General features: G+C 45.8%; 3 protein-coding genes across 5 annotated transcripts in view; 2 read left to right on the top strand and 1 right to left on the bottom strand.

Moving 5' to 3' along the window:
* Window positions 1-29,970: 29,970 nt before the first annotated feature.
* On the top strand, window positions 29,971-82,258 carry slco3a1a (solute carrier organic anion transporter family member 3A1a). Its single transcript, XM_048972462.1, has 10 exons — window positions 29,971-30,606; window positions 42,095-42,560; window positions 66,884-66,982; window positions 68,141-68,401; window positions 68,933-69,097; window positions 69,685-69,883; window positions 71,399-71,534; window positions 72,686-72,858; window positions 76,857-76,921; window positions 77,113-82,258. Exons 1-10 carry the CDS (start codon window positions 30,451-30,453, stop codon window positions 77,484-77,486), a joined length of 2,094 nt encoding a protein of 697 aa, XP_048828419.1. The 5' UTR covers window positions 29,971-30,450; the 3' UTR covers window positions 77,487-82,258.
* An 8,672-nt stretch (window positions 82,259-90,930) lies between these two features.
* LOC125706215 (alpha-2,8-sialyltransferase 8B-like) lies at window positions 90,931-107,604 on the top strand. 3 transcript variants are annotated; one of them, XM_048972791.1, is made up of 6 exons: window positions 90,931-91,377; window positions 97,355-97,417; window positions 97,923-98,057; window positions 98,497-98,754; window positions 100,407-100,700; window positions 106,914-107,604. In XM_048972791.1, the coding sequence occupies exons 1-6, from the start codon at window positions 91,280-91,282 to the stop codon at window positions 107,206-107,208; spliced, it is 1,143 nt and encodes a 380-aa protein (XP_048828748.1). In that variant the 5' UTR covers window positions 90,931-91,279; the 3' UTR covers window positions 107,209-107,604. The 3 variants fall into 3 exon arrangements, with proteins under 3 accessions (XP_048828748.1, XP_048828749.1, XP_048828747.1); XM_048972792.1 differs by having other exon boundaries at window positions 97,920-98,057; window positions 98,526-98,754; XM_048972790.1 differs by having other exon boundaries at window positions 97,920-98,057.
* Window positions 107,605-109,244: 1,640 nt separating this feature from the next.
* Window positions 109,245-112,935, bottom strand: part of fam174b (family with sequence similarity 174 member B) — a 6,283-nt gene continuing 2,592 nt past the window's right edge. The window contains 1 exon segment of the mRNA XM_048973630.1: window positions 109,245-109,287. Coding sequence (XP_048829587.1) covers window positions 109,245-109,287 — 43 coding nt within the window.

Genomic DNA, 112,935 nt, shown 5'->3' with positions numbered 1-112,935 from the left:
CTCCGAAGTCGATTCTTCCTACTGTATATAACAGGGACGAGGCAATATACATATATACAGTTTTTCACTCACGCCCATCTGCAATTTCACTTGGACGTAAAACAAGGCAGGATTATCTTGGGAAAAGAAATGAAGAAATAAAGAAATATATTCCACTGCCCCAGCCCACCCACACATTGTTCCTCATCATTAATCATTGGAGTGGGGGCTGTTAAAGCCTCCGACTCATATACTCAGCCGGGGGCCATTTTTCGGTTAGCGCCATTAGGAGCAGCTGGGGTCCAGCATGTCTTCCTCTCCCGGTGTTCTCTCTACCGTGGGGCACGCGCACTGGTGGCGGCTTGAAAAAGACTCAGATAACTGGGAAGCTGCTTTTAATGTTGTGAATCTCCCAGAACTGGCCAGGTCTTGCCTTCGGCTAAAACTGGCTTTTGAACTGGTAATGTTATAAACTATAGTAAAATGACAGTGTGTTATATACAACAATCAGATAGATAGATAGATAGATAGATAGATAGATAGATAGATAGATAGATAGATAGATAGATAGATCGGTGGTCTGGAAGATCTATCTATCTATCTATCTATCTATCTATCTATCTATCTATCTATCTTCTAATATCTATCTATCTAATATCATGCTGACCCTCTATGTATGGATGCTACTCCCAGCTGTTTCAGTTCCCCCGCTCTTTACCTCCCGTTGCCATAGTAAAGTCCTTCGCTTGTTATCAGACTCCTGTGATTCACCGCGCATCCTCACCACTTCACATCGGAGCCTCAGACGTACAGAAAGCGGCAGAATCCAAAATGCTATGTGCTGTAATGCATTGTATTTCAACATGTGGTAGCGGCTAAGCTGATGTCTGGCCCACTGAGACTCTGCAATAATGCTTCATGGGGAATTTCCCGTCGACAAAGAACGGTTTGTTAGTGTCATTCAGCACCTTCTGAACTGAGCCATTGTGCTTATTAGGAAATGAATTTCGATGTTTCGGAAATATAGAAGATAAAACATTTATATGGATGCAGCCACAAAAGTGTTTTCCATTGGACCCTGAACCTTCATCCACACTTCCTCAAACATCACCAATGTGTGCTTGTCAGTAAAATGTCACATTCATAGATGTCCAGGAAGGAGCCATCCCATACCTGATTGGAGGTCACTCTCACGTCCCATGTCTGATTGTAAGTCATTCTCACGTCCCATGTTTGATTGGAAGTCAGTCTCACATCTCATACCTGATTGGAGGTCACTCTCACATCCCATACCTGATTGGAGGTCACTCTCATGTCCCATGTTTGATTGTAAGTCATTCTCACGTCCCATGTTTGATTGGAAGTCAGTCTCACATCTCATACCTGATTGGAGGTCACTCTCATGTCCCATGTTTGATTGGAAGTCAGTCTCACATCCCATACCTGATTGTAAGTCATTCTCACGTCCCATGTTTGATTGGAAGTCAGTCTCACATCCCATACCTGATTGGAGGTCACTCCCTGTCCCATGTCTGATTGTAAGTCATTCTCACGTCTCATGTTTGATTGGAAGTCAGTCTCACATCCCATACCTGATTGGAGGTCACTCTCATGTCCCATGTTTGATTGGAAGTCAGTCTCACATCCCATACCTGATTGGAGGTCACTCCCTGTGTTCCTTTGTGCAAACATCTGTTTGGGTCATTTAGCTTAGTGAGTAACAATGTTTTATTTGTTTACATGGACGATTTGTTAACATGGTGGTTTGTAAATGTGCCATTGCGCAGGGTATGGAAGGGGGCTAAGGATTGGGTTTCACTCAGCACTGAACCCAGTTTTCTGTGGGGGCAGTGTATGGCTCAGTGGGCTATGCACATAATCGCAAGGTCTCCAGTTCAAACCTAGCTGCATCGTGTCTGTGGGTCCTTAAGCAAGGCTCTTAACCCCCAGCTCCCTGGGTGCCTCAACAGGTGGCTGCCCTTCACAGACAGCTTGTTCTACAAAGAGCAAGTTGAGGGAGAAGTAAAAAGAATTTCCCCATAGGTATAATAAAGGATCGATTATTATTAAGTCTCCATGGTACCTTACAATACAAATCATTGAGTAACTGAATTTTGCTAAAGGCTCTTCAGTACTGGTGTAAATAACAGGTAAATGCCACATTGTAACGAACCGCTCATTAGTTACATTTTAGCTGCTGCCCTTTCCATTGGTGGGTGTGTGGAGCATTGATCCTGAGCTTAGCATTTAGCCAGGTAACCTAAGGTGTGATGTGCAGTTCATCACAGATCAAACTGTATGTCAAAGCGCTGGATCTGAGTGCCGGTGTCTGCTGCACAGTCTGCCACCTGCAGTAGGACTACAGACAAGGTCAAAAGGAGGAGATTCCATTTAATACCGACCTCAACAGTCATACTCAAAAAAAGTCTAGTGAAAAAACTGCTCAAATGATACAAATCTTGTTTCTGTGATACTACGATTTGGTTAAATATTTAACGAATCTCTGTGATTCATTTGAGCGGTAAATATATGAAGATAAATATGTTGAATGGCACCTGAATTGAAGTAATAACCACTGAAGAGGATGAATGGGAGTGTGGCAGCTCGCGGTGGGGGCCTGCAGCCTCGCACTTTCAGGGCTGGCCTTCTGCGCCATGCATCCTCTCTGCATGTGTCTGTGTTCTAGCCCACGTTTGTGCCGAGGGTTTCCTCCCATAGTCCAAGAACATGTGCTTCAGTGAATTGGTGTCTAAACCTGCCACACTGTGCCAACTTGGGCTCAGGGACGGATTTGCATCCCATCCAAAGTGTCCTTGATGCAGCTGGGCTGCATTTGTAATCAGGTAATGGAGCATGATCCATGTGATCTCGCTCTGGCTGGCTCTGCTTGGAGCGCCGTTGTTGCTTTTATAGCCCGAAGCTCAGAGCTTAATATGGTCCAGAGTTCAGCTTCTGCATCCGTGGGGCTGGGTTTAGGTTCTGTTTCCGTCTGGGTTTCTCCAGGGTCAGGGCTGCTGGCATCATCACCAGCTTTGTGGTTCCGAGTGCCATGGTCTCGTTTCCGGGTTTGCAGACCCACCTCGGATAGTGTCTCGTTTTGAGTTTCATGGTCCTTGTTATCCGGCATTAGTTTCCGTGTTTTTGGTCTTCGAGAGACGCAGCTCCGCAGCTGGTGTCGCCCGGCAATCTGATGTCAGGAGCCCACAAGCGATTAGTGCTAATAATTGTTTCCACCTGTTCCCCTCAGTATTTAAGCCTTACCTGCACGCCGCTCCTGTGCGAAGAACTGCAGCTCCCATGATGCATACTGAGCACTTTCTCTGTGTCCTCTGGGGTTTCCCAGCTCTATGTTCCTTGACAGTTCCTAGATCCACTTTCCCTTATTGCTTTCTGACTTCCCCCATGTGCTCGCCTTCTCTACATCGTGTCTCTGTAGGAATGATCCCCTTCGCTGTTGATCTCTCGCCTTCCTCCTCGATGACCACAACATGCGATTCAAGTGTTTGTGTGTGATTCTTTAAAAAACCTTTTTCCATCTCTGCATTTGGGTTTCCATGACTGGTTATCACACCTGAGTCTTGGTTTGTGGCTTATCACGGTTATATTTTCTGTCCTTGGTCCTCTTCATGGCGTGCCAGTCCTCTGCACTTGGGTCTGCCTTTTGTCCACCTCGTCCCGGAACCGCCTACCCAGTCAGCAGCCGTAGGTCCTGCTGGTGACCCATTTCCTGCAGAGAGAAGTCTTAGGGTCTCCCAGCCAGGGCTGATATCCTGGCATTGTGGATGGATGGACACCCTGGTTTGGACTGCTTTGCTTGGGCCTCGAGCCCCGAGACCCCTGGCTCCTGTCACAGAGCAGGTATTTTTCACAATTTTAAGCGTAAACTATAGGACTTTGCATTTGACATTTTCAGGGCCTCATAAAAGGCTGCAGCATCCTAAAGAATAACGGTAAAGCAGTAAAAATCGAAAGCAGACTGGACCAAATCTTTAGTTCCAGGCAAATCTATTTTGAAATTTTACGATAAGCTCTTAATATTGATTTAGTTACATATTTTATGACACATGGAAATTAAATTAAGTAAATTAAGACACGTGGAAAGTACAAACAGCAGTCATAAAAAGTAACTATGCGAAAATCGATACAATTTCCCAAGTCATAGCACTCTTTAAGATGTGGACGAAGTACAGACAAGATGGAGGGAAAATGTGTGCAGTTAAAAAAGAGCAGGTAGCATCTGAAAGAAGGCAGGAAACTATGCGTGGCCAGATGAAACCATGTGTTGACCATAATCAACAAGTATAACTAGTTGTATTTTGAAACCAATTAATTATGCAACATGTTACATTACAATGTTATCAGTCATCACTCAGAACTGTTGCCAGCTTTTAATAAGACAGATTTATTGTGTATTACATAAATAACAGCGACGTAAATATTATTATTAATTGTGTCTCACATACGGAATTGTTTTCAGTATAAGTTCACGTAGGAGTTCGGAATGTATTTCCTTGTCATCAACCTGAACTCCATGTCAACCATAAAATATCAATGGGTTAGAGATACCAAAGAAGGCAGTTTGCCAGCCGCAGCAGCAGAATCAGGCAGGTTTACATCAGCATGTTAGTCAGACATACATGGTGGCTTGCGGGAAATTGAAAATGAAATGAATTTTGTACTTTGTTTCCTTCCTACTTCAGAGAAAATGTGTTTTGCGAAACACTAAACATGCAACCCTGGAGTATTTTGGCATGACGCTAAATAAAGGCTTAGATGCTGGCGTTTTACGTTTGTTGAAAGATGGCGTGAAATTACACACTTCTTTCGAAAAGCCCGAGGCACAGTGAAGGATGGACGGTATGATTACTGTGAATATATCCTATTGTGATGAGTTAATAAGAAGAACGAACATGTCTCTATTTACACAGATATTGTTGGTCTCTTGGGTCAGGGTAAGTATTTAATTGTAAAACAAAATTGCCAAAATAGTTATCAAGGTGTGCTGTAAGCCTATAAGGACTGGGTAACTTTAGGATCAGATGAATGTCTCTTTGTGTCACAGACAATGAAAAGCAGCCCTGATATACAGAACAGAAGCAGCTTTTGTCCTTCCCTTCACATGTATTGAAACGGTTTCAAGAGCTGTTTGGAATCATTGTTAGAAGCTCTCGTCCCTGTCTATTTGGTTCTGTCGTCATGGAGACGCAGGGTAAATACAGGGAGTCGCTCCGGAGCACTGCTGTGGATTTATGGGAGTATTTTTTTTTCCTCCGGAGGATGACATCTCACTTTGGAAAATATTCTCCTGGCCATCTGTTTGTCTTCACTAGGAGGAGTGCTCTGGGTGGGGCAGAAGTGTCCACTCAGAGGCAAATAAGAGTAGGTCAGTCTCTCGGATGTTTCCGAACTGACTCCACGGAGTGGAATTTCTTCACAGATGATATGCACCATTATGATTCACCCACCCACAGATGATATACACCAGCAGGGTCCAGAGTATATCCTCAGTGCTGATATACCCACCCACAGATGATATGCACCATTATGATTCAGAGTATATCCTCAGAGCTGATATACCCACCCACAGATGATATACACCAGCAGGGTCCAGAGTATATCCTCAGTGCTGATATAACCACCGACAAATGATATACACCAGCAGGGTCCAGAGTATATCCTCAGAGCTGATATACCCACCCACAGATGATATACACCAGTAGGGTCCAGATTATATCCTCAGAGCTGATATACCCACCCACAGATGATATACACCACCAGGGTCCAGAGTATATCCTCAGAGCTGATATACCCACCCACAGATGATATACACCAGCAGGGTCCAGATTATATCCTCAGAGCTGATATACCCACCCACAGATGATATACACCACCAGGGTCCAGAGTATATCCTCAGAGCTGATATAACCATCCATATGTGATTCTGCATTCAAGGGCCTTCATTTAATGGTGACACTCTATTGAAATTCAACCGCCCCCCCCCCCACAAGAATTATAGTTGTATGTCCCTCAGTTACACAGGTTGAGTAATGTCATGTGGGTTTTGGGGTTGTTACATTTTTTGTGAGGGCTGGTACCCGTTTGCCAGTCGCCAGGATTACCATTTACACATCTCTTTCTGTAATTTCCCAGCGATGACAAAGTCCGGCAGGATATTAAAAACACGCTGACTGCCCATGCACTTGGCTTTCTGAGACACCAACAGGCCACGAACGAGGCTCACTGGGATGCTTTCGATGTAGGGAGGAGACGGACAATTCAGTGCTTGCTGGGGAGTGTGCAATTAGTGCGGTTTGTACTTCTTTGAAAAGGAGCGATCGATTCACTGTTTTCCCTTACAAGTTGGCCTGGGGGAATGCAATAAAAACCAAGCGTTTTTAACAGCAATGATCTCCTTAGGGCAGAGCAGTTTCCATGTCGTTCTGCCGGGTGGAGAGCTGTATCCAAAGCATCTAAGAGAATTCATCTCCAGTCTCCTGCTCAGATCCCAAATACCAGGCTGTGGAATCTAACCGCAGCACACAAATCTAATCTGTTTACACAAACTGGCCAGCAGCTCTCGGCTCTGTTTGACATACAGCAAAGGGGCCGTCGTCAGGCACACGCAGGCACCTGCATCCTTATTATTGCTCAGTGGTTGGTTTCCACACCTCGGCTTTCCTTCTTACACATTTACCTGTCTGTTGTATTCGGCTGCACCTTTCCAAAAGTGAGAGCCAGCCTTACGTTTACACCGTGAGTTCTTCGGTTTCTCCTGGTGCTTTTTTTGTTCAGCTGGTGCGTGCTGCCCTGTTGGGACTCCTCGGTGTTAAGCATCTGTTAAGCATTAATGATGCTAACTGGCCCGTGTAACAGAGGACCATCTGCACGCTAGTCACTGCGGGGCGAGATCCGGGCCTCGCGGACCTTGAAGCAGTCCCCCCCCCCCCCCCGCCAAAAAAAAAGTCAGCAAGTGCTTAGCCGGCCTGTTGGCATTGATTGGCCCTCTTCACATTCTACGCTGAGGGAGGGGGGGGCGGGAGATAATAGCAGGTGGGGGAGAAGACTTCTAACCTGCTTCTGTCTCTCATTTTATTTCTGTGTTGGGTGGTTGATGAACATCAGCCCCAAATCTGGGTCTGCAATCCGAACAATTTATTCACTAATTTAAGTGCAAAGTTTCAGCACGATGTAAACGCATCTCAGTCATCTCATTATGTTGATATGCAAAAAAGTAGGATAAAATAAGGGCAATAAGGTAACCCCCCCCCGCAGGCCAGGGTCAAATGTGCTGCAGAACGTCTGATGCGCCCTGTAACCTGACACCCCCCCCGCCCCCTCCCCCGCTTATCACAACAGTGTGTTGAGCCAGCATAACCAATAAAACAAAAACTGGGAGTGGGTGGGCCGTAAAATGCACGGAAAGGCGGACGGCCCATCCTGCAGAGGCAGCCTGTTAGTGACTCACGCTGGCATTCCCGGCCCTCAGCCCTAATCCCTGCCACTTCAGCTGCTCGCCCGCGATAGCGGTGCGTCTGGTTACACGCCAGCTCCGAGCGACCCGGCGATTTTAATGAAATGTTCTGTCGCTCCATTTTTTTTTTTTTTTGCCAGGGAGTGGGGAGGGCGCTTCATCAAAGAGCTTACTGGACTGCTCAAATTAAGCATTCTGCATGTGTCCAAGTGCAAAGCCTGCGTTAAAATCCTAATACCCCACTAATAACTCTTTATTCTTCAGCAGACTTGCAATTACTGAACCCAACATGCAACTCAAGGAGAGGTAGAACCTACAGCAATGTTAATTTTATAAGTATGTTGCACATTAGGTTTGAGGTTTTGTTAGCTACACATCCTTATATCCATTACGGGTTCTTTTCGGAGTAGGGTTCCGTTGATTCTGGAGCCTTTCCAGGATTAGCACACTGTGCGAGAGGCAGGCGGGCCGGTCCGGACAGGCCCTCGGCCCCTGGCGGACCCGGGCACGCATTGAGGCTCTGCTCCATCTGGCTGCCGCGAGATCCGTTACATGTGACACAGTGTCACGCTGAAACAGCCAGAAAGAAAGCCCCCCGCCCCATCCTGCAGGGTCCCTAAAAATGTGCCCATGCTGTTTGTGAAGTGCTCAGGGTTCCACGGTGAACCAGGCCGCAACCAAAACACCCCACATCTACTGAGACAATAGTGACATGTGCTTCAGCCTTCTTGTAAATAGATGATCATAACCAAGATTATAATCACGGTTATATATATATATATATGTGTAGGGACCTTGTGAATGGGAACAGACAGCCCCGTAGATACCCCCCTGAGCCACGTGTTCACCAACGCTTTCACCGCGACGTGAGCACGCACGCTGTTTGGACAACAATGCCGCCCCTTTGTAATTACACACGAGTGTAATTACCCACAATGCCCCTCAACTCTGCCTTCTGCAGAAGGCTCCATGTTTCAGTGTTTAGTAGCAGTCTGGCGTGACCTTGCAATGGCACTATCAAAACTTTAGAAATAAGACTGGAGACGCTTCACTTAGCTGCCATCTGTAATATATTATAGATACCTTCACAGTACATTACAATCTTCGGTATAAACATTAATAAAGCATTACGGCATCTTCTATTGACAGACAAATGGCATTATAGTGTTGATTATAATACTTCATAAGCAACTATAAATTTCTCATCTATAATGCACTATAGATACATTAATAGTGCATTATAATGCTGGGTATAAACATTAAGGATGCTTTTTACTGCATTATAAAGGTATCTATAGTGCATTATTGATATGAGCTTCATAAGGCCGTCATAACGCATTATAAACATGGGTAAGCCTTTTTATAAATATTTATAGCCATGTTCATAATGTTTAATGAATGCATTGTAATGTGTTATGAATATCCATCCCATCCATCCATTTTCCAAACCGCTTATCCTATTGGGTCGCGGGGGGTCCGGAGCCTATCCCGGAAGCAATGGGCACGAGGCAGGGAACAACCCAGGATGGGGGGCCAGCCCATCGCAGGGCACACTCACACACCATTCACTCACACATGCACACCTATGGGCAATTTAGCGACTCCAATTAGCCTCAGCATGTTTTTGGACTGTGGGGGGAAACCGGAGTACCCGGAGGAAACCCCACGACGACATGGGGAGAACATGCAAACTCCACACACATGTGACCCAGGCGGAGACTCGAACCCGGGTCCCAGAGGTGTGAGGCAACAGTGCTAACCACTGCACCACCATGCCACCCGTGTTATGAATATGTTAATGTTTATAGACATGGCTTTAGTAGAAAGTGTTACCTTAAGACCAAAGTTTATTTTAGCAGGGCAGTGGGTCCCGAGGACCGACTTTGAGAACCACTGGTGTAACTGGTCATGTGACCTGTCATCCCTGGTAATGTACATCACAGCTGGGTATATCTCAGCGAAAGGCAGGTCCCCATGCTGTGAAATCACAGGTAACCAGATTCCAACTCATTCTGATTAATTCACGGCCCAAAGAGCTGCTGTGCTGCGTCCTTTCATGATTCACTCTCTGTTCCCTATCAGTCCATCATCCACTTATCTGATACAGGATGGCAGAGGGAATATCTCTGCCTATTAATTCCCGATCCATTTCGAATTCCAAACTCAATGGATTATGCAAAATTACGAGTGCTGAGATTTAAATTGTTTTAAGCGACGTGCCTGTTTGACCTCCATTTTACAATCACACAACATTGGTGAAGTGGCCACAAATTATCTCAGCCTGCTAGCAAACAAACAAGCGCAAAGCTTTTCACTGGCAGCCTGAGGAAAAGCTGCCTTTTAAACGGTGGGTAGTTAACTGAGCTGTCGCTGCTCCCTGATTGGTTACGATCTTTTTGCACCTAATGCAGCAGTATGTTGACTTCTCCTGCACATTATGCAGGTACCGTTCTTCTGTGTCCTAACCCTAATGACAGGTATGTCTTATTTTTAGCAAGCAGATTATAAGAAGCGGGACCCGCACTGGGTGGCAGGCCCAGGGTAGGGGGATGATGGCGTTGGGGTGATAGTGAGGTAACACTGGGTTCTGTTATGGATGATGAGGCAGTTAAGGCTCCATCGGCCTCTCAGCCGGAGAGAATGAGATCCCCAAGCAACTGGCTTTAGCGCAGGATCAAGTGCAGCCCACATGTCCCCCAGCCCTGTTCGGTGCTCACTGGTTCTGCTGCTACTGGATCCCCGTCAGCTAAATCTTGGCTGATGGCGGAGGTTTTAGTTTCGAAGTTCAGCAGAACTTGAGCATTTGTTCCACAATTCTGAAGACCCCCCAATGGCGGCACAGCCCCCGGGTGTGTACTCTGCCAATCTGCCTGTCGCCCAACTCATCCGCCAACCATGTTTAAGCTTCACTGAGGGGGCCCATATAATCCAGCTGCCTGACAACAAAGCCCCCATCCTGAATTCCCTGACCCCCCATCCAAAGTAAAGACCCAATCAGAGGCACTAAATGCTCTCTGAGCTGACGATGGGCTCGAATCCCCCCATGCTGGCTGCATCCATTATCAGCTATTAAATGTAATGTAATGCAATCTAATCAAAATAATCGCATACAGTCTAATTAATGTAACTCAAGACAGGCTGTCTACACAGCAGAATAATCGATTTTCTAGACAAACCTTTAAGCTCCACTTTTAAAAGCCATCCAGGACAGAACCCAGTGTGATGCTAATGAGAGTGGGCTTTTGGCTGTGATAGGCCCGTTGGCCCGCTGGGGGCGGGGCTGTTTCCAATGGGCTTCCTGGCAGAGTGGCTGATTGAAGTTCCATGGCTCGCGTTGCCCACCCCGCCCCCCTGACACTGGCTATAAATAGAGCGGCATGCCCGGGCGGGGTGCCGAGTGGACACTGGGGGGGGCGGGGGGGGGGCACTTTTAAAATAGCTCACCATCACGGCAAAAGAGCAGCCTGGCGACTGGAGAACGATATCTGCCACAAAACTACATTCTGGTCCAGAGATAGCTGTGTGGCCACGGAGCGGAGAGTTAATGCGGTGTAGGCGCTCCAAGGCTGTTAGCAGACGGAGCATGCCAGGCTCCTGCCCCCGCCCTCCCCAATGGAGTGGGGCAGAGAGCGGGGCGGGGCAGGTAGCGAGGTAGATAGTGGGGCAGAGAACATGACATCTGTAGACAGTGGAGCATATAGCAGAGCAGGGCAGATAGCGGGGCAGATAGCGGTGCAGATAGCAGAGCGGGGCAGATAGCAGAGCGGGGCAGATAGCGGGGCAGATGGCAGAGCGGGGCAGATAGCAGTGCAGATAGCAGAGTGGGGCAGATAGCGGGGCAGATGGCAGAGCGGGGCAGATAGCAGTGCAGATAGCAGAGCGGGGCAGATAGCGGGGCAGATGGCAGAGCGGGGCAGATAGCGGGGCAGATAGTAGGGTGGGGCAGATAGCGGGGCAGATGGCAGAGCAAATAGCAGAGCAGGGCAGATAGCGGGGCAGATAGTAGAGTGGGGCAGATAGCGGGGCAGATAGCAGAGCAGATAGCAGAGTGGGGCAGATAGTGGAGCCGATAGAGGCCCGGTGAGCAGAAACCCCCAGGTATCTGACACTATAGAGGGCCCATGTTACAAATGCTCACCATGGCAGATCATGCTGCTGCTCAGGCTGAGGGGGGGGGGGGGTCTGGCAGCACATTTTAAGGTTTGCCTCTCTGTGGGTGTCAGCATATCGTGAGACACCCCCCCCCCCCTGCCCCCCACACTCCATGGAGGCATATCCCAGCTACACCCTCCTGGATGAGACTGCCTGCACTTCCCAGCGCAGAAACTGAAGCTGAACCCCTGCCAGGCTCATAACCAATCAGGTGCCATTAAATGTACGCTGCTCCAAAGCATTCTGGGAAGGGAGGGGGCGCTGGTCTGTTTTATCAAACAACAATATATTTAAATTAAGGTATTTCTTTAGCTGATTTCTGATCAGTTTCCCCACGCATACAGGTAGGTTAAACTAGTACAATAATTAGGAACAGATGGTGTAATAACTATTTTAATCCTGTAGTGCTGAGATAAAGGGCGTGACCCCTGGTACTGCACTCCCAGTGTTTCGGCACTCGTCCTGAGCGTGACCCCACCCACATGCCATTCAGATGAGAGCCCTTTTCTTTGATTCTTCTTCTCCAGAGGGCTGTAGCTGATCCTTCCTTCGGGGAGCTGCCGCGTTTTCTCTCTCTCGCTCTCTGTCCTCGTCGCGCACAGTGGTTCACGCCAATGGCGCGTGTCGCTTTGATTAAACACCCCGTCTCCCGTCCTTTCAGGGTGCGTGCCTGCGCAGTTCCATCAGCGCGGTGGCGGGGGGGGGGGGGGTGGGGTGTCAGTGTGATGCGTGCGTTGAGGGCTCCTGTGTTTGTCTTCATTTGCATAAGTGCGTCCTGCCGTCTGTCGGGAGCACTAATGAGCCCCCAGCGGGAGGGGAAATGCGCCAGGCAACCAGAGGAAAACAGCCTGTAAATCTTTAGGGGTTTTTCTGTACTGCATTCATATCCATGCCGTGTGGCCCCACTGGTGTAGGGAGCCGCGGTGGGGGGTATTGACCGAGGCCCCCTTGCTGCTTTTGCTGGTCAGATCTAGCAGCAGGCCCCAACCCCCCCGACTGGCCTTCAAATCGCGTTCCCACGGTGACCCAAAAATGTCCCCTGACGTGGCTTCCTGATGATACCCGGGGAAATGAGCTCATGGTTCCCGGAACACTTCTCTCTGGCCGGCAGCCAGCCCGCTAACATGCTAGATAACCTCTATGAGACTTTTCACCGAGCCAATAGCACTCTGAAGCCTTTTTAAACTCAGGATTTCTCTGATATGTTTTTTTTTTTCCCATGCAATTTGCACTAATGTCGCATGCAAATGTGAGTGAAGAAGCGCAGCGTCGTTGGAAGCTGCATTATGCTGTCGATCCCGATTCACAGCGGGCGTCAAGCCGTCCTCAGCCTGCGATGGGTGTCCCTCAATTTCCCAGCTAAAAGCAGGAAATGAACGGCCCACTCACCCTGCATTTCATGGCTCCATCCAAACAGTTCACTTTGTCTCTTCTTTATAACTGTATGAATAAAATTCGGAACAAATTCTGACAAACTACAGAGATCTGATGCGTCTAAATATTAAGTTCGATGCCAGAGTAGCTTGAACTGGTTCTGTAATTAATGATTTGGAACTCAGGTCTGCATGGACACTGAGATACAGGCCGTTAATTGTACACACTTTAAAGATTTTAAACACAACACAAGGCACAGATCGGCAAGTTGTGATAAGGTTCCGCACAGATGACATCATCGCCGAGCCAAATGTGAGTCACGGCGAACTGGGGAACCGAAACTGCTTCTGTCCTGAGCCCCTGCAGCTGACGGATCGGCTCTGATGGCGCGAACAGCGGGGAGCTTCAGAAAGCTGGGAGCTCCACGCGCCGGGCTTGTCCCCGGGGAACTGTGGAAGTTCTTTAGATATTAATGCAGCCTCTCCTAGACAGAGGGATGACATATATAGCAGGAGTGTGAAATTGGAGAATATTCATGGATGGCACCATGGATAAGGTCTTTTTTGCCCCAGCCAAAGGATTCGATACCGCACTCAAATTTCTAAAGTGGGGCGGGAGGTTCTTCTGAATTTTCATTTAACAGGGGTAAACAGTCTGAGTGTTCCCACAGTGTGATAAAAACATGTTATTTTGACATTTTGGGACCATTTTTTATGTCCCCACAAGGTAAATTGAATTTTATAAAAAACTGTGGCTGCAATCAAAAAGCTAAAAATGCCAAAAGTCTTTTGTTTTTGTATTTTGTATTTTGTTTGATTACTTAATGGTTAATGGTTAGATATAGATATAGATACCTAATCTGTGTGTGTGTGTGTGTGTCTGCATGTTTATCCCTTGTCATCTAGGCTTCCTCCAAGTGCCCCAGTTCCATCCCACAGTCCAAAAACAGACTAGGATGGATCGGCCTCTCGGAAAAGGCAGGAGGTTGTGGGTGTGATGAGTCCTGAGAGCTTCCATGCCGCATTTCCTGTGCTTCCTGGAATGAGCTTTAGGCTGTTTGTGACCCACTGCTGGAGTACCGAAGATGGATGGATGAATGGATATTTCCGTGGAAAGGCGTGCTGGCTATTTTGCCTGGGTTCCTCCCCTGCGCCTCTGCTTCTGATGTCATTCTCTGCAAATTAACGCAGGTAAAGGTCAATACAAGCAAAAGCCGCCATCTTGGACAAGAACTACAGCTGCGTTTAAACCTCTTCTGGAACTCAGTGCATAGAACTTTATTAATATTAGTATTATTTCTTATTTATAAAAAGTCTGATTACCCACTGCATGCTAAACATCTGATTTAGGAACTGAGGGCGTAAGCCAGTGTTAACACAAAGATTTTGACAGATATCGTGTGGCATGACACACCAGCCAGCCTCACTCAGAGCTTATTAAAGGGTTAACATGATGAGTCACACGTGATTTCCAAGACCACATGCAGTCCGGTTCTTTGTTTAAATCCCGGTTCCTGGAAGCAGGGAGCAGGAGGTGCAGTGGGGGTGGCATGAGTCCAGCACGCAGACATGCAGATGCACCCATCCAACAGGGCTGAGGACCAAGCAGAAAAATGTACTAACATGCAGAAACTGCTGGAGAAGAAGCAGAAGCAGAACAGGACTCCTTACCTGTCGGCCTGGTGCCGCCCGGACCGCTGTGTGATATTTATAGCCTTCCTGCTGCACCCGTCATGCGGCTGGGGTTACGCTCCAAACAGCAGAGACACTTAAATATAAATTAGAAGTATTTTATTCATCCAGGCTTTTGGTTAATTCCGATACTGTCCTGTCTTTTTACTATATTTAATTACTTGCTGTGTCTATTTCTTTTCACTGTATTTTACAATATTTAATTACTTGTCCTTATTATTATATTTGCTCTTTTTTCTTTGTACCGCACATAGAACTGCCTCTCTGTATGGAAGCTGCCATATAAATATACTTGCCTTGCTTTACCAAAAACAACTGCTACAGTTACGCAGATCTAAGGTCAGTGTACAGTTGAGGCTATACAGCTACGCAGATCTAAGGTCAGTGTATAGTTCAGGCTGTACAGTTACGCAGATCTAAGGTTTGTGTACAGTTGAGGCTGTTCAGTTACGCAGATCTAAGGTTTGTGTACAGTTGAGGCTGTACAGTTACGCAGATCTAAGGTCAGTGTACAGTTGAGGCTGTACAGTTACGCAGATCTAAGGTCAGTGTACAGTTGAGGCTGTACAGCTACGAAGATCTATGGTCAATGTACAGTTGAGGTTTTAAAGCTGCACAGATCTAAGGTCAGTGTACAGTTGAGGTTGTACAGGTACATAGATCTATGGTCAGTGTACAGTTGAGGTTGTACAAGTACATAAATCTATGGTCAGTGTACAGTCGAGGTGCAAGACTGCGCAGATCCAAGGTCAGTGTACAGTCAAGGTTGCACAGCTGCGCAGATCAAAGGCCAGTGGTCTCTCTTTTTCTACACTATTACTGTCACCCTGACAAGCTCCCTCTTGATCCACTCAGCCACCGGGATAATGCCTCACAGCTTGGCTGAAAACGTCTTTGATAACATACATTTTATCTGCCTCCTTTTGCTTGATTCCACTCTATTTCCTGCTGGCTGTTGAACATGTCATGCTGTAAATTGCTTTTGCTGTGGCCGTAACGTCCCCTGTTCCCTTCTCCTGCCCCCCCCTCTCTTCTGTGTCGTCTTGGTGATATAGTGTACTAGCTGGGGTCCCCATGCTCATGCGGAGTGCCTTCTCCAGGCTGCAGATCATTTCCCAGGGCAGCTTCTACAAACGCTGTTGCTGGCATCCACCTCTATACTCTGTTATTTATATTTTCCAGGTTTGCCCATTTGATTTTTCACACCCGTGACAAACCCCTACATGAATAAACTCTTACTAAACCAAATAATCAGCAATGGTGTGAATTGTTATATGTTAACCAATTGAAGCGGATAGTCTGAATTAGATAACATAAATGATTCATGTGTGTACACCACGCACATTCATTCAGACACAGTCTTATAAACACACATGAATAAATTATTAACATGGGTCTCTATCATTCATTATTTAACATGCCAAGCAAAGTTTCGAACAAGCTTTTAAGGACTATTCCCTACAAACATTTGGTGTAGGAAAGCTTGCTAAAATTACTAAAGAGCTCATATTCTTTGCGTGAATCCTGTGTTTCCCAATCCGGTCCTCAGGGACTCACAGAAAGTCCACCTTTTTGCTCCCTCTGCTAGGGAGCAGTGAGGAAGCAAAAACATGCACCGACTGCGGGTCCCCGAAGACCAGATTGGCAAACACTGCTGTAGACTGTTGTATCACTCATCTGGTTAAAATTAAACTAAGTAAGCCACTGTATAGCAGCATAAAACCTTCCCTGGACGATGCGCTGCTGACATCTGTGGCCTCTCTTTACTGAGGTCCTGTTTTTCACAGTGAATTGTTGGCACAGGCTCACATGAACTTGCGGCAGCTAACCTATCAGGGCCGCAGCACAATCCCGAAGTAGCCTGAAGCGCGTAGTGGCCGGAGGCTGCCCTCACGATGTGCCCGCTACCTCTCGCAGCATCCGCTTCTCAAGCCGACAGCCCTCTGACACTACAGCTGTTGCTATGGAGACCATCTGCACAGACACGGCCGGCTGAGCGGATTGGCTTCTCCGCTTGCTGTCGAGAGGCTCCCACCAGCGTGATGGAGATGGCCCGCTTTAAAGTTAAACACTAATCCAACCAGCACTAACGTTAGGCACATCGTGCCAGGTCAAATATCTCCTGCCGTATCTCATCTGCAGGAAATCTGAACAGCCCTTTGGTAAAACCTCTGTACCAGCAGACTTTTGGCTTTCTGCTAGAATTCTTCTGTAAATTTCCACAGGTATTTGTGGAATTTTTCTTTAAAAAGCTCTCAGTAAAACTATACACGTAAATATGAGAATGTACGTACATTAAAATGGGAGCAGAGAGATGCGCAGCTTTCTGAATTGACTCGGTCACATTCCGCATTAAAGATGCATTACCCACCATCGACGATGTTATTTCAAATGACTGTAACGTTTCAAAGTCCTGCGGGGTTCATCATTATTATAAAAATATTTCATAATGTTAAATCTCAGTTAATATCCACCACGCCACAGAACTATCTCATTAAAAACACAAACCATTTGAAACACGACAGTGAAAGGAACCGTTAGACTATAAGAAAAGGAAAAGGGAGAATCTTGCTCCGTATTTTGCGGCAAATGTTTTTTCCAACATTCCGACCAGATGCTCAAATTGACCTCCTACAGTGGAAGAGGATCTTTCACGTTAAGACATTATTAACGTTTGTCATTCAGTGATAAATAAAACTTAAGCGTAAAAAGTTAAGCGTGCTAGTCATTTTCATTTTGGGAAAATTTCTTCACTGGAGGCTTATTGTAGGTGGAACTACCTTAGCCAGGACAGGACTAAGACAAAATCACAGCAAGTCAGACACGCAGCCTATAAATATTAACATTTTCCAAAGAAAGTGTTCTATCCCACTGTTCTAAACAAAGCTGTAGTCTTCTACCAAAAAAGATTATTAAATCAAAACGTTTGCAGCAATAAAATAACTCATTGACCAACGATTTTGAGCTGCAGCCATCTGTAGAACAGTAACCCCAGATGGAAAGGCCCCGCCCTCTTTGGGAAACCCCACCCCCACTCTCTCCAGATGTGAGGTCACTTGCCCAAAGGTATTCAAATGTGGCCAGTTTTATGATTTCATAGGGGAATCTCCTTCAAAAAAAGTCCCTCCACCTTCATTGAAAAACAAAATATATATTACTTTGTCGTAATGAAACACATTAAAACACTATAATATATGCAATTCATAGTACCATATATTAGAGACGATTGTCACAGACATAGATATATATTTACAGATATATCCACAAAACTGAAAGTGAGATTGATAACGTCACATGATTTGCCACATTTAATGAACCCTCGTGGCGAACCTCTGAGCTGAAAATCACAAACCCATCGGTTGCTTGGCAGCGTGTTCCTGCTGATGAGCGGCAGATGTTCAGTTTTGACGTGGTGCGTTTTTTAGAGCAGCATGGGACAGGGAGGATGTGGTGCGCTGGCGTAAACCTTCACGATACGAGGGCACTGTGACAGTCGTTGTAGGTAACGAGGACATCAGCCCTGACCTTTGGTGACCCAGAGACAAAGAGGAGCAGAAGTCAAGATTAAATTGTAAGATTTACTGCCTTAAAAGGCAGCATGTGTCTCAGTGGGTTAGGACTCTGTGCTGGTGATTGGAAGCCTGTCGGTTCAAATCTTGTGGTTGACAGAGTGATTTCACCACTGGGCCACTGAGCAATGGCCTTAACACTGAACTGCTCCACATACTGAATCTGCTTTCTCAACTACATGCTGCTTTTGATGAATGCATCTGCTAACTATATAATTTGACTTTTTAAATCATTTGATTATATTTTATTATATGTACTACCCTCATAGCTACTGACTTGTGTTTGTCCTTGAATAAAACAATGTCCTTGAAATGTAAAAGCAGACATTTAATTCAAGATCAAAATTCCATCTGTGAATCATTAACTCATAAGAACTGTGAGCATGAATAACTAGATAGTATGTATGCATTCACTGTCTAAATAATAATAAAATTTGGAGATGAAATGTAAAACACCAGGAGTAAATTTAGTAAACTGACACACATGTAGTCCACGACTTTTTAATGTAATTGAAAAGGTACCAGATGGGTAGCAGAATGGCACAGAGGACCATTTGTCTGCACCTGCCCTGATCTGACAGCATGCGGCATTGTGTAATCACGTGTGCGCACTTATTAGTGAGCGCGATTGTGCCCGTGAGGTGACTGGGATGTATGTGTGGTGTCACAACATCTTTGTGTCTGACCTGTGCCGAGTTCCATTCCCCCTCACTGGGAGAATGAGTCAGCCTTTCAGGTAACACAAGAAAGGCCTGAACCATGCCAAGAATGTCTTTATAAGTAAAAGAAAACATGACATAATTTTTCTATTATTAGAAACTGACTTAATAATGTCCAAAAGAGGCAGCCAAGGCCCAGCCCTGTGACATGTCAGAACATAGAAAAGAAGAATGATTACAGGATAATGACAAACATAACATATCGTAAGACTCATAAAATGCAGCTCTGCTGACTGCGGTGATGAACAAGGAATGACTGTGTTCTCCCTAAATATATGATAGATTAGACAGTTGTGGTCTTGAGGCAATATATAAGTGAGGCAGCAGAAGTTAGAAAATGGTTTCTGAAATGCAAAGAGGATGAAGGCTATCTGAGGAAGAGGAGCCTGGAACTTTAGAAACTCTTTCTGGCAACACTGCAGATAAAGATTCAGAGATGAGGAGCGATACAGCTACATGAAGCATGTTTTCCGTAAGGACCTGGGAATAGTCGTTTAAAGTACTTATTTATTTAAACAGGCGCTCTTATCCAAAGCGATACACGTGTTTGAGAAGGAGAGGTCAGCCGGTCCCTGAAGCAATCGGGGGTTAATAGGATCTCGCTCAAGGAGCGAATGGCAAAATCACTCTGGCAGACCGGAGACTTGAACTGCCGACCCCCCCGATCCCAGCATCCCGTCCCACTGGCCACACTGGCTAATGTCAGTGATGTAATGTCATACCTGTAATCAATATGCTCGACTTGTGTATCATTACAGAGGTTTTCACTCAGCACCCGCAAATTCATATTGTTCTTTCTGGTCTGTCACTGCAGTGTCCAAACACTGATGTCTGGAGAACATGGACGCAGTTTACCATGCTTTCGCAGTATTGGCAGCCCTTCATAACACTCAAATTCCGAGCTCACGTTTGTTCTTCCTGTATTTTACTGTATTTTCAAACGGTCTCTTTGTAACTCAGAATATTACATGATCACATACATATGCATAATTTCTCTACATTGCCAAACCGCTGATGACACTATGATGTGAGCACAATGATTAAATAATAACTTAATTAAGATCTCACTACATCATAACGTAGCATTATTCATGTTCGTGACAATTGCATCTAAAACCAATAAACCATAATCACACATCAGATTTACTGTATTAAAGGAGTGCAAAGAGTTATTAACTGGCTTTTGATATCTGCTCACATCAATACAATCAAAGTTGTGGTTTGAACAAACAAGATGTATAAATTCGCCAGAGAAGTTTCACGTGGATGCAAATTCAGAAGTGCATTCGGGTGCTGCATCCATCCAGGGAATTGCAATTGTTTAACCTGGTGAGAATTTTAATTCATTATTCACTGTCTTTTTTTTCAGTGGAATCATGTTTTAGTTCCACTTAAGGGTATGAATAAATAAGAGCATCATTATACATGCACATTGCTAATTTTCTGTGTGTGTCGATCGTCTCCCATATTTAAGAGAAATAGCTACTGTATCACATGTCTTTGGAAGCCCCTCCTTCTTTCAGCTGCCCCAGTCTGCTATAACAGGAGAAGCACAGACTCTAATTATAACTACGTAAGGCTACTTTACTTACCGTCTAATAATAGCCCCTCGCACTGAAAGTTCATCACAGTGATGATGTGCAGAATGAGCTGTGTGCCTGCTTCACCTGCCTCACATGTCTGCCTTTGAGGTGTTGCCTGGCTGTGTACCCCACTCTATCTCAGTTCACGTTTCTATGGTTGTGTACCCCACTCTATCTCAGTTCACATTTCTATGGCTGTGTACCCCACTCTATCTCAGTTCACATTTCTATGGCTGTGTACCTCACTCTATATCTCAGTTCACATTTCTATGGCTGTGTACCCCACTCTATCTCAGTTCACATTTCTATGGCTGTGTACCTCACTCTATATCCCAGTTCACATATCTTTGGCTGTGTACCCCACTCTATCTCAGTTCACATTTCTATGGCTGTGTACCCCACTCTATCTCAGCTCACATATTTATGGCTGTGCACCTCACTCTATATCTCAGTTCACATATCTTTGGCTGTGTACCCCACTCTATCTCAGTTCACATTTCTATGGCTGTGTACCTCACTCTATATCTCAGTTCATATATCTTTGGCTGTGTACCCCACTCTATCTCAGTTCACATTTCTATGGCTGTGTACCTCACTCTATATCTCAGTTCACATATCTTTGGCTGTGTACCCCACTCTATCTCAGTTCACATTTCTATGGCTGTGTACCCCACTCTATCTCAGTTCACATATTTATGGCTGTGCACCTCACTCTATATCTCAGTTCACATATCTTTGGCTGTGTACCCCACTCTATCTCAGTTCACATTTCTATGGCTGTGTACCTCACTCTATATCTCAGTTCACATATCTTTGGCTGTGTACCCCACTCTATCTCAGTTCACATTTCTTTGGCTGTGTACCTCACTCTATCTCAGTTAACATTTCTACGGCGCTCGTACTCTGAATTTTTCTGTTATCGGTCTGTGCTGACTTTCCTCTGTAGTCCGTTTCGAACCTGTCTGCTACACTGACACTGCCAGCAGCTGCATGTACAATTACATATTCAACCCCCCCCCCCCCCCACAAAGATAATTGGATCATTTTCTTCTACTGGAGTGTCGTGTTCAGCAAAGATCTACCACGGCTTCTAGAATCTCGGGGGTGTTTCGACAAAGAAGGTCAGGCCCCCGTACTCCCCTGAAATTGGTCGGTGATGGTGTAGAGTTGGTTTGCTCTGTATGTGTGAGGGTGTCAGCCTCATGGAAAGGGACCGGCTGTCTGGGGGTCCTTGTTTGTTCCTGAGAACACTGAGCATCCACTCTCCTGGCTTCCGACTGCCTTCTCTAAGCACCACAGCACTGTAACCTCCCAGTCTGCAGGCCCAGTCGTCTGGCTGCTAACCGGGTTATTTAGCAGGTGCTGCTGACTGTGGCAGGTGAACGTAACCCCCAGAGGTCTATGCACCCTAACATTACATGGCAGGCCAGTATAACTAAAGATGGCTGCCGGCACACTGCCCCTGTGCTTATCACTGCTGCCTTACACCTCCTGGGTTAAGGGTTCAGTGGCCATTTGCAAAGTCTTTATGTTGCGTCCCACATTCTCGGGTCTACAAGGATACAAAACCGCTGTCACCTTATGGACACAATCACTCATTAATGAGTGCACTGTTTGGGGAAAGATTTATACGGTTATAAAAATGATGAGTAATATAACAGGTCTGATTACTAGGCAAGAGTACAACTTACTTAACTGGTGCTCTTATTGAAAGAGGAGGTCAGACTGTCCCAGGAGTTTGGGGCTGAGGGTCTTACTTTGGAACCAAAGAGAGAAATCGGTCTGCCAACTAGGGGGATTCGAACTGGAAACCTTCCTCTCACAAGCACAACATCGTATCCCATCCAGCTACACACGTTATTGGCAAAAAGAAGCCAATCAGCAGTGCTCATAAGTCCAAATTCCAGGCTTATCAGGACAGTCTGTAAAACTCTCTATAAATTTCTTTCACTAAATACTGCTCTGTAAAACTAGCAGGAAGTAAATCAAAATGTGGTGTACAGAAGCTGTACCCTACATCCGTCGACTTAGACCATGAATTGCGGCCTGTCACATGACTGTCGGAGCCATATTTGGGAAACTTTGCCTCAGCTATAAACCGTTTTAAGTAGCTGCCTTGTGAAATACTTGCACATGAGCGATAGCAACAGGACCAAAGCTACCTCTGCCTTAAAAACAAATTATTATTTTAATATATTTGACTGCTTTGCATGGAAAACATTAATCCACAATTAATGCAGTATATGTAAGATTAGTATAAAAACCATAGTTACAGCTGTAGCCCCCATCAAGCTTATGTAGGTGGATATAATATAGTCAAGTATGTTGCAAATGAGGTTACATGTGCACAGATTTGTTTTAAAGCTATATTTTATGCACAGTGGTACAGCGGTTAGTACTGTTACCTCACACCTCTGGGGACTCTGGTTTTGCCCCATAGTCCAAAATCATGCTGAGGCTAATTGGAGTTACCAAGTTGCCCATAGGTGTGTGTGTGAGTGAACGGTGTGTGAGTGTGCCCTACAATGGGTTGGCCCCCTATCCTGGGTTGTTCCCCGCCTTGCGCCCAAAGGATAAGCTCCGGGCCCCCCACAATCCTGAATAACATAAGCAGTTATACTTCTTTTCTTATTTCGACATTGCGATGTCATATGTTAATTACAATATGTACTTACTGTTGGTGTCCATGTCCTGGCATTTCTTTATGTGGCAGAGATGACAATTACGAATAGCCAGCACAAAATTACGCAGCAGCGTAACAGCCGCCTAGGGTCTGAAATGTATCAGCCGCTGCCCTTATCCCCTGGTGAGGTTCCTATGTAAGGAACACAATATACTGAATGAGCAGACAAGTGGAAGTGGACATTCCAAACAGGCCTGGTACTACCATATGAAACCATATTTATTGTATTCATCCTCTGAGTCTGCTGTTCTAGCATAACAACACTGAACAGGTGTCAGGTTGACCTGCATTCTTGCACTTTCTCACTCCGCCCCCCCTCCCCCCTCCCTTCAGGAATGGGGTGACCTAGTGACTCGCATAATGGCCCGACAGACCAATGAGAAGTGTTCTTAGCTGCAGGGGGAGTTAAACGGTCTAAAGATCTGTTCTTCTATTGGCTCACCCTCTCTAATGTCTAATGACTGCAGGTAAGGTGCTAAACTGCCAGACTGCGCTAACACGGGCTCTGTTTACAGTACTTGACAGAGTGGTAATGTATTCTCATAATGCGGAACTGCCAGATTTTTTCTGCAGAAAACCATGACGTTAGGTATGTATTTATGTCCGCATGTTCAAACGGCATTCTCACCGAAATTCAGCTACTAAACCAATGTAGCACCTCAGGAAGGCACACAGTGTCTTTGTCCCTAATTACAGACACCCCCCCCACTTCTGCAAGTGCTTAAAATGCCTTCTCTTATTGGGTAAATGTGAACATATGACCTAGGATGCTGCTCTGTAAGTTACCCACCCACCTTCCAAGCTCCACAAACTCCCTACACTGATGAAGCTCAGTAAATTATTTTGACACAATTATAATTTAAGCAATTATGAGGAGAAAAAAATGTATTTCGCTTTGAGGCCTTTTTAACACCTATATCTGGCTGCATGACATCATTTCACAAAAAAAGTTGTCCACAATTTCCTATTGTTTTTTAATTTTGACAGGGTGATCAGGCAGAGAGACTCCCGCCCAGTTGCGTGACTCGTCTGTGGTGCTTCAGCTTTCAGTGCAGGCGGAGACTGGGCGTGTACCACGCACATAGACCGGAAGTGATAGGACACGTTGTACAAGTCCATTTGGATTCAACATGTTTATGATCGTGACTAACCGGCAATTTATTCCTGGCATAGATAATCCATACTCTGCAATTCTGAGGTAGTCGGACAATTATGCGCAAAGATCCACTTCAATATCACACATAATGCGTGCTTTATATACAACAAAATACGACTATAAATACAGTTTCCTCTTTAAATTCAGTGATATACAGGCAGTCATTATGAAACAACTCATAAGACGGAGCACGGCGTTTGAAGAACTTTCGAAATTATTTTATCATTTTGAAAGTTTTCAAATGTGATCTACTATTTTAACACACTTTTATATCTGTAGGCCTAATAATATCATAGAAATGACCATAGATGCAATTAAAAAAAGCTTCCTTAAATCGAGAAAGGTGACACCAGTTCTGTACATAATTTATTTTACACAAAGATTATTTTTAAATATATATATATATATATATATATATATATATATATATATATATATATATATATGTTGTGTCCGCTGAAAGCGGGTAAGGTGCACGGACAGGCAGGCAGGCAAGGATCAGGCAGGCAGGCAGAAGACAGGGCAAAACTAGGGGTTTAATCAATGGACTCGGGGCTAGAAACATCAGACAACAACTATCATCAATGACAGACAAGGAACCGGGGCAAGACGCGGACTGAAATACACAAGACGGAGCAAAATAACTAGACACAGCTGGGTACGACCAGGGAAGCACACGTGGATAATCAGGGAGGCGTGGCACACAAGAGGATCGTACGAGCCGGGCGTGACAATATTTATATATTATTAATATTTATCTGGTTTGATCCAAAAACACTGATTATCAAATGATTATCACTTTCAAAACAAATCAATGAATTAGCCAAGAAACTTTTAACTTTTGACAATCTCAGCTGCTCGTTGAGTGACATCAGGTTGGTGTTCATTAATGGCTTCACCCAGCATCAATAAGAACTCGGTACTTGTACTGTATCGCAGAAGAATGGAGCACAGCTTAATGCAATTCTTTATGGGGGGGGGTCCATAAACTGGGCACTGGCCTGAAATAGACATACCCCCCATGACTGCACAATCAAAATATTAGAAGTCACAGCAGCTCTTTGATCGGTGACCCGGACCGACAGCACGGTGCCATGTCTAATGGGGTGTCCTGATGTTACAGTTTTACACTCAGTTTTTACACTCATTTTCACACTAGTCTCAATGCCAAGTCCGCTTTATCAAAACTCTTCACAGCGTGCTTTACAAAACAGACCGGAGCCCATCAGTTAACCTTTGGGGTAAAATGCACTTCAACCAGCAAAACACTTCATGCTTCACGCAAACGTGATTCATGCTGCCATAACTACAGCATACGCTCTCTCCCATAAGACTGCTGTGTCACTTACTGTACATTCAACTAAAAAACACAAACAAACTGAAGCATCACAAGATACATATATTATTTGTTTCATTGTCCTCTATTTTTGTATAGTAATGTTGCAATTCAAAATGGAAGTAAACACAGAATTTTGCTGTTGTTAAATAATGACTGAGAGAGGTATTCATGAATTTTGGAAGAAGTGATGATTGAATGCATTTTGTATCAAATCAATTCAAAAGTAAAGACAGCGTAGTTCGCATAGTATACTGATATGGTGCATGTGTTAAACGTTTTTTATTTTTGAGACATTGAGACAAGACTGAAAACAACTGTAAAAACAGTAAGACAGACAGACAGACAGACAGATGATAGATAGATAGATAGATAGATAGATAGATAGATAGATAGATAGATAGATAGATAGATAGATAGATAGATAGATAGATAGATAGATACTTTATAACAGTTTTTCTCAATTTCTTTGGAGTATTTCACAAATGACAATTAACATTTGCAAAACAGCAAGTGTAATCCCCACACCATCATGTCACTTCTGCAGAGCAGAACATCATTTCTCATTGTATCACACAAATTTCCAACTTTTTAGTACATACATGTAAATGGTTTTGTATAATTGTCATGATTTGGCACAATTTTCAGTTGCTTCAGTCTTGTTGGTCAAAATAAATTATGTAGTTTCCCACTGTAATAATTTTACACACAAAACTATATGGGCATGCGATCATCATGTTAGTCACCACATGCAGAACAGTTAACCAAGCTTTCAAAATGATTTAAAAATATGCTGAATAAACTGCCGTGATACGGCATTGTCGTGTTTTGGTTCCCACAGCACATGATTTGGTTGTCCTTATATTGCCATTTTGATGTGTTTATCTGTTACATTACTGTGTGGCTGTTTTGTTTTGTGTTTTGAGTTCTCAAGAAGTTACATGTGCATGTTTTCTCTTGACAGTGAAGTCTACATGCTATAATGTAGAGCCTTGTAATGTTAAAACTGAAAGAAACTGATTAGTTGTCATTGTTGACACACATCCTCTGCATTTAACCCATATGTGACATAGCAGGGGGGAGCACCTAGCTCTAGGTATCACAGTGGAACTTCGTTGGTCAGGGATTCAAATTAGCAACCTTTTGATTACCAGTGCACTTTCCCAACCATCAGGCCACCACTGATCTCTTTGACTCTAATAAGTTTGCTAAGGGGCGGCATGGTGGTGCAGTGGTTAGCACTGTTGCCTCACACTTCTGGGACTCAGGTTCTAGTCTCCGCCTGGGTCACATGGGTGTGGAGTTTGCATGTTCTCCCTATGTCGTCGTGGGGTTTCCTCCAGGTACTCCGGTTTCCCCCCACAGTCCAAAAACATGCTGAGGCTAATTGGTGTTGCTAAATTGCCCGTATGTGTGAGTGAATGGCGTGTGAGTGTGCCCTGCGATGGGCTGGCCCCCCATCCTGGATTGTTCCCTGCCTCGTGCCCATTGCTTCCGGGATAGGCTCTGGACCCCCCGTGACCCCGTAGGATAAGCGGTTTGGAAAATGGATAGATGGATGGATGTTTGCTAATGAAAAATGATGAGTCTGTGACAATGAGCATGAGGGAACCGACTATCATTCAGCACTGTGGAGCTCAGCAGCAGACATACACTGACAGAGTAACAATGTATTTAAGCATTTTGACCCTCATGGTTAAAGTGATGCTGATTGTACTTTTCATTTTGGTGATGCTGACTAATTCATTGGTGGAATTATTTGCCTTTGAAAGATTAGTTAATTGTTTTGGGTAAATTACAGGCATTCGCAGCTATAACCCATAGTGTTGCTGTATGCATGGGCTGTTTTGAGAAATGCTGATAAAGGCCATGAGAATGTTAATTATGTTTCATGAAATGTGCCAAAGCAATTGAGAAAAAACTGTAATCCCCAGAGGAGAATCTGGGTGTTACACCAGCCCATAGACAAAGGGAAGAAAAAATAGTCAGTTATGTCCATAAACAAATTAGAAAATAAAATTACAATGGAGGTATGCCGTGTGCACGCGTTTTTTTATACTTTTATGCAATAATGTGGGAACAGTTCACATCGGGCTGTGGAATTTGACTCAGGTGCTCACTGTACAGCACACGTGTTGGGTGGCTTTCTTCCAGGTGCTCTGGTCTCCTCCCACTCTCTAAAAACAAGATTTCCTGACATCTGGTGTTACTGACTTTCCCCTAATGTATGTCTGTGTGTGTGTGTGTGTGTGTGTGTGTGTGAAGGGTGGGGGCAGGGATCATGTATGTATTACATTGTGAGGACCAAATATCCCCACAATGTGTTAAAAACCTATTATTTTTATAAAAATCTGTGACTGCAATAATAATAATAAAAAACTAAAGATGCCAAAAGTCGTGTATTTTGTTTGACTACTTATGCTTAAGGTTAGGGGATATTCTTGGGTTTATGGTTTTTTAATAAATGTACAGTCCCCACAAAGATATAAATACAAGTGTGTGTGTGTCCGTCCTGTGATGGTACTGTCACCCCACCCAGGCTCCCCCACCCCTGCACTGCCTACGATGTTGAATATTGCAGCCTCACAGGAACCCTGTTTCGTACTGAATAGGGCCAAACAAGATACACCATGCAGAAGATACAATCATTCCAAAAATAAGGATCAGCCAGATAAAGGAGACTGCATTTGAATCATGACGACGGGTGATGTGGTTCATTTGAGGTGAGCAATATCCTCTTTCCGGACCTGACAGAATACATTAAGAAAAAGAGTCATTTTAAAGCACCCCAAAGACATACAGTAGAAAGGGCCCAGATATGAAACTCTATAAAACCTGTGAGAGTGAAATATATCTAGTGCACAAGCACAACTCTTAGAGCATTTCTGACATTACCGTTTATAATTATTATCAAGTTATAAACTCTGCATGTGCAAACTGAGCAATGTCAAGCAATGTTATCCTTTTCTGGTCTGTGACATTAATAATCCAAGCCACACTGGCAAGGACAGCCTGTCAACTTCAAGTTCAAGGTGACTGACATCCTATCATATGAAGCATGCAGTGTCGGTACACGGTGCACGTTACTCCACTGCAAGGCACACGTACACACACACACACACATACAAATGTACACACACACGTACACACATACAAACGTACACACACGCACACATACGTACGCACACACACAAACATACACGCACACACATGCAAGCGTACACACACACACACACGCACCCACATACAAATGTACACACACACGTACACACACACAAACGTACACACACGCACACATACGTACACACACACACAAACATACACGCACACACGCAAACGTACACACACACACACGCACAAATACACACATACACACACACACAAACACGCCACACACGTACACGCACAAACACACACATACACACAACCGTAAACACACAAACACACGCACACCACACACACAAGGAGACACACACAGGCATGCGCATACACACACACCTTTGTATTCATATCTTTGTGAGGACTCTTCACACATGTCTGTGGGCATAACCCAAATTCCAACAATGGTGATTTTAACCCCTACCCCGCCCTAACCTTATCCATAAGTAACCAAAGTACAACATTTGGTCCCCACAATGAAAAAAGTACATGCCCCCCCCCATACACACACACACACACTACTGAGGCCAGATTCAAAACCACAGCCTTAGGTCAACAGAAAGTTCTTTGGAAACTTTGCCTGCCGCTCACATGCAGAACTGCAGTTAAACGGCAGTAACAGTAGTACACGTCGCACAACTTTTCAAGTCAAACACACTACACGTTTCAAAACCACTATAAAAAAGGGAGGCTTTAGTATACGTTGTAGATGGCCAGATTGTTAGCCGGATCAGCTCGTGTTCCTAATCAGCTCAGAACAGACGTCTATACAGAACAGTAAATTTTCCATTCAGAAATTATAATCTGTGAATCATTCTAAAAATTACGTTTCCAATTTCTTTCTTTTTTTTTTTTTTTTTAAAAAAGGTGCTAATGTGTCCTTTTAGAACTTGCAGGCACAGGCCTATGTAGGTCTTGCTGGTGGGGTAGAAATTAGTCATTTATTTCCTCTTTACAACTAAGAGTTTCCACTGCTGGGAAAACTTGGATTATTTTAACTGCGTGGTGTACAGGGCTGCTCTCGTGAGGAGAGAGAGAGAGAGAGAGAGAGAGAGAGAGAGAGAGAGAGAGAGAGAGAGAGAGAGAGAGAGAGAGAGATTGAAGGCAAAGAGGATACAGCGCCGCTGCAAGGTCCTGCAGCGCAGACGGAGCAGCTGCACGCCGTGGGACATGCCACGCCAAAATCGCGGCCACCGGCACTGTAGCGAGCCGCTCATCGGATCGGCATCAGTCTAAATCTGGCATATCGTTTTATTTCTTTATTCCCGGAGAAATGCTATTTGTCAGAGAAACCGGCGTCCGTCACTCTCTAGTGCCCGCGAGAAAGCCATCGGGGAGCGCATGTGTCTCTGCGTGTCTTCCCATTCATCGTAGCCGCTGCTCCGGACGCTGACTGTAAATGTAGGTTACTGTGATCGGACCGGAGACCTGTGCCGTGCAGGGTCAGATAGAGACGAGGGACATCGGAGAGCAGGCAGTGTTCGCGTAGGAAACGCAGCGTTTCGCTTTTTTTATCCCCCCAGAATCGGGATCACAGCCGCTTTCGTTTCTTCGCGCGATACAAAGTAGCTAGAGGGGATGCAGGTGAAAAAGCCGAGGTGCTCGGACATGAGCACGGAGGACGAGCAGCGAGATGACAGCCAGAAAAAGTCTTCGTGTTTCTCCAGCATTAAGATCTTCCTGGTTTCGGAGTGTGCCCTAATGCTGGCGCAAGGGACGGTCGGCGCCTATCTGGTGAGTAGCTCTCCTTCTATCATCGTTACAAGTACACAAGTCCTATTTACAGGATGTGTATTTTTAATTTGTTAGTTTGCATTGCATCGGTTTTTCTGGAAATGGTGTAAATACCGAAGGCTATCGTCACTTTGGATAATGTATCAGACACATGTCGCCAGAGTGTCATGTCACGAAAAAAGATGAAACACTAAAAATAAACGCAGGATATAGTTCGGTATTCCGTCCCGCAGATGCGCGGCTCAGAGACGCAGAGATCGGGCACAGAGTAGGAGTTTTGCTCTTTGACAGGCGTCGCACATTCACCTTTATGTTTCAATTTAAGCTTTTTTTTGTCGAGAAAATTTTGACCTTCTCTTTTTTGTACTGAATAACCCAGACACTGCGTACTGCCGAACGGCCGAGGGACGCAGTGAATGAACCAGCGACTTGGTTTCTTTATGCGGCATCTGTAATTAAAATCACAACATACACGGCTTTACCCGCATGAAATAAGGTTTCTGATCATTTCAGATAGCTGTAAATTTTATTAACACAATATTAACAACTTTTTACGGATTAGAATGAATGCAGTATGTTAAATATTTACATTAATACATTGTTGTAATTTATATAACGCCTGTGCATATGTTATTTAAACAGTCCAAAACTTTTGGCGATTTGAATCGCTCTTTAAAGCTGATAGACGTTTAACTTCTTTATTTATCAAGTCCAGTTTTAGCAAGTTAAGGGTCGCACATCATCCTACAGCACATGTAGACAATGCGCCATGGGTTTAATTATTTACTCGCCCGTTTTTAGCTGTTGACATCAGCACGCAGTGTTTCGAGCCAGACTTCAGTTGTGCGTACTTGCCTAGTAGATTAAAAAAGAGGGACTGGACGAATGTTTATCTGCATTTTTGCGTCTAATGACTAGTAGGTACTCCAGTGGGTTATCCCCACCAGGGAAATCAGTGATGCAAACCCAGTTTTTCAGGCCATATTTGGAGTGGAAAGACAGCAAAGGGATCCCAGGCCTTCTGCCCGTGAGAATGGAGGTGTACAGGTCAGAGGTCTTTAGATACGCCTTCTTAGAATATTATGCTGAGATGGAGTTTGATCAGATTGTTATCTTACGGTTTCTCATATTTGTTGGCCATTTCATGAGACACGCTTAACAGTCCATGCATACAGCACAACACCATGGTTTAGCTGCAAAAACCCACAACTTGCCCAAAACAATTAGCTCATTTCTCAAAGGCAAATAATTGCACCAATGAATTAGTCAGAGCCACCAAAATGAGCAGTACAATCAGCATCGTTTTAACCGTGAGGGTCAAAATGCTTAGATATATTGTCAGCATGTCAGTGTGAGTTTGCTCTTGTTCGCCACAATTCTGAATGATAGTTGGTTCCCACTTTCTCATCGTCCCTGACTGATCATTTTTCTTTAGCAAACTGATACTTATTCATATCAAAGGCACCAGCTTCAACACTGCAACAGTATGTTACAGTATGTAAACTTCACTGGCAGGAGGAAGCGCTCACATGCACATGTAACGTCTTCAGATCTCAAGCCACAGTGCAAGAGCAAACAGAACAGCCACACAGCACTGTATAACACAAACACTGCAAACAGAACAGCCACACAGCACTGTATAACACAAACACTGCAAACAGAACAGCCACACAGCACTGTATAACACAAACACTGCAAACAGAACGGCCACACAGCAATGTAACACACAAACACTGCAAACAGAACAGCCACACAGCACTGTAACACACAAACACTGCAAACAGAACAGCCACACAGCAATGTAACACACAAACACTGCAAACAGAACAGCCACACAGCAATGTAACGCACAAACACTGCAAACAGAACAGCCACACATCAATGTAACACACAAACACTGCAAACAGAACAGCCACACAGCACTGTAACACACAAACACTGCAAACAGAACAGCCACACAGCAATGTAACACACAAACACTGCAAACAGAACAGCCACACAGCACTGTATCACACAAACACTGCAAACAGAACAGCCACACAGCAACACTGCAAACAGAACAGCCACACAGCAATGTAACACACAAACACTGCAAACAGAACAGCCACACAGCAATGTAACACATAAACACAGAAATATAAGGACAGCAGAATCATGTGCTGTGGGAACCAAACACATGACAATGCTGTATCACTGCAATTTATTCAATATTTTTTAAATCATTTTAAAAGCTTGGTTAACTGTTCTGCATGTGGTAACATCACATACATATATAGTGTTGGGTGTAAAATTATGAAACTACGTAATCAATTTTGACCAACAAGACTAAAGCAACTGAAAATTGTGCCAAATCATAAAAATTGTACAAAGCCATTTGCATATACGTACTAAAAATTTGGAAATTTGTGTGAAGCGATGAGAAATTACGTTCTGCTGTCCAGAATTGACAGGGTGTGAGGATTACACTTGTTGTTTTGCAGATGTCTGAGAAATGCTCCAAAAGAATCGAGAAAAACCGTAAAGTCCAGATTAATCAGATTTTCCAGTTCTCATCTTAAACAGTATTATTTATACACACAGATACGTACAGACCATGTTTGTATTGATTATCGCCAAGAGGGTGGGGGTCTTTCCCTCTGCCTATTACTGTGGAAATGGATGGGCAGAGTGGGTCGGGGGGGGCTGAGAAATGGCGTGTTTACAGGGTCAGGGGTCACGCGCGGGTTGAGTCACGCCGGTGGCCTTACGGTCTGTGCATCACTGTTCACGCCGGCCGCACACAGGCTTGCAGATGCGGCCTCCCTCTGTTCACTTTAGGAACAGCCACGATTACGTGCATCCAACCATGCCTCTGGACTGACGTAGTCGTCACTTACGGTTTGGCCTGCAAAGTGCCACATAAGCTAATCAGTTTAAATTTCAACGCTGAAGTACGCCCCAGCCCATCACGGCTGGGGTCCTTACATTTTTTTTATTTTTATAAATGCTTTTCTGCTTCTTTTTCCTGTAAATTGTGCATACTCGCCTTTTGATTTCGTCAGCGTGAACTTCCCCTAACCTGTCTCTTCATATATTTTACTTTCCCTTTAATTTCGGCCCGCGTGCTCAGACTGGAAGGCTCTTTCCCAGGGTTTGTGTCAATTTCGCTGGGGGCCGAGACATTTCATAACACAGGGCCCCCACCCAAGTGACTGAGTGGCTGCAGTCCTGGCATTGTGCTCATTCCTGGCTGATGTGTCACTGTCGTGAGTGCAGGCCATGCAAGACGTCGGACTTCCCCTCTGTGGCAGGCCAGCTGTGGTACGTTTTCTTTTTCATCTTGCAAAAAAACACCACATAAGATGATGGTCTGGATAGGGAACCACAGTCCTAGCCTGTAAGTCTCCTATTCATAACTTCCCAACTAGTTTATTCTTACATGGAGACATATACCTTCCTAAAAATGGTGACTCACGCTCCCTTTTTTGAACATGGGTACTTGGATACCTCTCTCCCCCCCTTAAGATTTCCCTAACTAAACCCAACGTGCTTGGGCTGTCTAGATTCAGCATGCCTGCCATTCAAATCATGTTGGCATGGTTTGCATGTTCCTGAGACCGGTTGCTGCTTGCAGGCAGCCTGGTGACCCCGGCATGTTCCAGAAGGCTCTTCTGAGCCATGTGTATGCTCACAGGCGAGCTGAGCGCCAAAGGACTGTGGAGAGCTTGCTTCTACTGTTAGCTGAGAATGCTACAGCTTTCCCCCATGGCAGAGGGAGCGCATAACTGCCTGTCCTGAGACTGAGAAACTGAACAAACGACTCTCCCAATAGGCTGAGAGATAGTAGAGCAAGCTGTCCTTATTGGCCTTTGCACAGCATGAGGAGCTGGCAGGGAGGCAGAGAGATGACATAACCGGCTGTCCTGATTGGCTGCGGGATGGCATTATCAGCGGTCTTGATAGGCCCAAGGACAACATATCCGGCCCTGATAGGCTGAGCAATGTAATCGGCTTCCCTGATAGGCTGAGGGACAACATATTTGATAAATGGATGAGTTGACACCTCATGGCAACTATGGATCATGAACTGAGTGTGGTCAGGAACTGAAGAGTCACTTGTTCTTTGGTAAATGTTTCTTGGACAGTGTGGACAGTGTTTGGGGAGGTGAAGCAGAGGCATAAAACGTATGTTGTTCATGTATTGATGGATTGAAAGGTTGCTTGCTCTTCTGAAGCTGCTTTGAAGCTCTGGAGGGACCCCGGCTTAGAGACTGCATCAAAAATGAGACCGCGCTACTGTTCTCCCCATGGTTCTTCTACACCGGCCAGTGACGGAGCCCAGATGATCCGATCCGAGAGCCCGTTACGGGACAGAGAGAGCTCCCAGGTTTCCATGGTGAAGCCCCCCCTGACATCGCTGTCAGCTTGAGAGGAGTTGCCCCTTTCAGGTTAGGTGTCACACAGCCTCCGGGTGCTGCGAGGTGCTTTCCCTGGCGTGAGAAACAGAAGACAACGTGTGGAGCTGCGTGCTGTTGAATTTGCAGGACAAAGCAACCTCATTAATTCTGCAGACTCTGACCGAAGCTACAGCTGTTTGCGTAAGAAATGCGGATCCCGCAGCCGGCCGACCAAGCTTCTAAAAAGCTTCATCCAGGAACTGTCACCTTGTGAGCATCGCTTTCGTGGCAACCAGGGCTGCCGTTGGAGGCCTCTTAAGCAGACCAACCACAGAGCAACAGGTCGGGTTCCAGCAGAGGGTGTGAAGCTTGTGGCAGATAGCGTGTGACAGCGCACACACACACACACAGCACATACACACACACACAGTTCGACGTCAGATGTCACTGCGTATTCATGTCGACCTCATACGTCAGTTTTTGGTTTTGACCGAACGCGAGATGGTGAGCGATTTTTAAATTGAGGACACGCTGCCGGGCAGTGTGGTGGTGCAGTGGTTAGCGCTGCTGCCTCACAGCAAGAGGGTTCGGTCCCAGGTTCTTTCTGTGTGGAGTTTCGCCAGGGGCTCCAGTTTCCTCCCACGATCCAAAACCATGCAGGATAGGTTGATTGGTGAGTCTAAATTGGCCCTGTAGTGGTGAGTATGTGAGTGTGTGAGTGTGTGCGCCCTGTGGTGTGTTGCCGGCTGCCCAGGGTTGGTTCCCGCCTGAGCCCATTGTTCCCGGGATAGGCTCCGGTCCCCCCCGCGACCCCAGTTGGGATTAAACAGTTTCAGAAAATGGATGGATGGATGGACGCACCACCCAATCTTAAATCGGCAGTGTGGCAGCATTTTAGCTTTCCGGTAATCACAAACGAAAACGGCGAGAGAAGCACAGACAAGACAAAAACTGCGCGCAAACATTATAAAACACTGATAACATACACAAATAGCGCAGCGAACATGCTTTAGCATGTCCACCGGCACCACAGTGAGCTCAATTCACCACCGCCAGAGATAGGTTATTAAAAGGGCAAACCACGCTAAAAAGCTGCACACACAAGCCTCAGTTTCTTTATTTGAAGATTTTTTTTACTTATTTTGATTTGGGATTTTTTTAAACAGTATTTTATTCAATTTCAGAATCATGAATCGTATCGAATCGTGAGTTGAGTGTATCGTTACGTCCCTACATGAGAGACACACGTTCGGTGTCCTCAAAACCAGCACTGCACATATATTTTATGCAAACATTACCAAAAATGTCATGCAGGAGGGACCCATTGTACTTTGGAACCCCTTTTATAGTTTCTCTTGATTTGGCAAATTTCATGAAACCTGCTTAACATTCTCCAAACTATAACAGCATTTCTCAAAACAGTTCATGCATACAGCACAACACCATGGTTTAGCTGCAAAAGCCTGTAACTCAACCAAAACAATTCACTTATCTCTCAAAAGCAGCACCAAAGCGAGAAGTACAATCAGCATCGTTTTAACCATGAGGGTCAAAATGCTTAGATATATTGTCAGTATGTCAGTGTACTGTAAGTCTGCTCCTGAGCTCTACAATGCTGAAAGATAGTTGGTTCCCACTTTCACATTATCACTGCTGATCATATTTCATTAACAAACTGATATTTATTCATGTCAAAGACACCAGTTTTAACACTGCACAGCTCTACATCACAGCATGTGAAGTTCACTGGCAAGAGGAAGCACTTGCATGCACATGTATCGTCTTCAGATCTCAAGATACAGTACAATAGCAAACAAAAAAGTCACACAGCATTGTATAACACAAAAACACCAAAATAGCAATACAAGGACAACAAAATCTTGCGCTGTGGGAACCAAACACACAACAATGCCATATCACTGCAATTTATTCAATATATTTTTAAATCATTTTGAAAGCTTGGTTTACTGTTCTGCATGTGGTGACTAACACGATGATCACATACATATATAGTTTTGGGTGTAAAATTATTACAATAGGAAACTACATAATCCATTTTGACAAAAAAGACGAAAGTAACTGAAAATTTTGTCAAATGATGGCAATTGTACAAAACAATTTGCATATAGGCACCAGAACATGTTGAAATTTGTGTGAAGCAGTTGTGCAGAATTGTCATTATGGTCTGGGGATTTTTTAATAAATGTTAATTGTCATCTGAGAAATGCTTCAAAGTAATCGAGAAAAACTGTAATTGTCAGATGCGTAATACTGTACTTCAGAGCAATCAAGAAAAACTGTAAGTGGTGAATGAGCCGACAAAATCCCTCATCTTCCACTACAGGTGACTGATTGTCCAAAGCTGTTATCTTCATTATTTTAACAGTAGTGTCTTTAGCTCTGGAGCTGCAGCTTTGAATATTGATAAAGTTTAAATATTCACCAAGATTGACACCTCAGACCACTGCTGATGTTTTGACTTTTAATGAATATCTGCCGGTACTGATACCGTGCATATCGTGCATCTCTAATGCAAGTGTTACATTTTAGTTAGCTAGATACCTTTTTTGAACTTTCTTGACCGTTGCTAGAATGGCTGTTTTGTGTTACAAAAGAGAGACATTTCCCAAAAGCATCATCATGCAAAGATCATCAGGTAGTGCTTTCTTTTCGAATATTATTTCTCCTTCCCCTGCCATTCAACATTTCGGAAATAACCGCGCCAGCTCTGCTACATTGCGTGTCTCCTTCCAGCACATGAACGCACAATCTATATTCCAAACGATCTTTATCTTTAAGCAAGATTTCTCTGAAATTATTGCCAAATCAATGTAGTTGAATTGCTACTTTAATAACTGATTCGTCACAATGTGCCGATGCATCTTTACACCCTTAATTTGCATGCTCACAACTCTCCTTATTCCAGGTGACTGAAATTGTAGGTTTATTAATGGGAAGCTGTGGTTATTGTGATTGAAAGCAAACTGATCTGCAATTAGTGTTCATTAAGAGACTAAAAACACAGAACAATGTATATTACTACAGTTTTAGTTTCATTTACAGACTCAGTCTTAACCAGCCCAGAAAGCAAATCCATAACTTCACGCAGCCACCGGTCATTTTCAGTTCTGTTTCGGCCCTGCGGTGACCTTTGCCGTGACCCTGAGCGAGTTCCTCCCCTGCCTGTCCATCATTCCTCCGTACAGCGAGCTGTAGCTAATCTCGGACACATCTCCGGGAAGCGAGCGTGGATGTGCGCCTTCTGTCCCAAAAATAGTTTGGGCGCTGGCTCTGACGGGGAGCGGGGTCCTGGCTCCGCGGCGGCTTCCAGGATTTCACAGATATGACGTATCGCAGTATTTTTGGCATGCGGCTGAAAGCGGCGATGATGACGTAATAACAGCTAGCATGAGCGTGTCATGCTGCAGCGGAGCGGTATATCATGTGACGTGCGAGCTGTGCTGCGATGTGTCTGAACCGTCTGAATAACCAATCGGGAGGCTGCTCGTATTTGCGCTGCCGCAGGAAAGCAGCCCTGCGGATGCATACGTGCCATGGGCGGGCAAACCGCCAATCGATTCTGCCACCCTGTTTCCCTTTGTGGCTTTGTGGGCAAGATCCAGCCCCCACCCTCCCCAGCCCCCATTTGTACAGAACAGTGAGGGGTCAAACCACTAGACTCATACTTATCTTCCGGAGACGGGAGATACACGCTAATTTAGCATCTTCTGGCAGTTTCGCCCAGTTAATCTTCCCAATTTGTATCTAATAATCCACATTACGAACAGTGGTGATTTTGTCAAAGGTGTCTGTATTTAGTAGAGGAGGGGAACAGGGAGCCGTAATAATGAGACTCGGTGCTGTTTGCGCTGTGCTGCGTTTCGGGGGCCGGCCTGTAATTAGGATAGACGTGCATCGGCCCCTGAGGAATGCTGTCTGAGGCTGTATTTTAGGGTGGCCCCTCCCAGAATGGGCGCCACGCCGACGGAGCCTCTGTTCCTCAGCCGAGTCCTAAGCCCCTCCCTCTGGAGCCGCTGCAGTCCTGGTGTGGCCCAGAGGGAGGGGGGGGCCTTGTGGGGGTGATCCCAGGGTTTGTTGGATGTGCTCGATCTTTAACACAGTGGAGCCCATTTCAGTGGCGCTTCTTGCTAGGGCTCAGGGCACAAATACACAACACACACACAGGTTTGGAATTATATCTTTGTGGGGACTCTACATTCATTAATATGGGGGAAAACTTTAATCACCACATCATGACCTTAACCCCCACCCAGCCCTAACCTTAACCATAAGTAACCAAAACAAATATGAGAGTTTTGGCATTTTTACTTTTTTGACTGCATTCACAGATCTTTGTGGGGACCTGAAAAATGGTCCCACAACATCAAAATAACAGGTTTTTATTACATTGTGGGGAGCACTTTGTCCCCACAATTTAATATAAACATAATCCGCACACACACACACACACACACACACACACACACACACACAGCTTCTGTAATCACATCAGATACTGCTGTTGAATTCCTTTAAACCTAACTGTAAAATTTAATTCCCCCCAAAGAGTATATGTTTGCACATGCATTGTTTGCACAGTTTGTATTCAGTGTTCAGTATTTATTCCACGCATTTGCGCTGATTAATACATGCAGTTCCATTTTGCGCTGCTTCTGATGTCTTTTCTCTCCAATGGGCTTTGATGTGTGGGATTTAATAGGTCTAATCATATGTACGTTCTCCGTCTTGGTCTGTGTCATCACACTGAAGAGCGGAATGATGTCGTCGTCAGCGGGGGATGCTTAGCTCCACTGTACAGGCTCTGACTCTGAGGTGCCTCGCCCCTCGTCACCCAGGTGGGGGGCTGCCCCCTTCCTGCGGGGCGAATCCGTGCCCGTCTCCCTGGCAGTCAGCACGGCGTCGTTGTAATTTCTCTCCTAGTGGTCGAAGAATTGCGGTCAGACCCCGTGCTTCTGTCCAGCTGCACACGGCAGCCCCCTGAGTCTGAAGGTAAAGGTCAGCCGTGGCTCAGGCCTCATTAGCAGTCCTGCCTCTCTCTGTTCACTCTCTGAATTTCTCCGTATGCCATTTGTTTATATTTCTCTCTAATTAGCTTTTAGGGGAGGGGGGGGGGTTGAGATCCCGCCCCCGCTCCATGTGCCGTTCTCCCCATGTTCACATGGGTGCCTGCCAGGGCCTCCGTTCTCCTCCCCCAGACCCAAAAAGATGCTGTTTAGGTGAACTGGCATCTCTAAATTGCCGACGGTGAGCGCGTGCCGGGGGCGTGTCCCGCGACGGAGGCGGCCGGCCTCCTGCACGCTGCTTCCTGGCTCAGGCCCCACGCGTTTGCTGTGCCCCTGGTAGATGGATGGCTTCTCCTCGTCGCATGCTGTTGCTATTTGTTTATCTCCTCGACACGGATGTTCATTTCATCGCATCCCCGTTGTTAATTCTATCATCATGCAGTCACGGCAGGCCCTGTTCACACCCAGATGCACGTGTTTCTGTTAGGGTTGAGTTGGCAATGTGGAATACTCCAATATTCAATAACATGTATACATTTTCTTTTAAATGATTAATTCAAATAATCTGTCCTTTAAAGGGTCACAGGGGGTCTGCAGCATATTAAAGTGGAACAATAAATTAGCTGTTTTAAATATTACTTAGCAGCTGTACAATTAATCGTGATTCATCCGTTCTGTGATAAGTTTGTAGTTTATTCATTCTGAAGTTATAGCGCCTGTATTTCTGTGTGAACTCTTAGTTGCTCTGTCCGAGACAATCATCATCATTGGCGTCCTTGTTGTTGGACTCACTCGTAGACCGTCTGGTGTGTTTGTGAGAAATTAAACGAAAATGAGTGAGGAGGAGCGATGCGAACAAAAGCTGATTCTCAGAAGACGTTCATCTTCCACTGTTTGGGAATATTTTGGACTCCCCAGAGACGATATTGAGCAAAAGCAAGTGGTATGTCAGCGTTGCTTTGTGTCTGTTGGCTCGGTAAGAGAATCTGATTTTGCGTCTGCTGTTAATTTTATATGTACATTTAGGTTGCCATGGTTGTCGGTAAAATGTTCTTGAAATTCAAAGTCCGTGAAATAAAATTTTAGATAAGCGTGAATTGTGAGGGTACCAGATAACTTTTTGGCAAGTTATCCCAACTGCTAACTACTCACTTTAAAAAGACAGACTGTATTGGTAGATAATAAGTTTTATTTTTTATTTTGGGAAAATGTTTTACTCCTTTTTTATTTAATAAATAATATTTATCCCAAAAACAGGCCTGTCACAATGTGAATTTTTCCAGTATAGTTCAGCCCTACTTTCAGGGCTACTTCTAATGTTTTAAGTTGTCCTTTTGCAGCAATGAGTGATCTGTCATTTTTTATGGAAATAATTTGATGGAGTAATTTATAATCCAGGGAAGTGCTGTTAGGGTTGTGTCGTTAAAATGAAGAAATTTCCTTAACTGCCCAAGGCCCAGGCTATTGTACAGTATTATATGTCGGTCTCCTTAGTTTATTTTAATGTCAAGTTTTAGTTTAATTTATTCAAGTTAATTTTTTACATGATGTCTTTGCAGCAACAAAGTAATATCTCATTTTGACTGGAAAGAAAGAAATATTTTTCATTCATACTCCATGCATGTTTCTCTGCCTGTGGTAGGATGGAGGCGAGGTTAATAGGATAATACTCAAGTAATGACTGGCAAGATGTCCATCCATCCTCTCCGCATTTACTCCGTCCACATTGACCATGTCCCTACAATGACCATTTTCTGCATTCACTGTTTCTCTGCATTGACCGTGTCTCTGCATTGAACATGTTTTCGTATTGACCATGTCTCTACACTGACCATGTCTCCATATTGACTGTCTCTACATTGACCATGTTTTCGTATTGACTATGTCTCTGCATTGACCGTGTCTCCGCATTGACCACATCCCCGCATTGACCGCTTCTCTGCATTGACCACATCCCCGCATTGACCGCTTCTCTGCATTGACCACATCCCCGCATTGACCATTTCTCTGCATTGACCACATCTCCGTATTGACCATGTCTCCGAACTGATCGTCTCTCTGCATTGGCCGTGTCCCTCTTCCCTACAGGTGAGCGTCTTGACCACGCTGGAGCGACGCTTTAACCTGCAGAGCGCGGATGTGGGCGTCATCGCCAGCAGCTTTGAGATCGGCAACCTGGCCCTCATCCTGTTCGTCAGCTACTTCGGCGCTCGGGCCCACCGGCCGCGGCTGATTGGCTGTGGCGGCATTGTCATGGCGCTGGGAGCCCTCCTGTCGGCACTGCCCGAGTTCCTCACCCACCAGTACCGGTACGAGGTGGGTGAGGCCTGGCGGACCAGGGACAGCCGGGACGTGTGCTCCAACTCCTCGTCCCGTGCCGAGGACAGGGATCCCGGGGGCGCGGCCTGTGGGAACCGAGCCAACACCAACATGATGTACCTGCTGCTGATCGGGGCCCAGGTGCTGCTGGGAATCGGGGCCACGCCAGTGCAGCCGTTGGGCGTGTCCTACATTGATGACCACGTGCGCAGGAAGGACTCCTCCTTATACATAGGTCAGTCCCTGCGGTGTTACGGAGAGTCAGGGCACTTTAATGAGGCTGCCACCTGTAAGCAGAGTGCACAGCAAAAGCCGCGTCTTGATTGGTTATATCTTGTGGGTGGGTGGGGCATATGTTGTGCATCTGATTGGTGGTTGGCTTTGCCCTAATGATCTTCTGGTCTTTAGGTGATCATGTTTAGCATGGTATTATAGAATTGGACTGTGGAAGAGAATAGGTGGTTGTACTGAGGTTCTGATGTGTTCTGACTGAATACGGTACCACTGTGACCTGCAAGGTCCCCAAACGGACCTGAATCTTTATAACGATGGCTGCCACATCATGTTGCACAGAACTATGGTTCACAGTCAAACCAATGGAATTGAGGTGTTCAGCCTGCATGGGGGATGGGGGGGGCATCAGGTCATACCAGGGCAAGGACCCTCAAGTATTGTGGAGAGATGTTTATGCGGCAGGCCGTCTGCAGTGCTCCAGGGTCCAGTGCAGTCTTGTTGTGCCCTGAGCCGGGGTCCAGTGCAGCCTTGTTGTGCCCTGAGCCGGGGTCCAGTGCAGCCTTGTTGTGCCCTGAGCCGGGGTCCAGTGCAGACTTGCTGTGCCCTGCGCTGGGCCACTCAGCATTACAGAGGGCCTGTGGAGCACTGGGACATCAAACTGCCCATGTGGGGATGAGCAGAAAAGGCGATGGGGCTTTAGCAGTTTATTTGCTCGGAGTCACAGCCAGGCACATCTCAGACCAGCCAATCACAGCCTCTGAATCCCAGGAGCTTGTTCAAAGTGCTTCCCCAGCAAAGCTCAATGGCTGGACTTTTGGTCAGGATCATGACGACAGGGCAAACTTGCCCTGAGGTCAAGTATGTGCTTGATTTATTTGGGCAGGGTGTGGTTGCCCAGGGAGAGCTCCACAAAGGTGACCCTTGGTTGTGATTCTGATCATTTGCATTTAATTAGTTAGCAGGCGCTTGTATCCAGAGCAACGTACAGAAAGCAGGGATCCACTCCGTGCAGTGATTGGGGTTAAGGGTGGTGCTCAAAAGCCCAGTGATGAAGTCACTCTTCCAGCCACAGGATTTGACTGAGTCCATCTGATCACAGGCAGAGTCCTAACACACACATCTGCATCTCCTCTGGTACGCAGAGTGGGAACTTCAGAGTGAGTCATTATAGTGGTTTAGGGTGAGATGCAGATGAGACTTAGACTGATGCAAGGGGGGGGTCTAGAGTGAGACCAGGAACAGAGGAAGGTCATTCTAGGTTGCAAAAATAAATTCAGGATGAGGAAAGACCACAACAGACACTTTTCTGTAATGATCCGCCTTTCCTTTGTTCTGGCCTGAATGGTTGGACATGGCCCCCACCCTGACATTTCATGGTAGACTGTGTCCTTTTCCAGCATGATCCAACAGTGAGGAGCTATCTGGCACACACACACACACACACACACACACACACACACACACACACACACGTAGGGTATACCTGTCCTTATGGGGCCCGCTCATTCACTTCTATGGGAAAAATGCTAACGCTAACTATGACAACCATAACCCCCACCCTGCCCTAACCATAACCACAAGTAACCAAGCAAAATACAAGAGTTTTTGCATTTTTAGTTTTTTCATGGCAGTCACTGAAAAAACTGATATAAAAAACTGATATTTCTCATGTTATAGGGACATTGTGTCCCCATAGGGATAAGTATACCCGCTCATACACACACACACACACACACACACACACACTCACACACACACACACATCATGAGATGGGGGGGGGTATTCAGTCATATTCCAGATGTAACGTTTAAAGCATCAGTGTGTGGTGCCCTGTGCATAACCCAGACCCTTCAGACACTGTGGTCTGCAGCGTTTCATCAGCTCTGTGCAGTCAGACCTGGTGCCGTTTGCCTTGCGACTGAGACATAAGCATGATGAGTAACCATTGTGCAGTATGGAGCAGCTGTGGGGCTGAGGGAACTATTTCCCTCCATTTTTGGGGTCTTTCTGGGTCTCAGTGCCGACCGCTGTCCATTTTGATGGGGGGGGGGGGCAGCAGTCTGACGGTCACTGACGTCCCGCAGAAACCCCCCCTGCAGACCGTCACTCTGAGTAAGTGACGATGCCCCCTCCCCCATCATAACAAGCCTGTTCCTTTCTGACTAATGGGCACCAGTGCAGTGTTTTGTGCTTTGTGGGGGAGTCATTAAACTGTGTGTTTAGGAGGGGGCCCCACATTCACCACGACGGTGGTGCTTTTTGTTGTTTGCCTGTGTGTAAAAAACAGCACAGCAGTGCGACGCGTCCCTGGCGCGGTGCATCCTGGGATAGGCTCCAGGCTCCGCCCCCACCCTGTACTGCATAAGTAGCAGGGAGGATGGATTACCATGCATTATATTTTAAAATATAAATTACATTTTAATGCCGGTTTCTCTAAATTGTCATACAAATTGCTTCTGCAGTACAAACATTAGTCCCCATGACACTTGTGCGGCATTAAAACTGACATTTATTATAATGCGGGGGGGGTTGGTGAGGGCGGGGGGGTGAAGGATGAGGAGAACAGGACAATGTGCCATTGAGCGAGCGGCCGGGATCTCAGCTGACTCGGCTCCACGCTGCCCCGATCACATGTGTCCGAGCCGCGTCAATGCAGGAGATTGTTCCGGAGCACCGACGCCTCGGGCCCTTTTCCCATCGGAAACAATAAGGGCCACTTCTGTCAGACGGTGCCGCTTGCGGACGCTTCCGTAGCCCATGTGCCCAGCACTCTTCCCTCATTGGCTGGGAATGCTGGAGTCTTTCCTCTTGGATTTCTGGCTTCTCCATCTGCAGGGAATGAGGCAGAGGGTGCGGGGGCAGGGGGTATGAGGCTGGCGGCACAGGACAGGGGGCGCAGCACATGGGGGTGACAGACACATGGGGGTGACAGACAGCCTGTGTTACAAGTGTCTTCTCTTTCCCATATGGATTGATATGTGGCTTTCGGAGTCACTGCACACATACTCCCCCTCTGCCAGGTTCCTGACTCTGAGACCTTGGCAGTAATTCACTTGTAATCAGCCAGTGAAATAAGCTGCCCCCCCCCCCCCCCCCCCAAAAAAAAAAAAAAAAGGCCCCGCCCTGGCACTCCCAACCTCACTCTCAGCATGTGAGAAGCGTGTAGCGTGTTTCACTGCGTGGCAGGCCAGGGTGTCCCATACTGCCTTCTGCAGTGTACTATGAGGGTTTTTGCACTGGAGCATCCCTGTCGCAGTGCCCTGATACCCAACAGCGTCATTACAGCTGCTTCCCGGACACTGGCTACATGATGGTGTATGACTGCATACATGCAGTACTGTGCAAAAGTTTCAGGCAGTCAGAGAAAATTATATTTAAATGGTCTTCATGTTGGTGTCATATTATGTCAAAGTGTGTCAGCTTAGTCATTTCAAAACCTCTGCTAAAGTCACCCCAGTATTTACAGCATCCATCCAGTGCACCCATGTAGGCCTTATCAATACCTAGTCAAGTTATTGAACAAATTAAGTAATTTAATTGAGCTGGTGGTGAAATTTAATGAATATACAGAATGGCGTAGAATGGAAGTGGTTTGGGAACTGAAGCACCTTTTAGCCGTCCAGAGGGACTTTGGTAACATTTTGGAGAATGGAAGAAATTGTTAGTTTTATTATGTCAGTGCCAATTTCCATATATTGTAATGTTTTTTTTCTGAGTGATCATACACTTACTAGCCAGATAAATGGCATTAATGTTTTCTTTGGATGCCTGAGACTTTTGCACAGTACAGTATAAATGGCTGCTTGTGTAACCAGAGCCGTGTCTCAGCTATACTGTACGTAATCACTGGGAAAAGTGCTCCTTTGCTGCCAGTCGGACCCCTGAATGGCACCAGCGTGAATGACCGGGTTTTGGGTTTGTGGAACCTCACTGCCATGGGAACTGGTACCCATGGCTGGTTTGCTTATAGTCCTCATTTTTCAGTGCGGTCAGACTGAGTCTTTGACTCTCCTGATTCTTCTACAGACTGGGACTGTCGGACTGCATACCGGACTTGCCTTCCGTCTGCTGAGGGCGCTGCTCTGTTCTTCCAAGAACTAGGTTATGTATTAATGGCTTCCTGCTACATGGCTGTTGTCTTGTGATAAGAGGTTACTGTCAGCGCTAGGCAGTGGTCAGCATGGTGCCTCATGGTATCGAGTGTTGCTGTCGCTCTGTGGTCCTGCTTCTGTGGTCCTGATCGGAAGGTTATAGTTTCATTTCACACAGTCCAGTGCCTTGACCTTCGGGCCCTTGAGCAAGGCATTTAACCCTCAGTTGCTCTGGGGACATTTGCTGATCCTGCTCACTTGGACAAAGTACTATTTAGACAGCATGAGTCCATGGTTGTGGGTCCGTTTGTAACCCTGGTAAGCAGTGTGGTAGTGTGGGGAACATCTGCCCTGGGGTAACGAGGCTTCTGACCTGCCTGAAGTGCTGTGATTTTAAAGCACTCCCTTATGTTTTCGGCCCTGGACAGATCAGGGACACTCACTCAGCCCTCTGTAAGACCAGAAAGACTGTCCACCCCCCTTCGCCAGTATCCCGTCCTGTACTCTCATCCTGGCTGAAGGGCGTGGTGCCACTGGCATTTCGGTGAGGAGTCTCGCTCTCAGACAGGAAGTGACCTCACACCACGCCCCCCTCGCCAGCACGTGGGAGGCGGCCTGTACTCCTGAGCCCTTGTTATTGGTAACTGAAATGTATGAATATTCAACAGGCATGGTGCCTCCTGCCAGAGGAATGAACGACGCAGGGGTCTGAACATGCGGCAGCGGGTGGACAAATTGCCCCCCCCCCCCCCCCCCCAGCTACAGTAATCATGGCTGATTGCAGCGATTGCGTCATTGTAGCTAGTCGATTCCTGAATGTTTGTGAGGAATCGGCTTAGCTTAACACCCTCCTTGGGAAAACGTGTATCCCGCATGCGGTCAGCAAGCTCACTGAGTCTTTCAATGAGCGGGTTGTTTTGGAGACGCTGTGTGATGGACCTGCGTTCGGACGCGACGGCACTCCTGCAGGCTCCATGCTTCCCTGTACTTCCTGTCACCCCCACGCCAAGGCTGCAGGGGCTGCAGGCGTGACCAGCGGCCGCAGTAAACAGCACGTCTTTGTGGTGGGAAGCGTGTAATCGCAAGTCATCATCACACAGGAAGGCGGACCAACTGCCAGATGGCCGTTATCCAACCTGGGTGTGAAGCTTGCGGTTCTGTGATCCGGAAGGGTCCGGTTAATCTACTGTGCTGCCAGAGTCACTAAAAGGCAAACTCCCCCCGAAGCTGGTGTTTAGTGCGGTGCTGCTTGTGGCAGGACCTTTCCGGAATTAGCCTGAGCAGTTTACAGCCACCCCTGCTGGGGTAACACTGGCATTCCGGGGGTGAGGGGGCAGCTTCAGCACCTGGCAGCTCAGCGGGTAAACGTCCGAGAGATTACCCCGTTTTTCACGTGTAAGATCTGGCCGTTTATCTGGGCCGGAGTGTCCGGGTGTGACCGGACCTGGCCTGGTTCTGAGCAGCCCGCGGGCCTGTCATGATCCAGTTATAATTCTGGCGGGATTTAAGAAAGAGAACACCTATAGTCCGCCCTCCGGGGAGAATGCGTCCTACACGGCTGGCTAGCGAGACACGGCCTTCTCGTTACCCTCACCTCAAATACCGTGTGAGAAAGCCCAGACCACCCAGCTCTCATCGCGGCCAGTACCGCATCTCCCAGACCACCCGCCGTTACAGAGCAAAAGGCAAAATGCAGCGGCACATGTTTAATATCTTCTTAAGAAATGATGCTGTTTTTCATACCATGACCCAAAGAAAATGTAGTTAAATTAAGTCCGTCGTAATCCGGAAGGCATTTTCAGGATAAAGCATTCTTGTTATCTTTACATTTCTCTTGATTCAGAATGTGCAGTCTGATATTGTACAGGCATTAAGCGAAGTCTGACGCACTGCACCGTAGAACGGCATGCAGTGGGGGTCAAACATGTTGGTTTGAAGTGGGGAGGTTGGTTTGGGTGCTGAGCGCCTTCAGGCAGGAGGGTGAGATGGGGGATTGAGAGAAAGGACTTCAGAGCTGCTGGAACAGCGTAGAGGTGTCACATTCGAAAAACAGGGTCCAGTTTTTCTATGGCAGATAAGTAGCTGAAGCAGTCTTATCGACCCCCCCTGGCCCAAGGGCCAATCAGGGGGAAGCAAATGTAGTCTGCATAGGCTATGGGCAGGGGAGGACTTGCATAGGGATGAGCCTGCAGGAGGGCATGTTCTTTACCACCCAGGATGAAGGTCTGCCCTCCATCTGCCCCCGGACCTGTACACATCTGGCCCTGTACACATCTGGCCCTGTACACATCTGGCCCAAGCCAGATGCTCGTCAGTAAGGGGCACGCAACCTTCTGCATGCTGAGGACCCCAAGCTCGTTAAGTCATTTTTTTTCGTCACAGCAGCTGTGAGGAATGTCAACCCCCCCTCTCAACCCCATCTGAATAACAGTGCATTTAAATGATTTGGGCATTTTGTAATGCCATTTGAAGGGGATTGATTTAAGATCCTGGCAGGAATACGCAGTTACTCCCTCGGTTACCTTGTGCGCTCTGTGTTTTAGAACCGCAGACTGTCGGGCCCCCTGCACCACCCACCGCGTGGCCCCTAGCTGGCCTCTCCTCATGGCAGCATAGCAGATTTCATGGATTTTGAGCAAAACCTGGTTCAGTAAGCCCCCCGCCTAAGGCTCTACGGACCACCGCTAACCGGGGCTCTCTAATGTGTCTCTCAAATCCACTGTCATCTCGCCCCAGTGGTCAGCGCATGGGGCCCCATGGGTCCCTGGGCAAACGGTCACACTGTCCTCTACCCCCCCTCTCAGGCTTAGCCACGAGGATGGGATAAGCCCCCCCTCCCCCAGTGTCACATGGACTTAAGTCATGTTCTTTGATCATACAGCTAATTCTATAGTTCTTATGATCATTTTAGTCCTCTGTTGGTAACACGCAGAGATGGATGGATGGATGGATGGATGGGTGGAAATTCAGAACGAAGAATCCATACGTGAGATTAATATGAGTAAAATGCTTAGGTGGCATGAAAGGTGCTGTGGAGGCCAGCGCCCGAGCCGCAGACGCTCTTTATCTGAGATGTCTGATTAAAAGCATGTGGCTCAGCCACATGAGCAGCTCTGTGGTGTGAGAAAGGCTCCCCTCTTTATCGTCGTGGTGCAGCGTGGCGGCTGGAAGCAGGACAGAGCCCCAGAGCACCGACGGGGGGCCCACACACCCCTGCCCCGACTCGGCTGTCGTAAGCCGAATGCTGAGATTTGGGTCAGGCTCCATATACGCTGATTAAAATGGGGATTTTTTTTTTCGCTGTATGTGCATAAACGTCAGCAGCTGGGCGTCGCCAGGGAAACGTGTGTTTGTCCGGCTGCTTTTAAAATCGGATTGAGACGCTCCCCCTCCCCCCCCCATGTGCTGGCCTTGTCTGCCAACAGGGGTCGTGGTCCTTAAGGAGTCGGGATGTCTAGTGTGTCAGGTTTCGGAGGGGTCCCAAAGTGACGTCACGTGTCACTGTGTCACGGCGCGTCCTGGTGCGCCGATTTAGGCATGTGCGTCAAACGCAGCCGCTCCAACTCAACACTTCTGCATCCCTGCAGACCTGGAGTGCAGCTCAGTGCCCTCTGATTAAATGGGTGCGGCTGCGTAAGCTGGAACTGCATTATTACAGTGCATCGACGACGCAAGATGGATGGCGCTGCTGCCTGTCTGCGTAGCGCTCTTCCCATGGGTCCCGTGCCGAGTTCCCCACGCCCCGAGTGGGCGGAGCCTCTTCTCCGCCAGGATGCGGCACCATTTAATTGCAATGTAGCGCAGAAAGGCATTCATCCAGCTGGCCCTGCCTGCTGCCCCCAAAAGCCCCCCCCCCCCCGCCATGTAGATCCGAATGTGCCCCCTTGGGAGACCTCTCCCAGGCCGTGATGGTCTGGGTGAGCTGGCCAGCTGTGGGCACTCCAGAATGGGCTAAAAGAATTTGGGGAGGAACTTTGTTTACAATGTTTCTGATGAGAAAAATGCCTGATCCTTCACTACCCTTGGGCGGAGCCAGCATGGGGGGGGGGGGGGGGGGTTAGTTTCCCTTTTAAGGCTATGATCACCATGCAGGCTGTCGATGTGCCAAATATGTTCATGGAGTGGAGAACAAGCTCCTTAGCGGTGTTTACGTAACACCACAGCAGGGCCGTTACGGCATTTCCTGGAAAAGGGTCAGTCTGCACTGCTGCTCCGTAACGGGACGATCAGAGGGAGGTGTCAGACGTGACAATCAGAGGGAGGTGTCATACACTCAGACCTGTCGAAGTCCCCTTGACCTGGCAAGTGTGACCAGTCGATCCAATAATCAGAGTGAGATGGGCAACAAGGCCCAAGGTGCACCAACTGTGAGAAGGGCTGAAGAGGGCCTTGGCTTTATCGGTTAGGTCATGCATTGTGTTCTATCAAGAAATACTTGAATATCTAAATGTGTGCTCACGAGTTCAGGCATGCCCTGGAGGTTAATCCAGAAGTAAATGTGATCATCTGTGACTTAATAGTCCCGACTCACATATGCACATCAAACATGCAACACACACACAGACACACACACACACGTCTGTATATCTTTGTGGGGACTCTCCATTCACGTCTACAGGAAAAACCCTAATCCTAACTATGATACCTACCCAGCCTAACCTTAATCATAAGTAACCACACAAAATGAAATTTTTTTGTTCACAGTCACAGATTTTTCTAAAATTGAGTTTCCCTTGTGGGGACCAAAATAATGATCAAAGGGAAAATAACAGATTTTTATTGGATTGTGGGAACATTTGGTCCCCACGATGCAATATGTACATTACCCACACACAGATACACACACCCAAATGTCGCACACTCTCACACATACACACACACACGTCGCACGCAAACGCACACACGCACACACACACACTCTCACACCTACACACACACACGTCGCACGTGCACGCACACACACACACTCACACATACACACGTCGCACGTGCACGCACACACTCACACATACACACACGTCGCACGTGCACGCACACACACACACACACTCTCACACCTACACACACACACGTCGCACGTGCACGCACACACACACACTCACACATACACACACACACGTCGCACGTGCACGCACACACACACTCACACATAAACACACACGTCGCACGTGCACGCACACACACACACTCTCGCACATACACACACACACGTCGCACATGCACGCACACACACACACACACACTTCCTTGTTCTGCACTGTGTCATCTCATCGCCCACAATTAATCTGAAGATTTTAGCGATATGTGGACTGACTTCTTAGCAGTAGTTGTGTCTTCTTCTTAAAAACCCACAGTGTCAGTTTATCCTTGAAGGGCTAATCAGCACGTCAAATTTAAGTCTGTTCATCGTATTAAACTACCGGTCCATCCGCTTTAAGCGGATGTTTCATATTATTTCCGGTTTAAAGTAAGAATTTGCAGAGCAAAACATATAGGAAAGAGTCATTCTGCTGAAGTGTCATTTTGGTATCCATCCAGTCCAGCCTTTGTCAAAGGAGAAGCCTGGAGCTTCTAGTTCTGGCAGAGTCACCCTAAACAAGACCCCAGTACATAACCGGGGGGCACACAAGCACACCCTAACACCAATTTAGGGAGCCGAGTCCATCTGAATCACATTTTTTTGGACTTTGGTTGAAATCGGAGGGGCAGCTTTATAAAGAGGATAAGTGTAAATATGAACAGGTCAGTCTAAGGAATTAAAGATCTGTCTTCGGTCTCCATTTTAGACAGATGAATTTTGTGTTTAATTACTGGGAACCTGCGGCTGTGGGATATGAGAAAGCAGGGAAAACAAGATTTCAGATATTGCATCTTTTACTGGGTCTCTGATTAGGTTAGAGGATCTCAAAGTGAATTCGCTCCTCTCCACTACAGTATTACTGAGGAAGCGCAGAGAGCGATTAAAAATATCCCAAGTCCCAAGGATGATGGCGTGCTCTGTGAATCTCGCCAGCCCCTTCCACACCCCCTCGTTTTCGTTCATCCCCTGCCAGCGTGATCGGCTAATATCTATCACTCAGCGGGGGGGGGGGGGGGCGCATACACAGGACCCGGCCATGGCTGCTGGGGCGGAATCGGCATCGGTTTAAGCTTCTTTATGAATGTGTGAAAAAGTCCCCGCGATTAGAAATGACTGACTGCGGCGGCGGTGGAACCGGATGAAAGCGCGTGAAAAGCGAGATGCTTTGGTCGCAGATATTTTCCCGTCAAACTTCGCTCAAGATGTCTCGGTGAAAAATGCCGTTCTGCGAAACCAAAAGGGAAATTACTCACAGACAGCACACATTTGGAAGCAAAATGTGAATCCAGAAGCATTTCCCAAAGGTCAGAAGCTCCAGAGGTTTAGCTTAATAAGCATTTCTGGCTTGCATCAGTGCGCAAGCACATAATTGCCTATTGACGTTCATATTAAACAGCGGCATTGTGTTCGAGTGTGCCGGAATAAACGGCCGATGCGGACGCTATAGTCAGTATTTATGTCCGTTTGGATCAGCAGCCCTGCTCTGCCAGCTCGGAAGGCTTGGGACGAGCAGGGCGGCCGGTGGGCTTTCTGTGTGATGAGAGCACTGGGGTTATTTGGAAAGGGTTCACAGAGCTGAAATAAATCTTCATCACTGCACTGTCCCTGACAAAGACGACATCAGGCTCAGTAAGTACAGTAACTAACCAGCTCCGTTACCAACTCGGCCCTCTCTACACTCATCTCAGTCCCAAGGGCTCGTCTGATTCTGCGGATCCATCTATCAGCCTTACATAACTGCTTATTCAGTATGGAGTCGTCAGCCTGGAGAAGGTCCCAGAAACCGCGGGGGGGGGAGGGGGGGGGGCACACGCAGTAACACGCCACGGATGATATGGGCACATCAGCTTACTAACTGCATGTTTTCTGACTTGGAGAAAACCAGAATGCAGAAATGACTGACCTGATCCTTCACAGGAGTGCTAATTCTCCTGTTTCCATTTAAGGTTTGTGTTTTTTTTTTTTTTTTATTGTTATTTATTTATTTGATATATTTTTAACCCGAGTGCAGCTGTCAGTTTGGGAAGATCATTAACCAGGCAGTGAACAGGTGGTATGAAATCAGACGATGACGTGTGCAAAAATGCAGCGTTTGTTTTTACAAGTTTAACATTTAAATTTAAACATCAAGGCTTTAACTGATGAGGGAAAGAAGACACACTATCCAGATTCATGGCATGTTTATTATTATGATAGAGCATTTTAGCACATTACCCCGCATTAGCAGTACTGTTTGCAGCCATGGCCATTACCGTAATTATCTTAAGCAAACAACCCACTGAATTTGCGTCCATTGCGTGTAGTCTGTTTCAACGCATACGCGTATTTACGGTCTGATTGTTCTATGTTAGTAAACTTGAAAGAAAAAATTCTTGTTGGTGTTGGACAGTGAATACTTTGTGACGCCTCTTCAGGAAAAATGGGTCTGTAGGCTGAAGATTTTAAGTCAGTTTCTGTCTTGAGAATCGACAGCTTCGATGGTAAATCCCAAAGAAGGAGGGAAGGCGGAGGGGCCTGCCCTGCGTTTTTCTGAGCCACCAGGAGATACCGACCACGTGGAGAGGCGAAACGGTGCCCGGCAGCGGACGCACACAGCCTCACGTCCCACCAAGTTGGGACATTCCTTTGGAATTTTGTTTCCCACTGAGGACACAAACAGGATGTAGATTAAAAAAAAGAGAAATAAATTTGGTACCAGAGGATGTGTCACGGGAAATAAGCACCCTTGAATTTTAGATGTGGTTTTGTTTAGGATTTTAATTAAAATGTCTGGGTGACAGCAACACCACCCTGTCAGAAAGCTGCCATATCGCCGATAAGTATCGGGGCTGTGTGTGACATGTGCTCTAGCTGAGCAAGAAGAACCTCAAGAGAACCTTCCAGAATCTCTGTCGAACGCACTGGTAACATACTACTGTACACTGGCGTATTTTTCATTATAGCTTTATAACACATGACAGCTAACAATCTCCACTAAACAGCTGAAGTCTGTAAAGTGCAAGGTGAAAATCAAGGGGCCAGCTTTTGTAAACATGGCGGTCGGGGGCGCAGGTTTCACATTAACGTTGGGGCGCCGGTATATACCGGGGTCAGAGGTGTGATGTCACGTCGCATTTTAAGGCGCTTCTGTAGTCGCATTGTATGCAGTTTGTTCTATTTTGTAAACTATTTATTTCCTTATTATTCCTTACTCTTATTCCTTATTATTATTTATTATTTCCTTCTAGATAAATAAAGTATCTATCTATCTATCTATCTATCTATCTATCTGTCTGTCTGTCTGTCTGTCTGTCTGTCTGTCTGTCTGTCTGTCTGTCTGTCTGTCTATCTATCTATCTGTCTGTCTGTCTGTCTATTGCTGTTATATTTGCAGTATATAAAGTGAGATTTATCTCTCCGTTTTGGGGGTCTGTTATGCATCTTCACTAATATGGTGGTTTTAGTGCCTCAAGTCCCCCTTTATATATGATGAATTTGCAGGAATTATTAAAATCGTGCACAATTTGTGGAGATTGTGCCACGAATGTCAGGCTGTTCATTGTGGGAAAACGACGTCACCTCAGGGTCCACTGTGATGCGCCTGTCACTCTCCTGCACCCTGTCTCTCTCATAAACACATCCCAACTTTCCGGACAGAAACACATCTCACATAAAATAGTGACTGGAAGATCTTCTCCTAGAGACCTGTAAGAGTAAATGAATCTCTTCTCGGTAATAAGCCTGCCAGTGCTAGTTATGAACAAAATAATTCTGACTTTCTCTTACTTTATGGTGTTGCCAAATCAGGCCCCATTTCTGACGGACTTCTTCCTCATTCTCATGTCGTACCAGCAAACATAGTGGGATGAGTGTTGTGACTGACGAATGCTGTATACCGTTGCATCATTAGCATGGCTATTTGTGTTGTGCTGATAACTAACCAAGCTAGTTGCAGTTTGCACAGTCAGATAAGATAAACTTTATGAAACTTAATCAACATGAGATGATACATGAGACGATTAAATTCCACCATTTCACATTTGCCTTTGACTGATTAACTGTTGGTTGTGATACAAGGTCTTCAGTGAGTTACGTTTGCATACAAAGCCTTACTGTGCTTCTCAGGTCTGGAAGTGAGCATCTACCTCCCAGAGTTGAGAAAAAAACACGTTTTAACGGAGGGTGGAGGTTCTCCTAAAGAATGCTTTTATATTGGACTGCAACAGGAGCAATTAGCCGGCAGGTACCATAAATCCTGTTAGCTAAAGTTCTCGGTGACTGTGCTGCCAGTCGTCCTGTATATAGTTTCAGCTTTGTGTACAGTAGCAGTGTTGGTTCCAGCATATTCTAGGAATGCAACTGGGCCAGACTGTGTGGGACTAAGAGTATTAAGGACGATGACAGCCTCGGGGGGGCGCCGTGCTCCCCGAGGCTGGTACAGTCACAGTAACACCGATAGCTCTGCCTGACTTGGTTGGAATGAAAAGTGGAGGGAACTCTCTGGATCTGCTGGGAGCCGGAGCAGCCATGCTGGGAGTGTGGGAAGTGGGCAAGACGTCTATACAGGTGGTTGGGGGGGGGGGGGGGGGGGGGCGGTAACCCAGTGCCTGCCACCCTGTTTGACCTGGATGGTTCACCCTCCCTCTGAAATGCCTAATACGTGTCAGTCCTGCTCACATGTCCCCCCCCCCCCACCCCCGCTCTTGTGATGTAACTAGGCCGGCGTGACAGACGTGATCTGTGACGTCTGCCCTTCTGTCCGACGACCATCTCAGCTTTAAGTAGTGTCATGTTATCCCGTCCATCCACATGGCATCCATTCCTGTCATCTGATGTCATTTTCTCAAACTCAATGCAATGACCATCCCGATCCGGCTGACCTTCCAGAAGATTCTACCCTGATGTGACCAGCAGGAATAATGTGCGGTGAAAGTGGCATTTGTCACAGCAGTGGTTGAGTCGTTTTTTTTATTTCTGGCTAACATTCTAGAAGGATTTATGGAAGCTTGTTTGTTAAGTAAATGATGGTTTTCTATATATTTCCACTTATCAGAACAGCATCTAATAGCTATACATTTATACAGTTTCACATTATAGCTCTACAAACGTCTCGCTTAAGATTAACTCAGACTATAGGCTGCCGTCTGCTATAATTCAGATTAGCATCATATCCTGTGTGGTCCACCTGCTTAAAATGACCAAATGTTACTGCGAACCAGATGGTAAGACAACAGAGCATCTGTGTTACGTTTATTTCAGAAAGGAACTGATCTATTAATGTTTTCCGAGCACTATAATGGAAGGCAGGACTTTATTAGCTGAGTAAATAAAGCCAGGTGCTCTTAGGTTTCTGCTGCATGTGATAAGCCGAGCCATCTTGGGATGTGGCGGAGAATGATTGGCTGATGGATCTTGGCTTTGTGAAGGAGAGGATGACTCCGAGAACCAATGAAGTTAGTGCATGCCCTCTCACTGCCACGGCAATAAAAATAAATAACCGTAGCCTGTAATTGCTATTGGGCACATCAATCCACCCGTCTTCCGTAACTGTTTACCCAGAGCAGAGACTCTGGCTATCCTCAGGAGCACATGAGGGATAGGCCTGGTGTTGAGGACTTCCAAAAGAGCATAAAGGTTATTCAGCTGGTCCAGCAGTGTGGTTTGGCTGTTGCTTTCCCTGCTGCTTTTGTTTTGGGGGTCTGTAGTCTGCTGTAGGTCCTGCCACATGTGGTGGGTGTCGGCATTGTTGTAGTGACACTCTAGCTTCAGTCTGTATTTCCCTTTGGCCTCTTCGACGGCTCTGCACAGGTCACATCTGCACAGTCATCAGCACTGTCCGACCGAAATGTGCAGCTGCATGTCGGATTATTGTAAACGATGTTTCTGCGATGCATGGCTGCAAGGTGCCTTTCCTAGTGGTGCTAAATTGAGGCTGCTTGTTTGTTTATTTTCGTCAAACTTTGCAGAAAAGTTGTAAATACAGAAGCTCCTCTCCTTACAAACTTTCAACTTGTGAACTTTCAGACATACGAACAAAGAGGACTGCAAGTCCAAATTGTGTTCGTTGGGCTCCCAGTTCTTGTCTGCAACATAATTTTTTTTTCCTGCCCACCAGTCCCGCCCAGTACGACTTCTGCCTGCTACTCTCGCCGCGCAGAAGCATGGCGTGCGTACTCCCATCATCCTAGTTCTTTGTACTTGTGTATACCCTTACAATGATGTTGAATAACGACTTACGAACACTTCAAGTTACAAATGGCCGTTTGTTCGTAAGTAGAGGAGTGTCTGTATATTCAATCGCTGCTGCTAATTGCTTAAAAGCTGTTCACACCATTTCGCCTTTGAAAATGGCACTCAGGACGTGATGTTATTCTTCACAGATGTGGGGGAGCAGTAGCTCAGTCTCACTTGGATAAAATGCCAGAGGTACCTACGGGTCTGTGACTGTCAGTCTCCAGGAACCAGCACATGTTACTCAAAGCCGGCCGGAATGTGGCGTGCTGACTGTCTGAGTGGATGGGGGAGATGGACACCAATTCCATGCATTCCTGTATCGTATGACTCTTCAGAAACTTCTAGAAAAAAAAACTAGCCAGGAATTCAACTCTGTTACTTGAAAGGATTGAATGAGGCCAGTTTCTAAAGCATTTCTCAAGTACCTGCACGTGAAATGAAGACGGATAAAGAAGAGGAGATTGGTTGACAGTACCTTAAAACACTTGTACCCTAAATTTCACAAGAGACATAAACATAATGTACAGTGCCCATCATAAATGAGTAAACCCCCAAGTGAAAATTAAGATTTCTATCCATTTCTCAGTGAACTCCAGAACAATTAGCAGATTTTTGACAAAACTGAGTTTTATTAAACATTTGTTTGATTAACAACATAAAAAACTGATCACCGACATCATTAGGATAAGACAATAATAAACTTTACTCAAATGAAGTGTTGCAATAATGAATACACCCTACGACAAATTCTACCAAATATAATATCCATATAATATTTATATGGCCTTTATTATTTGTAAGAACGGCACCAGCTCTTCTAGACATGGAATGAACAAGCTGGTGACATACTGTCACATCTTTCTCCATTATTGGAGAATGAGCTCTTCCAGAACCTGGATGCTGGATGGGGAATGATGCTCAGCCTGTCCTTCCAGAACTTGGATGCTGGATGGAGAATGATGCTCAGGCTGTCCTTCCAGAACCTGGATACTAGACGGGGAATGATGCTCAGCCTGTCCTTCCAGAACAACCCATAGGTGCCCTTTGGGTTGAGGTCAGCTGATATGCTTGGTCACAGAATCACTTTCACCCTGTTCTTCCTCAGAAATGCGGCAGTGGCCTTGGATGTATGTTTTGGGTCGTTGTCATGGTGAATAAGTGCCCAGTGACTCAGGGCACAGAGAGATGGTACCATCGTCTCTTTCAGCATATCTGTGAACTCATGATGCCTTCACACCTGACACCTGCAGCACTCATACACCCCCACAGAAGAACACTGCCACCACCATGCTTTACTGTGGGTACCATACATTTTTCATCATACTCCTCTCCCTCGTGACATCACACAGTTTGGACGCCATCCGCTTCGAAAACATTTACCTTTGTCTCATCACTCCAAAGTGTAGAGCCCCAATAGTCTTCACCTTCGTCACCAGGCCCCTGGCAAATACTAAACCGGCTTTTTGTGCATTGGCTTGAGCAGTGGCTTCCTTCATAGACAGCACTCCTCTGCAGTGTATGTCGTATTATATCACGGGAAACAATCACCCTAGTTTGGCTTTCTATTGCTTTAGCTGACTGTGACAAACTTATATGGTGATTTTCCTGAACTCTTCACATCACAAGCGCTCATGAGAAGGTGTTAGCCTCCATAGAGGGCCTGGACGTCTCAGGGAGCTCGCCACAAGTCCATCCATTTTGAATTTCTGAATCACTTTTGCTACTGCATTCTAACTGGTTAGCAATCCTTTATTACTCTTCTTGTAGCCTTACCCGTTTTTGTGTAAAGAAATTACTTTTATTCTCGAGTCTTGTGACATTTCTCTTGCATGTGGTGCCGTTATTGTCAGCATGGAATCAGGAGGGGATTTCATTTGTTAAATACCACCATTAATTATCTAGCGGCCACCTGTGTGATGATTGAGTGGACTCATCTGTTGTCGAGTTCCTCTTAATTAGATTTTATCAAGTTTTATTCCTAAGTCCTTCACTGGGTTGTACTCATTTTTGCAAAATGGTCTTAAATCATTTTGTGTTGTTGCCAATGAACCAGATTTACTGGAATATTTTATGGTATAGAATCCCATAGAGCGTATTCATTCTATTGAGAGACAGATGATTTTCTAAGAAATCTTTTGGGATGTATTCATTTATGCTGGGCACTGTAACAGTCACGTCAGCATTTCGATTCTCTGATTTTTAAGAGTTTTATTCCCAGAATGTTTCACAAGGGATGTTGGTCAACGATTTTCAGCCCCCAAAGCAGCCACACATGTAACGGTGACTGTTCAGGTCTCACCAACACCCCGATATCCAGTTTTGACAGCCGGTCTGATGGTTTTAATAGATGCTAGCGGCCTTTGTGGTTTTTGGTATTTTAATGTGAACCGGGCCGGGAGTGAATGACATCCTTCATACAGTGTTATATGCTTCACTATCGTGAGGCTGGGTTACTTGCTTCACTATCGTGGGGAGAGAAGTGTATTAAATGTAGTTCCTCATAACTATAATACTCTGCTTCACTGAATGCATTAGCTGGGTGAGAGATTCTGTCATTTTGCCATCTGTTTTCCGCTTTCGACTGAAGGGTCCGTGGAGCACTGAGGTTGGGCTCGGTGGAGCTGCTTCAAATCTCACAAGGATTTCAGTGCCTTGGACCTTTCATGGTAAACTTACCATGTAGATCTCCCAACCTATGGGTAGATCCTGCAGTAATTATGAGCCATTGCCTTTATAGCCTAATGGGAGATGGGTGGCACTCATGGTTAATTCATGCATTAGATCAATAACCAAGGGACCTTTCTACAGCGCTGGTGTTGTGATAACATCCGGGGAAGCAGGAGCGGGGAGACGGATAATCGGGAAACAGGGTTTATTACGGGGAAACGAAGGAAAAATAGTGCAGCGACAAACTAACATTAATGATGGATCTGGGGTTTCAGACTCAAATACACAGGATTAAACAAGCAAAACAGGAAACAGGTGGTTACAATCGGGGTTTCACATGAGGTAAATGAGGGGGCGTGGCCACAGGAGGATCGGACGAGCAGGGCGTGACAGGTGGTCTGTAAATGAATCACGAACCAAGACAGCAAGCATCAACTAGCTTACTAATTATGGCAGAGATATATCAATAGATATGTCCACGGTTCAGGAAAATAAACAATCAACAAGCAAATGACACTTTTTGGTGCTTTTAGAAGTTTGTCACCAATTTAAACCGCTTGAGTAAAGTAATCTCAGAGTCTGCCGGGGGAAAACGCTACCAGTGATAAATTGCTACGTGGCTTTGGCTAAAAGAGTTAGCAAGCTAGTAAATGGAAGGGTTCATCAACAGTGATTCATAGTCAGGCATGTTCAGAGCATGTTAGGAAGATGCATTTTATTTTTGATGTGCTTAAGCCACATTTATGTCTGTTTTGCTGTTTATGTTTTTGAAGGGACTCCTATATTTTTTCAGCGGCTTCAGAGTTAAGTGGTGGCTGTAATGTTCAGGAGCAAGAATCGAGGCTTGATGGGAGCAAAAGGGGGTGCTGGTCTTCTTTAGCCGTACAGCTGGATCGCGTAAACGCAGTGACTGTGGTTTTATGACGAGGTTTTCCGTGGTTGATCTTCACAGGAAAGACTTGTGGCTTGACGAAGGCAGGACCAGGTGGTGGCTCTCAGAGACACTCACAATCTAAGCACTCTGAAGCATCTCACTGGTGGGAAGGGGCCTGTGTGTGGGGTGTCTGGCTTCCTGCCTCTACAATCCATGCTTTACTATTGACAGGGGACAATCCATCACCCAGGACCTTGGACGGCTGTGATATCACCCTTCCACCCCCTTACGCTTCCCAGCAAACACCTGCCTCATCTCCTGCTTGCCAGCTGGCTGCAGGCATGCCGATGGGTCAGAGGTAGACGAGCAAATGCCCATGTGGGCTAATAGGAGAAAAAAGGGGGGACGCTGGAGGGACAGTGGAAAGCAGTAACCTAACAGAGGCGTACAGGACTGGGATTTGTATGGGCACCCCATCCTGACTCAACCTGACTCTGGATCACTCTGTGTGACTTTGCTAGGCTGATCCTGAATATTACCTGACTGTACCTCATTCTATGTGACAGTACTGGGCTGATCCTTAATCTGACCTGACTGTGCCTCACTCTATGTGACAGTACTGGGCTGATCCTTAATCTGACTTGACTGTACCTCACTCTATGTGACAGTACTGGGCTGATCCTTAATCTGATCTGACTGTGCCTCACTCTATGTGACAGTACTGGGCTGATCCTTAATCTGACCTGACTGTACCTCACTCTATGTGACAGTACTGGGCTGATCCTTAATCTGACCTGACTGTACCTTACTCTATGTGACAGTACTGGGCTGATCCTGAATATTACCTGACTGTACCTCACTCTATGTGACAGTACTGGGCTGATCCTTAATCCTACCTGACTGTGCCTCACTCTGTGTGACTTTACCAGGCTTATCCTGAATCTAACCTGAACGTACTTCACTCTCTGTGACTGTCTTGGCTGATACTAACTCTATCTGACTGTACTTGACTGTATCTGGCATGATCAAATAGATCCCTTTCATCTCCTCCAGGGAGGTTGAGTGTCTGCTGTCAGCGAGACTTCAGCTCCGTTACCTACCTGCCTCTCGTGTGCGACACGTCCTTCTGGGATGCTGAGACCCAGAAGCGTCGTCCCGCTTACATTAGCCCGTAATGAGTGCTCTAAATAGGCCTACAGAGGCTCCAGGAGCCCCAGTGGTGGAAGGCGACCCCCCTTCCTCATGATTTCACATCTCTCCATGGCATTATTCCCGGTGTTCCGCTTCTGAGACAGCCAGCAAGTTGTACTTTCAAGTGAATGGCTCACAGAAAATTCCTCCTGAAATATCAATTTTATAAAAAACGCTGTGTTTTGACAGGATTTACTCTGACTGTTTTGCATTGTGGCTTCATTGCTTAGCTACGGCAAGTGCTGAATATTTGATCTGCTACCAGGGGAAAACATTGTCTTCGATGGGAAATTTCTGTGTGTCAGCGTTTGTGGGTTTGTCCACACAGTCATTCGCCCGAAAGGTAATTACTCAGTTCTCGCTTCCTGCCTTGGGTTTCCTGTGCGGTCGAGAGCCGTTGCTGCGTCGCTATGAAATGTCAACACCGGCGTCTCTAAGGAAACACCCAGGAGCGCATGCCTACTGTGAAAGGCCAAATTTGGCTTGCAGCTGGCCAGTTTTCAAAGGCAGTCCGACAATAGCCTACAAACGCGCGTTGGTAGCTCTACAGGACTCTTAAATATATGTGCCTATAACAGCTGTGCTTGTTTCATATGGAGATGAAGAAGAACATTTAAAATGCAAAGTACTAAGTCATTTAGTCACCACTGTTTATTTTACAATGATTCAGTTTTTTATTAATTCTAATCTTCCTGTCTGAAGAATACCTTAATGCTGAACTGACAGATGTTTATCTCACCCCTAAACTGATGACTTAAACCAGTAGAGATAAAGCAACTAACATGCACTGTAAACATGGCGGGTAATCACATCTATCAGAGTATTACTTTCTGGGAAGCAGATGGTGTTAAGAGTTTTTGTAACATTTGCTTTAGCGCCAGCTGTTGCAGGTTTGAAACAAGTCGCTCTGATGGGCTTTCTGATGAATGACAGGAACAGAGGCATCAGTGTGAGTGTCACTTCCTTCTGGTTGAACAAAGATCCTTCGGTGAAAGTGAAGGCGTGCCTAAGTCCGTCTTGCAGCTTTTACTGCTTGGAAGAGGAACGGGATGGGTTGCTGTGCTGACCTCAGACCAGTGAGGCTGACCAGAGAGTTTGTGAGCCAAACACACCAGGGCGTAAGTGTCCTCATGAAAAGCAAAGTGCTTATGGGGAGACTCAGAATTACAGCCTTGACCTGAAGGCAGCTTCAGATACTCAGCGATTGGGTTGTATTTATTAATTAGCTGTGGCAGGCGAGGCGAGCGCATATGGAAAGCTGATCGATGCTTGTCTCCTTTATCACAGAGCCCATACTGGGTAATGGCAGCTAGTGTTATAGGTCACTGTCATTGGTCAATGGTAAGTTGCTGTCATCGGTCACTAATTGGTCGCCGTCATTGGTCGATAGTTGGTTATTGTCATTGGTTGATGGTAGGTTGCTGTCATTGGTCGATGATGTTTTTCTGCCACTGGTCCAAGGCAGGTTCTTCTGAATGTTCAAGATCTTGCTTTTCTTTGTTTTCATTTTTTTCATTTTAAAAATCTTAAGAACTATAAGCTCATTTTCTGTGCTACAGCATTTTTAATACTATGATTTGTGCTTCTTCTATTTCGCTCGCATTATTTCTGTCTGATATGCTTTAATATGCTTTTTAGAATCCCTGCCAGCGCTGTAAGTGGGCTGCCTACAGCCGCTGGTGTGTTTAAGAGTGTTTTTTTGGGAACGTGGCCATGGTTATTTGTCAGGCTTTGTCCAAAAGCAACCGTCAAATATCTGTCCCTTCACCCAAATAATGGCTGACACAGGCACACGGACATGAGTCTAGGATGACTCGCTTTTTCTTCCATGTTGCCTGGGGGGGTTGGGAGGGACACAGAGCAAGGCAGCGGCCCTGACATATCGGCTCTGCGGGCGGCCATCTTGGACTCTGTGTCGGAATAGGTCACGTCTTAGTCTCTGCGTCCAGTCGGCGGGTGGCCACCGCTGCACTCGGGGGGGGCAGGCCAGTGGCTTCAGGATTGCAGCAGAGGCTTGGAGGCAGGGGGAGGAGCCAGGGCTGTGCCAGTGGGCAGCGCACTCTCTCCAGTGCCAACAGCGTGCATCAGCGCTTCTGTTCAGATAGTCGTAATCCGTGTGGAGGGCAGGCGGGGGGGGGGGGGGGGGGGTGGTGTCTCTTCTGAATCAGTGTTTAGTGAAAAACGCGGCAAGCGATGCACAGAATTACCAACAGAGGCGAGTACAGGGACGCTGGGGTGAGGGTCGCGGCCACATTGGTGGCAACCCGTGTCGTTTCACCTGATGTCCCGATTTGGCTGGAGTCTGGATGCTGCTCGGTCTGCCTCATCCACCCTGTGCAACGGGCTATCTGGAGTCCGTCTTTTTCAGCTGGACACGGGAACCGGCGCCCTGATTTAAATGCGAGCGTGCAGGATTCTACATGCAGAGTAAATGCATTTTTTTCCCGGAGTGATACAGCGGGAGCCTTTAAATTCCTCCGAACATGGTGACGTTAGCAATGGACAGGGGCGCAACTGATAGCAGATCTGACGTCTGTGGTCTCTGGGGGCCAAAGCTGCCTTGACACCTCTGCTCCTGTCCCTCCCCCAAAGCCAGCAGCTTGCGTGTCGGAGACGCGTCACAGCAGCCCGACCACAGCTGAGCTCTCATGTGGAGAGCAGACCTTCGGCAGAGGGCCTCCACTCTGAAGCAGTGCTTCACTGCATCTGCTCCTCGCGTCTTACCAGCCGAGGAAATGAGTTACTGCAGAGGAATTCGTTCCGTTATTCCTGCACAATGATGTTTTAATTGTTCAATGGCAGTATAATATAAAAGGCTCCACATTCTGTCGTTATGCCATCTTAACAAACCCGGTGCAGTATTTCGTTGTTCTTACACTGGGAATGATATTATGTTTAAAAACATTTCCCGATGTATCTAAGCTGAGCAAGAACAGTCACAGTTTCAGTGGATTTCCTGCGATCTCGGATCGATCCGTAGTCGATGCCCTTTGGGACTGTCCATCAGATAAGTGGTGAGTTAAAGGAAGGCTTTATCGCTGTGGTTACAGAAAGGTTTATCTTAACAGCACCAGGTCTTGGCCATTTTTTTTTTGTAACAAGTGACATGCTATTTCATTGGGAAACAATTGTACCCTTTGCCATTTCTACGCCTTTCTGTTTCCATGCCTTCGAAGTACGAGAGACAGCACTATGTCATACTGTGCTGATCCTGCCCCCTCTTGGTCAAAGCTGGAACTGCAACCTGAGCAAAAATTAGTTTTCTTGTTTACAGCTGTTTGTCTAAGAAGACATGAATTATGGATGTTAATAATTACTATGAAAATTACAAAAAACCTGAAGCCAGATTAGTGAATGATACCATGCCCTTGTACATAGTAATGTTGTTATTTTTGTAATTAAAGCAGAGTTCAGGTATTGTGCTAAGATTTCTTCTGGGCTCAGTTGTGATCTTATGGAAAAGGGATGCCACCCCTCGTGACACCCTCAAATCTGCCCCCGCCAAACTGTGAAGGAAAGCTTACACAAACTGTCCCCCAGTGGCACTGAGCCTCGCACTGCAAGGGCAATGTTCAGACTCTGAGGGTATATGGGGGGGGGTGGGTCTATTGAACCACTGATGCGTCAAGCTGTCTGGCTTCTGCAGCTAACCTGGTAACCATGCCGACCAGCGTTGTGAGTGGCCTGTCAGGCTTTTGCTTGGAATGGTTTATGTCTCCATTCGGCCGTGTCAGACTGGCGGGAAATCTGAGAGCAGCCTCACTAATTTACCCCAGAAACAGCCCCAATCCCCACTCAAGTGGCCAAATTTCCCCAGCTCCACTGCAGACGAATGGGTCCTGGTTCGTTCCGGACTCATTCATGTTGCTTTTTGTGTCATTCTACAGATTGCAGAAGTCAGACGTTTAATTAAAGCCGCGGCCCAAAAATAACACCAGCTCTAATGAGCCATTGTTAAGACTGAGGATCCCGAGTGTTTGGTTTTAGTTCACTTTGAGCCTTTCATGCTTCTCCATAAATGTTTGTTCAGAGGCCACCTGCATCTGTCAGCCAGGGGGTCGCTGTGTAGCAGGTCTGCCTCCATAAGTTGGGTGGGATTTGAGTAAATCAGTAACTCCCCTCCCCTCAGTTAAGCAGCTTCCGGAGAATTGCTGTCCCTGCTCCTGTTTACTGAGGCATGCCTCCTCTGTGTTGTGCTTCACTGCAGGAATCTTATTTTCAACCCTGGTGTTTGGACCAGCCTGCGGCTTCATCCTCGGCTCCCTTTGCACAAAGTTTTACGTGGATGCTGTCTTCATCGACACCAGTGAGTCTCACCCCTGTGCCAGTACATGCTGTCCTCACACCTGTATGCCCTGTCCCACACCTGTATGCCCTGTCCCACACCTGTATGCCCTGTCCCACACCTGTATGCCCTGTCCCACATCTGTATGCCCTGTCCCACACCTGTATGCCCTGTCCCACACCTGTATGCCCTGTCCCACACCTGTATGCCCTGTCCCACACCTGTATGCCCTGTCCCACATCTGTATGCCCTGTCCCACATCTGCACACCCTATCCTCACATCTGTACACTGCACAGCTACACCTGCATGCCCGTTCCTCACACGTGTACATTGCAGTTACACCTATACCTGATTCTCACAGTTGTACACCCGGTCTTCAAACCTGTACACTATATGCTCCATCTCAAACCGATACGCTGTAGTTACACCTGGACACCCTCTCCTTTCACATATACACTGTCCTCACCTGTACAGCCTGTCCTCACATCTGTATGCTGTCCTTACACCTATACAGCCTATTCTCAAACTGGTACACTCTCCTCACACCTGTACAGCCTGTCCTCACACCTGTACAGCCTGTCCTCACACCTGTACAGCCTGTCCTCACATGGTACACTGTCCTTACACCTGTACAGCCTGTCCTCACACCTGTACGCTGCCCTCACACCTGTATAGCCTATCGTCGTACCTCTGCAGTCTGTGCTCACACCTGTACAGCCTGTCCTTACACCTGTACAGCCTGTCCTCACACCTGTACGCTGCCCTCACACCTGTACAGCCTGTCCTCACATGGTACACTGTCCTTACACCTGTACAGCCTGTCCTCACACCTGTACGCTGCCCTCACACCTGTATAGCCTATCGTCGCACCTCTGCAGTCTGTGCTCACACCTGTACAGCCTGTCCTTACACCTGTACAGCCTGTCCTCACACCTGTACGCTGCCCTCACACCTGTACAGCCTGTCCTCACATGGTACACTGTCCTTACACCTGTACAGCCTGTCCTCATACCTGTACGCTGCCCTCACACCTGTATAGCCTATCCTCGCACCTCTGCAGTCTGTGCTCACACCTGTACAGGCTGTTCTCACACCTGTACAGCCTGTCCTCATATGGTACACTGTCCTCACACCTGTACAGCCTGTCCTCCTTCACTGGGGTCTGCACGTTCCCACAGGCATGCTGGAGATCACCCCGGACGACCCCCGCTGGATCGGTGCCTGGTGGGGCGGCTTTCTCCTCTGCGGTGCCTTGCTCTTCTTCTCGGCAATCTTCATGTTTGGCTTCCCGCAGTCGCTGGCAGTCGCCAGGCCCGAAGGCGACCGGGCCATGCTCCCTGACGGCCTGGCGCCCGACTACGACCGCACCAAGCCCAGTAACGGGACCCTGCAAATGCATGAACCTGGGGCCAGCGTCTCCTGTTGCGAGCATCTCAAGGGTGAGAGGTCATGTGGGGGTCATGCAGAGGTGACATTACAGTCACATGAGGAGCATTAAAAACATGCATGCGTTTCTGCTCTAAAACATCAACCTATGAATAACAGAGTTAAACATATAAACATTTAATACCATTTAAAAATAGCAGAGTTTATGGAAGAAATGGGGCCAGGAATGGTGACTGAACACCTAAACCCTCCCATTCATTAAGTTTAAAACACTTATAAAATCAAGTTGTTCTTTGACTGATTAAATTTTTCTTTGACACTCAGTACCTAAAATTTTATCACCAGGATTCTTCATGAACACTTTCTCGTCACCTTGTTCACTCCTGGTCTCTGCTAATTAGCACGTAGCAAAACAAAGCATGTCAGCTCTGCTAGCTGGGGCACAGTCCTCCACAGGCTGGCACTTTCTGGCGTGTTACTCCTCAAGGATGAAACTGCGCTTGAGTCAGTTTGTTTTGTGAATTTTGTATATGTATTCCAGCCTGTTCTGTTTACTTACTCCTCTATACTCCCTCCATCTCTAGTCATTCCCAGAGTGACGAAGCACCTGCTTTCCAACCCCGTGTTCACCTGCATCATCCTGGCCGCCTGCATGGAGATCGCTGTGGTTGCCGGCTTTGCCGCCTTCCTGGGGAAGTATCTTGAGCAGCAGTTCAACCTGACCACCTCCTCGGCCAATCAGCTCCTAGGTAGGTGACCCGCCCTCATATCCTTGGACATGCCACATGGACACAGGGTCAGCTGCGAGGGAGCAAAATGCAGACTGTCTAGGGGTCCCCAAGGACTGGGTTTGGAAACATTCCTCTATAGTAGGGATTTCCAACATTTGATTACTGAGGACTGGCTTATGTTATATAAAACTTGTTGGTGTTGGGGGGGGGGATACAGGTAGATAGATTGGCAGGACAGATTTAACACGTTTAGTCGTTTCCACCTTTCTGCAGCTTCGGAACCCCTGCTATACATCCCTACAGGAAAAAGCTATTCTCATCCCTTGTTGCTGTGAACTCACAGTCACTATAACATGTACTGCCTGATTCAGGCATTCAGTACAAGTGCAGTCTGATCTGACTGCAGGTTCATGGTGCATGAGAATTCCTGCCCTTTTGTTGGCCGTTGTCTGTCTTTTGTCACAGATGTTGATGTGTGCTGCTAAACCGTACTGTGTTGATGATGCAGTGCTTCTCTAGGTCTTCCTGGGCTTTGGCTCGAATTTTGTAGTGGGGGGAGCAGGTGTGGGGGTCACCAATGTAACTCCGCTCCTCCGGTCTTGCAGGCATGACGGCGATTCCATGCGCCTGTCTCGGGATATTCCTGGGAGGGCTGCTGGTGAAGAAGCTGAACCTGTCCGCTCTGGGCGCTGTCCGCATGGCCATGCTGGTTAACTTGGTCTCCACCGCCTGCTACGTGTCCTTTCTCTTCCTGGGATGTGATACGGGGCCTGTTGCTGGGGTGACCATCGCCTATGGCAACGAGTAAGTGGTCCTTCAAAGGCTTGTGTTGTTTTTTTGGTGCTATTTAATGTCATTCTATCTTATTTATATATTTTCTGTATAGAGGGCCAGAGTTAATTTATTAATTGATTTTCAGTCAGAAATGGCATTTGGTAATAAACTGAGTGAAAAATACTACTGAAAAATATTTTGCTGTTTACGCTAGAAAATACAGGGCAATTTTAAATCGCAGCCCCTGAAATTAAATGGAAATTTGTCACAGCCTGTCCAAAGCTCATCATGCACGTCATGGTGTCTGACCTCTTCTACAAACCTCAGTCCTCTTTGAATGCATTTGACCCGAAATACAGGAGAGTTTAGCTACTGGTCCAGAAAGTGCCAGACATCGCTTTCAGCCCCAGAAGCCACAAGTACATCCCTTTTTGACCAGTCCAATTTTCTTATAGCTTATGAATCAGTAAATGTAGGCGTTCATTAAAAAATAAGAAAAATATAGCAAATTATGGAACAAGCACAAAAGCCTGTCGCATGAAATTATAATGCGATTTTATAATGCGAAACCCTTGTGGACCCCGCAGGGGTATTTTATCCGAACTACGATATAAAGTCTATGCAGTTAAAAGGGAACAATAACTAATACTTCCAAACAAAACATTAATGGTTAGAAAGACAGCCAACAGCGCTATCATTAAATGTAACTGCTCTTTTTACACTCAGAAAGCATCCAGAAAGTTATAAAAAGAAGACGACCGACGCACTGACTTCAGGGTGCACCACGGCTGTTAAGATCAGGGTGAAACTCGTTCAGGCAGGATTAAATCTATTCATACAACGCAAAATGCGTTCACGGTCTGCAGGATGTGTCGGGGAGTCTATATCTTCATGTCCATCTCTCTGTCACCAGAGTCTTTATTCATTGACCAATCCGCAGTGGTCCTGGGATTACCATCACAAACGCTAGGAAACGTAGAGGGTTCTTTTAATGAATTTGCATCTTAATGAAGCTGAATATCTGTTTTGTGAGTTTAATAAATATGGACTGGCATTTCACTTGATATTTATTTGAATGTTTTTTATGAAGATTGATATAATTTGCTTGATATTCAGTACGGACTCTGAAAACATCTGCTTTTCTAATTACTTGTGTCATGTATCTAAAAAACAGTGATACAGTGCTGTGTGCATCCAACTTATACACTGCAGGTGGTTTAGAGTGAACTATTCACCTAGAGACCCGATTACCTGCAGGAGGCTGAGTAATGGAAAGCATGCAAACTCTTCACACATGGAAAGAGATTTTCAGGCCTGACCCCGGAGGTGTGAGGCCACAGTGCTGCCCATTGGGAATCTGAGCAGTCCTGTGTGTGTCTCCGGGTCGCCTGTTAGGTTTCTGGATCAGGTCCAATAAGAGGTCACCTTCATTCGCACCAGCAAACGGTCCAGATGCACGAAGATTAAAATCGCTGTGGAAAAAAAAAATTGTGGAATAAAAATAGCTTTTGAAAAGACTGAGGTCATTGTGACCTGTGCACACAGGACCCTGAAGGTGGGACAGCGACCGGAAGCCACCTGCATTCACAACTGCAACTGCTACACGTCCTCCGTCAGCCCTGTGTGCGGCTCGGATGGAGTCACCTACTTGTCAGCCTGCTTTGCTGGCTGCACCCGACCTGTGAGTACAGACCCCGCCCATCCACCACACTGACCTGCCCATCAGTACACTGACCCCGCCCATCTACCACACTGACCTGCCCATCAGTACACTGACTCCGCCCATCTACCACACTGACCTGCCCATCAGTACACTGACTCCGCCCATCCACCACACTGACCTGCCCATCAGTACACTGACCCCGCCCATCCACCACACTGACCTGCCCATCAATACACTGACCTCGCCCATCTACCACACTGACCTGCCCATCAGTACACTGACTCCGCCCATCCACCACACTGACCTGCCCATCAGTACACTGACCCCGCCCATTTAACTTGTCAGTTAAATACAATCAAACCTCAGATTGCGAGTAACTTGGTTTGTGAGTGTTTTTCAAGATGAGCAAAATTTTTTGATACATTTTAATGTGATAAACGAGTTAGGTCTTGCAATATGAGAATTATGTATATGCTTTGTCTAGCAGTACGTAATCACAGCTGAGCCGATGGTTCTTCTCTCTCTCTCACTGCGGGATTGTGGGTAATCGTTTCCGAAGCTTGGTCAGGCGGCGTACATTACTCGTATAGTCAAAATTTTGTAGAAAAGCACCACCCAAACAAGGGTGTAGCAGTGCGAGCGATAAATCTGTTTAATGGCAATTAATGCGATGTCCACAATTCCGCAAAATTGAAAAGGAGGCAAAAGCAGCTGTCATTAGATAGGTTCCTTGTTAAAGTCGCACAAAAAGAAAAAGATTCCAGTGAGCCAACAGATTTAATGAAAGTTGCCCTACAAAAGAATCCTCCTCTTCTCCTGTCTCTCATCTCCCTCACACCACTCATGATTCTTTTCAAAGGTAAAGTGCAGGTTAATTTGTATTATGTTTTTTTACTTTATATTTTGTATTGATCATTTTTATATGACTATTTTTGGGTTGTGGAACGAATCATTATTTCTAATAGGAAAATTTGCTTTGATATGCGAGTATTTTGGATTATGAGCATGTTTCCGGAATGAATTATGCTCGCAATCGGAGATTTCACTGTAAGCATGTAGAAGAACTAGAGAAAAGGGGACTTTGCAAGCCAAGCCAGAGCTGGCTGTCCAGGGTCTTGCTCCAGGGCAGCTCCATTCTCTAATACAACCCCCCCTCTTCATGCCTGCAGGACCTGACAAGCTGCTCGTGTATCCTGGGGGACAGTGACAACGCTACGGTTGTCCCAGGGAAGTGTCCCAGCCCTGGCTGCCAAGAGGCCTTCCTCACCTTCCTGTGTGTCATATGTGCCTGCAGCATGATCGGGGCCATGGCTCAGACACCCTCTGTCATCATCCTCATCAGGTATAGCGGCGACACACCAGCACTCACTGACCCACACATACCGAGACACGCTTACTCACTGACACACACATACCGAGACACGCTTACTCACTGACACACACATACCGAGACACGCTTACTCACTGACCCACACATACCGAGACACGCTTACTCACTGACACACACATACCGAGACACGCTTACTCACTGACACACACATACCGAGACACGCTTACTCACTGACACACACATACCGAGACACGCTTACTCACTGACACACACATCCCGAGACACGCTTACTCACTGACACACACATACCGAGACACGCTTACTCACTGACACACACATACCGAGACACGCTTACTCACTGACACACACATACCGAGACACGCTTACTCACTGACACACACATACCGAGACACGCTTACTCACTGACACACACATACCGAGACACGCTTACTCACTGACACACACATACCGAGACACGCTTACTCACTGACACACACACACTCACTCACTGACACACACATACTGAGACACGCTTACTCACTGACCCACACATACCGAGACACGCTTACTCACTGACACACACATACCGAGACACGCTTACTCACTGACACACACACACTCACTCACTGACACACACATACCGAGACACGCTTACTCACTGACACACACATACCAAGACACGCTTACTGACTGACACACACATACCGAGACACGCTTACTCACTGACACACACATACCGAGACACGCTTACTCACTGACACACACATCCCGAGACACGCTTACTCACTGACACACACATACCGAGACACGCTTACTCACTGACACACACACACTCACTCACTGACCCACACATACTGACACACACACACTCACTCACTGACCCACACATACCGAGACACGCTTACTCACTGACACACACATACCGAGACACGCTTACTCACTGGCACACACATACTGAGACACGCTTACTCACTGACCCACCCATACCGAGACACGCTTACTCACTGACACACACATACCGAGACACGCTTACTCACTGACACACACATACCGAGACACGCTTACTCACTGACACACACATACCGAGACACGCTTACTCACTGACACACACATACCGAGACACGCTTACTCACTGACACACACACACTCACTCACTGACCCACACATACTGACACACACACGCTCACTCACTGACCCACACATACCGAGACACGCTTACTCACTGACACACACATACCGAGACACGCTTACTGACTGACACACACATACCGAGACACGCTTACTCACTGACACACACACACTTACTCACTGACACACACATACCGAGACACGCTTACTCACTGACACACACATACCGAGACACGCTTACTCACTGACACACACATACCGAGACACGCTTACTGACTGACACACACATACCGAGACACGCTTACTCACTGACACACACATACCGAGACACGCTTACTCACTGACACACACACACTCACTCACTGACACACACATACTGAGACACGCTTACTCACTGACCCACACATACCGAGACATGCTTACTCACTGACACACACATACCGAGACACGCTTACTCACTGACACACACACACTCACTCACTGACACACACATACCGAGACACGCTTACTCACTGACACACACATACCGAGACACGCTTACTGACTGACACACACATACCGAGACACGCTTACTCACTGACACACACATACCAAGACACGCTTACTGACTGACACACACATACCGAGACACGCTTACTCACTGACACACACATACCGAGACACGCTTACTCACTGACACACACACACTCACTCACTGACACACACATACCGAGACACGCTTACTCACTGACACACACATACCGAGACACGCTTACTCACTGACACACACATACCGAGACACGCTTACTCACTGACACACACACACTCACTCAATGATGCACACATACTGACACACACACACTCACTCACTGATGCACACATACTGACACACACACACTCACTCACTGACCCACACATACCGAGACACACTTACTCACTGACACACACATACCGAAACACGCTTACTCACTGACACACACACACTCACTCACTGACCCACACATACTGACACACACACACTCACTCACTGACCCACACATACCGAGACACGCTTACTCACTGACACACACACACTCACTCACTGACCCACACATACCGAGACACGCTTACTCAGTGACACACACACTCACTCACTGATGCACACATACCGAGACACGCTTACTCACTGACACACACATACCGAGACACGCTTACTCACTGACACACACATACTGACACACACACACTCACTCACTGACCCACACATACTGACACACACACACTCACTCACTGACCCACACATACCGAGACACGCTTACTCACTGACACACACACACTCACTCACTGACCCACACATACTGACACACACTCACTCACTCACGGACACATACCGACACACACTCACTCACTGACACACACATACTGACACACACTCACTCACTGACACACACATACTGACACACACTCACTCACTGACACACACATATTGACACACCAGCACTCACTCACTGACACACACACTTACTCACTGACGCACACATACCGACACACCAGCACTCACTCACTGACACACACACTCACTCACTGACCCACACATACTGACACACACTCACTCACTGACGCACACATTCTGACACATGCTTACTCACTAACACACACACACTCACTGTGGGGGCACATTTGTTCCCTACAATTTAATATAAACCTAATTCACACACACACACACACTGATTAAGTATCTATCTCTTCATGAGGACATTTTTGCCCAGTAATGTAGACCCCGTTTCCAAAAGAGTTGAGATGCTTTTTAATATACACCAAAGGAGACCCCAAACTGTTAATCTGTGAGCAGTTGAAATGCTATATCAGAGAAGAATGGGACAGCATTTCACTTTCAAACCTCCAGTGACTGGTCTCCTCAGCTCCCAAACGTTGTTACCAACAGTGTTGGTGAAAGAAGAGGTGATGCAGCACAGGGGAAAACATGCCCCTGTACCAACGTTTTTGAAACATATTGCTGGCATCAATTTTTAATTTTAAACCTAATAGTCATAAAACAATAAAATTTCTCAGTTTCAACATTTGATATGTTGTCTTTTTCATTGAAATATGGGTTTATATGATTTATATATATGTAAATCATTGCATTATGTTTTTTATATTTCACACAGCATGCTAACTTTTTTGGAAATGATTATAATATATGCATGACCCCTTGTACACACACGCATTGAAGCATTTGCATGCAAACTCAAGTCCACGCAAATGCACAAATACGCACAACATGCACCTACTAATGCGCACATTTAACTACATAAACTCAAACACACAGATACTCAGATATACCCACATGTATATTCTCCAGTTAAACATATACATACATATATACAAGCACTTGAATACACACTCAGACAAGCTGAAGTACGGCACTGTCACGCAGACACAGAGATACCTACAGCCTCTGCTCTCCCAGAGATCAGACCCCAGGTGGATCGTCGGTGTCTTCCTGGTGGATCAAATGCCAGGGATGGCTCTGAAATTCATCCTCACCTCGGTGACTTCATGAGTCATTATTAATTTGAGTATAAAAGGCAAACATCTATCAAACCCTGTGAAACATGACCTGGCCCTATAAGTCACTGTCTCTCAACCCTGTTCTCGGAGACCCACAGACAGTCCACATTTTTGCTCCCTCTCAGTGTGGACTGTCTGGCAGGGAGCTGGGAGGGAGCAAAAACACTGCTTTAAATAACAAGTTCCTAAAGGTTTCCTAGCTGCCGCTTGCTCCATTAAGCTCGGACGGCATCCTCGCTGTGAGTCACTTGCAGCTGCACACACTGCCAGTGCTGAAGAGCCGAAAGTCTCCTCAGGATCAGGAGGTGCTTGGGGCCTCTCATTCCAGACCCTCTCTTCTTCCCCCGCAGGACTGTAACCCCCGAGCTGAAGTCCTATGCCCTGGGAGTCCTTTTCCTGCTGCTCCGACTGCTAGGTAACAGCTTTCCGACTGCTCACATTACATTAGCCTCACAAAATGCATATGTAGATTCTTGCTCTTGCATGCTGAAATTCGAATCCAAAGATATTTGATTTGCTAATGGAAAATGCTAATTGGAAAAGGGCCGGCACCCGTCTTGCCGGTAACCACGGGAACCTCATTTTGACTATTCCGTGACACTCCAGGCTTCATCCCGCCCCCTCTGATCTTCGGGGTGGGGATCGACTCCACGTGTCTCTTCTGGAGCACGGTGTGCGGAGAAAGGGGAGCCTGCATGCTGTATGACAACGTGGCCTACAGGCAGCTGTACGTCAGCATCGCCATCGTCCTCAAGGCCGTCGCCTTCCTGCTCTACACCACCACCTGGTGGTGCCTGCGTAGGAACTACAAGAAGTACATTAATAACCATGAGGGCCTGAACCCCGCCAAGCTGTTCCCGTCCAGCCTCACCCTGGACAACCTGGGGAAAGACATTAGCCAGAACCCAGCCAACAGGACAAAATTCATATACAACCTGGAGGACCATGAGTGGTGCGAGAACATGGAGTCTGTTTTATAGGATCACGTGAGCAGTGGCATGGCCTGCTACACCTTTAGTTCTCTTTTTTAAATAAAGGATCTTTTTTATATGAAGGTCGTCCATTTGAGGCACTAGCTCGGCCCTGAGATGCCGCTGCTACTCTTCTGTTTCCATAGGGGCCCATGTGCATCCCCCCCCCCGGGCCCGTAAAATGGCACGGTCCGCTTTGACAGAAGGGGTCTGTGCTCCCGGTCGCTCTGCCCGGGATGCTTTGCTCGACACGTCAGCATGTGGTCGGGACCCACAGAACAGTTAGCTGCTCAGGAGTCTGTCGGTGGGCCGTGCGGCACCGGAGACTCAGCCGTCTGCGTAATGTGCAGCGTGAGTTCAGTGCCGGGAGGGGTGTGGGGTCCGGTGAGAGCGCTGTACTACACTACAGCGCACAGCTAGCTTCCTCAAATATGCATCACTCACTGAACCCTGAATCAGCCATATTTTTCAATAATTTCAAGCATAAATCCTGTCATATCTTGAAATATTATAATATTTAACTATATTTAAAACACTGTTTCAAGTTTTTTTTTTTTTGTAATTTCTCTTATTAATGCTGTTACAAGCAAAGAGAATATTTTTACATTGGTTATTTTTTTCACTTTTTTAGTGTGCATAATTATATCTGCTCTAGAGGAGCAAGGATGCGTCACTGGGAATGATGTTTGATCAAGGCTGCAGCATATCAACACAATAATTCATTAAGAAAAATAATGGTAAACAGTTTTGCAGTGTTTACAAGTTACCTTTACTTTTTGGTTAATAAATAATACTGTATTCATAAAATAATGACGTGAAATTTATATATAAATTCATCTGAGGGTAGAAACCTTAAGTGGCAAGAACTATGGCACTTTACAGTGACGCTTAGGGTGGCTGCATGGAGCCAGGGGCTCAGCACGAGTGTCACAGGCTGTTTGCTTGCACGGTGGTCGAATGGTCAATATTTATTTCTAATTGTGGTTAACCCGCCCTTACCGTATTTTATGGTATGTATTGATTTGTCGGCATCCTTAAGCCCTCAGTTTGATTTCCATCCTCTCCAGTGAAGGAGGTCGGTTTTCTGAATTTGTCATCTTCTGAAGCTGCTGCTGAGATCAGAAGGGTAGATGTTTACGTCCAACAAGGTGCTCAGCTCCCAGAGACACTCTTCCCGGCTTCGCCGGGTCTCCAGCGTCTGTCTTGTGTTTTATTTAATCAACATTTATGTTTTAACACCAGCAGACAGCCCACACCGCTCGAGTCATTATTCAGTAAAGCTTCAGTAAGTGAGTTCGGTATGTTTTAGTGAAGTTGTGCTTCATTGCTGTCAAGATAAGACCTTAAATTCATTCGCAGGGGAAATTCAGAGACGTCAGAGTCTGAGGGGAGAGGGTTTTGTGTGTTTCAGTCCACCAACCCTCACTCCTTGGTTTCTCTGCTCTACAATCACTGTCATGATCTGTGAGGACTGGTTTATAAATAGCCCGGATTTCACCACCTGTGATTATCAATTCCAAAGTTAATATCTAAGTTATTTAAACAACAATGTGCAGACATATCTACAGATATAAATATATGCAGATATAAATTTACATCAGTGTATGCTGACTTGAGTGTGAACTGCCTTGCAGTTATTGATAATGAACGGATATACAGTATATAGATCTTTATAACAGTGATGCATATATATAATATATAACTATTTGTATTTTTTGTGATTACTTATACATATAAATTTTCATTCCTTTTCATTATTTGTTAACATTTTAGAAACTGCTCAAATTCTATTGAATATTTTTAATGTATTTTTCTTGTTTACAGGATTACACTTGATACTTTGTTCATAATTAAATTTTTCTAAAAAGTAAACACCATTCCATACATGCATATCATCATATTAAAAAACAGTTTTCACCAGATGGCCGTAGTCATTGCAGGAAATAGCTTTAGGAGGCATGTGTCTATATGTGGATACGTTGACCAAGACGTTTGGAGGTCTCATCCTGTAAACTTCCGTTTTTGGAGGAATACAATGCGTGGTTGGGTGTAGCTGATTGGTTGTCCCAGGAACTCTTAGAAACTGGCTAGCGTGTGGTGGCCCAGTGAGAGTTTAGAAGCTGCCAATCAGCTTCTGACATCCTAGCTCGGCGTTACCTGATTTGGCGATATTGTTGGATGGGAGGCGGGCCCAGCACACCGGCTGAGATGGCTCAGACTCATGTCACGAGACTGGAAGCAGTCGGTAGCACCGGGGACCTGCAAGGATGTGGTCTTAGACCACTAAAGATTAGCAAGGAACAGCTGGCCAGTCTTATCCTTCACCCTCCGAGATGAAAGCGTGCAAGCTTCAAGCAGCGGGTGACTTTGTAGCTTTGGGGGGGTGGGAGTCAAACAAAAACAAAAGCCCCTCGTCAGTACGCAGAGCCACGAGAGATGGATTTACAGCTGAATACGAGCCTTAGCAACCTCGCCTTTCCTGCAAGAGCGGCCCACTCTGAGGGAAAAATGGTCACATCAAGGATCTGTAAGCGATGATAACAGAAGGCTGTGAATGCAAATCAACCAAAGCTTTTTCCAGTTTGCAATATTTTTAATAGAGAAAACAAGTTTGTGAATATAGCTCGTTCTGATATATCCTGATGTATATCAATTTGGTGAACTACTGTTTGGTATCATGAAGAAATCACAGTTTTACATTTGCGTTCTGATCGCATCGTGATGTTGCAGATCAAAAGGCAATGATGTTTCTCTGGTAGTGACATTGTGAAGTGATGACTATGTCATTATTCTATCAGGTCTAATGAAGGTTTCCTTTTAATTTCTCACCAGCAAACCCAAATGACCCTTTGCCATTTTCCAGCACATTTCCAGTAGTGTTAAACTGGACCATTCCAGTGTTTTCCACAAGGGGAGCCTATTTGGTTTTACTACACTGACCATCCATCAGCAGTTGGCTTGATAATATAAATATCCCCTGTGACTTTGGAGTTCCCCTCCTCTTAAATGGCTTGAAAGAAGGTCTGACTCTAAGAGATGTCAAACTTGAACTAAAATCAGAAATCCAGCACATTGCACCTCAGAAACAAAATATGAGCTTTGTGAACTAGACAAATTGCTACGAAAGCAAGATGCCAAAATGGACTATTGATTAACGCTGAAAGACAGAAGGATGAGGAAAAGGGTGAAGTCTTGCTTCAAATCATGTTGGGCTTTCGCGAAGGCGTCCTACATCAGATTTCAGAATGCTCGCCAAACTTAGCTCCAGCATAGGTATTGGGCGTTAATTGACTTGCCACTCTCATTCTCTGCATCCACCTCTCTCTATTTGAGTGCCAATGTAATATCAGTCAGTGACTAGAAATTTCTCTTATGGAAGAACAGAAGACGCCATTTTATCAGCGCACATACAGTAGGGGAATTTGTATACTCAGCCGGTAGCGATGCATCCTAATTGTCTTCAGAAGACGGTATGATGTAACTCAAGGCTTTCAAAGTGTTGTTGATAAATGGTGTACCTTGATGTACTATACAAAGTTGTTTAGGCAGAATAAATCGTTAGCATGTAGGATTTTCTGTCACAGGTAAATCGAATCGTCTTACAGTTTGATTCTTTATTCATGGAAGGGTGATCCTTTGGATGCTTTGGGTGTTTATACCAGAAATTTTTAAAATTGTATTGTGGTTACATTAAAAATGATTAAGTGTTACAGTGTGTCAAGTAGAGAAATGCCTCCTCATCTATGCCCCTTAGCATTACACATCGGTTTTCTTAAACTATTTGCGAAGGTAATAACCGTTATTTGCAAAAGTGTGTGATTGGGGTTTCCACAGAAATCTTTAGAAAAATGGCCACCGTTTTGTAACTGAGAAACGAAAAGACTGCACTTCGTTTTGATCCACTCCAGGGTCGTCTCTGCGTTGACAACAGGTCATGTGGTTGGCACTCGTGCCTCGTGAACATCCACAAGGTTGCATGTGTAAAAATACTGGTTACGGTGTGCGTGCACAGTACCTTGGAACTGCAGCTTGAGCAACGGTTCATCCTTCCTTTCACCCTTTCTCTGTTCCCACACTATAATATTAATTTAAGGGCTATTTTTATAATTCATTAGAGTGCAGCTCAAAACCTTGTGCTATATAAAGAAATACAAAACCACATCCTTTTGTCTTTAACACTGCTCCGGTCTGTGTTTTCTACGTCAGTTTCAAACTATTGTAAACATCTGAGTTACAATCGCACTTTCTGTTAACTTCAGCTTAGTCCATTAGTCTCTTATTTGTTGTCCTTTCAGCAACGACCGACCCATAAATTCTGGCCAGTTAAAATGTTGAATTATACGTAATTTGCGTCTCAGTTCCCTTCCATAGATTGTTTGGGGCTGGCCAACACCTGGAACAGATGTTTGATGCAAAGGTTATTTTGTTTTGTTTTTTCTTTTCATTCAGCTGACTGAGCATCTGAATTCGTAAGCGTTATGTTGATAGCAATATTCGGCATGGTTGAGTGCGTTTTCCAGGCTTGACAGACGCTGGGTCAGGACACAGACGCTCGCCTGTTTGCGGTGACTTTCGCACTTAGCGTAGTTCCATTCCCATGTGACTTCAGAAGCATTTCAGCAAAGAGATGCTCATATATTACGAAATGCAAAATGATAAAGACAGATTTCCTGAGGTAAATGCTCCTCCCCCTGCATTACTTTTTTTTCCCCTCGAATGTATAATTTTAGAGAAAATCGTGTGATGTATATTTGCTGTAAAATAAATTGAAACTATTTTCATTCATGCTTCTTTCCTGTTTGTTACACCTATTGCGTCTTTACTCGACATTTTTATCACATGTAGCCATGCGTGGAAAAAGGCCTCTGACACCCACTTCTGCAAGAGTTTCATTTAGTATTTTTCAGTGCAATAGAAAAAATTAATTCAGACTAACACATCTACATAAATTAACATAATCCATAAGGCATCGATCATTCAACAGATTTCATTTCAGGTGTATTTAAACAGTATTAAACATTTTATTGCCATGTTCAGTTGGATACTTCACCGGGTATGATTTTCTTAAGGGTCCAGGGCCCTATTCTGGAGGGATGATCCACCCCCCATTTTGGTCACATGTCCAGGCCAGATGTCTGGGGACTTCAGCTGTAGATGGGCCTGAGGGGAGGATCAGTTTGATGGCAGAGAATGTGCAGATAGCTGACTTAGTAAGGATAAGCTTTGTGGCCTAAGGCAATGTAGCATGGTGATAATGTTATGGGGCAGTTTTGCCACCTGCTCTGTCCCATTTTCTGACCATACATTATGCTACAGAAACGGTTATGTACAGTTCTGCTGTAAGATCATTACTTTTTTTTTCATTTGTTATCTATTCAGCTGATATAGGAGCAGCCAGTACCTGTGATTTGGGCTGGTGGTTAGCAACCCGCAGAGACACACGACACCCCCTCTGATACTCTTCCTGTGTCCCGTTCTTCCACTGGGATGTTGCTCGCCGGACAGCGTGCAGCCACACTTGCTTTCTGAAGCGTCATGGTTGCCCCTGCAAATCCACCTTCAGCCCAGTAATGTGGAGCCTCCTGAGTTTTGAAGGACATGCTGTACCTTGGGTGCTGTGATGTGCTTCCCATTCGCTGATGAGTATGTAGATTCACCTGGGTGTTTCTCCCTTGTATTTTTGGCTCACGTCACCCGATCTGTGCTTCCCCATGACCTCTAATGTCCCTGATGAGCCACTAAAGTTCCCCGTCTCTCCTGGGTGAGCTTTGCATGATCTGAAAAGCTGTCACTGTGCATAGACTCTTATATGGCTGCTTGAGTGTCACAAAACGGGGTCATTTTATCAGCCTAAATGAATTTCGAGGTAAAGCAGCAAAGGATTAAAGCATGAATTTATTCACGACTTCATCTTTGTGTAATTAATCACAATCAACTTATCATCACAATTATTCGAAATATCCATGAAAAATCACTGTGTATATTTATGGAATCATCAGCCAAGAATTAATGCCGTAAGTGTGGAACTCTGCAGTTATTGAGCTAACAGAGGGCGGGCGAATTTATGCACCTCAGCACTCGATGACTCCACTCTGTTGCTTTACATGGTCTGCCATTTTGTTTCTGTTATTGCTAAACGCTTCCACTTTGGAATAATTCAACTTAGAGTTGACCATAGAATATCTAGCAGGGAAGAGATTTCACAAACTGACTTATTGTAAAGGTGGCATCCCATGACAGTACCACGCTTGAATTCACTGAGCTCTTCAGAAATGTCTGTAAACCTGACTGCATGGCCTGGTGCTTGATTTTATACACCTGTGGCAATGGGTGTGAATGAAACACCTGATTTCAATGATTACGAGGCCTGAAGTAACTCTGTCCTGCCCCCTGGCTATGACAATGATCATCCACCATCCATGCCCCAATTGGCACTCATTGAAGCTGACAGTATGGAAACCATGGTTACAGTCAGACTATGTGGTGTTGATTGCCCCCTGTTGGTGCATGGCGGACTCTCAATTGCCCATTCTGTCGCAACATATAGAGGTGAGAGTAAACCTTGGGGTCAGAGCACAGCCATTTATCCAGCAGCCATAGGACAGTGTTAAGGGCATTGCTCAAGGGCCCAAGAGTGATATAGACTCTTTGCTCACCACAGGATTCAAAACGACAACCTTCTGAAGACAGACATTGACTCCTAATCCACCTACCTCAGATGAGGGATCATCTGTGTACAACATTTACAGTCTGAAATGATTTGCGCTCAACAACCTTATTTTAAATATATTGTAAGGGCCATACAGAACATTGTGCTACTTAGTGATGCCTTGAAACTGCTGCATGTGAAGGATGTCTCACATTACCACCCCACTGCTTTTACAGACGCCTCAAGAAACGGAATCCCAGTGATGCTGACTGATCTGCTGAACTTGTTATGGCTTAAATAAGGTGGACACTTTGTTCAGTGCCTGGCTGCTTTAATTTAGGCAGACTTCTTACAATCACAGTGTCTCGGAACGGACAGGGGCTTATAAAGGACATTTAATTTCCTGCATTCCTTAATTGGAGATATAAAAATGAAAATGAAGAGCATCCAAACAAGTACAGCATAAGTACAGCTAATCTCCGTGCTCAGAACCCAAAAGTAGCTTAAACGGCATGAGCATAAATCTACTTAATGACAGCCAAGCCAAACCTTAATGAGGGAACGCGAGTTTGCACGTGCTACTCAGCTACATTTAGCCTGTTAATCCTTCCTGTCTAGGAAACACCGGGGTTCAGTAAACATTTGCCTCAAAATGTAACCTGACCCTGCATGAATCACAGTGGAAGTCATCACCACCATTCTCTCATCTGAAAGAGGACGGGTCGCTTAGCGATACACAGACTCCCCTAACGAGTCAGGTGACTTTTATCAGCCAATTGAGGTGGGGGACAAACAGCAACGCAATGCACAAAGCGATGATCTGGGACCGTACATATTCAGTCATGGTCACAAACTAGTAACATCCCTTTTATTTATCTGCATTTTTTTGGGAGGGGAAAGCATGATTAACTTTTGATGAATTGCCAATTCATTATAGTATTTAAGGTTACATAATTAAGTATTTCAAGACAGTAATTCACTGGATGTAAGTGTGAGCACTAATTACAGAGGAGAAAAAAAAAAAACATGCACACAGCTTGATTAAAATTCTGTTGAGCTCCATCTGTCGTATAGGTGTGTTTGAATAGGCCGGTGAATCAGCACACCTTAGAGAGTCGTCAGACTGATATGAAGATCCCAGAATGCATCTGGACTGGGGGGCAGAGATGGGCACCTTCAGTCTGTAAATGGGTTAAATCATAGTCATAGAGGAGGGGGAAGCCCTGTCAGGTACAAAGCGGCAAGGAGTGGGGGGCAGGGGGTCCTGAATAAGCTGGTCTGTGTATTAGTTTATTAGTTATATGTATTCAGGATGATCATAAAGGCATATTATAACTAATATGATCACAGTCTTAAAGATTAAGTATGTTCATGTGTCGGAATGTTGTGTTACCACTTTAAAGCAATATAAAATAAACTAAAAAATATGATCAGAAAGGTTGTTTTTGTACAATAATATTTTTTGAAACATAACCTGTAAATGAAAATTAAAAATGCATCCAAATGGCTTATCGCTACAAGCAATATTCTTGCTTATTTATTCGTAATGTCCCATGAAAATACGCTAAAATATAAAGTTTTTCATCAATTGTTTCTCACACACTTCTTACCTCTAGCAGATTCTAGCTACTAAGTGTAGTTTTAGCAGCAGTATGGAAAGCAAAATAAGTCAAAATACAAAAACATGGGACAGAAATTAACGCATCATGCAGGAAGGTGCGATTTGGACATAGGGAGGCAGAGCTGCATTCCAGTAAGGTGCGATTTGGACATAGGGAGGCAGAGCTGCACTCCAGTAAGGTACAATCTGGACATAGGGAGGCGGAGCTGCACTCCAGTAAGGTGCGATTTGGACATAGGGAGGCGGAGCTGCACTCCAGTAAGGTACAATCTGGACATAGGGAGGCGGAGCTGCACTCCAGTAAGGTACAATCTGGACATAGGGAGGCGGAGCTGCACTCCAGTAAGGTGCGATTTTGACATAGAGAGGCGGAGCTGCACTCCAGTAAGGTACGATCTGGACAAAGGGAGGCAGAGCTGTACTTCAAACCTTTCAGTTGCAAAAAATTTGACACTTTCAGTTTATAGAGTAGCTGTTCAGAGGAACAGTGTTTTTAAAGGATATACACGGTAAAGAGTAAAAAAGGATTGCCAGGCTGAGCATTGCTGAACCAAATCTCAAATCTGTCCTTGACATTCAGTGAGCAGCAGTCACGCTTCATGGTTAAACAGACAGAAGGCAGAGATGGAAAGATCCTCAGTGAACCGGTGTGGAGAGGAGGTCTGAAGGCCAGGAGTGATGGCTTCTCAGTGTACCAAAGCCATGATCTTTTTGCTGCATGGCCTCATCACCCTCCACAGGGCATGTGTGCTGTCCCACAGTTGCTTGATGTCATGTCACCAGAGTCCAAATTTATTTTGTATTCTTTGAAGGAGGCTCTGGGAGTAGCCCTGTCATTTTGCACCGTCTGGGTGCTGGGTTTGAGTCCCACCATAGCTGTCACTGTCCGGAAGTCATGTCTACTCCTCGTGTCAGGTGATTGGTGGGTGGGTGGTTTGGTGTTTTGGGTCGTTTTCTGTCGCATATTTAGAATGCGTGCACAGCTTTCTGTGGTTCATTACTGCGCTCACATGTATCACACGCTCTACGTCCGGTTAGCCGTCCCAAAGTGCCTCTAATCATACCGGCAGGCTTAGGAAGCCTTACCTCCCTCTGATGATGTCGTAGCCTATGCTGGTTGTGTCACATGCACGGTGCATCTACACTGGAGTCCTTTGATCCACATGTAGAGAAAACGATCAACCACTTCAAAACCTGAAAATGAGAAACACCAGCAGCAGTGCTCGCAAAATGCTGTGTATTCCTAGACAGCACCCTTCCCCACTCTCACAACTTCCGTCATGCTTGTCTTAGTTTCTCTTCACTTTACTGATCATCTCGCATCCATCACCTCCCCCCCACCGGTGCCTCTCCTTCTCATCTTCTGCTTCTTTTTGTTCTGTGTCTTGCCACGGCTGCACTCGTATTTCGTCCTGTGAATCGACGTAAGTGATACCAGCTTGAACGCCACTCCCGGCTTAAGACAAAGCGATGCGTCACCGTGTCACGGGCATGACTCGTGTGAGCATCTCGTGCATCGTGCTCCAGTTTTAAATGGCCCATATCTCCTTCGAAAGCAGAACCGAGGCCTCTCATGAGGAATGATCCGGAAAGTGTTACCTCTACCGTAGGCTTCAGTTTCCCTATAAAGATCTGTCCCCGTGCCAGACCAGACCACCATATGGCCTCCCACATGAAGAGAAAGAGTGTTGTTTTTAACTGACCTGATTAATCCTGGTCATTAATTTCGATTAAACCCCAAGACCAAGGACATCACTCCTTTTAACCCAGAGCTATGGCAATGATCCTGAAGGAAGGCTTGCGGGCACAGGCTGGAAAAACTCTCAGATGAACAGTTCGATTCTGCGGGAAGATTAAAAAATGAGCTGCTGTCTGAGTCGATGCCGCTTCCACATTTTCATACACCCGTTATCCCTGAGGTATAATCATTTTTTAGGTCAGCAATGAATGTGCAACTCGTATTAAGTTTGTTTCATTAAAATTCCATTTGTTTTCCCTTATTTAATTTCCCAGAGCGGCCCAGAATTAGTTATACAATTTCCCATATCCTGTTCCCACGTCTTACCATCAAGGAGATGCAATCTTAAAAGTGTTCCGTCCCCAAGTGGGGTCTTTGCTGTGCCGTAATTAGAATAAATAACCACAGAACAGCGTCTCCCAATTAATGTTCAGTGTTGGTGCATCTCTTGCTCATACCATGGTTCAGTGGGCAGCTATGTCTCTCCACCCCGCCAGGTTGTGGGTTCCAATCACACCTCAGCCTTGTGTGGGGTGGGGGGGGACTATATATCCTCCCCTTGTTAGTGGGTCTCCCCCCACAGTTTAAAGATAAATTGGCACCTAGATATTTCCCGTAGCATATTGCAGCAGGTAGAAAAGCAGAATAACTGAAGAAACAGCAAAGGTCAGACCATTTTAATATAATATATAACATGCTTTAGATGGTGCCATTCTGAGAATAGCGTTTTCAATAAAAACTATACACTCCTTGGTATATTTTCCATTCCATGAACACTATGCATCTTGAAGTTACCAGTTAGGTGGTGATTAAAGAGCTTGGCTTGAGCCCAGAAGGTGATTCCACAGAGAAAGCACTGCTGTACGATTAATCAAAGCATTCTAGGTAAATTTCTTACAAATCCAAGTACCTCTATAAAACTACAAAAGCTCTGGTGTTGCTTTTGACGTTGGGTAAACCTAGCAGACTCAGTTGGTGTCACAGTTGTGTCTCCGGGGGGGGGGGGGGGGGGGGGAATGGCGTTCCGCTTGCCGACCACCCCGTGGTCACTTCATGGCCATTCGGACGATCAGTTTATGCGGCACTGATAGGCAGATAATGCATTAGCGGCATTACGCTCCTGCATGATCAACCTCTGCATCCAGTCCACAATACTCCAGGCCACTTTGCCGTCCCATGGATCCAAAAAGCCAACAGCACGTTGACAAGGGTTTTCAGCCGCCTGCATACAAGTGGCTGAAAATCATTGCATTGGATTTTTGTACATCTCTCTACCTTTTATCTCAATGGATTATCAGCACTTCGAGCCGCCAACACTGGGGCACGGCTTTAAGGGACAGCTGGACGTCAGATTGGGCCGTAATACTGCGCTTCCCCTGAACACGAGCCACTAATCCCCCTTATCGTGCGACCCATCGGCATGGCAGGTATTAAAGTGAATGCAGTGGTTAATACTGCTCAGGAGCGTGAGGCACGGAGACAAGCAGCTGTAATGCTGCATGCCGTCTGAGGCAGGAGAGCTATCGGGCGCTTTGCTCTGCTGATTTACATACCAAAAAGCCACTTAACTGGAATTTGACAACGTATGCTCCAGGCATCAGACAAATATGGGTTTCTGGAGAGGAACTTTTCCCAATTTCCGCAAACACTATTTTCTTCAGAGATCTTTACCGGTGGGAGCTCGAGGGAATTGTAAGTGAAGGGATACAGACGTTGGACAGTGTCAGAGGTGGATGTTTGCATGCCAGGGGCCTGTAGCGATCATCCTAATCCAATATCCTGACTCATCCCAGATCTCAGTGACACCCTGAAGACATGCAGCAAGGTTTCCCTCTCCCATGCAGGAACATGAAGATCATTCCATCGCAATTTATGGAAAACAAATCCATCCACCCTCCTTGTTCCATCACTATCAAAGTTCTCGTCATGTTCTTCATAATGCAGAAGTCAGAAATGGCCCTCATCTTTTGGGAAGATCGCCATCCCTTTGTCTTCTTGCTGCTGGCAATCTCCTCACCCCGAGCGAGAAAGTAGGTAAGAGGAGACCCTGCCACGTTTCATTGGGGAAACACGTTCACTAGAGCTAGATACCACAGATGAACAGTACGAAATGAGGATCCTGCCCAAGGTGGCAGACTATGAATTATTAATATATTCAAGTCTAATATTAGACATTCTTCTTTTGACAGGTAACCTGAACAGTGACGCTGATGTAAGGACTGCTGTCTGTTTAGGCAGAGGACCCAGGGATGTACCTGATCAATGTCCCTTCACGCTCCCTCTGAAATGCGTCTGCTTCCATCGCGGTCACCTGTAGACCACGCCAGATGCTTTCTGTGTCAGCATCTGGATTCATGAGAAAAAAGGTCCGGATTAAAATTCTGGAACATCTCTGAATTTCTCAGTCAAAGACGAGATTGAAGATACAAGGCAGGGGAAGACCCGTGCCAGGATGCCGGTCTATTGCAGAGCTGACACACTGACACACTCACTCACATATGGGGCGAGAATGCCACCTGCACACACAAAGGGCGGGATGCTACGCAAACCCCTAACACCAGAGGCAACAGTGCAGGCCATTGTGACACTTAATAATAATGAGAATAGTGCCTTTAGAATAACAACGAAAACAACAAGTCTGTCTGGTTTCCTAACAACACGTTCAGGTGCAAATTGCATTGCCAGCTAAGTGGATGCGCTACAGAAACAGGCAGAATCCTAAAAGGTACGGTCATGGGATTGGGAGTAAGAAGGAATAACCTGCATACAGAAATTCTCAATCCGATAATAATGGATGATACCGTAATATACAGGCCGGGCGGCAACATGATCTGTGCTCAGTTGTTCCTATGGTTTTATGTCTTCCAGGGCCCATATAAAGTGCAGGGTAAACAAATTCATTCCTAATTCTCTATATCTCATTTAATAACTGTAGGCTATGTACCAGGCCGGTAGCCAGAAATACATTTTGGGGGTGTAGTAGATTTTGGGAGAGAGGGCCTCTCGTTTGGAAATTTCTTATGTTCTTATGACAATCAGCCAGCAGGTGGGAAAACTGAGGAGAGTAGGTTTTGGGCTTTGAAACCACATTTCTCACACTAGTACTAATCACTTTATTCTTTCTCAGATATAATAGCTGGTGTTGCACCTATTGGAAGAGTATAGCCGTATCTAACAGAGAAATGTATCTCTCCACTCATACGTCATTATCGGCTGGTTCAGGTGTATGCGTGTGTGTATGTATACTGGTGTAACGTGACATCTGATTTTATGTCAGTTCATATTAAGATGTCTTCTTCGATTGCGCGAAATTACCACGTTTATGCAAGCTTCACCACTTGCTTGTTAAAATAAACCCTTTTCGCACAGTGTAGCCAGCAGGCAGATGCTACACCTTTAAGGTTTAAGTGGCAGCTCCTGCACATCGCTCTTTGAAAATCCCGGTGCGGCTTTTTCCTCCTCCTTCGCCTTGAAAGTTTGTCAGTGGATCTGGGATGTGAATGAAACGGAGGAGAAACCCAGGGGAAGAGCAAGAGGGAAGCGCTACTTGGGAAACGCAGAGGCACCGACGCTGAACACAAACCGGCAGCCGACACGGCGATCGCTAATATAATAACTCACTGTCTACATAACTAGCGTGTGTTATCGGAAAATGCATTAAGGAACTTCTATGAAGTCGAGAGGATTATTGCATCCTTGACCGCAACTTCAGAGGCACGGCGCATGACAGCGTCTATGCTGAAATTATTGCCATGTAGCTGATTTTCAAAGAAAAAGAGAAATCTAATCAAGCCATGCCTTTCGATGTACGATCATTAATGTTCGGGATTGTAACGGTACTTGTGGTATTTTTAATCATTGCTGATATTGCTGAAGTGGAAGAAGAGACTGGGTATGTAGATGCCCTTTTGCCAACATTTTTACATTTTAAAAAATAAACTATGCGCTACTCGTTTATTGATTAAAGACAGTAGGCTACATATGATCGTCTGTAATCTTTACGCTTATCGCTTCTTCTTGCGGTAACATTGATATTATTCGATTATTCAAATAAGTTTATTTTACTGTTTGGGGTATCTAAACATCGCCCGTTGTTCCAGCTATATCCGCATTTTTCTCACTACTGAAGAGTATAGGTAGCCGGTTCATCTCATAAGTGAAGTTATCCTGCTATCAAGTAGTTATGTCTTGACTATCGGTTAATTTTTATTGGCGTATTAAAATAAACGTACATTTAAATTCTGAAAGACAGCTTATAACTGCTAAGATAAAGCATCCTCCTTTTATGATATTTCGGCGCTCTTATAGCGTGAATGTTTTTCAGTAGTTTTATTTCACTTATTTATTGTTATCTTATCATAAGACGCGGCCATGGGGAATATTGTGTAGATGTTGCCTCTGCCTAGATGTGTGATAAGCTTGATCAGAAACAGCTTGATCAGTCGTTTACCCTGCCTTTGGCTCCCCCCCCCCCCTCCCCCTTCACTCACTCCCTCCCTCCCTCTTATATTATATACTGCGTACTATACAAAATGTACCTGCGCACCACCCGCTGTCTTCTACAACTGGGCTAATTCATAATTAAACTATATGGGTTACTAACCTTCTTGAGCCGCGTTACTGTCACAGTTTACTTCAGTGCGGGTCCCGTCACCCCGGCTGAAGAGAGAAAATGAGAAATGAATTTCCAGTTAGAATTCAGGTCCCCAGTAGCAGTAAGGGTGGCGTGATGTCCAACGTCGTCAGGCTCCTCTCCCCTTCCAGTGGAGTACTCTGTCCCTCTGGAAACTGTGCTCATTCCAAGCTTTATTTAAAGTTGTAACTAGCTGATAAATTAATCAAGACAGTTTGTAATTTCTGATTTCATGAACAGAGACAAATAAGACAAAATCTGTTTATTATTCGTAAGTCCACTTGAGTATTCCGATCCATTATAGTCTCCCTCAGCAGAGGCAGGTCATGAGGGTAATTCATATTAAGACCTTGAATAACATACAAATTCTGTCAAGATCTTTCACAGCAGAGGCTATTCGATTTATGGAAACTGCACAGCAGGTGGCGTAGTGGTAAAAGATCGAGGGGTGATTCTAAGATTTTACCTTTTAGGGGGCTCATCCCCTAGGGATATTACAGAAATACAGGACAAATTGCTAAATGCATATGGACAATAATTTTTCTGGCGGACTGAGATAAAAAAATGGAAAAAATGGAGTGGCTGAAACCCCTGCCCCCCCCCAAATAGGGTCTAGAAAGACCTACGATTGTGGCCAATCAGAATCAGTTTTATTCACCAAGTAGTTTACAAGTACAAGCTGTTTTATTTTGTTTGGGTTTGCCTACAAATAACACACAGTGCGTACACAGTAACAACGGGGTATGGTGTTGACGTGAGACCCGCAGTGCACACAGAGACAGTGGAGGGACGAGAGGTGAGGCTCGCAGGTAGAAATATGACTAATTAATAGATGGCAATGAATAAGCAGTTATTCTTGTTGTAAATCGAGACAGCCCTGAAGAAAAGCCATTTGAGGGCCGGCTTGTTCCGCTTCTCAGAGACCCGTAGATGTGAGTTTCTGGAGCGAGCGCTGACCTGGGTAGGAGGGGTTGCTGATGATTCTTGTTGCTCCTCAGCAAGAGGTTGCTGGTTTAAGTTCCCAGGAGATATAAATGGGGTAAACACTGTATGCTGCTTCAAATAAATGTTACCCAGGCGGGTGAATGCAAGCATATTTTATCCAGTTGGGGCTGCAGATTTTTCTGGTCAATTATTAGGTTATTTAGGATCAAGAGGAGGCTTTGGGAGTCTAGGAGGTAAAACGCAGCAGCTCTGTGATTCTGTTCTGGCCGGCAGTGAGGCTTGTTTGCTCAACAGCTCTCATTTATTTGATGGCAAAGAGGTGTTTGCTGGGTTGGGGATTAATGTTTGATTTGTTACTGGGAGAGAAGCTGACAAAATGAATAATTCACCTTTCTCCCGACAGAATCTGCTTCTTTGTTTGGAATTTCTACTTCTGGGCAAAAAAATAGTTCAGTTAAGGGCCATATTGATTCAGTGTAGAGTTTCTATTCGTCTATGACACCCCGAAATTCAAAACGCAGCAGCATAGAGCTTGAAGCTGAAGTCATATTTAAAAAGAGAAAATAATTGAATGCTGTGAGGGTAATTGTGTTTTTGTTAGTCTACCTAGGAGAAAATAAAGGTTCATGTGACCTTTTTTAAAAAAAAAAAAAAAATATGAAAATGGTTTTCGTTTTTTCCTTCCTTTTTTGTCTGAATGTCAAGTTAGGTGTACATTGTGAGTCTCCTAGGAGACCAAGGCAAGGCACTGCCGTTAGCCAGAAGAAATGTGTTATAGATGTGCTGGAAGACAGCTGTGCTCTCATAGTTAAGAGGCTGTGTACTACAAGAGTTACGAAACAGCCCAGTTCTTCTTGCACGTTCGCTGTGTTTTTCCTGCTGTGGGTATAGCCACGCCCACTGGGATTTGGCCAATGTCATCTTGATCTCTCTTCCCTATAGATTCTCATGGTCTGGATTTCTGGGCTTTTGAATCTGTTTCTGATATCTGTGGTTTGGATTTGTTTTAATTAATTAATCAATTAATTAATCAATTAATTGGTTCATACACTGGTCTCTGCGAGTGTTTTGCTTCTTGGTGCCTGTTTGTTGATCACTTGACCTTGATTAGTGTTACAGACCTGAGTTTGGTTGATCTTTGGTTGTTGAGTCCTTGCGGTCGGCACCTCAGCTTCTGTCAGCAGTGAGTCCTTGGGTGCACAGTTTGGGGTTTGACCTTTTGCCTGAGATCATGCACTCTGCTCAGCAGCCTGTCAGAACTCTCATCTTTCCTTAACTCCTTCCTGTTGTCATGACAATAGCTATGTGTGGAAATAGTCGACACATTTCCTCAAAGGGTGGAGCGATTTGCCACATTTCTACAAAGGGTAGGAAGATGGTTTCAGGAAAATATTTGCACTTTGTCTCATTTAGTAAAAAGTTTACGTAAGTGGTGTAATTTTGTTAATTGTATTGTTTATTTCCAAAAGCAGCGTCCATCCTAGCTCCGCATCCTAATGTTCTCAGCCTGATTGGAGTGTTTTTCAGCATGCAGTTTCTTTTTGGCAAATATTTCATATTTGCATAAATTGCTTGCTGTATGCTGATCTACATATTATGCAATTTGAATATTGCAAACAATATTTTGTGTGGGTTGAGACTAAATGTCAGGCACACAGCAAACTGATAACCATGCAGGTTTAATATGAGCAGTATTCAGTACTCGGTGTTAAATTAGTACTGCAGTTTTCATTTGATCGCTGTTAATTAATGGTATGGTTTACGTATGAACAGTCAATGTTAATTAACATAGTTTTCATTTGAGCAAACTTTTAATTCACTCTGAAACATTCCATGAGTAGAGAAGAATGACAATAAAGCTATTTTTATACTTTCACAATAATTTTCATGTACATTGTGAGCTGCTGTAATCAATCTTCCCTAAGTCAGGGGTAGATCATCAGTGTTATACAAATGCGGAGCCTGAAACAAATGAAAATATTGTTGATGTTTGTCATGGTATAGCTAGTCAGTTTACTAAAGTTGGGCAGCAGGTGGCGTAATGACTGAAGCCAGTGGAAATTATGGAAGAGAGACGTCCCCATATTATGGAAGAGAGACGTCCCCAAATCATGGAAGAGAGACGTTACCAAATTATGGAAGAGAGACGTTCCCAAATTATGGAAGAGAGACGTCCCCAAATTATGGAAGAGAGACGTCCCCAAATTATGGAAGAGAGACGTCCCCAAATAATGGAAGACAGACGTCCCCAAATCATGGAAGAGAGACGTTACCAAATTATGGAAGAGAGACGTCCCCAAATTATGGAAGAGAGACGTCCCCAGATTATGGAAGAGAGACGTTACCAAATCATGGAAGAGAGACATTCCCAAATTATGGAAGAGAGACGTCCCCAGATTATGGAAGACATACTCCCCAAATTTAGGAAGGGAGACGTCCCTAAATTAAGAAAATACCTGCATCTCCAGGTGCAGCAGCCGTCCAGGCAGCAAGGCATTATCATTTTGACTTTTATCATGTCTTCCATTAACTAACGATTACTGGACATTTCCACTCGGCTCAAACAGGACGTTGGTCATCTTAAAAATCAATTTCTGATGACACGTAAGCTATATTTCTAGATGTAAAAACAAATTAATCAAACAAGATGTTTTCCTGTGGCAGTATCTTGACTCTCGGTTATAGATTACACAGTGAATGTGAAAACTGATTTCAGATGAGCACTCAGATGCATCTCACGCAGCAAAAAGCGAGTCTCGTCTATCTTGCAAAGTTGTTATGGAAACCTTGAGGGTTAATTCAGCGCAGCCGAGGAACTTATTGTTCCCAATGAAAGGATAGGAGGACATGTTCTTAAAAATTAAAAGAATTTCTTTGTTAACCACACACAGACTCTGATACACAATTGACTCTGATCTAAATGTATTTAAGTACAATCTATTCAAGCACATGTAACCAACCTATTATGTACAAAAGTACTGGGATATATCTTTCAATCATTGAATTCAGGTATTTCATTCAGACCTACAGATGTATAAAATCAAGCACCTAGTCATGCAGGTTTCCAGACATTTGTAAAGAATGGGTTGCTATGAAGAGCTCAGTGAATTTGAGTGTGCTACTGCCATAGGATGCTACCTTTGCAATAAGTCAGTTTGTGAAATTTTACACGATCAACCGTAAGCAATATTATTGCAAAGTGGAAGCATTTAGGAGCAACAGAAAAGTAACGGAGGAGGGTCACCAAGAGCTGAGGTGCCTGGTACGTAAAAGTTGCTAACAAGGTGCATGCTGGGAGCTTCATGGAATGGGCTTCCCTGGTTGAGCCTCTGCATGCAGGCCTCTGCATGCAGGCCTCACAGCACCAAGCCAATACCAAGAGCTGTGCCAGCAGTAAGGTTTGGTGGAGGGGGGTCATGGCATGGTTAGGCCTCCGAGACCCAGTGAAGGGAACCATTAATGCTTCAGCATATCGAAACGTTTTGGCCTTTTTCGGTTCCAGCATGACTGTGCCCCAGTGCACAAAGCAAGGCCCATAAAGACACACTCCATAATCTTGTGGAAAGTCTTCCCAGAAGAGTGGCAGCTGTTATAGCTGCAAAGGGGGATCGGCTCTATACCTATGGATTTAGAATGGGATGTTATAAAAGTTCCTGTAGGTGTAATGGTCAGGTGTCCAAATACTTTTGTCCAAATAGTGCGTGTAAACTCTGTAAAAAATAAACGTAAAACGACCATAATGTGCTTCCTTCATAAGAATTTAGATGAAATTATGCATTTCTATCATGTTTTAGGCTATGATACAATAACATATTTTCTAAGAGAATAATTATATTAATAGAGAAATTACCGAACTCTGCTTTTATCCCTTTGTGTTTCTTAACGCTTGTGAAATGTAATTAACTTTTAGATACGTATTTACCCTATTTGCATACAAATGGAGCGTAACCCATAACGGCGATAAGATATGTCCGAGCGTTCGGCGAATAGCTTATCTTGCTATGAGATGCGGTCATTGTTGCAAAAAGAAAACGGTGATTTAAGAAAAATGTTAAAAGATTTATTTTGCAGCCTCTCACCCGCAGTGGCTCCTGGGACACAAACCCCTTCTTTATGAGATATAATTATGAAGCTTGTTCAATTATTATTATTATTATTATTACATAATCAGGGTATAATGTGCTATGAAATTTATTATATTTACTCCGATATCACATGCAGCATGCGCTAAGTGTAGGACGACAGTAATGTTATTGTTTTTCTGGTTTTATTTTTAATTCAATTGATTTAGGAACAGTGGAGGCAGCAAGCGAGGGGCGCCCAGCCTCAGATACAGGCTTCAGGGCCCCCGCAGGTGAGTCTATCATCCATCCTGCTACTCTCTCTGAGCTCCTCCCTCCCCAGGTCTGATGCCAGCCCTTGCTACTTACTTGATCGGGGGAACAATCCGCACAGTTTGCTGCCCATTTGCTTTTAAAACAGATTAATGTCTTTGTAATTTGACCTAAGGTAGGGGGAGAAATCCAGTTTCCATAGAAACGCAGAAAACCTCAGTGATATGGAAATGTCTGTAGGCTATCAAATGATGCGCATTCAATCTAATTATTTGGCAAAGTTTCGTCGCTAATTATATTCTCTGAATATACTAATGTAGGAGTCAGCGCTTGTCCTAGACAGGTTTACTTTAAACAGTTCTTTATCGTTGTATCAGATTAATATCTGCTATCTTCAATATACCTCAATAGCAAGAAAATGACAATATCAATAAAAGAAAGACTTAATGAAACAGGAATCCAAAGGGGGCGCCAATACGGCCGCTAATTGGCTGTATGTCGATCCTTCTCCCCCCCCGGAAGCAGGACTGAGTCCACGGAGCCAGATGCCACACGGAAAGCTGGATCGGCGGCGAGCAGCAGTCCCGCTCCGCCCGACTCCGCTAACGAGCCATCTTCCAGGGGCTGGCATTTCAGCGGGGCCCTTTCAAACCAGATCAGGTAGACGACTTCTCTCAGAGTTCCGTCACTATCACCTGCTGCAAGCAGCAAGCAACCTGCCAGCTAAAACCGGGCCAGCAGACTCCCATGCTTTTATCTGGCAGGAAATGTGCTATCTGTGTAAATTGAATTATAACTAATAAAGGACCCCCAGCTAGATATTAAAACGTTATATGCAACGGTGATGATTATATGCAAAGGTGCAGATTAATAGACACCAAGGGATAAACATGTAAACATCAATTAAGTGTAAATATTAATGGCTTTGCTGGGCGCCGCTCCACCTCACTGGGTTCTTATAAATTGTACAGCTGGTAGTTTCTCTGGCATGTTTGCCGGTAGCTGCTTGGGTTTGTACCTGCTTTAGTTAAAGTAATAAGGGCACCAGGATGGTGATGTGTTATGCACTAAGACACGAATAATAGTGTTTCACATTCAGGAAGGACATCCTGAGGTTTCTGGATGCAGAGAGAGACATCTCCATACTTAAGGGGACCTTGAAGCCGGGAGACGTCATCCACTACGTCTTCGACCGCCAGAGCACCACGAACGTCTCGGAGAACCTGCACGCGCTTCTGCCCACAACGTCACCCATGAAGAATCGGCACTACCAGCGCTGTGCCATAGTGGGGAACTCGGGGATTCTGCTGAACAGCAGCTGCGGGAAGGAGATCGACTCCCACGATTTTGTCATCAGGTAAGGATTTGCATAAAGCGAGCCAGCTTCTCCGGGAAGGTGCCACACTTCCGGAAGATGTCACACCTAAAGCTTTCATGCCCGCAATGAAAAATATATATGCATATTTACAGTTGACAAAAATAACTGCAACTTTTCTGACACTTCTTTTGTGACTCACGGACTTCCAGACTGAGCGGCGATACTTAGAGCAATTAGACTCCTGCCGCGTAAATTTGACATTTAAAGAGCTTCAGTGATCTGCCGGGAAATTAATGAGGCGCATTCTGCAGACCTGCTATTCCTGGACAAGCTTAGCATATTTAGACGACACCCCCGGTCTGAGCGCCACCGTCTGCCGTCTCGGGCTGGAGCGCTGATTCGGCTCGCCACCACGCTGACGGACAGCGGCAGTCACACTTTGATGGCGGGGGAGGCGTGTTCCCTCTGCGTCCAAGTCTCGGTGTAAATTTTCGTGGCTGCCGCCCCCAAGTCAGCGACCTACCCTTTGTACTCACGCCAGAAGGGGGCGTCTTGAGTCCTCCTGAGTCCGGTTTGTGTCAAGCATAACATGGCAGTAGTGAACTTCTGTACTCCCGATGTGGGGCTTGGGGCTCAGTGGGGGCTAAAGCAGCAGGCTATTCATCTGCATGCGTTTTGTTCTAAAACTGAATATAAAAACAATTAATTGGCTACTTCTTTTTCTTAATCTGTACATCTTATTGGATGAAAACTTATACCTTCTGGTCATCTACTTTCGCCAGTGTTTGCACCTGGCTTTTTCAGATAACAGCTTTAGCTGCAGTTATGTGCATGGTGTAATCCATCTGCATATCTCTTTATATCTACCGTGACCAGTCATGGCGGTCCATAGGCTATCCAGCTGCTGGACACACACGTGCACATACGCACGCATGTACACACACACACACAGACACACGCACAGATGCACACACACATAGACAGACCTGTACTCATATTTTTCTGTGGATTGTCCATTCATTTTAATGGGCAAACCCCTAATCCCATCAATGACAACCTTAACTCCTACGCAGCCCTAACCTTAACCATAAGTAAGTAAATACAGGATTTTTGGCGTATTTAGTTTTTTGTCACTGACTTTTATAAAATTTAGTTTTTCCTTGTGGGGACTGAAAAAATGGTCCAAACAATGTCAAAATAACAGGGTTTTATCACACTGTGAGGACATCTGACCGCCCCAACAGACACACACCCACACACCAATTTCACTGTGTGAAAATGCTAGAAGTAACACCAAATTAATCAGCGGGAGATGCAAACTGACATGTGAAATGATAGCCCTGTCACTGTATCGTGGTTTTACTGAGACCGGCTTGACTTAGGGGGGAAATCGGTGCCTTCGGCTGGACATCATCACTTCATCTTTCTGCTAGGAGGAGCATTTTATTGTATTATATATATATTTACAGTGTTTTATAGCGCATGTACTTTCATGTGGACAAACAGCACTAGTCCGAATGACTGTATTTCTAAAAAGTTTTTGTGATGAAAACAAAAAAACATCTCAGGGTCAGTGTCAGCCCCGAGATCGCTCCTCCCCCCACCCACAGTGCCCCTGAAAGCTGGTGTGGGATTTTGGACAGCATGCAGACCCTTTCATTTACCCTGGTGTATGTGTCTGTGTGTCTTAGGTGCAATCTGGCCCCAGTGCAGGAGTTCGAGCTGGATGTGGGGCTGCGCACGGGCCTGGTGACCATGAACCCCTCGGTGGTTCAGAGGGCCTTTCAGGACCTAGGCAGTGCCCACTGGCGGGAGCACTTCTTGCAGCGGCTCCGCGGCCTCGGCGACGCCGTGCTCTGGATCCCTGCCTTCATGGCCAAAGGTGGTGAGCGGCGAGTGGAGCTGGCCCTCGACATCATCCGGCGGCAGCGCCTTGCTGCCAGGCCTGCCTTCCCTTCCCTGCGCCTGCTGGATGCTGTGCGGGGGTGAGACAGCTAATATCACACCCTCAGACTCACACCAGGAACCATACTTACCATCAGACTCACACCAGGAACCATACTTACCATCAGACTCACATAGGGTGCTTTTCCGTCACACCAAGTACGGTACTTTTGGCTCTCTCACTTTCCCATTGACTTCCGGTCGAGTACCGGTACCAAAAGTTCCAGGACTGAAAGTACCAAACCAGCTGGGGTACTTCTTTGGTACTTCGGAGTGGGACTTGAAGCGCTTTCTTTGTTGATTGGTTATGCAAATATCCTGTCACTGAAACACAATACAACTGCTGTCTTGAAAACGGTTGCAAACTCAGAAAACAATATAAGCACAGTAAAAAAGAACAACAAAAAGATCTAGAAGGCATGACGAGCAATTAAAATGTATTTTGTTGAATATACTAATACTGCACGCATATCACGTGCTGCCCTAGTAATGTGATTTGTTATAAATATAGCAATATATTTTGAGAGATATAAACGGCATGGATGAAAATGATTACAGTTGTCTTGGAGGATGTATGCAGCGCTCATGCAAAAGATAAACTTTAAACTGATTTTTAAACATATAGGAATCTATAAAAGAAATAATAATTCAAATAGCAAGTGTTTTTTTCTATGGCAGAGTAACACAGTAAAAATATTTTACAGCAAAATTTTAAGCCCCTGCACTATAATGTCCATACAGAACTGAAAGCAAGAAAAAAAGCCTTTAATATAGCTGACTAACGATATAAGAATTGGATGTGCAAAACATGCGATGTTGGTATTAATATAGTACATTGCCAAGCCCTATAATGAACTACAGCCATTTTTCAGATCCAGTACAAAATACCCATGTCTTGTGCCGGTACCAGTCTTTACGGCAGTGGAAAACCAACACCTTGAAGTACCGTACTTTTGGTACTTTCCTGAAGTACCAAACTGCAGTACTTGGTGTAGTGGAAAAATGCCCATATATCCTCAGACTCACACCAGGGACCAGAGATGTACCCTCAGACTGATACCAGGGACCGAGCACACACACACACACACACACTCAGTCTCACACTGCGGATCTGACACACCTCCAGACTGACATTCACTGCACGTTTCAAATGACATCCGAACAAAACTTAATTGAACATGTCGGTGACGATAATCTGTTGCATACTTAAAACATCTATGTGTCACACCACAACCCTACAGGCTACAGGGTGATTTTAATGCAGCAGACCCACATATAGAGCACAAATAAACATATTGTGGTGAGTGTGTGAGTCGTTTTAATAAAGTAGATGAAAGCTGTTTTAAAATAGAAGTTGCTCTCTGCATTAACAGCAGTACAGACAGAGAATTTACACGACACTCATGGCTACGTGCTAACAAACATTACACAGTTATGACATTTTCTATTTACAACATAATTACATGGATACACATATTAATTTACATTATTAAAAGATATGCTCAGTGCAGTGCAAAGCATGCCGGTAACTGCATGTTTAGTCCGGTTGACCAGTTGCAGCATTATATTCCATCCATCCATCCATCCATCCATCCATCCATCTTCTACCACTTTTCTGGGTCGGGTCGCCGGGGCAGCAGTCTAAGCAGGGAAACCCAGACTTCCCTCTCCCCGGCCACTTCATCCAGCTCCTCCGGGGGAATCCCCAGGCGTTCACAGGCCAGTCGAGAGACATAGTCTCTCCAGCATGTCCTGGGTCCTCACCAGGGCCTCCTCCCAGTGGGACATGCCCGGAACACCTCACCAGGGAGGCGTCCAGGAGGCATCCTGACCAGATGCCCGAGCCACCTCATCTGGCTCCTCTCGATGCAGAGGAGCAGCGGCTCTACTCTGAGTCCCTCCCGAATGACTGAGCTCCTCACCCTATCTCTAAGGGAGAGCCCAGCCACCCTGCAGCAGAAACTCATTTCAGCCGCTTGTATTTGTGACCTCGTTCTTTCGGTCACTACCCATAGCTCATGACCATAGGTGAGGGTAGGAACGTAGATCGACTGGTAAATGAGAGGGTCGCCTTTTTGGCTCAGCTCCTTCATCATGAAACTGACGCCGCACTGATCTGCCTGTCAGTCTCCCGCTCCATCCTTCCCTCAATGAAGCCAACAGAACTACATCATCTGCAAAAAGCAGAGACCTAATCCTGAGGACACCCACAATGCCCTGGCTGCACCTAGAGATTCTGTCCATAAAAGAATCGGTGACAAAGGGCAGCCCTGGTGGAGTCCGACCCTCACCGGAAATGAGTACGACTTACTGCCGACAGTGCAGACCAAGCTTTGACATCGGTCGTACAGGAACTGAACAGCCGTTACAAGGCAGCCCGGCAGCCCATGCTCCCGGAGCACCCCCCACAGGACTCCCTGAGGGACATGGTCAAGTGCCTTCTCAAAGTCCACAAAGCACATGTAGACTGGTTGGGCAAACTCCCACGCACCCTCCAGGACCCTGCCGAGAGTATAGAGCTGATCCAGTGTTCCACGGCGGAAACCACACTGCTCCTCCTGAATCTGAGGTTCGGCAATCTGATGGACTCTCCTCTCCAGGACTCCCCAATAGACCTTACCAGGGAGGCTGAGGAGTGTGATCCCCCTATAGTAGGAACACACCCTCTGGTCCCCCTTCTTGAAGAGGGGGACCACCACCCCGGTCTGCCAATCCAGAGGCACCGCTCTCAATGTCCACGCGATACTGCAGATGTGTGTCAACCAGGACAGCCCCGCAACATCCAGAGCCTTGAGGAACTCCAGGTGGATCTCACCCACCCCCAGGGCCCGGCCATCGAGGAGCTTTTTAACCATGTCAGCGACCTCCACCCCAGAGATACGTGAGTCCACCCCCAAGTCCCCAGGCTCTGCTTCCTCATTGGAAGGCGTGTCGGTGGGATTGAGGAGGTCTTCGAAGTATTCCTTCCACCGACCCACAACGTCCAGAGCTGAGGTCAGCAGCGCACCATCCGCACCATAAACAGTGTTGATGCTGCACTACTTTCCCGCTCTGAGCCGCCGGCTGGTCGACCAGAATCTCCTCGAAGCCGTCAGGAAGTCGTTCTTCATGGTCTCACCAAACTCCTCCCACACCCTCAGTGACTGCCGAAGCCGCATCCCGTTTGGCCCGCCGGTACTCATCAGCTGCCTCCGGAGTCCCACAGGCTAAAAAGGCCAGATAGGACCCCTTGTTCAGCTTGATGGCATCCCTCACCACTGGTGTCCACCAGAGGGTTCAGGGATTGCCGCTGCGACAGGCACTGACCAGCTTACGGCGACAGCTCCAGTCAGCTGGCTCCATAATGGAGGTGCGGAAGATGGCCCATCCGGACTCAATGTCCCCCGCCTCCCCCGGGACATGGGTGAAGTTCTGTCAAAGGTAGGAGTTGAAGCTCCTTCTGACAGGTGATTCCGCCAGACGTTCCCAGCAGACCCTCACTATATGCTTGGTCCTGCCAGGCCTGACCGGCTTCCTCCTCCACCTGCGGAGCCAACCCACCACCAGGTGGTGATCGGTTGACAGCTCCGCCCCTCTCCTCACCCGAGTGTCTAAAATTGATCACCAAACTGCAGCCTTGGTGCCAAGTGCACATATTGACACCCTTATGTTTGAACATGGCGTTCGTTATGGACAATCCGTGATGAGCACAGAAGTCCAATAACAAACCACTGCTCGGGTTCAGATCGGGGGGGGCCGTTCCTCCCAATCACGCCCCTCCAGGTCTCACTATCATTGCCCATATGAGCACTGAAGTCCCCCAGTAGAACAAGAGAGTCCCCAGGAGGAGCGCTCTCCAACACCCCTTCCAAGGACTCCAAAAAGGGTGCGTATTCTGAACTTCCATTTGGCGCATAAGTGCAAACAACAGTCAGGACCCATCCCCCCACCCGAAGGCAAAGGGAGGCTACCCTCTCGTCCACCGCGGTAAACCCCAATGTATAGGCGCCCAGCAAGGGGGCAATAAGTATACCCACCCCTGATCAGCGCCTCTCCCTGTGAGCAACTCCAGAGTGGAAGAGGGTCCAACCCCCCTCAAGGAGACTGGTTTCAGACCCCGATTCTTGCGTCAAGGTGAGTCCGACTATATCTAGTAGGAACCTCACAACCTTGCACAACAGCTCAGGCTCCTTCCCCGCCAGATAGGTGACCTTCCATGTCCTTAGAGCTAGCTTCTGCAGCCGAGGATCGGGTGGGGCACTCGCCATCAAGCCCCACCCCCAGGTCTGGCTCCAGTGACCCAGTCCGGCCGAGGGAAAACGTGTATCAGTGTTATTTTTCTCCATAAGGGGTCTAATGAGCCGCACTTCGTCTGGTTCCTCACCCAGGACCTGTTTGCCTTGGGTGACCCTACCAGGGGCATAAAGCCCCGGGCACCTTAGCTCCTGGGATCATTGGAACACGCAAACCCCTCCACCACGATAAGGTGTCGGCTCCAGGGTAGGGCAGCATTATATTATGTTAGAAGGTGGGATCAGAACAAATGAAAAACTTTGCCTTTGTGGTTCTGTACAGGCAGGGCAGCGAAAGAGTGTCTGGCGTGATGCTCCCGCTCTCAGACTCTCATGCATATACAAGAAATCTAAATTATTCCATTATAAACCTAAAATTAGCTACATGTACAGCGTGGGGGAAGTTTGCAATTCCTACAGACTATTTACAAGGTAATACTTGTTTAATAATTGTTGTGTAATTGTTTAAATACATGTACATGTGTGTGCAGATTTGTCTCGAATTGAAAATCTCACTCCAGCCAGCTTACCAAAGCCTGCACCCCCCCCCCCTCCCCCTCTCCACACCCCCAGAAGGGAATGAAGTACAGAGGGGCGTTGTGTGTCACAGAGTACCTCGATCTGATTTCTCACGGGTATCAGAATCATGACTTCACCTCCTTCGGGGAGAAAAAAGACCCCCAAACACAAAACTGTAATACTGTTGGAATCTCACGTGGGCAGAGAGATCACCTCTTTAGCGGCCTTTCTTTCGCTCCTTCTGCAGGACAGACAACAACAAAGTGTTTGTGTGTGGGGTTGCCAGGTTCCCACTCCCGTCCCATTTGTGCAAACAGAAGAATGTATGTAATGTTGATCAACCTCTTCAGAAGCGCTGAATTCACAGGCTTTTAAAGAGGAGCTGTTCAAACAATAACGCACGCAGCACAGATGTGAGCCTAAGACTCGCCACCTGGGGGCGATATTAGTGTGTGATATTAGTATGTGAATAAATAGTAGTGCTTTGGAAAATGCAGTCACACCACATACTGTAGTATAATGTATGAAAAATATGATGGTTTGAAAAACTAAATGCTGTCCAAACATAGCTGGATGTAGCATAAACCGAATTAAAGCCGTGATGACGATGATGTGATGGCGTCATTTGATTAAATTTTAAGTTATTTTATGCACATAAGCATTATGCACATTGTGCACATATGTCAGTCGTCTGACAGGTTAATTTCATGGCACAATTTAGACAAGTGTGTGTGTGCGTGCGCGCGCGCGCCCTGCCTTAAGCCCGTAGCCTCCGGATTTTTTCGATTTCACCATCCCGGCTTAAGGCTGCTGCGCGTTTATGAGCTGGGTCTGTAGTCTAACTGTAATTAATATTATAAGTTCCTTCAGTTGCCTTTAATGAAGAGTTTCCCAGCCCTAGTGTGCAGACGCTCCAAATGACAGCGAGCGTGAGCTATGCACAAATAGGACGGAAATTACAAAAAAAAACGGAAAACGCTCCTTTACAATATATTAAATATTAAAATATACGTTGCTTTATTTTTGTTGGATAATTGGCTAATTAGTATCTGCATGGGGACAATGCATACGCCTCGGCTCCCAGAACCGAGTGAGCAGCAGTTTAGTTCGAGTTTACTTACAGTGAAATCAGCATAAATCAGTAAAGTGTGAAATCAGCCTAAAGGTGAGAATGCAAGAGAAAACACACGGTATGGTTCAGTATCCCCTTATAAAAACACACAGTGATTATGAGGAGTAATGACTACTTATTGTATGTATCCTTTCATCCATCCTTCCATAAAACAAGGCAGGGACACAATCTGGAAGGATCTGGAGGGAATTTATAGCACCAGTTACCCTAGTAACGAACGCACTCCTCATTAAGGTGAATCTGCTGCGTTTCTGAGTACCTGCACAGCTGCCGTACAGACACACTCCTCGTTAAGGTGAATCGCTCTTCTGTGTGTTTGTGTATTTGCACAGGTACTGGTTGACCAACAAGGTCCACATCAAGAGACCGACCACAGGCCTGCTGATGTACACCATGGCCACGCGGTTCTGCGAGGAGATCCACCTTTACGGCTTCTGGCCCTTCTCACACGATGCCCAGGGAAACGCAGTGAAGTACCACTACTACGACAGCCTGACGTATGGCTACACGTCCCGGACCAGTCCACACACCATGCCGCTCGAGTTTAGGACCCTGAGCAGACTGCACGCCCTGGGGGTCCTACAGCTCCACACGGAGCCCTGCCGAAACGCGACAGGACTCCTCTAGATGTGGGTCGACGGAAACTCACCAGCGACATCTCCATTGCCTTTGTCTGCCCTCCAACACAGCCCCGGAGCTGACCTCTAATGTGAAATCAAGCGCCTGCATATTTCATTGCAGGATGCTCAGCAGAGATAAGCTGATTCATCAGGACAGAATCCAAGTCCTGTGGACTTTAACTAGCATCCTCTTTGATGTCAACACAGACCAAACAAAGCAAGTTACCATGGGAATGCTGAGGTTTGTCCATCTGAAGTAACTGTAAAATAATGTGAACATATCACAATACAATCGGACATCAGGTCCTTCATGTAATTATTCCGTACAGACTGAAACTGGTTAATATAATTTTGTTTGACTTCTTGTCCTTATGTATTACTGACAGACTTTTCTAAAAGTGTATTAAAAAGACTTTTAAAAGCTCTGTTAATACTACACCACATAGTTCCTAGTTTCTCTCTCCCTGCCCTTCTGGAAGCATACATAAAGGGCAAGCATTTTATTCTCATATTTGTAAGGTCACTATGTTTTAAGGCTCACTGACCACCCCCCGCAATGTGAAACCCTTAAACTTAAACTGCTGCTGACTCAAGAAGAATGTTGAACTTGGCAACTAAGTCAACTACAACTTCAGAGAAGAGATGAGTTACTTGGCAGGTAGAGTGACGTCAAAATGAAATCATTTAAAGTTCTGTACAATGCTTTTAAAATGCGGTTACACTTGAACTGTGCTATCTAGCTGTTTCTCAGAGCCATGTAAACCATCTTTTAAATACTCATTGTGAAGGAGAGGCAGTCTAGAAAGGAGCTTATCAGTCAAACCAAGAGAATGAGACAATGAAACCTTTGTTATGGGAAGAGCAAACGGCCAATTCCAGGAATTACCCACATTTCCATGCAAAGATATCTTTACAAGCCCGAACCCCCTCGGGCATGTTTAAGACACAGGCTTTTCCTCCAGACTGGCTTTCGAAACACTGCCGAACTGTTACTCAGAAGCTCGTGCCCGCTGACGACCTCATAGCAGTCTTTGTAGCGTGCGGCTAACACACACAGCCCCTACGGCTCAAAAGGTCATGTGCACGCCGTCTGCCTCGCGCCGGGCTCTCTGCTGCGCCGAGTAAAGCAGCACTCGCTTTCTGTGCCACTTCCACATTCCCTTAAACTTCCCATGAGCGCAGAAGACATTCGGCGCCACAATAAGGTGGGCAGCAGAGATCAAGCTGCGAACAGCCTCAGAGCGCTATGGCATTCCTGTGGCCCTGGGGATTAATACGAGAATGGCTCCATCAAGAGCAGAGGCCCGTAATGAAGGCCACGTGTGACGCCTGCAGCCCTGCCATGTCCTTCCAACCCTGCTTCGATAGAAAACGCTCTACTCTTACATATCGCTCCTATGATTCGGGTTAAAAATAGACTGGTGCGCACTGCAGACGTCAGTAAACCACCCAGAAAATAAATGTGTTTATCTGCAAAGACATGTGCTCCTTCTTTTATAGAAGCAGACTGTGACCAGTGGTACTGAACCAAATTAATCCCACAACATCCTTCTGGTCCTCATTGGAGACACAGGCTCTATAAATGTGTGTGTGTGTGTGTGTGTGTGTGGGGGGGGGAGTAATTTTTGTTCTGTTCTTTTGTAAACATATTTAACACTTGAGGGGTGCAGCTTTGTCTGCAGTTTGTTTTTTAAGGAGATTTGCTCCTTCCTGGTCCCCTTCTTTATGACACACAGCAGGGTTTCTGTGGTTCTGCTTAGAGTAAAGATGAAACGCGATTTCCCTGCTTTCAGCTAAGCGTAAAAATGTCAACCAAGAGCATTTCCCTCAATAGTAATGAAAGAGGCAGGAAACCATAAACGCTTTGAAAGTGTTATGGATTTTAAAAAATGATCATCAAATTTCCCCAAAGAGTCAAAATACAGGAACATTAATATGAATTACTTAATTTGTGAACTGGGGAGGATATCACTTGGGGAAAAAAAAGCGATGATCATACAAAGCAATACCACGAAAACTGATTTATAAGAATCTTTATTCGGTTTATGCATCTGGATACACAGTGATCTTGATGAAGACCTGTCTTCTGTTTGGGGAAAAGCAAGAACCTTATACCAGGAGACAATAGGGGGTTGGGGGGGGGGGGGGCAAGGGTGACGTCTTCATGTTCTCTGATACACTGCGACATCAGCGAAAAACAGACACGAAGAGCCTAAGGGATTTCTTTACATGAAACCCCAGCTACTTCTACTACATACCACAAATGGCATGCACCAATATCCAGGCATTAACAGAAAAACATTTTAATACCATAAAATAAGCTTTATTGGCTGAGGATATCATTCCCTTCAGTGGAGACTGATTCACTTGCATACAAATTAACAGTAGCGCATTAACACGAACCACAATGCCGAACAGAAGATTAGGTTTAACGAAAGAGCGTCACAAATACCAGAAAATTACTAGCAAAAATGTAGACGGAGCATGGCTGGTGTTGACGTGAGCATAGCACTGGAAGGAGGAAGCCGTGGAACTGTTGTACAAGAGGGCAGCGAGGCACTGGCTCACTCACTGGGGGCACAAATAACATTCAAACTGGGGGGGGGGGGAATCTCCAGTAAACACCTAGACTGGGATTATAAAATGCCAGCTGGTCTCCCACTCCCACACCTGTTCCAAATCCTAAGTACCACTCTGCAGAGATCCAGTCTTATCGCAAACAAGAGCGTATGAATGTACCTTTCATGACCAGCCTAATGGACACAAATAAAAATAAATAAAAATATACTACAAAGCATTCGGAAAGGCAGGTTCAGTGTTCTGTTCCCCTTAAGTGGTTATTTAAGCACAACACAAGCTGCTAAGTGTGCTGCTTTTAAGCTTATAAGTAACATAACTAGTATGTAACCTGGAAAGGCACCAACTTTTACATGCAGTTGGGGGCCGCTGCTCCTCCGCATCGAGAGGAGCCAGATGAGGAGGTTCGGGCATCTGGGCAGGATGCCTCCTGGACGCCTCCCTGGTGAGGTGTTCCGGGCATGTCCCGCTGGGAGGAGGCCCCGGGGAGGACCCAGGACACGCTGGAGAGACTATGTGGGCGAAGTGGCCAGGGAGAGGGAAGCCTGGGTTTCCCTGCTTAGACTGTTGCCCCCGCGACCCAACCCAGAAAAGTGGTAGAAGATGGATGGATGGATGCAGTTGGGGGTATTGAGACATCATCCAGTCACTTGCGTGATTGGTCCAGTCTGAGCCAATAGTACTTCAGAGGTCTGAAATTTGTCCTGACAGACAGGTAAAGATTTAACAACAAATCCTCAGGCAGGACACATTTGGATGCTGTTCATTCAGCAGTTCTGCAGAAGGCTAAATGAAGCGATTTCCAGTTTTCTACAGGACAGTCAATTCATTGATACTCTATAAATCAATGAACATTTTCATTTATTTGAAAAAATTACTTTTTTGTAGTGCACATAGTGGGGGGGGGGGTGGGGGGTGTCAGAAGCAAAATATAAAACATCTTCACTGCCCCCCTTCCCACAACAAAAAAATAGGGGGACGGTGATTTAAATGCTTTCCCCAAAGCACTTCTTCGGAATCTCCTTCTTTAGGTATATCTCCCCCCCCCCGAGAATTCACTTCCAGCTTTGGTTTACATAGCAGCATGGGGGCGGGGGGGGGCGGGATGAAAACTATGACTGCCCTGTAAGCGCATAGATAATATTCTTCCAGTCAAAGACCATCGACAGGAATTTACACATCATATATTATACCACTGATATCAGGAAAGGTAATTTAGGTACATAGAATCACAACACAAAAATACGCATTTATATAGAAATCTTCATCTCCAGAATACTTGTAACTATATACATCTGGTATCATCCCACCGCAGACTCTCAGAACTTCTGGCTGCAAAGCGCCAGTTCTGCTGGGAGATCTGAAATCCCAGCGATGTTGTTTACATACTCCGAGTATGGCGAATTTCCGAAAAAAATGGCATTCTGGGAAATATCGCCTCAGCCATTCGGCACGAGGGCCTACGGGAAAACGTCCAGATCACAGGGAACAAACCGCGACTCATTTTACCTTGTGCAATAATGAGGACAGTCTGGATAAATAGCAGATAAGGTCTAATTTGAGCCTAGACCCATGGTCACAGAAAAAATTAAACACAAATTAGCTTTGCCAGGCGTGCAGGGCTTGGCCACGTACGCAAAGGATTCAAAGGGGATGAGATTTCCAGGCAGAGAAAGAATCCTTCACCATTCACATGCAAGTTACACCTTTGGCAATATTTACTTGGTTCTTTTTCCTACATATAGTAGGAAATCAGAAAGCTTGAACTTATTCAAAAAAAATAGTAGCTCTCAGACTGCCTACATCACTGACTTTAAAATCCTCCTTTTGAAAGATTCATATTGCAAGACGCAAAGTACAAAGACAGTCATTTATGCTGCGAGGCCTGATGAGAATCGAGCATTGACAGGGATCTTCGCTGCTCACACTGTAATTCACTTCATACAGCCAGAAAGGACATGCTGGTAGGATATTTGGTGGTGGAATCACATAGTGGGTGAGAGCCATTAAAAGGGGTGACTCGTAGTCCTCATGGTCAACTCGCTGGTTTGCTGTGTAATTGGCTAGATTACCTCGTTAGTGTGTGTTTCACAACAAAATGCAAAACAAAAGGATGGAGAAAGGGGAAAAAATCTAAAATTACCGACAGAACGACAGTCCATGGTTTTGTATCCTGTAGACACAGATATTTTCTGATGTCACATGATTGATTCCTTCACCTGAAAAATGTAAAGAGATATTGTTAAAACATCACTAGTACCAATCCATGGTGTCAATCCTGTACAATGTGACAGATGAGGGTTACATTTCCCAGAAGCTCCCATTACATAGTTGGAATTGTTCAGCTCATGGTTTCAAACTATACAGGATGCTAACGCTGTTAGCAACTATGCTTTTGGGAAACGCAGCCACGGTCATTTCAGGCTCTCTGACTTGCAGTAGTTTTTAGGTCTTTAAGGCTATACAAGGGATTCCTCTTCCAGCTGCACCTTTTTCACATGGCCATGGTTGCATTGACCCTGCCTTGTGTTCAAATCTAGGAACAAACAAAGCAGCATCACCTCCAGACGCCTTAAAGGGCTGGGATTTTATTGGAGAGTCCAGGCCAATTTAGCTGCTTCTTAAGTTTCCCATCCTGCGAAAGTTGAGAATTTATGCAATTTCCAAGCATTTGCTATGGATCAGCCAAGAAGGAATTTCACCACAAAAAAAAAAAATCAGGAAACAGGAAACAGTGTCTCGCTGGCAGGAAGTGTGGTGAGAGTCAGAGAACAATAGATCAGGCGGAAGGAAGGCAGCGAAGTGTAACACACACACAAACCTGACGACACATCAGAACTTTCCAGTGAAAGGCGCTTAACAACACGCCAACAACACAACCCATATGGCAAATTCTTATAAAAAAGTACATGCTAGTAATCGTCTTCTGGCATTTTAAACTGTCTGATGTCATTAGTGCCCACAGTTCAGAAACTTTTGCCCAAGCCAGAAATAAAACAATTGCTAGATAAACCACAAAGAGCTCATTCAAGTCAAAAAGCCAGCACTGAATTTATCCACGCATTTACACATTTGGAGCGTTGCAAGGCATCATGGGATACATTGTAATACCCATATATATATATATATATATATATATAGTGCATTGATTACTGTT

This window comes from Brienomyrus brachyistius, chromosome 13, assembly GCF_023856365.1.
Source record: "Brienomyrus brachyistius isolate T26 chromosome 13, BBRACH_0.4, whole genome shotgun sequence".
NCBI classification, from domain to species: domain Eukaryota; kingdom Metazoa; phylum Chordata; class Actinopteri; order Osteoglossiformes; family Mormyridae; genus Brienomyrus; species Brienomyrus brachyistius.
This window is presented reverse-complemented; position numbering and strand designations above follow the sequence as displayed.

What these genes read in the sequence shown, in the direction of transcription:
- slco3a1a (XM_048972462.1), top strand. Translation starts at nt 30,451, where the DNA reads ATGCAGGTGAAAAAGCCGAGGTGCTCGGACATGAGCACGGAGGACGAG. An exon ending in TTGCTGGCTGCACCCGACCT is followed by an intron (nt 71,535 to 72,685) that starts GTGAGTACAGAC and finishes TCATGCCTGCAG; the next exon opens with GACCTGACAAGCTGCTCGTG. An exon ending in TCTGTCATCATCCTCATCAG is followed by an intron (nt 72,859 to 76,856) that starts GTATAGCGGCGA and finishes CTTCCCCCGCAG; the next exon opens with GACTGTAACCCCCGAGCTGA.
- LOC125706215 (XM_048972790.1), top strand. Translation starts at nt 91,280, where the DNA reads ATGCCTTTCGATGTACGATCATTAATGTTCGGGATTGTAACGGTACTT. An exon ending in GAAGTGGAAGAAGAGACTGG is followed by an intron (nt 91,378 to 97,354) that starts GTATGTAGATGC and finishes CAATTGATTTAG; the next exon opens with GAACAGTGGAGGCAGCAAGC. An exon ending in TCCCACGATTTTGTCATCAG is followed by an intron (nt 98,755 to 100,406) that starts GTAAGGATTTGC and finishes TGTGTGTCTTAG; the next exon opens with GTGCAATCTGGCCCCAGTGC.